Genomic DNA, 142106 nt, shown 5'->3' on the forward strand with positions numbered 1-142106 from the left:
GCGTCGCCGCTGGGGTCGAGGGGGACGGACTTAACCATCTCCGCTGGCTCAAAGTTGCCGGCATGACGCTTCACGTCTGGCACCTCCTTCGAGAGGCTCTCCAGGTCGGCGATGAGGGCCTCGGACTCGGCGAGGGCCTCGGCGTACTCCACGCACTCCACGTCGCATTCGAATGCGTGTTTGTACGTGGGGCCGACGGTGATGACCCCATTGGGGCCCGGCATCTTGAGCTTCAGGTAGGTGTAGTTGGGGACGGCCATGAACTTCGCGTAGCATGGTCTTCCCAGCACCGCGTGGTAGGTTCCTCGGAACCCGACCACCTCGAACGTCAGGGTCTCCCTTCGGAAGTTGGGGGGTGTTCCGAAGCAGACGGGAAGGTCGAGTTGTCCGAGGGGCTGGACGCGCTTCTCGGGAATGATCCCATGGAAGGGCGCAGCGCCTGCCCGGACAGATGATAGATCGACGCGCAGGAGCCCGAGGGTCTCGGCGTAGAGGATGTTGAGGCTGCTGCCTCCGTCCATGAGGACCTTGGTGAGCCTGACGTCGCCGATGACGGGGTCAACGACGAGCGGGTATTTCCCCGGGCTCGGCACATGGTCGGGGTGGTCGGCTCGGTCGAAGGTGATGGGCTTGTCGGACCAGTCTAGGTAGACTGGCGCCGCCACCTTCACCGAGCAGACCTCCCGGCGCTCTTGCTTGCGGTGCCGAGCCGAGGCATTCGCCGCTTGCCCACCGTAGATCATGAAGCAGTCGCGGACCTCGGGGAACTCTCCTGCTTGGTGATCTTCCTTCTTATCGTCGTCGCGGGCCCTGCCACCCTCCGCGGGTGGCCCGGCCCTGTGGAAGTGGCGCCGAAGCATGACGCACTCCTCAAGGGTGTGCTTGACGGGCCCCTGGTGATAGGGGCACGGCTCCTTGAGCATCTTGTCGAAGAGGTTGGCACCTCCGGGGGGTTTCCGAACTGTCGGCGTTTCGAGACCAGGGGGTCCCTGAGCCGACGAGTGAATGTCGCCGCGTGCCCCAACCCAGATGGGTCGAGCGCGAGGGCGAGCGTGAAGGGGGGAAAGCGAGGCGGCCGGAGACCGGCGTGAGAGAGGTGGGAATCCCGCGGCCTTCGTGTTCGTCCCGCGCCCAGGTCGGGTGCGCTTGTAGTAGGGGGTTACAAGCGTCCACGCGGGAGAGGGAGCGAGCGGCTTCAAGCGAGCGCCTGTCTCGTCCTCGTCCCCGCGCGGCCAACCCTCTCTAAGAGGGCCCTGGTCCTTCCTTTTATAGGCGTAAGGAGAGGATCCAGGTGTACAATGGGGGTGTAGCAGAGTGCTACGTGTCTAGCGGAAGAGAGCTAGCGCCCTAAGTACATGCCGTTGTGGCAGCCAGAGAGATTTTGGCACCCAGCTGGTGTGATGTCATGGCCGTCGGAGGAGCGATGGAGCCTAGCGGAGGGACAGCTGTCGGAGCGGTTGAGTCCTTGCTGACGTCCTCTTGCTTCCGTAAGGGGGCTGAGAGCCGCCGTCGTCACAGAGTACGCGGGGCGCCATCATTGCCTATCTGGCGGAGCGAGCCAGATGGGACGCCGGTCTTGTTCCCTGCGGCCCGAGTCAGCTCGGGGTAGGGTGATGATGGCGCCTCCTGTTGACGTGGCTGGTCTGCGCCATAGGTTGGGCGATGTGGAAGCTCCTCCGAAGCCGAGGTCGAGTCTGTCTTCCGTGGCCGAGGTCGAGTCCGAGCCCCTGGGTCGGGCGAGGCGGAGGCCGTCGGCTGAGGCCAGGGCGGAGTCCGAGCCCCAGGGTTGGGCGGAGCGGAGTTCATCGTCTTCTGGGGCTGAGCTCGAGTCCGAGCCCTGGGGTCGGGCGGAGCAGAGTTCGCCGTCTTCTGGGGCTGAGACCGAGTCCGAGCCCTGGGGTCGGGCGGAGCAGAGTTCGCCGTCTTCTGGGACTTTACCCGAGTCTGAGCCCTGGGTCGGGCGGAGCGGAGTTCGCCGTCTTTCGGGACTTAGCCCGAGTCCGAGCCCTGGGTCGGGCGGAGCGGAGTTCGCCGTCTTCCGGGACTTAGCCCGAGTCCGAGCGCTGGGTCGGGCGGAGCGGAGTTCGCCGTCTTCCGGGACTTAGCCCGAGTCCGAGCCCTGGGTCGGGCGGAGCGGAGTTCGCCGTCTTCCGGGACCTAGCCCGAGTCCGAGCCCTGGGTTGGGCGAAGCGGAGCTTCCTATGGTGCCTTCGGCCGGGCCTGACTGCATGTCAGTCTCACTCTGTCAAGTGGCACCGCAGTCGGAGTGGCGCAGGCGACGCTGTCCTTCTGTCAGGCCGGTCAGTGGAGCGGCGAAGTGACGGCGGTCACTTCGGCTCTGCCGGCTGGGGGGGGCGCGTCAGGATAAAGGTGTCAGGCCACCTTTGCATTAAATGCTCCTGCGATTTGGTCGGTCGGTGCGGCGATTTGGTCAGGGTTGCTTCTTGGCGAAGACAGGGCCTCGGGCGAGCCGGAAATATATTCGCCACTGGAGGGGGGCCTCGGGCGAGACGGAAATCCTCCGGGGTCGGCTGCCCTTGTCCGAGGCTAGGCTCGGGCGAGGCGTGATCGAGTCCCTCGAATGGACTGATCCCTGACTTAATCGCACCCATCAGGCCTTTGCAGCTTTATGCTGATGGGGGTTACCAGCTGAGAATTAGGAGCTTTGAGGGTACCCCTAATTATGGTCCCCGACACTTGTGTTGCATACATCTCTCAGAATTTAAATACTTATAGCCGCTGAATTGACTTGGGATAGTCCTTTGACTGGTATGGTATATACTATAAACCAAATGGTAAAGGTCGATTCTGAATAGACATATATCTGGGGTTTATGTAGCAGAACTACATTGTATACCACCCCTTGGCATGCTTACCATAATCTATATCTGATCTACCAGAAGTAAGAAGAGTACAAAAATAACCATGGAATCCCACATCACCACAGAGATTGAAGCTACATTAGGCATTAAGTTGTCCTTGGTTCTTGGCATTGGAAGAGCCACAATTCTCGATCGCAATACTGTCAGTGATGATAATTTGTGATAGAAATATGAAGATCTTGTAGAGACCTGTTGTATCCTCTCTACTCCTGATGATTTCTTCGTATGAGAGCAGTACTATCTGTTGTTGAAGACGGATCCTAGGCGGATACCAGTCTTGTTTCGTTCTTGCCAAGCAGTTATCATCATTTGTTTCATGAAAAGCTAGTTATATGGTGATTTTTCCGAGATAAAATGAATTCTTGGCCTTGTCTGTTCTATTCCAAAGCTTCTCTTTTTGCTGAACAATGAAGAGATCGAAATAATGCTATATAGAACAATTTGGTATATAATATGAGGAGAAATGTTTGCCCTGCTGGCAACACCACAAATAATTAACTTTTGTTATAAGTTCTCTCTCAAAATTATAATACCTAAAAATGTTGCATAAATTGATACCCAATTTCATATCGGTATGAATAATTGGGTAAACCATGGGCAATAATAAAACGAGCTGGACTATACATCTCTGCATATAAAAATCTCTGCTTGGCAGCATTGGCCTGATGCCGTGCACTTTACCACCATTATATACGCACATATTCTTCTATGTGCTTCAAAGCACAATGCAACCAGTGAATGTCCTTGTGAGCGCTAGACCCTGATGGTCATTTTAGTTGTTGATCTGAAGTCAACTACTAGCTCCAAACGACGAATGGTGTGCATGAGCCTCTAAGGGACCCTTATGGATTAAATAGTGTTGCGCATATCAGTCTAAATCTTAATGACTGACTATGCATTTGGTAGTAATAACAATAAGTTTGCAGAATTGTAACCATGAAGCAACTTGTTGTTGCGTGTCTCGCTGGATGTTGAGACTAACCCTTCATGTTGAAGGACAAATATGTAATATTCATGCCACTACATTAATCTAAGTCCAAATCTCACTGCATAAAACCCCAATCTGTAATGTGCGTAAGATTTCCCAAATAAATCACCACAATAGCATACATTGGCCACAAACTAGATGATTGTGGTTGGGGATTTTATCTGTATGCTTTTAGAACATCTCGGCATTAGGGGGAGGAATGCCCATATAATGTAATGCCTCAATATTCTATCAAACGCACAAAATCCAAACTGAACCTGTCGTTCGGTGTGTACTCCTATGTATATGGAGTTTGCTAGAAATCGTTGAGGAGTAACCATATTGGTCTGAATGTTTCTACCTGATGTAGATGTGGATATACCCGGGATTAATATCATATCCACATTTGACTTATTGGCATTTGATCTATTCTCGGGGACGCCTGCGAATATGATCCATCAGCCTTAGTCAAAGCATATGTTCTGATTGCAGATTCATGTGGTCTATAAATAACTCTCCTCCGATGAACTCGCCCTGCTGGTGATTTGCCTCACGAAGAGGTTCATCTTGATGATGAAGTTCCTAGCAATGCGCGCAATATCATTGTGCTGGGAATACGGAACAATGAATCTTTCGTTTTGGGAAATGACGGAGATCATTATTAAATGTGGGAGACAAATGTGTCGACACCTATCTTGCCTCTATAGATTGCAAAGGGATCCAAAACAAAGTCCTAGGCATGAGTGCTTTAAGCTCTCTTATTGGGTCATTGATAAATGCAATCGAGGCTGAACCAAGAATCGCAAAATGAAAGTCGCGAGCTTGAAGTTTGGACATTTATGGGCACTATTGAAATAATGTGTGGTTAATGCGATGGTTCAAGTGGTCTAGTGAGAGACCCATCCCACATATGTGTTGAATAAACACAGTTCCACTATGTAATATATCTGGCAAATGGCATGAATTATAATATGCAGTTAATAGGATTCTGAAGATTCGTCATGAGATCCTAGGAGGACTCATATCTTTGAATTATAAATATGCAACATATAAATCTCATACCGGATAATACATTCCTTATGAATGACCACTCTCCAGTGTAGAGAGAATATCTCATAGTTGAGATTATAGTTCCCAGCTGGAACCTTCCAGAAGAAATAAAGTCTGTGTTAAATACCAAAGTTTGATAATCCCTATAAAGGGATAAAGACCCATACAGACCCAAAAAGGTATAAGATGAGGTACCAAAGGACTTGAAGTTCACCGAATAAGCACATGTGCATTCCATGAGTTTTACTCATGGTAATTTCCACTAGATATGGAATTACGGTATCCTCTAAAGCCATGATGGCAGAAACCTATAAGGTTTAGGTGTTACTAGCAAAATATCCCCATTATGCCAGAATGACAGACTATAACGATGTATCTGATCGATGAAAAATCCCTGATGGATTACGATCTTTGATGGACTTTTGTTACACCATCATAGATGTTGCAATGGATGAACGCTTGGAGCGATGTGTCATATTTAGAATATGTACTATTGCAACTATATTATCCCCTAAGTCCTATTGAAGGACATGTTATTTGCTTTGCACAACTATGTATAAATTGTGGTGTAAGATAGAAAATGATTGCACCCCAACCTCATCCATTCTCGTTATTCCAGATGAACAATGAGACATATACCTTGAAGAATATGCTTGAGTTATGAGGGATAACGACTTTGACAGATGTCATCGTCAGGGGGAGCGAATGCTTATATTGATCACAACCCTGAGACAATAAATGTCATATTCTATGCCCTGAAGGCGTGAGCTTGATGATCAATATGTGAACCTTTATGGAACTTTCTATCAAATATATAGATCTAGTCGATCAAACACCATCAGTCAAAGTGGCTTATTTATATTGATGCGTGCACTTACCTCGTATATCATAGAAGTGAGTAGAGGTAAAGTCCCTGAAATAGTCCTTACAAGGATATGCAATCCGTTTGCTAAATCTTTATGTGCATATACTTCTAGAAGAAGATGTTTTGCCTTATTGATATAGTTTTACAAGGATCAGGGGGAGCACATTTCTAAAGTTAGCCCTTGTAGAAGATTCGATAGAATCTAGATCTCAGAGGATCGAAATATGTCCCGATGACAGTTGTTGTACTCTTTTTCCCTTGGTGAGTTTTCTTGAAGTTTCTCACATGAGGTTTTTAACGAGGCAACAAAGTGCAAATGCAATTTGTATCACCATGCACTCTTTCTCCATATTTTTCCCACTCGGTTTTTCAGAGTTTTAACGAGGCATGTGTGGTCGCGGTATTCGCCCAAGGGGGAGTGTTAAGTCCCTAGTTAGGGTTATGTGGGCAAATACCTGCTTTGCCCCTGAGGGGTCTTACATCTCTATATAAGGAACTTGTACACCACCTCATAATAGAGAGATCAGAAAGAGGCCAGAGGCCCAACCCTATATCCAGTGTCTCGTGTGTTTCCTCTGTTATGCTTATGGGAAGGGAGATGAGTTCTCTACAGCTTCTCGTGCCTAATCTGCTGACGGGAAGGAAGGGTGCGGATCTGGTGATCCGTGGTAACGTAGTTCTCAACAGATGCAACGCTGACGACCGACTTGATTGCAACAAGTTGGGCCGACAACCAGTCCACCAGCCCAAAAGGCCTTTCCTGGCCTCAATAATCTCAGTTTAACTGGGCCCCCGTGTGGCACTGGACTTGGTGGGGCCCGTGTCCATGGTCGTCTCCCTTGTCCATCGTCTATCTTCTCCCCCAAATCGCATTCTCATCGCACCGCACGAGCTACGGATCTGCGGCCCGACGACTACGACGACGGGGAGGTAGGGGACGAATCGTTGCAAGCAACGAGGTCAGAACTAAGGAGGCCGATCCATCCTCCAGCCTCCGATCCCATCCGACGACATGGTGAGGCGCTCAGCTTCTCTCGCAACCCCTCGCCCTCCCCCTATTTCGGTGCTATACTAACGTCGTGGTGGATGTGCTTGCCCTAGGTCTGCGTCGCGTGCCTGCTGCCGCTCTTCCTGATCCCGGTGGTCAACGCCCTCCCTTACCTCATCGACCTCATCATCGTACGGTTCCTTCCTCCCTCCTCTCTCTCTCTCCCCGACCCCCCGGGTTTCTGTAAGATCCATCCAGAACATCGGCGTGGTGGTGGTTGGGGTTTCTATCAATTCAGCGGTCCTTGTGGGTCTTGGAGCGTGTTTGTCTACTAGTCTACTGTCTTGGGCTCGTGGATTCGTCGGAGCAGGAAAGTAGAGGTCAACTCAACCGTTCCTACAGACAAACAAAACTAGACAGACCTAGCTGCCGGTTATCGGTTGTGATTCGTTCGTATGAGCCAGCTACGGCCGGAGATGCTTTCATTCTCTATGACGACTTGGTCTGGATTTCATGATCACGTTTCCTGTCAGCAGTTCATACCCACCCAGACCCAGATCACCTCATCAGATTTGCATCGCAATGATCTCCTCGTCCAGTAAATGGATGGATGAGCAGTATGCATTTTGAGCTGTGAATCCCTGTGCGCAGTGCGTCCAGCTTTTTGAGAGCCCAGGTATCGGATTGTTGACACTAGATGTCAGCTTCTTGTGCAGTAAACTGAAAACTCAACTTCTAGATGCAGTGGATGAATAACTAAATTGTTAGCGTCACAGATGCTCCTAGAGAGAAATAGCAAGTAGAGAGAGCAGAGAGAAAGCTAGTAGTAAACTGGAGAGACGAGATAAGGGATGATAGTGTTTGATTTCTGATAATTGGTAATTGATGATTCCTATTAGCCCATACAACTGTCCTTTTATAGATGTAGAAATCCACTTGCCCCCTGGCAATGGCCCCACATGGCAGCCACTCCTAACATAAATATACCTTGTTTTGATTGGATAGCACTACACAGGTAACTGTTGAGAATAAATCAACGTCCTTACACTTTAGCAAATAAAGGGAACGGTATTTTCAATTTGTTGGCAGGTGGCATGGAAGACATCGTTTTTTTTTGTGCGGGGAAGTAATATGCACCTTTTTACAACATATTGGTTCAGTGATGCCGGCCCAGTTCTAGCCATGTACTCATGCGTAAGTTTGCCTAGGCCTTGAGGTATTAGCTGGAACAACATTAAATCAATGATCCTCTAGGGAAGATGTAGCTGTGAATCGCAAAGATTCGAGTATGTGAATTGGAACAGCCAGCTTGGCGTTATATTTTCTAGGTTTATATGGTCAGTCGCTTACCAACAATTCTGTGACAACCGCACACCTGCTTTGTGAAGCAGCAATTCCGACGGCGGCGTGCTTTCTAACTGGGCATAGCCTCGTAGATTTACATGTGCATCTGGCCACACCAGTGAAGAAGATCACCGTTTGTTTTTTTAATAAAGTTGTGTTGCTTATGTTATTGGACGGTATCGTATCCAGAGCAAGGTGTATCGGCTATTTGGATGGGAGTACCGGAGACCTGAAAGAGTCCCACCTGCATGTCCATACAAGCCTGCAGCTCAGAAGAACGATGAGGTATGCCCATCCTACATGTTCATCCTACTTCCATGCCCTTTTTGTGCTCATCCTACGGTGCTGTGTTTGCAGGGTGCGAGTGAATCAAAACCCCTGGCCGAACCGCACGGTGCTGGTGCTGCGGCGGCAGAAGATAAGAAAGTGGAATGATGCAGCAGGCGCTTAAAATGGTGGCCACGGCTCTGTGTGGTTAGCTAAGAAACAATAATTGTTGTGGATGGTTATGTACTTGGTTGATGGGTTGAACTTGTTATGACACTCCGGATCCTTACCAGTTGCATTACTAATCACTGCTGCTGGTCTGGTCTGTCTGAATAGAAGGGAGTTGAACTTGCAGTCGCAAATGTAATAGCGAGAGTGAATCTTGTTGTCCAAGGCTTTCGTATAGAATATAATGCTTGAATAATGAGCTCAAAATTATGATTTTGTCATCAAAAGCTTGGAAATGCTTGAAAGAGATATCCTGGTTACAGAAGCTAACGTTGAGTACAGTAGGCAGAGATTCGGATTCCAACGTGAATGGAATAGCTTTATTTATCTGTTCGTTATTCTGCTATTCAACTCGCAAGGAGATTTGGGCGGATGGAGTGGAGATCACTTGGTATACTCGAGGACAGCATAGAAGGGGTCGAGATAGATGGCTCGGAAGGCGGTGAAGCCTGCGGCGTCGACGCCGAGGTGGCGGAACTCCTCCTCGGAGCGCTCCCTCCCCTGCGTCCGGTAGGTGGTCATGACGAAGATGTCGTTCTCCAGCAGCGCCCTCGTCCTGGTGCTGCTGTCCGTCTCCTCCGGCACCACCGGCTCGCAGGCCACGAGCTTGCCGCCGTCCGGCAGAGCGGCGTGGCAGTTCCTCAGGATGGCCGTGCACTCGTCGTCGGTCCACGTCGTCAGAACCCACTGCATGCATGGTCACAGTCTGGACTTGTAAGAGTTGTGTTTGCATGCAGTGATGCAGCAGATGCAACTACCGTACCGTACCTTCATGAAAATGGCATCACCGGAGGGGATGGACTTGAACATATCTCCGCCAACATGCCTCACTCCTGTAATGAAACAACACACGACGAAGACTGATTGTGGCGTGTTGTGTTGTGTTGGTCTTAGCACAAGGCAGGCAGTTCGTGCCCTATTATTAAAAAAATTTTGGGAAACCAACAAACGATCTGATTCCAAGATCACAGAGAGTATACAGAGATCCCTTCTGTCTGCTCTAGTGTGTGCCTCTAGGCAGTTGTCGGACCTGCTACAGGTCGCGTGAAACACCGTCAGCGCCACAGAATCGAAACCATCCTTGGTTCGCAGTAAGAACTAACAAATCTATTTACAAGTATTTTTATACCAAACATTTGAAGAGTGCTCACACATTGCTACGGTGTTCAAATAAGTTATTGTTCAAACATGTTTAAACTTATTTATGATAACATTAAAACTAGAGAAAACACAACTTACTTCTATAACCAGTTGGGTAATAGTTATGCTTCATAATTCAGATATATTAATAAAGGAAATGCAAAGAATACACAAATCTTGGTGCCATATATTTACAAATAAATTTTATATCATTGTAGCAAAGAATCCACGTGGCAGCGAGAACTTTGAGGTTCCTTACAGTTGTTGCATGTGACATGGCCACACATAATTGTTTATGCGGCAATACCAGATTATATAGATAAATACTAACACGATTGTTAGTCCTTGAGCTTGTCATTGCCAAGCTCACTCTAATAGCGAACTATTTTCTCTTAAACATGTTAGCCTGTTAGGGAAACATTTTATTCTCGGACAGATAGAAATGTATGTGTGGGAGGAATACACTCTCTTTAGGTCTTATTCGGTTAGAAGTGAATTGAGGGGATTTAGGGCCCGTTTGGCATAGCTCCAGCTCCTGATTCTAAGCGAGGATCTGGAGGAGCCGTGCCAAACGGGTATTTTTTTTAAACTGATTCTCGTGTGGAGCCGAAAGATTGGGAGTCGTTTTTGTGAAGAAATGTGGGATCTAAAAAAACCTGCTCCACCCTCCCTTAAAACAGCTCCTCAACCAACCAAATATGGACCTCCCCTTAAAGTTTGATCGAAATTACTCGCAATTGCCATTGGACAAAAACATAACGAGCCAATTTATGGATTAAACATTTGAGACCATTTTATGCACTACTATGATGGAAATATTTTATATGTTATTGTTTCATAATTTTTTTCTCGTATATGTGTCCTACTTATTGGTTTGTAACAAAGTTGAACTGCAAAGGGTAAAACAGACAATCGCCACAGACCACCAACTCTCAGCAGACACTTGCCAAACGGTTTTTAAAATGATTCTGATTCTCTAGAAGAAACAGGAGGATCAGCTCCTCACGAGGATCAGGATCTGGAGCTAAAGAAGCAGGAGCCAGAGCTTTACCAAACGGGCCCTTAATTCCCTCGAATCCCCTGTATGTTATCATACTCTTTCCAGCATGTTGACGTAGTCGTAGCATAAATTTTGCATTAGTAGTATTCCTTTGGAATGCTCGGACTACCCGCCTTGTTCCATTAAGCAAACCATTAGACGGATGTTTTCTCAGTAATATAATTGGACAATTAACCTTAGGATGTTTTGAGCGACTTGTTCTGGGCATTTTCGAGGAGCTAAACAATGTACAATCTCGACGGAGCTGAGCTGAGAGAAAAGTGCGTAAAGATACGTGCTCATAATCTCGAGGATTTTTGGTAACCAAAACGAACCACGGACGGATCGGGAGAAGATAAGGTCCCGCACTGCCATTGCATGTGATGTGAGACTATGCGAGGAGAAGGAGGAGCGTATACGTACCGGCGATGGGCGGCGCTGCGGCGACGACGTCGGGGAGGTCGAAGTTGATGCCCTCGGTGATTGTGGGGACCCTGCGCATGATCATCTCGAGGCAGGCGCCGGAGCTTCCCCCGACGTCTACGAGCGTGGCGACGCCGCGAAACCCGCCGGCGGCGCCGTAGCCGTCGAGGAGGGCACCCATGAAGGGCTCGGATACCCCCGCCATGGCGCGGAGCATGACCCGGTTGGCGTCCTGGTCCTTGCCGTAGTAGGCGTAGGCGGTGACCCCGGCGTTGGCGCGCGCGAACGGCTCGGGCCCCGCGGGGTCAAGCACGGCCTCGTGCAGGCGGGGCCACGCCGCCACCAGCGCGTCCTGGTGGTGCTGCAGCACGTAGTCGGCGTAGGACGCGCCCGAGGCGGGCCCCGGCACCAGGGTGCGGCCCACCGCGGTGAGCGCGAATAGCCGCCGCCGCGTGGTGGGCGTGGACTCGGTGGACTCGGAGAAAACGCCGCGGGACGCCAGCAGGCGGAGCAGCCGCTCCAGGACGGACGGGTCCGGGTGGCCCGGCGGGAGGAGGTCGGCCGCTGACATGGGCGCGTTGGCGCCGCCCGCCCACACCGCGGCCGGCACGCCCAGCCGGATCACGGCCGCCAGCGCCATCGGCACCGACACCATGTTCGCCAGCTCCATCATCGCCAGCCTGGCCTCCGCCGGGGACATGTCGTCCCTCGCGGCGGCGGCGGCGGCGGTGGCGCCGTTTGCGGACGGCGGCGGCATTGCTTTTGGTGGTTTGGATTGACGGCACGCCGCACGCTACGGGAGGGGAATGGCGTGCGCGCGCGCGTGTTCAGTTCAGTGTGTGGTGGAGGGAGCGACAGGACAGGATTTCTACTGCAGTACTGCTACAGCGGCGGACGGGACTCGTGTGTGATCTGGAGACTCCCAAGACTGCAACGGCCTGATCACATTCACATGACCCCGTCGGCCCCGCGCCGAAAATCACGAGCCCGAATCCCAATCACGACGGGCACACTCGAATGGAGACGCGATCTGTTTTTATTTATTTTCGATTTTTGAGGAATGGGGAAGCAGAGTGCACACTCGAATTTATAATACTGTTTTGATATGTTTTTTTCAGCACTGTACAAAGTAAGCCTTTTTTATTTTGAAGAATTCTTTGTATTCTCACATTTCTATGGCACTGATACTTTTTTTTTGCGTCACTGGTATTCCTGTTTATGGGGTTGTCGTCTGTTTGGCCCAGCCCCAGCATGGTTGCGATTGCAAACGCGTCGCACGTCATCTTGCAGACCATGCCTGTTGCTCCTGAGTGCGAAAGACGTATGCACAGCACAATAATACTGTACTATATTTCATCAATATTCATATGTGATATGTTTGTAAGCGTACATTCTCCGTGTAGCGTACAACAGCAGCTCGAAACATCACGGACCGTGCATTTGAAAGAGAAGTCGACTCAACCAAAGGCAACGGGAGCTGAAAGCTACATACCCACTACCACACTACGGACTGATACGCAGATGTAACGCACCAAACACTGACACATCACAGCTCAATGCTCACTGGGAGGACCAGAGAGTGATCAAGGAACCTGGTATATACCAATGCATTGCTGGTGTCTGCTTCAGTTGAGGATCAGTCAGTGTATAAATATACAGTGAAACAGCTTGCACTGGGGACACCACTTCCCAACGCAAGCTCTTCCAAAAATTAATGGCACGCCCTTTGCCGCCTGCGTCTCGGCGACACGAGCAGCAAGGCAACGAATATGCAGGCAACGTAAGTAGCCTCCCCTATAGATTCACAAAGGAGGAAAAACAGAGTTCTTTTTTGGGGGATTGGGAGGGGGTCCATTTCCTAAACAAGCTTTTCTTCACTTGCAGCAAAACTTCGCTTGCCGTCAACTTATTCCTTTCCTACTGACTGTATCTTCCACCACCTTACATTACCGAGTATGCGCGGACCACCTCCACGATGGGAGCCCGGCAGAGCGGGCACTTGCCGCCGCTGCGCACCAGCTCATTTGCACATTTCGAGCAAGTACACATGTGCCCACACCTGCCATCATCACCCGAAAGGTTTAAAGCATTACAAATCACGCATCACATACACCAGCTTGTGCACAAGGAACCTGAAATGTCATGTGGAGTACCCACCTGTACAGTAGAGAATCAATCTGTGAATCACAGCATACGCAGCAGGTTCCTGTCCTCACCTGATTCCATTTTGATCCATCGTCACACAGATCCATCGACAATCCTGACAAAAACAAGCAGTTTAATAAGACCATTCATACTTGCACAATGAGTGAAACCTACAGAAAACAAGTGGACCTCGATTGATGGTAACAGTCACTAGGAAATAAATAAATAAACTTGGTAAGCAAATAATGAAAATACGTTTCTGGTTTGGGTGCAAATCATTGTTCATATTATTAGATATAGAAACAGTACTACGATAATGATGTTAGAAGAATTGTCTGACCTTCAGGTCCTGCAAACCGATTCAAGGCAGCTGACACTTCTTGTCTCACAGAACGCTGCAATTCCAGCTGCATGTCCATGCACGCTTCCAGCATCCTCTGCATGCTGCTCATCCCTTGCTGAAGTCTACCCATGTCAGCTCTTAAATCATTAATAGCATCCCATTCCTGCAAGAAACACAGAACCAAATATATTACTTTTTTTTGACTCAACGCACTAGTTAAAAAGTTTTTTCTCCTTCTATACAAAAGCTCCATTATTGAATGTGAAGATAGCATAGGATCTGCATGTACCCTGTGTCTGCTGTTCCAGTTGTTATGACGCAGTTCTCTGTGCCATAATGGTTGTCGTGGTGGCAAAGGTGGAGGAGGGATAACAAGGGCAGGTCTATTGACAGGAGCCTGGAATTGCTGAGTTTCAGGGTTCCGTTCTTGTTCCTGATTTGCATTTGGTCCATTTGAAGGGTGCATGGCTGCATCAAGATTCCAGTTGAGGGGACCATGACCACGCTGTTGAACATATGACCTTATTAATCGCTCCAAACTTTCACCAAAACCATTACTAAGAAGATTGGACACACTTCGCCTGGCAATTCAGAACATGAAATAGCTTGAGAATAAAAATAGATTGAAATTAAAGACATTTTTAGAAGAAATACCACACTGAAGGTAGAAAATACCTGCTAAGTAATTCTCTAAGTTCCATGCTGTACACATTGTCATCGTCAGGTGGGATAAACCTATTTTCGTTCCTAGGAATGGGGCCTGTATCAAGTGCGGAATCTTGGTAATCATCTTGCCAGTTCTCCATGGTACCATGAGACTCGTTATCATGCCATCCATCATGCTCTTCTTGTAGATGACCATGCTCCCTGTCATCCTCCTCCATGGTTTCACTGTGTAAGTCTTCTGCATTATCTTCCCAAGTTCTGTCGGCACCTCCACCAATCTCACTGGGCCACCTATTAAGACTGGCATCCAAAGATGTCTGCCAGAATCCCGTGTCATCTTCTGTCCCATCTTGCTGCATGTTGTCACCTTGAGTTAGAGACTCTTGCATCATAACCATGTCATCCATAGGTATACTTGGTGAGTGTGCCTCAGCACCATCTGCACCCATTTCTTGTAAATCCACATTCTCCAGCACAGTTTGGGTGGTATCCTCACTATCAGTAAAAGCCACCTCAGCCCCTTGCTGAGATTCATCGTTATCTAGTAATCTAACACTCTCAACCACAGAAGCATCAGATTGGCTAACATCTTGACTACTTGCAATACTCTCTGGTCTGAAAAAAGTACAACAAATTACCTTTTATTAATTTGAACAGTGTCCCGAGGGGGGGGGGGGGGGGGGTTACAAACAATATCACATAACAAGAGCTCTAATTGATAAGGCCTTGTCATAGAACACAAGCATCCAGGGATGTAAATTGCACTGTGTGAGCAATCTTAACAGGTGGACACCCATTTGCGGGGTTTTTTGGTATCAGCTCATGTGAGCCTTGATACCACACATAAATAAACTCTGAAACTCAGTGGAGGCAGAAAGTACTCCCTCTCTTCCATGTTATTTGGACTCAGTTTTTCAAGCACTCAAGATGTGCATCGATATTCATAGAATAAGGCTGGAGCTAAACATCTTGAGAATTTAGGCCTAGAGGTCGCCCTTAATACGGTTAGGGCGTAGTTTTAGTAGTGTGTGGGGTTTCCCTGCAGTTTTTTCTCTCTGTGGCCTTCCTCTGATTATCAGCTCTAGTGAAGGCTGCAGCATAGCTGCAGGGCAGTCTCTCTGTGTGTGTCTTTATCTTGCCTTCTTAGGCTTTGTATCTTGAAATCTACATTTTAAAGTTACCAAAATCATTTTATATTTAACTTAAAAATAAACTACATAATACAGAGACTTTGAGTTCTCAGTTTGGCATTTGCATCTATCTGTCCATAATCTCTACCCTAGCATGTACACTTGTTAAGCCTGCCAGCAGTACAACAAGAACCATATATACTTATATTAGTCTTTTAGTCCTGTGAAAAAGAGAATAGAAGTCACAAGAACATAAACACCGATGGCAATCTCGGTCGCTGATACCCTTTCTCTTCTTTTAACCACTCTGAAACTAATTGTATTTATTTATTTATTTTTAAAAAATTATATAAAATCCCTCCAGTCACAGAAGAAGTTCACCAATGGGATGTAGCAGTCAATCATTTCTAACTTCGACCAATTCTATATATCTTTGTATCAAGGATCAGGAATAAAGAAATGTCAAGTAATCAAGAGATGCTATCCTAGTATACATATACACTACAAGGTTGCTTCTTGGATGCCATAAAAAAATAAAGCAATGACACTTTTTGCGGGATTTTAGATGCAGCAAGGTATAAGAAAATATGGAATAACATTGGCAATGAAAGAATTGGAGGAACAAAATAAAATACATGGAACAGATGCATCAGAATTGGGAGTGGTAGTAATAAAAGATATGCTATCCCTTGTTTGCATGAGTCAATCACTCATACATCAAAAATATACTAGTTAGTTGCCCGTACATTGTATTTTTTATTTTAAAATTATTAGTACATTTAGGGCCTGTTTGGTTTATGGCTAAATGTGCCACACTTTGCCTAAGGTTAGTCGTTCAAATTGAATAACTAACCTTAGGCAGAAAAGTTAGGCAAAGTATGGCAACTTAGGTAGCGAACCAAACATGCCCTTATATTTATAATTCTCTCCTTTATATATCACAAGCGGGCGTTGGTTGTAGTGGTAAGAGTCGAAGGCTTTGTTCCAGGCGGCCAAGGATCGAATCCCCTCGCCCCCACTCCATTTTTTGAATATTGGAGGAGCTCTCGCTGGACGTGCGACGCACGAAGAAACCCGTGCTAAAGTTGTAGTGATTGCATGAAAATGATCAATAACTCCACTGTTAAGAGAGAGGCTCATATCATCGTTCAATGCTATCGATACTCTGAATAAGAGCTAAGAGGAAGAGGATTCTCTTCAGCAGCAATCTAGGGTAACTAATGCCAGCTAAAATAGCACAAGAGATATAGCTTGACAAGCGGGTGTAGTAGGTACAAGATAGTTGGTATCACCATCAAACTGCACTAAGACATGCAGAGGCTGGACTCAAAGACCTGAGGTTCCAGTCTGCTAGTCAATATCAATACAGTTTCCAGTAGCATTTAAAGCCTATTTGGTTGGTGAATAGTCTATAACGTATAGAACAAGAATGGCCAGCCATCAGAAGGACCAGTATAATTAGCAACAGTGGCACCTGAAACCTAGCCTGTGGCTTTCCTTTAGCTAGTAACACAACTACCACAGTAAAAGATTGGTAGTTCATTTTAGAAGTAATTTCAGTGGCATTGGCACCACGAACAACCTATGCACATATTGCATGATGGAATAACTTGATAAGAGACCATAAATATTTGTAATGGTTCCAATATCTGGGCAATACATTTCCAACGAAAAAGAGCATCTCCAATCTATTTTACCACACTGTAGTATCTGGCAATGCCAGACAGATTACAGTTAAACAATACTTTCAGTTGGCTTGCAAGTGTATTCCCCAGTTTTTGGGTTTATCTCTTTACCAATAAACAATAAAATAAACAACTCCTGATCCTTATTGTCTAGGCTTTTAGTACAAATATAGTGTGTGACAATCAAAGAATTGTTTATAGGAGCAGCAACAGTGCAGTAGTTATGATACTAAAGATCCTTGAGAGACATGGAATAAAGCATGAGTTAAATGAGGCTCAGAAAATCAAACAAGAAGCTGTGTTTTTACCCTGGTAAAACACTTTTACCGCTGAACATAAAGAAAACAAGGCAAACAGGCAATGTGCTAGTAGACTAAGGAATGTGTTGTCCAGAGACACCCCCAGGATGTCAAGGGACCACAAACACAAATGAAACTGTACAACTGGGTCCTAGGCCTATACTATAATGGAACGGAGTGGGAAGTAGCAACCATTCTCACTTCCAAACCTCATACATCAGAATTATCAAAATAGCATAAATAATGCAGTGAATTCTCTCCAACATTCTGTGGTACAGAAGGGATGGAAATGATACGATTGAACCATCCAGCACTGAATGTGCACGGAGGCACATACTTGTAATGACATAGTTGATTACAGAGTCATCAAAATATATAGGTCCAGTTACCATAGAGTTGTATTGTATAATCGAAAAGGATACTAACCTCAAGGCGGGCATACGATGGCTCTGCCTCAACTGCCCAAGCTCCCTCGCTGCCACAGATGGTGGTCGCTCCTCTTCAAGCGCCCCATTCCTTAAGAACCTTCCCCTAAGCAGTCCCTGTGACGAAAACACCAATTTCACAAACCAGCATGCACGGTTTCACAGGTAAGTGGTTCGTGCAATGCAATGCCGCTAGGTTCCCACCTGGATGCGGTTGCGGCTGCGGCGAGGAAACTCCGACACCACATGGTACCCTGATATGCCCTGCAGCTCGCGCTGACGCTCCCTGGCCATACGGCTGATGACATCCAATCGCGCCTGCCGGCCTCGTAGCCGAGGAGGCTCCAGCTCCCCTCGCCTGTCCCTGTCGGTCCCGGCTGCAGGCTCGTCCCTGCGCGTGCCCGCACGGGAGTCGCGCGGCTGGCTCGCCATCTGTACCCACTCCCTTACGAGCCTGACCCTCTGCCGCTCCGTCTCGCCGAGCCACTCCCCACCGGCGGTGGCGGTGGCAGCGGCGGCGGCGGTGTCCGTGAGGCGTCGCGCGATCTGGCGCACGCGCTCGCGGTCACGGTCGGCGTTGTCCGGGGAAGGCTCGCGGTCGAAGGGGTGGGCGGCGTCGGCGCGGGGGTGCTCGAGCTCGCGCCACATCTGCAGGAGCGAGGAGGGCGCGTTGAGGGAGGGCGCCTGCGGGCGCGGCGGCGGCGGCGCGGCGGTCGAGGAGAGGAGGAAGGAGGAGGGGTCGAGGGTGGAGACCGGGTGGAGGCGCGCGAGCGCGAGGAGCTCGGCCTCGCGGTTGCGGCGCTCGACCTCGCGCTCCATGGAGGAGAGCACCTCCTCAGCCTGGCGCGCGACCCAGCGGCTGAGGAGGCGCGACTCCCGCCTCCGCCTGCGCACCGCCGACGACTCGGCCTCGCCGTCGGGCTCATGGTCCGCGGCGCCTCCGCCCGCCGCGGCGGAGCAGGAGGAGGAGGAGGACGGGGCCGGGGAGAAGCAGCCGCCGAGGTGGTCGCAGACGAGGTCCTCGAGGTCGCGGCGGAAGTCGGCGGCGGCGCCCATGCGCTGGTGGTGGTGGTGGTACTCGTCCATGTCGTTTTGTCTGTCGCAATAGATAGATGGGGTGCCCTAACCCTAACGCGAGGAGAAGAGATTGTTGGCTGGGAAATGGCTAATGCGGAGGCGACGGGGTGGGGATTAGGGCGGGGTTGGGGCCGCGGCGAGGAGGCGGCATTCGCGAGCGATTGGAGGTTGGATTGCGAGCCAGAGCCGGAGAGACGGCTACAGCCAGCCTCGGGGACGGCGGGGAGGGGGTTGGATTGGGTGGGGAGGACGAGGACGGAAGGAAGAGGGAGGAGAGGTGGAGACGCAACTCACGGAGGAAAGGAGAGAGAGAGAGAGGTTGAGGAGCAAGGTGGAAGGAAGACGAAGAAGAAAAGGCCGCTATTTATTTATTTTTTTATTTAGTTTCTTTTTTGGTTGTTGTAAATTTGGTTTGGGCCGCGAGAGGAGAGAGGCGCGTATCTCTTTCACTCACGCGTAATAATCGCAACTGTGCGTGTATATGTATGGTATCTAATTATGCATGGTGCATACTGCATAATTAAACATATTTGAAGTTTGGACAAAATACAGCGAAATTTTGTTTAGCGGAGGCCACGGGATGTGAAGTTTTTACACGCGAATTTGGAAGCGGGTTTGGTTTGGGGTGAGAAACGGGACGGGACGGAAGTGGGTGGTGGATGGAGTTTCCGTCACGGCGTCACGTCATGGAGGGACGGGGCGGGACCCGTCCTGACACGTGGAATTGTCTGTTTCTTCCGGACAATCTCCTGGTAGTACCCCGCAACTGAGCCCCTGGCTGGCTCGCCCCGTTTGATTGGATTGAATCCAGTATTTTATATTATCTATGTTCTATTACGTTTTGAATTTTTTTATGTGTTAGAATACCTTTACAATTCGCTTCCTTGGATATGTTTCTTCATGTACAAGTACAATTTCAATTTAGTGTTTTCTGAGGCGATCGAAATTATCATAACTTATGTTTCAAAAATATTTAAAGAGTAATTATTATTTTACATTTACTTTTGTATCATTAATGCTTGTATCTTATTAATGTCTAATCTATCAAAATAATTGTAAAAACGTAATATATTTTTTGCTAACTAACAAAAAATTGAACGGAAAACTCAATTTATACATAAAGAAAAGTAAAAAAAAACGATAAATCTTGTTAAGGGTAAATTGAACCAAATCATTATCTAGGTTTGTTGTCCTCTTGAATTAATATGTCGCCAAGTTATGGCAAAACATTTGCCACCATTCCATTTAAACTGTTTCGAGTCTTCCCATCATACTGGAGTAGTATAAAAAATATGGAGAACCTAATTAGTTAGAGTGCATTTTATATGCTTAAAATACCTGTCCATATCTATCTACCTATCGTGCAACAGCGGAATAAACATCCTCTTCTTTGTTGCCTCCATTCCATAGTCCACCCCACTGGAAAAAGAAAAAGAAAAAAAGAAAGGAAAAATGCAGAGCGGAATGCAGCACCGACAGACACAGAAATTAAGCTGCTAGTCGCCGCTTCATCGCAAACGGCAGGACGACAGAATCATGAGCATGCTGTGACCAAAAGCTAGCAGGGTAATCTTATTAATTAGTAGCCTGCATCTTTTGTGTGCTCATAGACCGTAATCCTCTCCCTCCTCTGCCTTTTGATTTTTGAACAAAGTGAAATGATGCACCGGACTTTTGGCGATATCTATGGAAAGCATGACAAGAACACCATATGTACATGTTCTCCTACTGTTAATTTTATATTATTATGCAAGTGAATATTGTTACTCTGCTGTAGCTGAATATCTGCATGTTTAAAGCTACCAGATCAGTTTTACAAGTCAACATATCATTATAACTAACCGGACGATGACGACCATAGGAGGAAGGCAGCGAGAATATAAAATGAAATGATAGAGTAAAATGAAATGAAATGGTAGCAGCAACAACAACAACTACTAGCAAGTCAATTGAGTAGAAGAAAATAAAGTGGCATCGGAAGTCTTAACAGTGAAGCTAACAGCGATGTTGCATCCCATCAAAGCAAACTGCCTAGGAGTCGTAGTAGTCTACTAGATAGTACATACATGTGTTCATCATCAGTCTTTGTTGATGCCATGTAAATGTACATACATGATCAAGAGAGTAATGCAGTTTTTAGCTGACATGACGGTGCGTATATACAGAGGAGGAGGATGTCTTGTCTGTCCTGCCTTTGTGTTACTAGAAAGCTTGGCCGGCCGGCATGCCATGCCTTGCCTGCTAGTGATCATTACTACCAAGCACACAGCAGGCCGATCAAAAGATTAATGTCTTGGGCCGACAGATCAGATTTAGGTTTCGAATGCCCAGGGCCCAGGAGGAATTAATAGGATTTGATTTTGGCTCATAAAATAATAAGGTCTCAGTTCAGCAATGATTGCATTAAACATCGTCAGGAGGATTCATCAGAAGAGCGAACAAAAAGGAAAAGTCATGGACACACACATATATATAAAAAATAAATATTAGAAGAACATAAAGCGGCGGGCTCTTTTTGTGGATATAAAAATATAAAAATGGAAAAGGAAAAAAAAGAAGGAGAAGATGATCTTCCAATCTTTGTACGTAATTTGTACAATTCACATTTTGTTGGGTTCTGCTAATTCCATCCTCTCTTCCCAACGCAATAATCTTCCTGTTGCGTACATGATCCATGTCGATAAGCAAATTAAAGATGACGTTTTCCTGTTTCAGAAACCTAAAAACATTGTTTTACTATTTGAAATAGTATACGTAGCATGAAGTTCTTGCTTCAAGGCTTAAGAAAGTTCAAGATAGTAAATTAAAACAAAAGGAAACCCTAACCTTCAAACAAGATGTAGCCATGGCTTAATTCCTTAAGATGATACGGGATCAGTAAACTGAAGATGGGCTTTCTGGTTGGTGTCACAAAAGATGGGCTGCAGTAATTGGGCCTGGTTGTTTTTTTCTTTCTTTGTCCATCTTGGACTCTGTGGTTTAGGGATTTGGGGATTTGGAGCCTCTCATCACTTGTTGACTCTCACCTCTTATATTTTTTATCTTTATAGTGAAGTTTTTGCTCGTCGCCGTCCGTGGGTTTTCTCTTCGTAAGAGTTTTCCCACGTAAATCCATGTGTCTTTCATTTGTTTAGGTATTTTACTTTCTCCTCATCTTGCTTTCTATTGGAGCCATCTCTAAAGTTTTTTGGTGTGTGGTCATATTGGCATTAGAGGCATATATGTGATGTGTTCTTTGATATGTTGGTGATATGCTGATGAGGTTACTGTTGTGCTGAGCTAATTGTTGCATATATATTGTTGTTGTATTACTAGACAGTGTGTGGTTGTTTGATAAGAAGCTTAATTAGATGCTTCTTTTGGTTCATCCACATAAGGCTTTGTTCGTTTCATCTCTAATCTATGGAGATTGAGGAGGATTGGAATGGATTGAGGGAGATTTTGACTTGTAGGGGATTCAATCTCTCTCAATAATCCTCATGAATTTAATAAAAACGAACAGGGCCTAAGATGTTAGGTGAAATGTTTATGACGGCTTAGCTTACAGTTTTGGTCGCTTCTGGTGTGCCTCGACCCTCACAAGGTTCAACCCTACCAGCAGCAGAGTTATTCGAAAAATAGCTTGTCCAATAAAACTATTTAACTGATAAGTTGAGCTGTAGCAAACGGATCTGTATAATATTTGTCGCATATGATAAGTGCCGGCGTGCCGCCAAAGCAAAAACACACACGCTATAGTGGAGCAGAGCCATTGCCATTCCCTACTCTGAAAGAGACCTCTCACTGACTCTTTCTTTTCGTCAATAGTTCTATATAAACTATATATATACTATTCGTATAATCCCGATCCTGCATAATAAAGTCATCATTTACAAATAAAATTTCTAGAATGCATGGTCGGTAGTATTTTTAGAGCCAGTCCGGCAGTCCCGATAGCATTGAGAAAGAGAGAGAGAGAGAGAGAGAGAGAAAATGATAGCATTGCTTATTACTCATGGCGTCATGCATTTGGTTGACGATGAGCTATTTTATGTTATCCGCCGACCTTATCCACTATTAAAAGAAGAAATATATATATAGTTATTTATCGCTCCCTCCCCCTCCCCGACAAAAGAGGTCGAACCATTTGACAAATTCCAGGTATACATGCATAGCTGCCGTACGTCACTAACTTTGATTTTTTTTTAATGTTACGACTAAATTCGAACCAAAGTCACAACGTTTGGACACATCAAATAAATCGGTACAACAACATCTTATCATAAACAGGGAGTCTTCTTCTTAACTTTCATTATTGGCATGCATGCATACACTTGAATTTGAATTTTTACACATATGCATGCTTAGTTTATATACTTCACCGTACCAAAACCCAAGCGAGAGAGGACTAAACAGAGAAGTCACAAAGTGCATTGCAGACTGATGGCTAGCTGAACTGGCCTCCGCGCGTGATACACACTAGCTAGCTCACATGGACATATATATATGACGAACAATAGCAGATGAGACGACGACAGCGATGGAAGAGCGAGCACGCACCACTTACTAGCACATATACTAGTAATTAACAAGACATGCTGGATATTATACATATATAGCTTAATAACGATGATTCGTATGCTGCATGGTTGCTGTTGGTAATAAACAATGTACGTATAATCAGTCACGGCTCTTGAAGGGGAGGGCCCTGATGATGACCACGTGGTAGATGGCGGCAAGAGCAGCACCGATGAAGGGGCCAACCCAGAAGATCCACTGCAATAATAATAGTTCAAATCCAAGGTCAGTCATGAACTCGCGCCGCAGCATGAGAATTCGATCGATCGACATGGCCAGAATGAAACTCACGTGGTCGTTCCATGCGTGGGACCTGTTGTAGACGATGGCGGCGCCGAGGCTGCGCGCGGGGTTGATGCCGGTGCCGGTGATGGGGATGGTCGCCAGGTGCACGAGGAAGACGGCGAAGCCTATGGGGAGCGGCGCGAGGATGGGCACGTGGGAGTCGCGGGCGCTGCGCTTGGCGTCGGTGGCGGAGAAGACGGTGTAGACGAGCACGAAGGTGCCGACGATCTCCGCCCCGAGCCCGTCGCCCTTGGTGTACCCGGGGTTGACGGCGTTGGCGCCGCCGCCGGCGCCCATGTAGAGGCCCTCCTGGAAGCCCTTGACGACGCCGGCGCCGCAGATGGCGCCCAGGCACTGCATGACCATGTAGAAGAGCGCGCGCGTGAGCGACAGCTTCCGCGCCAGGAAGAGGCCGAAGGTGACGGCCGGGTTGATGTGGCCGCCGGAGATGCCCGCCGTGCAGTACACCAGCGCGAAGATCATGCCGCCGAAGGACCACGCGATGCCCTGGATGCCCACGGTGGCGCACTTGCTGGACGACTTGCTCACGCCCATCACAGTCAGGATGCTGATGTACAGGAACAGGAAGGTGGCCACGAACTCGGCGATCCCGGCCCGGTAGAAGGACCACGACGTCAGCTCCTCCGCCTCGAACAGCGGCGCCGGCGGAGGCTCCTTGTAGTCCTTCTCCTCCGTGCCCTGCGCCGCCGTGCCGATTGGCTGGCGCTCCGAGTAGCGGTTGGCGCCCAGGCGAACGTCCTCCTCCTTGCCCTCCATCTATTAATTCCCCCGCCTGTAGATAGAGAGACGGATTGCTAAGCTGAGCTGGGACACTGGGAGAGATGGCTGTGTGAGTGTGAAGCGAGGGGATGGCTTTCCGGAGCTTTTTATAGCGGGCCGCAAACCTACTTAGCAAAGATTAGATTGGCGGTGGATGGATGCATGATGATGATATGGTTTAATTTTTGTTTGCTTTTCTTAATTTAGTGGATGGCAGCTATGGTTGTATCTATATATGTGGCTTAGATTGTTGGTCTGTGGCCTCATCAGCCACCCACGACATGGCATGGCAGAAGGGGATTGATTATTATATAATGAGAAATTCTGATAGTACATCAACATGGGTGTTAGGAAGAACATATGTTAACCATAACAGGTACGGTGATAAGATAGGATTATCATTGGGGCCAGCCTTATGTTTTCATAAAAGCGAATTATCTATGTGTGTGTATTTAAATGGACTATATACATATACATGACTATAGTATAGCTCTGGAAATAAAGTTGTGGCCCTCACTCATCAGTCGGTAGACACGGACAGAGAAGTGGTTCAGTTGGGGTGCTTTATTTTTCCTTTTCCTGTGTGAGCTCATCTAGCTGTCTCTAGTTGTGTCACTAGTCCACTATTTAGTATGCTAACTAATAAGCCCTTGATCGATCAATGAACAATGATAGCCACAAACCAGTCACCACCCTGATGAGTATGGAGCAACAGCAATCAGAAAGAGGTGGATCATGGCATGGAGAATCATACGTACTAGCCAACAAGTGAAGGAAGCCGACCAAAACGTTAGCCTTTGCAATCTGTTTTTGTATACAATTTGCAAATTGCAAGGCAGGCCTACACACACAGGAGGGCGTGGACAGCGACGGCGTGGGACGGCAGCCGCTGCTTCATCGCTGGCCGCACACAGCGCCGCGGCCCCGACGACCTCACCTGCACCTTGCACCTGCAATAAAAAGAACTCGAAGAATCATACAACAAAGGCAGACGCACTAGAAGAAAGAAGAATCACGGTTGGGCGTTATTCATCATTTCTTCTTCTTTACAGCAGTATATCTCTACTACTTATTAAGACTATAATAGTAGTCTACCATTTCACGTTCTGCCCATTCTCTGTTCTGCCTTTCCGATTCCTTCCTCCCTGCGTACAGTCCATTCCCATGTTCTCTGCCACCATTCTATATATCTATGTCGGAGAGGAAATCTCCCCGGCCGAGTGGCGGATTGCACACACCCTAAATCCTAAAGAGAGGAGAGACCTAAGCGTTTTGCTTGCTACGAGTCTGGTGGATCAACACACGAGAGCACGCGAGGGTTTAGGGTGTGTTTGGTTTGACTTTTGGCTTTGGCTTTTGCCCCCCTAAAAGCCAAAAGCCAACCAAAGGGCTAGATCCAGGAATCAGCTTTTTCTAAAAGCCGACTTTCTCGTAGTGTAAATCTGAAAGCACCTCTGGACCTGCTTTTAGTGGCTTTTCGGATGTAACTGTGAAAACATATATTGAAGAATTTTTAACGACTTTTAGTGGTTTCCATCAAACGGTTTTTAGCTTTTTAACAGCTTACAGCCTACAGCAGCTTTTTTCACAGCTCACAGCCCACAGCAACTTTTTTTCACAGCCACAGCCCAACCAAACAGACCCTTAGAGTGGTTCGGGCCGCCGGAGCGTAATACCCTACTCCACTGTGTGATGTATTGCTTGGGAGCTTATATGAACTTAAGAGTGTCTGCCTAGAGTTGGGTATTGTAACGTCGCATGTCTCCCCTTTTATAGCTGAAGGGGGGCATGCACAAAGGCACTGAGCCACTACAGGAAACGCCTAAATTTTCGTGGGCCAAAAACCCACGAAAATAAGCCTAAACCGACGAAAATAACCTATTTTCGTTGGCAGGCCGACGAAAATAGCCACCGAAAATAAGTTCGACGAAAATAGGCAACTATTTCCGTCGGTACCGACGAAAACACCTTATTTTCGTCGGCTTCCACAATGCCGACGAAAATAGTTGGTCGGCTGACTATTTTCGTCGGCCTCGATGGCCGACGAAAATAGGTTCTTTATTTTTGTCGGCCCCGGTGGTGGCCGATGAAAATATCTGGGGCACGTATTTTCGTCGGCCACCACCCAGGCCGACGAAAATATCTGGGGCACGTATTTTCGTCGGCCACCACCCAGACCGACGAAAATTCAGGATACCCTCCCAAAACAGATTTTTCTGCACCTTTTATTAATTCACAGCAAAATAAACATATACACAATCACATATACAGATTTCACAAGCATGCACTCTTCACAAACAACATTCACAAACATATTCCATACATAGTCCATACATAGTTTCAATAGCATAATCACATCCATAATAAAGTCTATACATATACATACATAGTCCATAAACAAAGTCACTACTCACTCCGGCGGGCTGTGGGAGTTTTGGCCACTCCCTCCTCCGGCACCAGGAAGGTGGCCACTCCCTCCAGAACCATGGACGAGGAAGTCTTGGACGTTGACAGCACCCTCCGATCCATGAGCATGTGACGTTGAACCCTGCAATTCATCAATCATTCAAATAAGGCTGTGTTTTGCTATCCCTATACATATACATTGTTGTGTTTGGTCAATATTTGCATAAAACTAAACATGTAACGTCACCTGTGATCCATGGTGATGAGGAGGCTGTGCATGCATCCACGGGTACTGTTGTGCTGGCCACCCTAGAGGTGGTGGCACCCACCCCGTCGGTGGCGGTGCCATCCACGCTTGAAATGGCTGAGAGCCCGCCGGTGGCTGGGAGACCGGTGGCACCCATCCCGGGACTGGCTGCGATCCTTGGGGTGGTGGAGGCGTCCAAGTGCCTGGAGGTGCCTGCGTCCACCCAACACCGGTCCACTGTGGCTGCGACGCTGGAGCTTGTCCTGGCCGCTGTCCCCATCCTTGTGCCTGCGAGCCATTTTTTATAATAAAAAAAAGAGTTGCTATGGAATTGAAGTGTTCAAATAGTGTTACCTGGGGAGGGCGAAAAGCGGGCAAGTTCATATCAGGGCCGAGTCGAGTAGTCATTTCCTGCAAATGGATGCAACGTTAGAATCGCAACATTATACTTTGAATTCAATGACGACACGTGATGAGATAGACGAATTACCTAAAAATAAGAAGCCATATATTGCGTCAGCTGCCCAACCTGCTCCTGCGCTGCTCGAGTCTGCTCATGTGCTGCTTGAGCCTGCTCCTGTGCTGCCCGAGTCTCCTCCTCCAGCTGAGCCTCTCGAGCAGACCTGGAGGAGCGAGAACTCCCTCCCGAATACGATGTCTTCCCTTGACCTATTGTCCTGTTATACTCCACAACGCCGGTGCCAAAGGCAAACCTGCATGATACACATAGTTGAGCCATTAAGTGGACACATTCTTGTTAATGAAATCGTCGAATCAAACACAAACACCTCACCTGCCATGCTTTCTACCCCCACCACTGTGGTACAACGCCGAGGCATCTAAGTCTGAATGCATCCAGTCGAAATCAGGCCCATGGCGTTGAGTCATTTCCTCCCCATATGCATTCTGCAAAGAAAGTTAGAGTTGGAGTTAGACACAAAACATACAATTTAATTCGTAAATACAAACTTGTTTACCATTTTCTCCCTTGTCGCCTCACTGCATAGCTCATCAGGGTTCGTCGGCTCAGGGCCACGGTGACCACGGACGTAAACCTCCATAAAACTTGGAGCAACTCCACTTTTAGCTTCCTGCATGAAAAAGAAGAGTTAAACCATAGAATTGTAATAGATGTAACATACAAGTTTGATTTATATACTTACCATGCGGCGTGTGGTACCAAGGTGTCCATCGGTGTCGTACCTGTGCCCCGGTCCTTCAGTGCCACGGTTGGCACGGTGCTTGTTGGACTCTGCAATCCACTCAGGCGACGCCCATCTCTTAGCCAACCACCTCCAGGCTTCCACGTCCTTCGCCAGCCAATCCACAACGCTCTCCAGATACTGCTCCTCTGTGAGGTAGATCTCATTGGCCCCTAATGCTTTGCTCATTTTCTGCCCTTTTATCTTCTTGTAGTAGTAGTTGATGGCCGCGATGCGAGCATTGTACATGGCATCCTTGATTACCTTATCAGCGCACTTCCGAAAGTGCCTCTTCACACGTGCCCACTGAGCCTGATCGTTCTCGATGTCATCCGGCAATTGGAACCTCCCCTACATATCAATGGAGAAGTGAAGTTAAAGTAAGATTAGGAGAAGCAATAATTCAGTGAATTGCTTATATACGAAAGTAAACTCACCCAGAACTCGTCCCACACAGCCACCTGACAAGTCCTTCGTTTTTGTTCCGAACTTCCCCCTCCGCTACTGCTTTCCCCTGGCTGGACATAGTCCTTCAGACCCCAGTCGGCCCACTGCATAGCCGCGAACCTCTCGCCATTGAGCTCCACCATGCCAGGGTAGTAGAAGCGACAGAGGCTACCCAACACCGCGTTCACCTTGGGACGTCTGCCTGTACCGTCCCAAGTCAAGTCTTCCCATGACCTACAAACATTAATAAAACAAGTAAACCAGTGCAATCACATTCATATTAAAAAATTAACACAACAGAAATAAGCCCCACCATTCTCCAAGCGGCCGGATGAGCCTCCTCTCGGCAGGTCTCGGACCAAGCGCATTGCTCTTCTTATACCTAAGTATACAAGTAAATTCAATATGATGAAATGATTTAAAACTAATATCAATTAAACTAATATGCATAATAATACCTGAAGGACGTAGAACCATCTGACGAGTTGCCCGTGCTGCCTGCCCCCATAGGGTCAACCTCCTCATCCTGCTCACCCTCCTCATCTTGCTCACCCTCCTCACCCTGCACATGAGCATCCTGCTGAGGAGCCTCCTGCTCACCCTCCTCACCATGCACTTCGTCTAAACAATCGAGAAGTTGCTGCTGCCTCTGTCGGCTCTGTGAGGTGCCCTAAAAAAGCCCACTGTCCGAGCTGTCCTCGCTGGCCGCGCTGCTCCCACTCCTCCTCGATCTCCTATGCTTGAACATGTTCAACTGTAGATAAATTAATGTCAAACCACAGTATATGAAACAAATAATATGAAAATTAATAATGTGAAAATTGGAATACATAGCTTAATTGATTAACTAAAAGAAATATACTAATCAAAAGTCATCCGCATCCGATGATGCTTCTTCGGCTCGTTGTTTATTCATACGCTCTTGATTTCGTTGGATCCTTACTGATCTTCTAACGACGACAGGTCGTTTGCGCTTTGACCTAGGTTCTTCAATTAAGTCGCTTGAATTGCAACAGAGATTTTCAAGGCCTTCTCCATTGGTCACATGGAATCGGTGAGCTATGTCTTGATTCGACGCCGCTTCTGGTTGAAAAACAACATCATCGTTGTCCCTGCTCGTACTCACGTAGTCAGCACTCTCTGGAGCGACGACTTGTGGGTTGACTTTGATTGCAACCCACCAAGCCCTAAGGCTTGGGTGAGGATATGGCAGGTAGTACACCTGTTTTGCCTGATTTGCATGGACAACATCGCTCATACTGCTCAGAATCCTAGAGCTATGCTTCACCTCGACATTACCATACTTGTCGACACGAGTCCCACTATGAGCATCAAACCAGTCGCACTCGAAAAACACGACTTTAAGTTCTTTGGGGCCATCGAAAATCAACTCTACAATGTTTTGAAGAACACCGTAATAGTCCACTACTTTGTCATCGTCAACATATGAACTTGCCAACGCACCACTATTGGTGGTGGCTGCCAATGGTCGACTCTTCTCCAATTTCGCGGTTCGGAAGCGATATCCATTTACATCATAGCGAGTATAGTTCCGGACGGACACAGAGGTATGTGCCATTTGCTGCAAGTCCGGGTGCACAGAGTTTTTGGAAACCTATACAAGGAATTAGTATATGCATTATATCTTCCAAGTCCAAAATTCAAAGATTAAGTATGGACAATGAGAGAACGACAATTACTAACATAATTACGAAACCACTACACGAAGTTTGGTCCACCTTTCAACCCATCACGTCGAAGATTTTCTAATTGGATGGTCGTAGGTTTACTAGTAGATTTCCAACATTCTTCATCAAACATGCTGGACATATTAGAAACATGGAGATTACACACTATAGAAATTATGAGATGAGAAAATGGACGTAACTATGAGGAAAACTTACTCGAACGCCTCCTGTGTGCTGTCAATATTGCTATACATATATAGCATTAGCGTGTTCAAATCTGATCCTTCAATGTGACGTACACTCCCTTTTTCAACTGCTTTACCCGGATTCGCAAAAATTTGAAGGGTGCTTTGGGGCGATTCATTTTCGACATGAAGTCGCACTGAAGGAGCAAACACATTGTTGGCTCGAGCGAAATACCTGGTTGAGAATTGAGATATCTCCTTAAGGGCAAAAGCCTCCGCAATACACCCTTCGACTCTAGCCTTGTTGCGAACAGACGCCCTGAGCTTTTTCAACGCCCTTTCTATAGGATACATCCACCTGAATTGCACTGGTCCGCCTACCAAAGCTTCCCAAGGCAAATGCACAATTAGATGTTGCATCACATTGAAGAATCCTGGCGGGAAAACCTTTTCAAATTTACAAATAAGAATTGGAATTTCTTTCTCAAATTTCTGCATCAACCTCTTCGATACCGTCTTTGTGCATACTTCCCTATAGAAGTAACTCAGCTCTGCAAATATGCTCCAAAGCTCATCCTTAAAATAGCCTCGAAACATCACGGGCATCAGCCTCTCCATAATAATATGGTAGTCATGGCTTTTCAAACCGATCAATTTACCGGTCTTTAGATTGACTGTCCGTTTCAGATTTGCCGCATATCGATCTGGAAATTTCAGATTCTTCAACCACTTAAATATTTCTTTCCTTTCATCTGGCTTGAGGCAGTAATCAGCTCTCGGCCTACTCTCATGCCCTTTATCGCTTACTTTCAACTCGAGCATCGGTCTCTTACAAATTTCAGCCATGTCTTTTCTTGCCTTCATATTATCTTTCATTTTATCAGTCACATCGAAACATGTGCTTATGATGCTTTCAGCAACGTTATGCTCTTGGTGCATCAAGTCTATGTTGTGCGGCATGATCAAGGCTTTTGCATACGGAAGCTCCCATATTGATGAAATATGGGTCCAGTTGTGGTCCTCCCTGTAGCCTTGGAACCTATCATTGTCTCCTTACTTCAGACAAGCATGCCATGCCATTATCTGCGGTGCAGTTTGCCTCTTTGGTGGCCCATTTCTGATTTTGGCTCCACTTTTGAATGCAGTAAGCGAATTCCTGAAATCATGCTTGAATGGAGTCCAACGTCGATGAGCATCAAAGAATGACACTTTCCCACCATGCTTCAATCTGAATGCATCCGTATCATTCATACATATGGGACAGCACAACCGACCATGAACACACCATCCAGACCAATCTCCATACGCCAGCAGATCATGCACTGACAACAAATAAGCAGCGCGCATGGTAAACTCCTTTTCAGTATGGCTGTCATAAGCCTTCACACCTCTCCACTATTGTTTCAGCTCTTCAATTAAAGGGCGAACAAACATATTCAGCTTTGGCCCTGGATGCTCGAGGCCTGGGATGACTAGTGCAAGGAACATGAACTCTTCTTTATTGACCAACTCAGGAGGAAGATTATATGGCACAATGAAGATAGGCCAACACGAGTAAGGGCTTGCACTAGTATTGAAAGGTGTGAATCCGTCCGTCGATAGACCAAGCCGTACACTCCTAGGGTCGTTTGCAAATTCGGGATCAAACTCGTCAAATGCCTTCCACGCATCACCGTCCGACGGATGGACCTAGAGATGGCAACGGGTACAAACCCGCCGGGTTTTGCTATCTCAAACCCGTACCCGCGAAAAATATTTACACCCATTAAAAAACTCGTACCCATGACGGGTTTGAAATTTTGCCCAAACCCGTACCCATCGGGTTAGCGGGTACCCACGGGTTACCCACGGGTTTTATCTCCAATATACTTATTCTTTTTATAATCAATAAGTATCGTAATGATTAATGAGATCATGGTCTAAAATTTATGTAATGAACAACGAGTTCATGATTTGGTATAAAAAATATTAGTAGAGAGAATTAAATACAAATAATAAGTTGTATAATCAAGTTACCTTGCACTAAGTTATAGATCCACCACATATATAACGCTAGTAATAACTATAATAGTAAGGAAGCAACACACTCACCAACTACTTATTACATTCACTATTTGATAAAAAAATAGGAAGTAAATAGGTAGATAACAAGTTTGTTGTTCGTTTATAAAATAAAATGACAATATACACTAGGTTTGATCGGGTTTAAAAAACCCACGGGTTCACGGGTTTGGGTACTATAGGAACAAACCCGTACCCATGAACCCGTCGGGTATACATTTATGCCCATTAACAAACCCATGGGTATGAAAATTGACCCAAACCCGTACCCTAATGGGGTAAAAACCCATCGGGTTTCGGGTTTCGGGTACCCATTGCCATCTCTAGATAGACCATTATGTCTGGATCAGTGACGAGACGTACACCATTCTTTGGCCACGTCATATGCAGAGCTATTTCCTTGTTGAGGAACAACCTTGAAAGCCGAGGAATGATGGGCAACCGACGAAGTTGCTTAGCTGCGACCTTCGTAACTACCAATTCACCCTCATCATTTGTCACCTCGACATATCTAGAAGCTTCGCAATGCTTACAACGGTCCAGCTTGTCATCCTCCTCAAAGAATAGCATGCAACTGTTGGGACACACGTCGATCTTCTCATATGTCATCCCAAGACCAGCCAACATCTTCTTTGCGAAGTACATGTTCTTTGGCAACTTATGATTCTCCGGGAGAACCTCGCCCATCAGTTGGACAATGTCGTTGTAAGCACTGTTTGAAATGTTGTGCTTCGACTTTATCGCCATTAGTCTTGTGAGAGTCCCAAGAACTGACATCTGAGTGTGCTCGTGCAGTCTCTCTTCTCCCGCGGCGAGTAGCCGGAAGAATTCCTGAGCATCGCGTGGAAGCTGCCCCGGCTCCTCAGCGTTCATTTCAACATCCCTACTAAGATCATGCAACATGTCGTCCATCCTATCATGATCGTCATCAAGTTCCACCTCCGCGTCAACGCGTCTAATAGACTCTCCATGCCGGTACCATACAAGGTAGTTCGGCATAAACCCACTTTTGCAAAGGTGTTTCTCCATTTCTTCCTTCTTCTGAGGCCACTTGTTCTCGCAGCGATTGCAAGGACACTTCACTAGACGACCAGTTGCATCTTTGAAAGCATGCTCAAGAAAAGCCTTTGTTACACCCATCCATTCATTCGAATGTGCCCCATCCTTTCTCCACCCGTCATACATCACCCTCCGATCATCGTCCATTTCAAAGGCTAAACAAAAGACAAAGAACATCAACGATCGTCCGTGGCTTAGGTGAACTCCCTATTAGGTAAAGGCCCTAAACCCACCCAAGAGTGTAGGCCGATGCTTGTGATTTGTGACGTGTAGCCTATGATTGTCGCGAAATTTCGGCAGCATAACCTCGCTGCTCTCCAAGCACACGCCTGAACATGGTGTGTTAGAGAACAACTGGGTTACACAACCGAAATTCCGCGTCAATCATAAGGCACATGTCACAAATCACAAGCATCGACTTACACTCTCAGGCTGCCCAAAATACGTGGACAATTCCGGAACGACGAACCTCACAAGCCAATGTGACGTTCGTCGTTCCCGAACGGGTGACACATACAGTTCGCTATCGTTAACGATTAAAACTAAACTCTAAACATTAAAAAATATCTCGGAGACAAATATGAATTTGAATTAAAGCAATCAACAGTTAAACTCGACAAGTTAACTCAAATCATAATCACAAGATGACAAGATAACAAGATAACAATTAATGAAAATAAAAAACGACTAAGTACCTTGTTACTCGGCGATAGGCGGCGCGGCGATGGGTCACGGCGAGGAGGCACGGCGAGGAGGCGGCGATGGGTCACGGTGATGGGGCACGGCGAGTAGGCGGGCACGGCGAGGGCCGGGCACGCTGATGGGGCACGGCGAGGAGGGGGCACGGCGATGGCCGACGCGGCGATGGGGCACGGCGAGGAGGCGGGCACGGAGAGGGCCGGGCGAGGCGAGGGGCGGCGCGGGGACGGGGCACGGCGACGAGGCGGGCACAACGAGGGGAGTGCGGGGACGGGGCACGGCGAAGGGGCGGCGCGGGGACAGGGCACGGCGAAGGGGCGGCGCGGGGACGGGGCACGGCGCGGCGTGCGTGCGGCGCCGCGCGGCGTCCGTGCGTGCGGTGGCGGCGCGAGGACAGGGCACGGCGCGGCGTGCGTGCGAGCGGCGTGCGGCGTCCGTGCGCGCGGCGTGCGGCGTCCGTGCGCGCGGCGTGCGGTTGCGGCGCGGCGTGCGGCGGCGCGGCGAACAGAGAAACGAGTGAGAGCGAGAGAGAAGGTGCGGGCACGCGGGCGATTTAGGTCTTGTATTTTCGTCGGCCGCATTGGGGCCGACGAAAATAGTTGTCGTATTTTCGTCGGCCTCAGTGGGGCCGACGAAAATAGTTGTCGTATTTTCATCGACACGGCCTCGGCCCACGTAAATAACACATATTTTCGTCGGTTACGAGGCCGACGAAAATATATTCAGTATTTTTGTGGGCCTGCCGACGAACATAGCCCCCGGCCCACGAAAATACTCTGTATTTTCGTCGGTGACGAGGCCGACGAAATTACCTTCCTTATTTTCGTGGGCCGGCCGACGAAAATATCTGGGCCCACGAAATTTTATGCGTTTCCTGTAGTGGAGCCCCGATATATGGGCCCAGGGACACAGAGAATATAACACTTGGAACTATAAATATTTGTTGTCGGGGCAATCCCCTTGTGTTCTGTCGCCCGAGTTCTGTGTATCTTCGGCGTGCAGGGCAAGCTTCTTGTAGAAGGGACAACACAGTGCGTTGCTTGGCACGGGCGCACTGTTCGCCAGCAGACCTAGCAGGCGCGCCGCCTGCTGGATGACCCTGACGCCGCCTGCCAGCGGATGGGACGGGACACATTAAATGCTGAGAGGGCACGTCGTCCGTCAGCGCCGTGGCAGGCGGCACGTCCTCTCCTCAATAAATGCAGGGGCTACACGGCTTTACGTCAGGCTCGGCCCGATGGCTTACGTCATGGGCCACAAGCAGCGGGCCTTCTCCTACGCAGGGAGCGGAGATCAAAGCCTGCACACGTGTCAGCACCGGACCTCTGCACACCCCAAGGTCCTTGTTTCGGGACCCTGCCGGGGTTCAGACCTACCCCGGGGCTCCGGACCTGTATGTATACAGGGGCCCTGTGACCTTCCGTGGAGGTCCGGTCTTACTGAGACATGGTGCATTTCCTCGCCACGTGACGCCCTTTGGCCTGCCCATCAGGTGGAGTTGGGCGCGGTCCTCCGCGCGGCCAGAAGGCGTCGCATGGGTGCGATGCCTTTATGCTGTAGGAGAGGGTACCCCTGATTTAGGGTACCGACAGTGGCCCCGGTCCTACCTCAGGGGAGGATGCGAGCCTGCAGGTGGGACCAGAGTCTGTTTGGTGGTTGGACCGCTGCTTCCGCACGCCTGTTGCTGCAATTACTGTCGGCCCGCATATGACCACGCCACTTGTCGTGCCTATCCTTACGGCTGGCTGACCCGTGACCGTCGTACTTAATGGCATTGCTTGGCCATGCACGGGGCTGCCTCGAGTCGCTGCACTGGTTCTGAAAAATTTGCCTTTTCAGAATCCGTGAGAGTCCCGAGAAGACAAGGCATTGGCGCAGGCAGCGGTGCGGCTTCTTTGCACACGGTAACCGGCGCGCCGGTTACATGACGTGTGGGCCTGGGCCCCTGAGTTGGACCGCCAGTTGTGGCGGAACTGAGGGGGCGCTCAGTCGTGGCGTGTTTGCACGCTGCTCGCGCGACGGTTCGCCTCTTTGACCGCTGGTTACGGCGAAGATGAAGGGGCGCTTGATCGTGGGGCGGTTGCATGCCCCTTCCGCGGCGGTTCGCCTTCCTGACCACTGGTTGCCCCGAAAATGGAGGGGCGCGTAACCGTGGGGCAGTCGCACGCTCCTCCTTTGGGTTGGTCTTTATGACATGTGGGGCCTGGCCCCCCGTGTCATAAGGTGAGATCCCTGGTGCATGCCGGGGAGGAGACTTCACTCTTGACGCTTCAGGGGCGCGAGTGGGGGGCCTGCCTTTAAAAAGGGGACGACCCCCTGGGCAGTAGGCATGCCTCGCTCCTCTTGCGACCACCGCGCCCTTCCGCCTTCCAGGCCTCCAGATGGGGTGTGCCGGTGGTGGTGTCGCCGATCTTGTCTTCTTCCTGCCGCCATTGGAGGAGTGCAACCCCATAGGGGTTGGTATCCTTTCGCCGCCCTTCGGCTTCAAGGATTTTCATCATGCAGCCCGGCTGCAGCCCCTCGCCGGCGGCCACCCAGGACTTGGATGACCACCAGCCTTGTGGTGGGGGGAAGCAAGTCGGGTTGCGGCCTCTCTCCCACCCTCAGCTTCAAGGATGTTCATCATCCTCGCTGGGGCGGAAGGTGCGTCGAGCCGGGGTTCTGCCTCCCGCGTGGGCCAGCGGCCCGCTTCTTCCTCCAGCATTCGGGGGAGGAGAGGGGTTCACCAGCGACGCGAAGGAGGCGAACTTCGGCTATGCGGGGCCGGCCAGGTGCAGGCGCTGACAGCTGCCGCGTGCCTGGCTCTTGGCCTGGGTGGCCCCGCCGCCGCCTCCGACGCTGCCTCCTGCCGTTTGGTCGGGGCGTGACTGTCCGTCCACCATACGAGCGAAGGTCGCGCCATGCGCGGGTCCGCCACATCCACGGCTTCTCCTGCGCCACCGGCCGTACGGGGGGACTGTCCAAGACGTCGTACGCTGCGGGAGTGGCAGCGGCGTTCTTGGATGGTCTTGTCCTCACTCCGTGGGAGGACAGGAGCGAGGACCTCTTATGCGGAGGTGGCTGCGGTTGTCGGTGCTGCGGTGGTGGCTGCTGCTGGTGAGGCTGCCCCTTGCAGAGGTGGTTGCCTCCGCTGCCAGGACCATCAGGGCCACCTGCCGCTGAGTCCCTCGGCTCTTTGGCTTTAATGGCCTCACTGCTCCCCCTCCGTAGGAGGACGGGGGCGAGGCCCAATTCGTAGCAGCGCTTGCCCTGAGGCGATCGCTGCTGCTGTCTAGCCGCCCGAGGCGGAGGTCGTTGTCGCTGCTGGTGCAGAGGTGGTTGCTGTCGCCGGCGATCCGTTGATGCAGAGGTGGTCGCTGCCGCTGGTGAGGCAGCCCGGAGCCAGCTTCCAGCGCGACTCTTCTTGGTGCAGCGTAGTCCATTCCTGCAGAGATGGAGCTGGGTCCCGTTTGTAAGGGAATGTAATAACACTTGCTTGAGAGCAAAATGTAATAACATATGTATGCAGGATTTTAGCCTGGGAAACCAAGTTGTGCGTCCGAACCCCCTAGACGGTGGCTTCAAGTACTAAGACACCTGTCGCAGGGCGGTGGAGTATGCAGGCTCACGACACGGGACTAGGCTGAGTGGCTACATGGCTTCCGGACCCCCCAGGAGACAAGTGTCTGTTCTTCAAAACCGGACCTCCAGTTCGTTGGACGCACAGGACTATAGTTTTAAATACTAGGACACCCATCATGGAGTGGTGGAGTGTGCAGGGTTTTGGGTGCGGAACCAGGCTAACCGGCCACACAGGCTTCGGACCACCCTATGGAACGGGCATCCGTTCCTTAGAACCGGCCCTCAGACCTTCCCCTATTTTTGTAAAGTAATAGATATTATCTATTAAGCAGTATTTAACACTTATCTGTGTGTTGCCCGATCATGTTGTTAACTTCCCTTGTACCTAGCCCCCGCCTGGGGTGCAGGCTCGATGTGTCGAGGCTGGACACTAGCGTGTATAAAAGAGTTGTCAACGGCCTTCGGGAGGCAGCCTCTCCGAGACCTGGATCTGTACACAGCTTTAGCTAAAGAACGTTAGTGATACACCCGTAGACCCCGTCATCTGGCATTTTTCATCCTTTGATACATGCTCGGGATTTGTAGTGTTTTGGCTAGGGGAAGCAAGTTGTGTGCCCGGACGCCTTGGATGGTGGTTCTAGATACTAGGACGCCTGTCACAGAGTGGTGGAATATGCAGGCCCACAGTACGGGACCAGGCTAAGCGGCTACATGGTTCCGGACCACCCTAGGAGTCAAGCGTCTCTTCTCTAGTTCCGGACCCCAAGTTGTCGGACCCACAGGACTTATAGCTCTAAGTACTAGGGTGCTCGTCACGGAGTGGTGGAGTGTGTAGGGTTTTGAGTACGGAACCAGGTTAACCGGCCGCACAGGCTCCGGACCACCCCATGAAACGAGCACTCGTTCCTCAGAGCCGGCCCCCAGGCTGTCGGGTCCTCCTGCTTTCGCATAGAGGTCCTAAACTGCAACCCTGGCTGTTCAATCCAGATGTCATTGTGCCTGATGGGATGGGAGCTAGGCAGGTGGGTTAGATAAAACACGATCAGAAACTGCAGGGTGAGATCGTGGAACGGTAGGGAATTGCTATCTGTCGGTGTTTCGGACCCGGGGGACCCTCAACCGAGCCGACCAGTGAATTTATTGATGTGTGCCCTGCCCAGATGGGTTGGCGCAAGATGGAACACAAGGGGAAACTCGGCTTGTATTATCTCGCACCGGGGGTGCTTGCAGTAGGGGTTACAAGCGTCGCGAGAGAGAGAGAGAGAGAGTGAGCATGTTCGTTTGCTCGTTCCCCGCGCGACCCTCCCGCCGGAAGGCCCTTGACCTCCCTTTTATAGATGCAAGGAGATGGTCCAAGTGTACAATGGGGGGTGTAGCTATGCGCTAACGTGTCTGGCAGAGAGATGCCTGAGCCCTGTGTACATGCCAACGTGGCCGTCGGAGAAGTGCTGGAGCCCTGTGTACACGATAACGTGGCCGTCGGAGAAGTGTCTGAGCCCTGTAGAAGCACAGCTGGCGGTGCGGCTAGGATACTGTTGACGTCTCCTTGCTTTCGTAGGGGGCTGAGAACCACCAGCGTCATGGACGCACACGGGGAGCCATCATTACCTGTTACCGGGGCGAGCCAGATGGGACGCCGGTCTTGTTCCCTCGTAGCCTGAGCTAGCTAGGGGTAGGGTAATGATGTATCCCTTGTGGCACGGTCGGTCCGAGCCCAAGGTCGGGCGAGGCGGAGACTTCTCCTGAGGTCGAGGCCAGGGTCGGGCGAGGACGCGATTCCTCCCGAGGCCGAGGCTGAGGCCGAGTCTTGGGATCGGGCGAGGCGGAGACCTCCTCCCGAGGTCAAGGCCTAAGGTCGGGCGAGACGGAGCTTCCTGTTGCACCCGAGGCTGAACTTGACTGTTGTTAACCTTACCCGGGTGGTTGGCACAGCAGTCGGAGCGAGGCGAGCGGCGCTGTTTTCCTGTCAGATCAGTCAGTGAAGGGGCGAAGTGACTGCGGTCACTTCGACCTTGCCGACTGAGGCGCGCGTGTCAGGATAAGGTGTCAGGTGATCCTCGCATTGAATGTGCATGCGATACGGTCGGTTGGTAAGGCGATTTGGCCAAGGTTGCTTCTCGACGAAGCCTGCCCGAGCTGGGCTTCGGGCGAGCTAAGGGTGCGCCCGCTGCCTGTGGAGGCCCTCGGGCGAGACGTAAATTCGTCTAGGACTACAGTTCCTGCCCGAGGCTGGGCTCGGGCGAGATCACGTCCCTTGGGTAGACGAAGCCTTGACTTAAACCGCGCCCATCAGTCTTTGTGGTTTGTGCTGAGGGTGGTTACCAGCCGTGTTTAGGAGTGTTGGGGGTACCCCTAATTACGGTACCCAACACTATCATAGAGGCATATCTTGAGAGGGTGGTTTTCCTTTATAGCTAATCATGCATGGGTGCGGGCCAACAGGCCGGGTTTATGGAGGCAGACCCTACCGGGTTGGCATCCCCGTGTGCACTACCTAGTTACAAAAGGGAAAAACTTCGACCCCTCATACTTGCTCTATAGATAAAACTTACAGAGATATTTCAACACTGGGGGAGGCATTCCTTCGGTCGTAGCTAGACAGTTGCCCTTGGGTCGGGGTACTCCCATTACCATGAAGGGTCCTTCCCAGCTGGGGGAGTGTTACTGAGCCCTAATTTGGTCTGGTACCTTTGTAGGATTAGGTCCCGACCCTGGGTTCCCATCTGCATTTGACGAAGGAGGCCTCACCTTTGGCTGTGGTCATTCCTGGACGAACCTGTCAGAAAGCTGGACCCGTGGGGAATCCAGATGGGTTTCCGGAGGAAGGCAGGCTTCAGCTCCTTAGGCCGGGGGACATGGGATCCCGCCGGTGGTTCGCCTAGTCGTCACCGTCGGAGTGGGAGTCTTTTGCGAAGACGTCCTTCAGGTCTCCTTTGGGTGACTGATACCCGAGGTCCTGTTCAGCCGCAGCCACCTCGCTGTCATCGACCTTTTCTTTGCCAGGACGGCGGCGAGGTGGGGAGCCATCTCTGGAAGACTGCTCACGTCGCTCGCTGGCGCGTTTGCTGACGCGTTTTGCGAGATCAATGATCTCGCGACACTCCGCGACGCTGTGGCGACCGTTGGGATGTACAAGGCACGAGCCGCCGTTACCCCTTTGCGGTCATGGGCGTTTGTTGCGGTCGCCCCGGCCTCCGGTCGCAGCTACGATGACCAGCGCGGTAGACTGCGGCTTCTCGTAGCCGCGACCTTTCTTTTTCTTTCTGCCGTCCCGGGGGATGGCATCCGAACCACCCGTCTGGGCAGTCCCGGTTTGTGGGGCCGAGTGCCATGCCCGGCCTTCAGCAGCTCTGGCACACTTGTCCGCCAAGGCGAAGAGCGTGGGGACAGTCTCCACATCATGTGTGGCCAGTTTTTTCCAACATTTTCTTATCATGTACCCCCTACCGGAAGGCCGTGATGATGGAGGCATCGGAAATACGAGGTATCATACCTCGCACCTTGGTGAAGCGGGAGATGAACTTCCGGAGGGTCTCCCCTGGCTCCTGCCTCACAGCATGGAGGTGGGCCTCCACACCATGCTGTTGATAAGCACTGGCGAAGTTCGCCACGAACCGCGTGCAGAGCTCCTCCCATGAGTATATTGATCTTGGGGCAAGGTTCATGAGCCAAGTCCGGGCAGGTCTAGACAGGGCGACATGAAAATATGTCGCCATTACGGAGGTGTTTCCACCTACTGCTGTGATGGCGGTGACATATACTTTCAGGAACTCCGATGGGTTTGTTGTCCCATCGTATTTTTCCGGCAGGTGTGGTCGGAATTGGGGCGGCCATGACGCCGTGCGAAGATGGTCAGCGAGGGCGGCGCAGCCCACGCCGGTCAAGGGGACACCCGTTTGGGACCAGGCGCCCACTGGTGTCTGCGGTGCTTCCGCAGCGAAAACTTGGTCGAGGTTGCGACCCTCGACGTTCTGTCGACGCTCATGCGCCCTTTCCAAAGGGACCCGGGCGTCTTCTCCCGTACGCCTACGGTTGAGCTCCGCCCGCAGGTCGTCAGTCTGTGCACCCCTTACGGAGGGCGAGCGCACAGATGTCGTCGCCTCGCGTTGGCGTCGGGATGACCGAGGCCTCGACCTGGTCGAAGTAGAATGTGCCATGCCGAGTAGTCGGTCGACGTCGTCGCATCACTGCTTCATGGCCCCCGATGATGCCGTAGAGCTAGGGGGTGGCGCAACAACTCTCTGGCTGCAGACAGCGCCGTAGGCGCTGCCCTCGACGGAGTCCGAGACACCTGCGCTGGCGTGTGCTGCTGCACGGCGTGCACGACAGCAGTCCCAGAGTTGGGGCGGTCGGGCACTCGTGGCGCGGAAGACGCAACTTCCTGCTCCATCACGAAATCCTCCAAAGTTTCGGCGCGGTGCTCGATGATCTGCACCATCATGCTGAGCGAGGAAACAAGCAAAAACTTGAAGCCTGGCCCCTACCTGGCATGCCAAATGTCGGGGAGGAAATCTCCCCTGCCGGGTGGCGGATTGCACCCGCCCTAAATCCTAAAGAAAGGAGGGGTCTAAGCATTTTGCTTGCTACGAGTCTGGTGGATCAACACACGAGAGCACACAAGGGTTTAGAGTGGTTCAGGCTGCCGGAGCGTAATACCCTACTCCACTGTGTGATGTATTGCTTGGGAGCTTGTATGAACTTGAGAGTATCTGCCTAGAGTTGGGTCTTGTAACGTCGCATGCCTCCCCTTTTATAGCTGAAGGGGGGCATGCACAAAGGCACTGAGCCCCGACATGTGGGCCTAGGGACATAGAGAATATAACACTTGGAACTATAAATATTTGCTGCCGGGGCAATCCCCTTGTGTTCTGTCGCCCGAGATCTATGTATCTTCGGCGTGCAGTGCAAGCTTCTTGTAGAAGGGACAACACAGTGCGCTGCTTGGCACGGGCGCACTGTTCGCCAGGAGGCGCGCCGCCTGCTGGATGACCCTGACGCCGCCTGCCAGCGGATGGGACGGGACATATTAAATGCTGAGAGGGCACGTCGCCCGTCTGCGCAGTGGCAGGCGGCGCGTCCTCTCCTCAATAAATGCAGGGGCTACACGGCTTTACGTCAGGCTCGGCCCGATGGCTTATGTCATGGGCCACAAGCAGCGGGCCTTCTCCTGCGCAGGGAGCGGAGATCAAAGCCTGCACACGTGTCAGCACCGGACCCCTGCACACCCCAAGGTCCTTGTTTTGGGACCCTGCCGGGGTTCGGACCTACCCTGGGGCTCCGGACCTGTATGTATACAGGGGCCCTGTGACCTTCCGTGGAGGTCCGATCTTACTGAGGCATGGTGCCTTTCCTCGCCACGTGGCGCCCTTTGGCCTGCCCATCCGGTGGAGTTGGGCACGGTCCTCCGCGCGGCCAGAAGGTGTCGCATGGGTGCGATGCCTTTATGACCTCTCAAGCAAATGCTAGCAGTAGCTACCACTACACCACATGTGTGTTTATGTCTACATCTATAACAGAAAATACATCTACTACATCTCTCTCCAAGCCCACCTGCTACCCTTGCACAATACGTAGTAGTAGATAAGTATCACCGAGATTCTTGAATTATATTTTTGGATGTAGGGAGTAGTATTTAAAGAAGAACCTTGCATACAATTTCTTTTGTTTGAATAATGTTTTCAACTTAAATTCCTTTTTTGCATGCGTGACATTTATTATTCGTAATATTTTTTCCATTGATCTGACTTGTGAGTCATTTTTATAAACCAACGTCAAACATGAATTCATGTTTCTTACTTGAAAACCCCGAACAAACACCATTAGCAGGAGGCACTCGCGTTGGGGTCGCTCATCGACGACAAGAAGAAACTTGGCGACTGCCAGTTCGACCTCTAGAAACAGTCCTACGTGGCTGCATGTGCCGCTATGTACGACAAGCTCCGGCGCAGCCGCCACTTGGACGCGGTGCAGAGCGGCTGCTCCGCGCTGTCCATCGTCAAGCAGGGGGACCTCATGGTCGTCACCAATGTCGGCGACTCTCGGGTTGTTCTGGGCACCGCATTCGACGACGACACCATCACGTTGTCCAGCTCATCGTCCACCTGAAGCCCAACCTGCCACGTAAGTCGCTACTGACTGGCCATGAATTCTTGTGTGATGAGATGATGGTCGTTGCCGACGTTGTATGAGTGTCCTCGAACATGATGTATGTAGAGGAATATCGCATCCAGTGGTGCAACGACCAGGGGTACTACCTTGCTGATGAGTCCGGGGTGCACTTTGATAGTCGCCTAGAGGGGGGGTGAATAGGGCGAAACTGAAATTTACAAATATAAACACAACTACAAGCCGAGTTAGCGTTAGAAATATAATCAAGTCCGCAAGAGAGGGCACAAAACAAATCGCAAGCGAATAGTGAAGTGAGACACGCGGATTTGTTTTACCGAGGTTCGGTTCTCTCAAACCTACTCCCCGTTGAGGAGGCCACAAAGGCCGGGTCTCTTTCAACCCTTCCCTCTCTCAAACGGTCCCTCGGACCGAGTGAGCTTCTCTTCTCAAATCAAAGCCGGAAATAAAACTTCCCCGCAAGGGCCACCACACAATTGGTGCCTCTTGCCTTGATTACAATTGAGTGTTGATCACAAGAGCAAGTGAGAAAGAAAAGAAGCAATCCAAGTGCAAGAGCTCAAAAGAACACGACAAATCTCTCTCGCTAATCACTAAAGCCTTTTGTGGAATTGGAGAGGATTTGATCTCTTTGGTGTGTCTAGAATTGAATGCCTAGCTCTTGTAAGTGGTTGAGAAGTGGAAAACTTGGATGCAATGAATGTGGGGGTGGTTGGGGTATTTATAGCCCCAACCACCAAACTTGACCGTTGGTGGAGGCTGTCTGTTCGATGGCGCACCGGACAGTCCGGTGCACACCGGACATGTCCGGTGCCCCCGCCACGTCATCACTGCCGTTGGATTCTGACCGTTGGAGCTTCTGACTTCTGGGCCCGCCTGGATGTCCGGTGCACACCGGACATCTCCTGTTCATTGTCCGGTGCGCCAGTATGGGCGCGCCTGCCTTCTGCGCGCGCTGCGCGCGCATTAAATGCATCGCAGGTAGCCGTTGGTGCCGAAATAGTCGTTGCTTCGCTGGTACACCGGACAGTCCGGTGCACACCGGACATGTCCGGTGAATTATAGCGGAGCGGCTGCTGCGCGTTCCCGAGGCTGGCGAGTTCCGGAGACCGCGCTTCCTTGGAGCACCGGACACTGTCCGGTGTACACCGGACAGTCCGGTGAATTATAGCGCGCCGGCCTGAGAAATTCCCAAAGGTAGCGAGTTCGAGTTGGAGTCCTCTGGTGCACCGGACACTGTCCGGTGTACACCGGACAGTCCGGTGCCTCCAGACCAGAGGTGCCTTCGGTTGACTCTTTGCTCCTTTGTTGAATCCAAAACTTGATCTTTTTATCGGCTGAGTGTGAACCTTTTACACCTGTATAATCTATACACTCGAGCAAACTAGTTAGTCCAATTATTTGTGTTGGGCAATTCAACCACCAAAATTAATTAGGGACTAGGTGTAAGCCTAATTCCCTTTCAATCTCCCCCTTTTTGGTGATTGATGCCAACACAAACCAAAGCAAATATAGAAGTGCATAACTGAACTAGTTTGCATAATGTAAGTGTAAAGGTTGCTTGGAATTGAGCCAATCTAAATACTTGCAAGATATGCATGGATTGTTTCTTTCTTATTTAACATTTTGGACCACGCTTGCACCACATGTTTTGTTTTTGCAAACTCTTTTGTAAATAGTCAAAGGCAAATGAATAAGATTTTGAGAAGCATTTTCAAGATTTGAAATTTTCTCCCCTGTTTCAAATGCTTTTCCTTTGACTAAACAAAACTCCCCCTAAATGAGATCCTCCTCTTAGTGTTCAAGAGGGTTTTGATATATCCTTTTTGAAATACTACTTTCTCCCCCTTTTGAACACAATAGGATACTAATTGATAATATTCTTGGAAACACGAAGTTTTTGAAATTGGTGGTGGTAAGGTCCTTTTGCTTTGGGCCCTTACTTTCTCCCCCTTTGGCATGAATCGCCAAAAACGGAAGCATTAGAGCCCTCGAAGTGCTATCATCCCCTTTGGTTATAAATAAATGAGTTAAGATTATACCAAAGACGACGTCCTTTTGCTCTCTCCCCCAAAGATGGAGAGTCTCTTGGAGCGACGGCGAAGGATGAGTTACAGAGTGGAAGCCTTTGTCTTCGCCGAAGACTCCAATTCCCTTTCAATACACCTATGACTTGGTTTGAAATAGACTTGAAAAACCACATTAGTCATAGCATATGGAAGAGACATGATCAAAGGTATATAGAAGAGCAATGTGTGCATTTTAACAAAAGAAGTTCCTAGAATCAAGAATATTGAGCTCATGCCTAAGTTTGTTAAAAGATTGTTCATCAAGAGGCTTGGTAAAGGTATCGGCTAATTGATCTTTAGTATTAATGTATGAAATCTCGATATCTCCCTTTTGTTGGTGATCCCTAAGAAAATGATACCGAATGGCTATGTGTTTAGTGCGACTATGCTCGACGGGATTATCCGCCATCTTGATTGCACTCTCATTATCACATAGCAAAGGGACTTCGATTAATTTGTAACCGTAGTCCCGCAGGGTTTGCCTCATCCAAAGCAATTGCGCGCAACAATGTCCTGCGGCAATGTACTCGGCTTCGGCGGTGGAAAGAGCGACCGAATTTTGCTTCTTTGAAGCCCAAGACACCAAGGATCTTCCCAAGAACTGGCAAGTCCCCGATGTGCTCTTCCTATTGATTTTACACCCCGCCCAATCGGCATCCGAATATCCAATTAAATCAAATGTGGATCCCCTAAGATACCAAAGCCCAAACTTAGGAGTATAAGCCAAATATCTCAAGATTCGTTTTACGGCCGTAAGGTGAGCTTCCTTAGGGTCGGCTTGGAATCTTGCACACATGCATACAGAAAGCATAATGTTCGGTCGAGGTGCACATAAATATAGCAAAGAACCTATCATCGACCGGTTTACCTTTTGATCCACGGACTTACCTCCCGTGTCGAGGTCGAGATGCCGATTGGTTCCCATGGGTGTCTTGATGGGCTTGGCATCCTTCATCCCAAACTTGTTTAGAATGTCTTGAGTGTACTTCGTTTGGCTAATGAAGGTGCCCTCTTGGAGTTGTTTCACTTGGAATCCTAAGAAATACTTCAACTCCCCCATCATAGACATCTCGAATTTCTGTGTCATAATCCTACTAAACTCTTCACATGTAGACTCGTTAGTAGACCCAAATATAATATCATCAACATAAATTTGGCATACAAACAAGTCATTTTCAAGAGTTTTAGTAAAGAGTGTAGGATCGGCCTTTCCGACTTTGAAGCCATTAGCAATAAGAAAATCTCTAAGGCATTCATACCATGCTCTTGGGGCTTGCTTGAGCCCATAAAGCGCCTTAGAGAGCTTATAGACATGGTTAGGATACTCACTGTCTTCAAAGCCGGGAGGTTGCTCAACATAGACCTCTTCCTTGATTGGTCCATTGAGGAAGGCACTTTTCACGTCCATTTGATAAAGCTTAAAGCCATGGTAAGTAGCATAGGCTAATAATATGCGAATTGACTCAAGCCTAGCTACGGGTGCATAGGTTTCACCGAAATCCAAACCTTCGACTTGTGAATACCCCTTGGCCACGAGTCGAGCTTTGTTCCTAGTCACCACACCATGCTCGTCTTGCTTGTTGCGGAAGACCCACTTGGTTCCTACAACATTTTGGTTAGGACGTGGAACTAAATGCCATACCTCATTCCTAGTGAAGTTGTTGAGCTCCTCTTGCATCGCCACCACCCAATCCGAATCTTGAAGTGCTTCCTCTATCCTGTGTGGCTCAATAGAGGAAACAAAAGAGTAATGCTCACAAAAATGTGCAACCCGAGATCGAGTGGTTACCCCCTTATGAATGTCGCCGAGAATGGTGTCGATGGGGTGATCTCGTTGGATTGCTTGGTGGACTCTTGGGTGTGGCGGCCTTGATTCTTGCTCATCCTCCTTTTCTTGATCATTTGCATCTCCCCCTTGATCATTGCCATCATCTTGAGGTGGCTCATCTTCTTGATCTTGCCCTTCATCAACTTGAGCCTCGTCCTCATTTTGGGTTGGTGGAGATGCTTGCGTGGAGGAGGATGGTTGATCTTGTGCATGTGGAGGCTCTTCAAATTCCTTAGGACACACATCCCCAATGGACATGTTCCTTAGCGCAATGCATGGAGCCTGTTCTTCACCTATCTCATCAAGATCAACTTGCTCTATTTGAGAGCCGTTAGTCTCATCAAACACAACGTCACAAGAAACTTCAACTAGTCCTGAGGACTTGTTAAAGACTCTATATGCCCTTGTGTTTGAGTCATATCCTAGTAAAAAGCCCTCTACCGTTTTAGGAGCAAATTTAGATTTTCTACCTCTCTTAACAAGAATAAAGCATTTGCTACCAAAAACTCTAAAATATGAAATATTGGGCTTTTTACCGGTTAGGAGTTCATAGGATGTCTTCTTGAGGATTCGGTGTAGATATAATCGGTTGATGGCGTAGCAGGCGGTGTTGACCGCCTCGGCCCAAAACCGATCCGGTGTCTTGTACTCATCAAGCATGGTTCTTGCCATGTCCAGTAGAGTTCGATTCTTCCTCTCCACTACACCATTTTGTTGTGGGGTGTAGGGAGAAGAGAACTCATGCTTGATGCCCTCCTCCTCAAGGAAGCCTTCAATTTGAGAGTTCTTGAACTCCGTTCCGTTGTCGCTTCTAATTTTCTTGATCCTTAAGCCGAACTCATTTTGAGCCCGTCTCAAGAATCCCTTTAAGGTCTCTTGGGTTTGAGATTTTTCCTGCAAAAAGAACACCCACGTGAAGCGAGAATAATCATCCACTATTACAAGACAATACTTACTCCCGCCGATGCTTATGTAAGCAATCGGGCCGAATAGATCCATGTGGAGTAGCTCAAGCGGCCTGTCGGTCGTCATGATGTTCTTGTGTGGATGTTGGGTTCCAACTTGCTTCCCGGCTTGGCATGCGCTACAAATCCTGTCTTTCTCAAAATGAACATTTGTTAATCCTAAAATATGTTCTCCCTTTAGAAGCTTATGAAGATTCTTCATCCCAACATGGGCTAGTCGGCGGTGCCAGAGCCAACCCATGTTAGTCTTAGCAATTAAGCAAGTGTCGAGTTCAGCTCTATCAAAATCTACCAAGTATAGCTGACCCTCTAACACTCCCTTAAATGCTATTGAATCATCACTTCTTATAAAGACAGTGACACCTACATCAGTGAATAGACAGTTGTAGCCCATTTGACATAATTGAGAAACGGAAAGCAAATTGTAATCTAATGAATCAACAAGAAAAACATTGGAAATGGAATGGTCAGGTGAAATAGCAATTTTACCCAAACCTTTGACCAAACCTTGATTTCCATCCCCGAATGTGATCGCTCTTTGGGGATCTTGGTTTTTCTCATATGAGGAGAACATCTTCTTCTCCCCTGTCATGTGGTTTGTGCACCCGCTGTCGAGTATCCAACTTGAGCCCCCGGATGCATAAACCTACAAAACAATTTTAGTTCTTGACTTTAGGTACCCAAACGGTTTTGGGTCCTTTGGCATTAGACACAAGAACTTTGGGTACCCAAACACAAGTCTTGGAGCCCTTGTGTTTGCCCCCAACAAACTTGGCAACTACCTTGCCGGATTTGTTAGTAAGCACATAAGAAGCATCAAAAGTTTTAAATGAAATAGCATGATCATTTGATGCATTAGGAGTTTTCTTCTTAGGCAACTTAGCACGGGTTGGTTGCCTAGAACTAGATGTCTCACCCTTATACATAAAAGCATGATTAGGGCCAGAGTGAGACTTCCTAGAGTGAATTCTTCTAATTTTGCTCTCGGGATAACCGGCAGGGAACAAAATGTAACCCTCGTTATCCTGAGGCATGGGAGCCTTGCCCTTAACAAAGTTAGACAAATTTTTAGGAGAGGCATTAAGTTTGACATTGTCTCCCCTTTGGAAGCCAATGCCATCCTTGATGCCCGGGCGTCTCCCATTATAGAGCATACTTCTAGCAAATTTAAACTTTTCATTTTCCAAGTTATGCTCGGCAATTTTAGCATCTAGTTTTGCTATATGATCATTTTGTTGTTTAATTAAAGACATGTGATCATGAATAGCATTAACATCAATATCTCTACATCTAGTACAAATAGTAACATGTTCAACATTAGATGTAGAGGGTTTGCAAGATTTTAATTCAACAACCTTAGCATGTAACATATCATTCTTAGTTCTAAGGTCGGAAATAATAGAATTGCAAACATCAAAATCTTTAGCCTTAGCAATCAAATTTTCATTTTCTACTCTAAGGCTAGCAAGAGAATCATTCAATTCCTTAATCTTAGCAAGCAAATCATCATTATCATTTCTAAGATCGGGAATTGAATCAATACAAACATGAGAATCAACCTTAGCAATTAATCTAGCATTTTCATTTCTAAGGTTGTTAATGGTGTCATGACAAGTGCTTAGCTCACTAGATAGTTTTTGACATTTTTCTACTTCTAGAGCATAAGCATTTTTAACCTTAACATGTTTCTTGTTTTCTTTAATTAGAAAATCCTCTTGGGAATCCAAAAGGTCATCTTTTTCATGAATAGCACTAATTAATTCATTTAATTTTTCCTTTTGTTCCATGTTAAGATTGGCAAAAAGGGTAAGCAAGTTATCCTCCTCATCACTAGCATTATCATCACTAGAGGACTCATATTTTGTGGAGGATTTAGATTTAACTTTTTTTCCTTTTGCCGTCCTTTGCCATGAGGCACTTGTGGCCGACGTTGGGGAAGAGAAGCCCCTTGGTGACGACGATGTTGGCGGCGTCCTCGTCGGAGGAGGACTCGGTGGAGCTCTCGTCGGAGTCCCACGCGCGGCACACGTGGGCATCGTCGCCCCTCTTCTTGTGGTACCTCTTCTTCTCTCTTCTCTTGCCCTTCTTATCGTTGTCCCTGTCACTGTCACTTGATAATGGACATTTAGCGATAAAGTGACCGGGCTTACCACACATGTAGCAAACCTTCTTGGAACGGGATTTGTAATCCTTTCCCTTCCGTTGCTTAAGGATTTGCCGAAAGCTTTTGATGATTAAGGCCATCTCTTCATTGTCGAGCTTGGAGGCGTCAATTGGTTGTCTACTTGGTGTAGACTCCTCCTTCTTCTCCTCCGTCGCCTTAAATGCCACCAGTTGCGCTTCGGACGTGGAGGGTTCGTCAAGCTCGTTGATCTTCTTTGAACCTTTAATCATACATTCAAAGCTCACAAAATTCCCGATAACTTCCTCGGTTGTCATTAGTGGGTATCTCGGATTACCACGAATTAATTGAACTTGAGTGGGGTTAAGGAAGATGAGAGCTCTTAGAATAACCTTAACCACCTCGTGGTCGTCCCACTTTTTGCTCCCGAGGTTGCGCACTTGGTTCACCAAGGTTTTGAGCCGGTTGTACATATCTTGTGGCTCCTCCCCTTGGCGAAGACGGAAGCGACCGAGCTCCCCCTCGATCGTTTCCCGCTTGGTGATCTTGGTGAGTTCATCACCCTCATGCGCGGTCTTGAGTAGGTCCCAAATCTCCTTTGCATTCTTCAACCCTTGTACTTTGTTGTATTCCTCCTTGCTTAGAGAGGCGAGGAGTATGGTTGTGGCTTGGGAGTTGAAGTGCTCGATTTGGGCTACTTCGTCCGTATCATAATCCTTATCCCCTATGGATGGTACCTGTGCTCCAAACTCAACAACATTCCATATACTTTTGTGGAGTGAGGTTAGATGAAATTTCATTAAATCACTCCACCTAGCATAATCTTCACCGTCAAAGGTTGGCGGTTTGCCTAATGGAACGGAAAGTAATGGAGTATATATGTCTAGATGTACGAGGATAGTGTAAGGGGATCTTACTAAACTTCTTACGCTCTTGGCGTTTAGAAGTTACGGAGGGCGCATCGGAGCCGGAGGTCGATGTTGATGAAGTGTCGGTCTCGTAGTAGACCACTTTCCTCATCCTTTTGTGCTTGTCCCCACTCCGATGTGGCTTGTGAGAGGAAGATCTCTCCTTCTTCTCTTTGTGGTGAGAAGAAGATTTCTTCTCCTTCCCTTTGTTGGAGGAGCTCTTCTTCTTCTCCTTCCTCTTGGTGCGGGACTCTTCCGATGAAGTGCTCCCGTGACTTGTAGTGGGCTTTTCGCCGGTCTCCATCTCCTTCTTGGCGTGATCTCGCGACATCACTTCGAGCGGTTAGGCTCTAATGAAGCACCGGGCTCTGATACTAATTGATAGTCGCCTAGAGGGGGGTGAATAGGGCGAAACTGAAATTTACAAATATAAACACAACTACAAGCCGGGTTAGCGTTAGAAATATAATCAAGTCCGCAAGAGAGGGCACAAAATAAATCGCAAGCGAATAGTGAAGTGAGACACGCGGATTTGTTTTACCGAGGTTCGGTTCTCTCAAACCTACTCCCCGTTGAGGAGGCCACAAAGGCCGGGTCTCTTTCAACCCTTCCCTCTCTCAAACGGTCCCTCGGACCGAGTGAGCTTCTCTTCTCAAATCAAAGCCAGGAATAAAACTTCCCCGCAAGGGCCACCACACAATTGGTGCCTCTTGCCTTGATTACAATTGAGTGTTGATCACAAGAGCAAGTGAGAAAGAAAAGAAGCAATCCAAGTGCAAGAGCTCAAAAGAACACGGCAAATCTCTCTCACTAATCACTAAAGCCTTTTGTGGAATTGGAGAGGATTTGATCTCTTTGGTGTGTCTAGAATTGAATGCCTAGCTCTTGTAAGTGGTTGAGAAGTGGAAAACTTGGATGCAATAAATGTGGGGGTGGTTGGGGTATTTATAGCCCCAACCACCAAACTTGACCGTTGGTGGAGGCTGTCTGTTCGATGGCGCACCGGACAGTCCGGTGCACACCGGACATGTCCGGTGCCCCCGCCACGTCATCACTGCCGTTGGATTCTGACCGTTGGAGCTTCTGACTTCTGGGCCCGCCTGGATGTCCGGTACACACCGGACATCTCCTGTTCATTGTCCGGTGCGCCAGTATGGGCGCGCCTGCCTTCTGCGCGCGCTGCGCGCGCATTAAATGCATCGCAGGTAGCCGTTGGTGCCGAAATAGCCGTTGCTTCGCTGGTACACCGGACAGTCTGGTGCACACCGGACATGTCCGGTGAATTATAGCGGAGCGGCTGCTGCGCGTTCCCGAGGCTGGCGAGTTCCGGAGACCGCGCTTCCTTGGAGCACCGGACACTGTCCGGTGTACACCGGACAGTCCGGTGAATTATAGCGCGCCGGCCTGAGAAATTCCCGAAGGTAGCGAGTTCGAGTTGGAGTCCTCTGGTGCACCGGACACTGTCCGGTGTACACCGGACAGTCCGGTGCCTTCGGATGACTCTTTGCTCCTTTGTTGAATCCAAAACTTGATCTTTTTATCGGCTGAGTGTGAACCTTTTACACCTGTATAATCTATACACTCGAGCAAACTAGTTAGTCCAATTATTTGTGTTGGGCAATTCAACCACCAAAATTAATTAGGGACTAGGTGTAAGCCTAATTCCCTTTCACACTTCATTTTACAGCCCAGCCAAGAGTCATCAGTACTCGGTATGTCACGCGCGTTCGACGACTACTATATCGAGGACTGTTGCGTCATCTTGACGCCAGAGGTGACGCAGAGGAGAACCAACAACAATGATCAGTTCGTCATCCTCGCCACCATTGGGGTAACTTTTGTGCCGGCTTGTCTTTAATTCTCTTCGCAAACACACACTTGCCTTTTTGTTTAAGCAAAAGCATATGGTGGTATGTGTCTGATGACTAACGATGTACGAAAGAATTTCTTCCGGTATGTGTATAACGTGTTCTCCAATGATGAGACCATATAAATCGTGACATATATCGAAGTCTGCAAGATACTGATGATTGCAATGTAGTGGTGAAACAGATAGATTATAAATAACAAAATTTATATATGACCAGAATCACAAATTTATTATGAAACATTTTCTCATAACGGTATAACACACATTTTGTATATAAGTTATCGTATTATACTGATATTATATATTCTCATTGCAACGCACGGGCATTCGACTAGTATTACAATATTAAGGAACTAACTGGTCACGGATGGCCGATAATACACACACATATACACTGCGTCACATCGCTTCACCGACAAAACCAGCAGCGTCTTGCCACGTGTGCGCCTCATAAGACCAGGAACAGGTCCATGTCAAGAACAAGAATGAGGCGGCAGAGATCATTCAAAACCATACACCAGCCACATGATGCAGATGCAGTGCTGCTCCCACATCAAGCTCCTGCGCCTTTTTTATCCAGTGTCAGCCGCACATCTCAATAGTCATCACTCACTATACAAATACACCACCTACTGTACAACGAGGATCACGATCAGGGGATCTTGGCTTATCCCTATGTAAGGTTCATTACAAATCAGTAGACTCCTTCATTAACCCTGGAAACTTTTTTTGGTCATCAGCAACATTCTCCGGGGCCAGGCAACATCAGGTAAGGTCGTTAGCCTTGTCTACGACAGCGAGCTGACCGCAACAGGCGAATCCTTGGGGGATGGGTGCATGTGCGTGCACACTCTCTCGGGCTGTCCTTTTGTCCACAGGTTTCTGAGCTCGCCTCTCTTCATGCCCAGTGCTAAGAAGGTGCCTGCACAAATTTGGTATTTTGTTAAAACAAACAAAACAATAGAACAAAACAAAAAAACAGGAACCTATCCAGAAGACATGGCATGAAATACTCCTACATACATAGATAGATACTATCGTCAGGGGCAGGCATCACTTACCGATTGTGAAAGGCACGATGTAAAGGAGAGCCGGCTGGCCATGGCCATCCATAAGGTTCAAGGCAACGTATGTAATTAGGAGACCTGAGAAGGGCAACCACAAACAAGGCATGTCAAGAACACTATGGTGGTGAAACGGCATCAAGATACTGCGCAAGACTCTGGCAAAACGTGCATAACCACAAGTATGGGAAATGATCATTTTAATGAGTCTGCCACATATGGCCAAAGGTGTGCACATAATTTCATCCATAATACTTTTGATTCATGATGAGATATCAAGTTCACACGACCGAATTCTGAATCAAATCAAGGCGGGTTTGGTAATATGATGTAGGTATATGCATTCGACGCATCAACATAATATATTGCGATGATGCAAGACGGGACTTTTTTCTTCTGGCGTTCATTTATTGCACAGGGCACCATTGGGGTTAAATAGCACCAAACAGAAAATTCAGAAAGTAGAAGGTGCAGTAACCAGCAACCTGTGAGCAGCGGGGAATTGTGTGATCTTATGTGCAAGGCATAGATTGTTAAGATGCAGTCATATGCCAAAAAAGGGTAAATGAAGAAATGTACTACCAAGCATAACAGTTTTAGGTGCTTATATACACACACACACAAAAATGCATCACTCAGAAACACCTCTACCAGTACTGCTTGCATTCATCCATCTGACGTGTCTTTTCAATTCGAGATGAATGTCCTATCAGCCTATCACACAGGACTTAAAATCTGAAAGGGGAGTACTGACATATTACCGGAACCATATGCCACCATTGACCACAAAAAGTAGCCAGATTGCAAGGTCTTCTTGGCAGCCCAATCATACCTAGAGAGAGGGGGGGGGGGATAAAAGGCATTTCAAAACTAGTGATAGGTAAGTATTTATAGAAAATGTGAAGAAAGTTGATTACAGTTATCCAGCCTCTACTTCTGAAATTAACATCACCTTAATGCAAAAGCAACCAACAGCCCAGGAAGAAGGATATCACCAAAGCCTATGATGCTGTATCCACCCCATGGATCAAACATCCGAGGAATCTTTAACAGCATGGGTACACCATCCTCATCAGTCTTGTCACCACGTGCAACCTGCAAGCAGACCACATGCATAGCTAGATATCTAGCAAATCATAGAAGAAGAAACTAGATGACTAGCAGACAGCGAATTGCAAACATCATAGTACTCATTCATACATACCACAATCATCACACTTTCATGGAACAACATCTTGGAGATAAAAACCCAGAAGATGTCATATAAGAAGGCACAACCCAGGAGGGCTGAACCCACCTGACAGTTAACAGGCAATAACAGGTGTCAGTACCAATCGCTTAACTGAAGGAAAAGCATACAAGAAGAATAGTTACCTTAAGGTTAGGTATTCTAACAATTTGGATGACTGTAACGATCAAGGTAATACCCTAAAGGCCACCAAACAAGATATTAGTGATGACAGATTAATCTCAACAAAAGGCACTGAAAATAAAACTACACTCACAAGAATATCTTGCCCAATCCAAGCATAAGGCAACCGACGATAAACACCCCACAGAACAGCAAACAGAATGCAAAACGGACAAACTGCCAATGTAAGGTATGAAACAGCTCCAAAAAATGGCACTTTCACATACGATTCTGCAGCAGGTTTAAACCGCCTGAAAGATCCCATGACTTCTACTTAGTAACAGTAAGAAAAATACACATAGCTGTAAAATCTGATATAAAAGGGAGCTACAAAATGTCTAAAAATTCATCTTGAGTCAGAAAAAAACAAAAAAAAATACAGAGCATACCTTGACATTGACAGTAAGGCCACCAAGCATGTTTGCAGACCCTTCACAGAAGAGGAAAAAACATCACGGGAGCTCATGAAATGGAAGGCAATACATTATTATGAGTAACAATCAGCAGAAGCAATAATAATTCATATTGCTATCTCATCGAGACATTGATACACCCACACACCAGCACACTTGGTCATTCCAAAACTAACAAGAAGTTCTTTGGTCAATTTATGACTGCTCTTACATGTCAAAAAACAATGAATTACAGATAAAGATGGAAGTGTCTCAGTGTTCTCTCAAAAGTGAAAGTATATTATCAAAGCACATCGGGATTTGACCATTTGGGCGATTTGATTTTTTGGAAGCACAAAAGCACAGTTCAGACAGATGCAATACCAGAAAGAAAATGAAATGGTACACACCTCCACACCACCTATGCAAAAGATAACCACCAGAAGCTCCACAAACCAATGGGACATCAGCTTGTAGAGTGTTATCAAGAAGCATGATGCAATCACCACAAACAGTATTGCGGATACCATGTTGATATCTACCATACCACTAGAACCTCCAGGCTCAAAGTTTGGTGCTACTTCACGACCATCCTAACAAGTATTGAACCTGTCAGTCCCTTTTTTTCAAGTACGCAAAACTAGCAATAGAAATCAAACAAGATTTGGGGTTTAGAACCTTCAGAAGCTTCTCTTGTTCAATATCTGCTTCTCGGGCACTCCATGCTGACCAGTATGATGCACAAAGAATGGTACCAACTGCCATAAGCCACAGAAACACCTCTGCAGTATCAACCAGAGGACGATCTGGAGAGTACAGCTCCACTAAGACTGACAAAAAAAGGAAAACTTAGCCTGTTAGCTACCTTGCACTAAAATAAGTTTCCAATACTCAAGTTACCAAAAATATGAAAAGTTAAACAAACATAGGCACCCATGTATTCACAGAGATGACACAAAGCATGGAACTGAAGACAAACAATTTACCTTCACCACTAGAGAGAGACCTTTGTAAAGAAGAGCCTGCATCTTTTGGCAGAAGAACAGCATGTATGCCAATATCTAAATTTGTTTCATTGGTCTCACATACCATCTTGTATAACTCTGCAGGTGGATGCACGATATGCGTTCACAACCTATTTTAAACTCAGAAGACAGGTAAAAAACCACAGAAGTGCTCATCTATATACATTAACAAGCTATATGAATTTACATACATCATAAATAGCAAGAGTCCCTGACATGGATAGAACTAGCAAATCAAACAATATTGCAAGTTGGGTCTGCAAAGGCCCCAATGATTTAGGTTTAGTGCTGAGAGATGAGCCGATCAGAGGTAAAAGGACCAAAGAAATCTTTTAAAAAAAAGTTATCACAACTTACAAAATAAAGAATAGGTCTACACTGGTTCACTTAGAAAGATTTATTTCATGCCACCAAAGGCTTTAATTCCAAGCATTCGATAGGTGGTCGGTTTGGAAGGGTGTACAAGGAAACACTAAAGATGGAAATGTCTCAGTGTTCTCTCAAAAGTGAAAGCTTGTACACCCTTCCAAACCGACCACCTATCGAATGCTTGGAATGGGAGCAGGGTTGGTATGGGAGCAGGAATGGTGGTGGTGCTAAGGGAGAGGAGGATATGGCTTGCTTTGGTGGGCTGGGCCAGTCTCCTTTCTCCTACCCCATATTGCCTTGTTTCTTCCATGCACCTCTACTGTCATTTTTCTTCTTATAAACTGGCATGGTGTTGCCTCACCTCACAACCTCCTATGTGTTGTCAAAGGGGGAGGGGGCACCTTGCCTCGATGCCTTAAAAATGCCCGGGGCTGACAAGATTACAAGAGTAATACAAAAACACATTCTAGTTGTGTAAGAAGGTATCCCAATCACTAAGATGATCAGCACTACCAAATCACTAAGGTGATCCCAATCCCACCCCTAACCTCATCAGCTGCTTACATGGTACTCCAACACAGACCATAACCTACAAGTGGAGAGAATTGTTGGAAGAACTTTAGAAGAAGCCATGACGGATTTCATATATGATGCATACCGTGCTTATCATTGATAATTATAATCGCAGAAGCACCAGCAGATTCAGCCACCTTAGCTTTTGTAGTGAACTTACAGTTTCCCCTCTCCACTAACAAAATATCTCCAGCAACCTAACGAAGGAATACAAAATCACTAGGTAGCAATGATTAGAACAGTAAAAGAAAGACAGAAAGCTAAATTATCACTTCCAAAATGTCAACCTTCTCTCTTGGAGGGGTGCAGCAATCAGAAGGGTCTGCTAACAGCAAGTTTGTCCAGTTGGCATGCTTTTCCTTTGACTCTATCTTGGGGCCAAATCGAGCACCAACACCAACAAACTCATCTTTATCTTTTTTGTTGATCCAGGTCTGCACTTTTACCTGACAGCAGAACAGAGGCAACATGTGATTGTAGAGAATAAGATAAGTGTATAAGTGTGCTAAAGAATCCAAATATTCACCAGTATTTTTAGATACTCAAAGTCTCAAACTTTCAAAGTAACAATACCAACTGAACTTCAAGTATAGCGTGCATGACTTGTGGCTAGCTGATACTTAGTCATCAACAAAGTACCAACCACCTTAAGTCAGGAAAATATAATGAACCCTGAGAACCACATTAGCTAGGTAGACATAATGGCCCGCAGATGTGGAAATACTGAACCAGATGGAGCATTAAGACAAACATCTAGCCATGAAAACAAATTATATTGCTACAAGAAAAGTTGTCCTGCATACTGCATTACTCTGTACCACGGATACATCAGAAAGGTGATGTATCGCATATCCGATGTGGATATGCCACCGATACGGCTTGGATATGTGTCCAGTGAGTATCCAATTTTTGTTTAATTTAGAAAATATCGAGTATATGACCAGATACCTATCAGCCTCTGAAATATGACCCAGCCCAACAAGTGCTCCCTTATCTCCCAACACCTCGCATGGTTGCACGGTGCCTGCCTCCTGTGCACACATGAGCTGCCTCCCGCTCTAGAGATGTGTCACCACTCGCCGCCCACCGCCTGCCAGCGACGAGCCCCCACCCCTTCGTGCCGCCTGCCGCGCACACGCACACCGCACAAGAGGTGTGCCACCTCTCACTGGCCTCCATAGACGAGCCCCCTTCCCCTCCGTGCCATCAATCGACTTCTCCTCCTCCTCCAGACCATTGTGCCGGGAGCACCGCGCTGGGGAGCACCCACCAGTTCGCCATGGCTGCAGCAAGCTCCCACGATGCAGGTGTGACGTGCTGGGAAGAGGATGATTCAGCAGCAAAGCAAGCATATCTTCTTTCCATACATGATCCATCTACTTCTGCAGTTCTCGTTGCTTGATTTTGTGTATCCCCCACATCTCCTTCAACCTTCATGATTAGTGTTTTCCATGCTTGATTGCTTGCATCGAGTAGATGGCCTCTCCAAATATGAGTAGCGCTGGCACAAGTGCATCGAATAGATGGCCTCTCCAAATTTGACTTTCATAATTTAAATTTGCAGTACTATTTTTTTAAATAAGGACAGGCCTGGTGAATGGTGAAAGTTGTCTCACTTAGTCACCAGGTTGCGGGTTCATAGCAGCTTCGCTGTATTTGTGGGGAAGGCTTGCCCGGGTTCGAAGTAGCCTCTCCATATTTGCGAGAAGAATTGCCTCAGTTTATCCCTTCCCCAGACCCCACTAATGTGGGAGCCTCTAACACTGGATGTCTTTTATTTATTTAGAATAATAAAGTGTATCTGTTTATCATGTTTTCTAAAAAAACGCATCTGTATCCTTCTGATACAGATAGCAGTGCATTACATGAAGCAATCATAGCAGCTATGGGGCTAGAACAAAAAAAGAAAAGAAAAAGAAATGACAATGGATCAAAGAGGGTGTTTGGTTGCTAGCCACATTTCACCTTAGGCAAGTTTGATTAAGTTGGCAAGTGTTTGGTTGGCAATTAAGCCTAGGCAACTTTATATTAGGATCTATGTGTCACAGAGTAAGAAAGAGTGACAAGATCTGTTAGAATTGATCTCCATCAGTTGGCCCAACGGCTAACTGGGCCCTTGACCTCGCACCTTGATCGGGGGGTGTCCAGCCCAAGACGAGGTTGGTGGGCCCCTGTTGCGCAGTCTATAAATAGAGGGGTGGGGGTTGACGGCTCAGTACAAGGTTCACTTCCGTCTACGTTTCCTCGGCCGTCGCTGCCCTAGTGCAGACCTTCACCGACGAACGTGATAGCAATCGGATTGAAGGTATGATCTGTTTTTGGTATTGATCTAGTGGTTAGGGTTCTTGGGGAGATCCAAAAAATCTATCAAGATCCCCTTAGTCATGACAATAGGCACACTGTTTTTTGGCTTGCCAAACTTGCCTTAAGTCTTTGAGGAGTGTGCAGATCTAAGTTTGTCCTAAGTGAAACAATCCAAAGTTTGACCAAGTCTATACATAACGGTAGCAACATATGCAACATCAAGGAGGTAAAATATGAAATGTAGTTTCACAATGCACCCAGTGATACTAATTTGATATCGTAAGTACATTATATCTCTACTATACTTAAAGCACCAGTTTCAACGGTCGTATTGCGTCATATTTTTACAAATAACCCCTTACATATATCTTAAATTAACCCGCTGCATCCCTTCATGCACACAACCTCCACGTCCGGCCCGTTAGTCAGTCGTTCGAACCCAAGCCCTGATGGAAGAAGGGCAAGAGACACTGAGTGAAGTCATTTAACCAGTAGAACATTATGGTTAATTGTTTTTAATATTGAATATAAATTGTATATATGTATATACGAGTTTTGTAAAATAAAAAATATAATCGTGCCGGGCTGGATCAGCACTACGGGCTGAGGCTACGGCTCAAGCACGACAGGACGATCGTGTCGGGCTAGCCCAGGCACTATTAAATAGGTTGTGCTATAGAACAGCACGCAAGATACGGCTCATTTGACCATCTATACCTCCGCACGATAATGATGGTCCTCGCCTCAGTTGTCGTCACCTCGTTCGTCATCCTGCTTCTTTTCTCTCTCCCCTCATGCCTCCGCCTCCACCCCACCCATTCTCGGCAGAGGGCGTGGAAGCAGGCGCCTCCTCCCCGTATTCGTCCTACGCCAGCCTCGACACCGACCCACACAGTGGCTATTGCACGTCCACGAGGGTGTTTCACAGCATGCACGCACCATCGTTTTCGCCGTCGTCGGACGTCTCGTTCGTCTTCCCGGCCTTCGCCCTTTTCTTCCTCCCCAACCTGTTGCCCCTGCCCACGATCACAACCGCGAGCCGACCGACGCTCGTCGACGCGGGTACGGGCGAGTCGGTCTTGCTCCTGGCTTTTCTTCGTGCGTGCCGCCGAGGAGGACACGATGACGCCTACCACGCTTAGGTTATCTTGGCAAAATCTGAGATATTGGACAACCAAGGCCCGTAGCGCGGCAGCAATCGGCATATGCTATGGAGTTGGTGGTGGTGTTGTGTCGCCTTGGCGGGTCCAGGGCTGGAAGGCACTCGCATTCTCTCGCCCTTTTTGGACTGACGCCTGGTGCTGGTGCCTCTCGGTTTGTAGCTGCTCTGGCTGGGCTTCTTTCTTCACTTGTGTGCTCTCTCCCTGTATATATCTAGCGGTATACTACCTATGTTGCCTCCAGATGTCAATGTCTTCGTTGTGTCCTTCTCCGGCAACAAACAGGTATGACTGCCTCTTCCCTTCCCTTCCTGCTCTACGAAACCTTGGAAGTAGGGGAGGCGAGGGATGGGGGTCCCTGATTTGCTGCCTATGGTACCCATTCGATGGCTCTGCATCGCCTGTCTACATGGCTTTTTCTTTACCACGATGTCGACTCAGTTAGTCAAATAAAAAAATATTATGCGGAGAGCAGAGAAAATCAATAAAAAAATCTTGAGATTTTTTTGTGGATAATTTATGTGGGTATTGTTGTGAGCCGTCGCAACGCACGGGCAACCGACTAGTTATATTCTATAATCATGTACAGACTTTGAATAGTTTGACTCAGAACAAACTTAGGTCCCTTATATGTCAGGACAGAGGGAGTAATATCTTGGACATAACACTAAATTTAGGACATGAGCCAGTAGCAAAAAGACTATAATAGATAACCTTCAACGAGAGAATCCCAGCAGCTTAGATGAGTTGAATGAGCTTACACTAAAGCTGGGCTTTATCTAAAATAGGAAAGTGGAATAAGCCAACAACACCGGGTTCCGCCAACGCATGACCTATAATTCCCAAGTGGCAGTATTCTTTTTTTTTCATTCAATCAATTGCCAGCATTCTCAAACTTGAAAGTCGTAAGTGCCATCATGATCATCGTATCTAATGAGGCGCATAAAGGCAACGGGCATACTCCGTGTAATTAACAGCATATCTAATGAAGCTCTAGAGACTCCATAGCCGACGATGCTGTACGCGAGACCGTACGGGCGACCTAATCGTCCCTCTTCCCGTCCAAGCAAATGACGTGGCTGAACACCCAACCCAATCCACACCCAAAAAAATAAAGCGACGGTACGGCCATCCGAGGCGAGATTGCAAACTCCACGAGTCCACGACGAATTCAATCCCTAGTTTAGCCCCAAAAACACCCAATCCGAAACTCACGGGCCCAAACCCTCGCCAGCATCGCACCAGCTAGACTAAAATCAACTGCGTCGCTTGCGAGGTGACAGACAGGAGGCACCCCATACTAGAGATGGCCAAACGGGCCGGCCCGGCCCGGCCCGGCCCGGGCCCGGTGAAGCCCGGCCAAAACCGGGCCGGGCCTGCTGAGCCAGCGGGCTTAAGTTTCTGTCCAAGCCCGGCCCGCAGCGGGCCTAAACGGGCCGGGCCGGCCCGTTTAGCACGAAATAACGGGCCGAAAAGCGGGCTAAACGGGCCGGTAAGCACGTTTTAGTGTAAAAAAAACGGGTTTAACGGGCTTAGAGGTAAACAGGCCGTGCCGGGCTAGCCCGCCGTGCCTAGTTTCCTGTCCAAGCCCGCCCGCTTATTCTACCGTGCCGTGCTCGGACCGGGCCCAAAAAGCGGGCTTCGTGCCGGGCTCACGGGCCTCGTGCTTTTTGGCCATCTATACCCCATACCAGCACGAAGTCGTTGGAGCAGCCGGGGATCTTGGGCGCCTCGTCGTCCTGGTGCACGATGTCCCCTCCGGCCGCCACGGCCGCCAGCGCCGCCAGCGCGAGCAGAACCGCCGCGAGCTCCAGCGCCCTGCGGGCCATGACCACCAGCGCCCAGCGGAGACAGCGAGGCGGGCACGATGCGACGGATTTCGACGCTGATCTGCGTGTGCGCTGGAGTAGGAGGAGTATCGCCCTTGTTTTGACAGAAAATAGAAGGCTGCCTCCCTCGCTTTTCCCTCCGCTTTCGTTGTGGGCGTCCGTTTTCTCGGGGCGGAACCAAGCAATGGTCTTATCGGCGGCTGCTCTACGGACTACGGTCATCCGTTGGGTACGGCAGGAGGGCCCACCGTCAGACGCTTCTTCTTCGTCGCCTTCCCGTCACCGTCAACTGCGTAGGGCGATCCGATACGGCACTAGGCAGTCACACGAAGCAACAGTGGTCAGTGGTCGTGATATGAACTCATGTCTGGAGTTTTGACTGTTGTTTTTCTTGTATGAGAAATGACGAAGAACTAACGGACTGTTTGGATCTTATGAACTAAAAAAATGACTTAAGTTTAGTCACTATATAAGCTATCCAAACTAAAAGAGCTAAAAGTGATTAGAACGGTAAAAATATGTCCTATGAGTCATTTTTAATGTTTGAGTTTTTAGCTCTTAAAATAACTATGGCCTCTATCTCTACTACTCCTTAAGTTACTACTGTAGGCGTCCACATACAGTGTTCTGTCTGCTCGCTCTACGGCAACCGCCCCCACCTTTGTCTCCCGCCATTTGCGCCAAGAATCGCAGCCATCTCCGCGCCCCTCTCTACAATCCGCCGCCATCCATGGCAGCGCTGTCCGCGCCCACAAATCACACACAGATTCATGGCAGCCGTGCCCCGCTCTCCTCTCTGTAGTCGCCCGCCATCCATGGCAGCGTCTGTCCGCGCCCACAAATCGCGCGTAGGTTCATGGCAGCCGCGCCCCGCTCCCAAATTTCCTCCGCGCCAGGGATCCACCGCGAATCGCCCATGGTAGCCGCGCTCCATCCGCCCCCTTCCATCCATGGCAGTCGCTCCATCCGCGCCCTCTTTCTTCCCATCCTCCCCCTCAAAGATCTCGTCCACCTGGTCCCCCTGTAATACTCTCTGGGAGCAGGGCCACCAATGCAGACGTCCCTCGTCGCGGCGCAGCTGTGGCCTACGCTCGACGTGCCCGACCTGCTCCGCCACGCTGACCTGGTTATCCGAGGTCAGCCGCATCGAGGAGGTCGAGGAGCCCATCAAGCCAGTGCTCACCTTCGCCTCGCCGTCCGAGAGAAGGTTAGAGGGGGGAAAAGGAGCAGGCCAAATTCATCGGTGGCGGTGTCTGAACCCACCTCATGCCGTCCCTCACAAGTCACGAGCTTTCTCTACTGCGGCTACATGTCCCTCGCCTAGATCGAGTGGCCAGCAGACGAGAAAATGGTGGCGTCGAGTTGGTGGCGCGTGAGGGGTGCTACCACTTCCGGATCCGAATCTCACCATCCCCTCCGCTTTCTTGCCTCCAGGTCTGGGTGCCGTCGGGAGGAGAGAATAGCCTCCAGGACGTCGCCACTGGTGTTCAAGAGGGTGGCCGATATCCAAGCCATCGTTGAGTCCGGCCGCTTCAAGGCAAGCTCCTTCCACTTCCCAACAATTAAGATATTACCTGCTTTAATCACAATCGCTCTGCCCCTCCCGATGCTTTGCTGGCCTTCGCGGGTCACTGTCCACAGTAGTAGTTGCAAATGCTTAGGATTCGCCTTACGACTAGCCGCAGAACGCGCGATTCCGATCACCAGATCGCAAATTGTGTTGATAAATCGCCTTATCGCTGTGGAAATTAGAACCTATCCTTGCCATCTGATGTTGCCACACTCAGCTGAATATGTCTCATTTTCACTGATTCTCTGTGTAGATAAAATTCCAAACCAAGCTAGATGCATAGACTGCATAAACACTATAAACTGTGTAAATTGTGTAAACTGTGTCCAAATCTGATAAAATGTATAAATTAGCTTGTATAAACTGTCCAAGTTAGCTATGTGCGAATCTAATAAACTGTCCAAATTAGCTATATATAAACTGATAAACTGTCCAAATTAGCTCTATCCAAATCTGCTAAACTGTATATTTTGTATAATCTGAATAAAAAAGTGAGATTTTGGTGGTTTGAAATAACTTTTTGTTTTGTATAGTCTGAACCCAGCAAATTCTATGCATCTAGCTTGTTTTGGCAAAATATCTACACAGAGAAGTTCTCAAGAGTGAAGCCCATGCAGCTGGTGACCTGGGTGCTGTTGTCCACAGAGCTTACTTCAGGTATAATAGCTTCTTTTTTAGCATGTCTACCTTCTGACCACTTTCATTGGTAATTTGGAGCAAATGATGTGAACAGAAATTATAATTGTGTTGTTTCAGAATGGATGAAATGATGCGAGGTCAAAGAGGATGGCGGGAGCTTCAAGCACTTGGAGATAAGATAAATCAGTTTAGTGGCATAATAGAAGGCTTAATTTGGTCTCCTAAAGCAAGTGATTCAAATGATAAACATGATGATTGGGCTTTTGAGGAGGTACTCATGGAACTGGCATGGATCCATAATTCTATATTCATTTTCCTACGATATCGAGAGCATGCCATCTGCCTTTTGTATTAATTTGGCAGTCATTGGATTTCTTTCTGAAAGTGTTGCATTACTGGATTATCATTAATAAAGTTTGTTTCTATTTATATTTTGCTAAAATCATTCATGGCAGAAACTTGTGTAAGAGCAGACTTATGGTTCTTGAGTAGATGTGCAACACTGATGGTTTAGGACCTAAGAAGGGCATGCATAAGAAGAATTGTTTTCTAACATTTAGGGCCTGTTTGGTTTGATGACTAACGTGCCACACTTTGCCTAACTTTTGTGCCTAAGGTTAGTTCTTCAATTTGAACGACTAACCTTAGGCAAAGTGTGGCACATTTAGCCACAAACCAAACAGCCCCTTAAAACTGATTCTTGTGCTTCCTAACAATGTCAGCTCTTGATTCTTGAAAAGGATATCTGTGCATAAGAAGGAAGTTTATTCATGTAACACCTAAATTTTATGGTTGTGTTGCATAACAATGTTAGCTCTTAAAGAGTGGGTTCCAATTTGCTGAACTAGAGTGCCTTGTTATGCTGGAAAGTAATTTTTGGCATTTCTCTTCTCTTTATTGCAAGTTCTTTTGTTGGAAATGGACATTCCAAGCACCCAACCACCCAGGTAGTCTTATAGAAATTTATTTTATCAGGGACCACACTCTGATTTTACTAGGCCAAATTGTGGGAGTACAACCTGTGTAGCTTTGATCAGAAATAAGCAACTCATTGTGGCAAATGCTGGTGACTCCCGCTGTGTCATCTCAAGGAATGGTCAGGTCAGTTGTTGTTACTCCTTTTTTTGAGGAAACAGGAGGGGCTACCGCCCGACTAGCAGTTGCACTAAAAACAACACAGTACAAAGGTTGTGTTATATTTTGAAATAAAGTTCATGTGTGATCCTCTCATTTTTTCACTTCTTTCACAAAACACAGGCTATACTCCCACAGTTTGGTAGCGCGTGCGTCCCTGACCCCCCGAGCTCACGCAGTTCGGAGGTCCGCGCCTACCCCCACCCCTCGGAGATTTCTCCCTCCCTGAGGAGCTAGAGGCGACGGTGGCGTGGCTGCGTCGGGAGAATGAGGTCGCAGAGGATTTGAGTGGATTCAAGAGGAATAGATGGAGGTGGAGTCCTGATCTGGACCTCGCCGTGGTTTGTGCATGGGATAAATCACATTTGGTTGGGATAGAACGAGGGAATGCAAGTTGGGATTGCTTGGCTGGTCATACAAGGTAATGTGCTCTCAGTTCAGAACTTCAAATATTGTTGGCTACACAAATTTCATCACATATGAATTATTGGGCTAATGTCTGCCTGATTGAAATTGATATAAATTAGGTGCTGCAGATGCATGGTTTGAGATCAGGGTTGTATAGACAAACAGTAAAGATATCAAGCAAAGGGTGATCAAATGGATATTTACGGTATGAATTTCAACCAATATGTTGTGTTTATCACCACTTTCCCTGCCTGAATAAAAAATACAAAATAATACCTTAAGGTTTTGCAGGTTTGATCTGTTCCGGGTTTCATGTAGGAATCAATGAACTAGCTGAGGTCTCCTTCCCTCAAGATGACAAACAAACAGAAAAAAAACTACCCTCAAGGTGACCTAAACACAAAGGGATCTACATAATACCCTACAAGACTAGACCAGGTTAGACACTGATTGTGATTACTAATATGTGTGTTTGCCCCGCTGACCGTAATTGACTGCTCACATTGATGGTTGTGCTCATTGGTTCAAAACATATTAGAGGAACAAGTATGGATGGTGGATTGAAGTGGTTTGGTTGACTCATGGATGCTACAAGGTTGAAAGCATAGAACAGTATATGGTGTAAAAGAAAATTAATGAAGACACCAACATGCTTTTATCAAGCTCAAGAGAACATAATAAACCACACCAAAGATAGAAACATGTTGTCTATTTTAATCAGTTTTTTAACCACACCAAAGATAGAAAAAATGGTTCTATGCGTCTATGCTGGTGCAGCACGCCTCACATCTTGGTGAGCCTACTGTCACACTGAGATCATGTTCTATTTGCAAAATCCAATTTCAACCTAGCCAAGCGTGTCACTTTCCTTTAAGATTTGTTCATTAATCATTTGATCATTTGAGCTTTGAAGGCTTAGATATTCACAATGGTAGGCTGGTAGACGGCTAGATTGAACTGACAATAACAAAAGGTATGTCTCTAACTCATAGCTATGACCTATCCGTTTGTGCCGTGATGATTAAAGATTTATAAAATAATGATTAATATTGTGTTTGTTGTTGCAACAAGCCAATTCCTATTTTTAATGGATATTTAAACTACTTCCACACATGCTTGTAGTCCATTCAATTAGTCCCCATTTTGGCTTCTCTGATGTTGCAGATTTTCTGACATTGCTTCCTTCATATAATTGCATCACTCGTTTGATAAAGTTTTGTGTGTATCACCTGCTAATGAACTATATATTTAAGGTTTCATGTTTCAATAGCTATTATACTTCATTGTCTGTTACATATCAGAATGTATAGTGAACTGGTGTCAAACACTATTTCTGAAGGAGAGCTTTTTGCTTCAAAGACATCATTTATAAAACTTCTGAGGTATGAATAATCATTTTATGATGGTTCCTGTTCTAGGTGATTAGTCACACTAGGGAAAACAGTTTGTTCCTCCAGTGATGGTTCCTGTTCTAGGTGATTAGTCAGGTGCATTATATGTTTCTCTGGTTTGATGACAATTGAGATGCTTGATTACTCCTCAACTCTGGAGAATTTCAAGGTAACATGTAACTCTTGGTTAATGCCCCGAACTACCTCGCTATCTTTGTCCAAAGCTGTGGGAATCTATCCAAGGTAAGAATCATGAAATGGTTATCAGATTTGGTTGGTTCTTGAGCTGATTTTGTAAGTGCACCCACGAATTGCTTTATTCAGATGTGTTTTGTGGCTTATTTATGTGTAAATCCCTTGAAGGTAGAGGGTTGAGGTAGGATTATGGGAATCTATATTTAATCTCTACTATATATAATTCACTTTACGATTCATTTTTGATGAGTTATTTTATCTTGCTTGTGATTCTGAAATAAAGACCAATGTTGCATAATGTTCCCCAATATCATCAGGAAGTATTAACTTGAATGGTAAACTCATTGTCGAAGTTAGAAGACCCGGTGGTGAGACTGTCATGTCTAACATACTTCACTTAGTTGAAGAAGCCTGGCTGACAAGGTATAGTATGTGAACGGATTCCTACACTTATGAAAGTTAGAGGTATGATATTCAAAGCATTACATCTTTGTCATGTTACTATCTCAACAATCTTTGTGTGATTGGAATAGTACATTTATCATGGCCAACAAGAATCATGGGTTCTGTAGAGTTTTTTTTACTTCTGTACTTATTTTTTTACAGACCAAGTGAACATTGGTGATTGGTTACTGCATCTAATTGTTTTTACCCTTTGGTATGGCTAATATTTAAAATGGCTTATTTTAGTTGGAGCACTTCTTCTTGTCTTCATACACTTATTTTATGGGCATCACCGATGAATCATGTTAGTGCATTCCATTATATGTTAATTTCCTATTAATGGAAATATTGGTTTTGTTATTATTTTGGTACTACTTCCATATATTGGTGCTTGTGGAATTTATTTGATCTTGTACTGTATTATGGGCATCACCGATGGATCATGGTTGCTTTGGTGGTGTTTCTAGATGAGTTTAGTAACAGTCTTAGAGATCCTTGTTTTGCCACATCATTATTGTGGCCTTAATTAGTAATAATTTAACTCTTGATCCAATGTCAATTTTATTGTTAACACAGGTTGCAGGGAACTTTATTGTTCCTCTACTTGTTCGCTACAATGTACGTACATATTTAATGCAAACTAAACACATTAAAATGATAATAAACTACATTCTTATAGTAAATCTCGATAAAGCTTTAGAGACAGATATTTTGAAATCTAGCTATGCAATTGTGCAAGCTACCTATTTTTATCTAAGTTATTTTGTTGGACCATGAGGATACATTCTTATAACTATGAAGCATTTGCATTTGCTTCTGTTGTCCCATGATTTCTCTATGCCATCCCTGAAAGTAATTTGCATCAACCAACTTGAGAGGAATTCTATTGCTCGGCAAGGGCCTCTGCTTCATCTACCTGCTGCCCCATATCACACTCAATATAGGGTATGGTGTTTGTGCAAGTGCTATTTACTAGCATGGCTTGAGCTGTTGCGGTGCTTGCTTGTTGCTTCTTTGTTGTGGGTCATACACGTGAAGTTACTGTCTATTGCTTGCCTGTTCATGAATTGATACCTTCAATAGGTTCTGAACTGCAAGATTTGCCTACTGCAACATGTTTATCTTTACTTCCGAGGAAGTGGGAAAGAAGCGGAGATGACGAGGGAAGCAACGCGCTGCGAGGGCAGCATTTTGATGGACCATATATACATATATAAGCATGACAGTGTATTGTTTATAGTTTGAAGAGTTTGTAGATCAACAAACATGTAGAGTAGCGTTGGTGTACTGTAAATATTAAAAAAATCTTACCAGTGTTTTGAGGCCTAATAATAATGGTGTTCTCACTCAAGAAAATATTCTTACATGTCAAGGGATTCTATTCATACTCACCGCAAAGAGCTTTGGTTTTCTCCCTAATACCGGCAAATAATAAGTTCTTTTCAATAAAAAACGTACGTGCAAATAATGTGTCTCCCTACTACTATAAAGTAGGTTCACCTAAGGCTTTGTTCGTTTACACCAATCCCGCTCTGGATTAGCATGGATTGGAATTAAATCCATGTCTCAATCCATGCCCCAAAATAATCCATGACTACTTAATTTTTTTTATTCGGTTAAACCCATCATGGAATATAACCCAAAGGTTTGGGAATTTTTTAAACTATGGAAGACATGGATTCTATCCATAGCCCATTAGGTATGGAACAAATCCATGAGATATTGCACAAGTTTACATTAGAATCCATGGATCAAGAGAATAACTAGCTTTGAAAGTCACATGGATTTGTTGATGGATTTAATCCCACCATGGGATTGGGTGTGAGATATGGATTCACTCAATCCATACCCGGATTAAAACCATGGTGGGATTATATCCCATGTAACCGAACAAGGCCTAAATGTGGATTTAAATCATGGTTGTTGGTTCCAAACTTAAATTAACAATAATCTAGCCAATAAAACACATAAAAATATGTTTTATATTCTATACTCAAACACGCACGGGTATCTAACTATCATACATAGAAGTCAGCATGGTACGATGATTGCAATATAGTGGTGAAATAACTAAATTAAAATAACTAAATTTATGTAGGCTAGGATCATAAATGAATTGCAAAACCTTTTCTCGTAACAATATAACACTTGTTTGTACATAAGTTATTGTGGTATTATATATTTCTGTTATAATGTACGGACACTTACCTATGGATTATGAAACATTTTCTCATAACAGTATAACCCACATTTGGTTTATAAGTTACCGTGATATTATACGTCCCCGTTGCAACGCACGGACACTCACCTAGTTTTCTTTTATTTGACGTTGTATAATACAAATTTACGTCAAATAAAAAATTTAAAGGGAGTGCACATTAGTCACTTTGCTTTAGCTCATGAGATCCAAATATATCCTAGGTATTACCTTTTGTATAAACGGAACCATTACCATGGTATAAATGGGAAAATAAACTATTTATCTATACTATACTTAAAGCATCAGTTTCAACGGTTGTCCCACGCCATTTTTTTACAAATAACCCCTCACAGCTATTTCAAATTAACCTGATGCACGCTACAGATGGCCAAACAGCAGCCCGGCACGGGCCAGACGCCCGCGGGCCACAACTCTGGCCCAGACACGTCACGTCGACCTGCTGACTATGTCAGGCCAGCCCATCGGCCCATTTGATTAAATCAGCGTAAATTGTTAAAAACGATGGAGGAGGTGGGATTCAAACCCATGCCCTGATGGAAGAAGGGCGGGAAACACTGTGTGAAACTATCTAACCAGTAAAACATCGTACTCAGATGTTTTTAATATTAAATATAAATTGTATATATGTATATACATTTTTTGTAAAATAAAAATATATAATCGTGTCGGGCCGGGCCAGCACTATAGACCGAGGTTACAGCCCAAGCATGCCACGACGTTCTTCTCTTGCAAGCATTAGGTCGTTTTTAAAACCACATTGGCGCAATGGACTCAATGGTGTTTAAGGTTGCTGAATTGGATGGAGCAACAATGATTTATCACACTAACAGTAAAATAAAAGGTTATTTATTGGTTTTAAACGTTAGTAATTGCTACGAAGTAGCATAATTTATATGGAGTGCATCCAGTTTTTTGATGTCTGACTTTAGCAATCACTCCATATTTTGATATATCTTTTTTATAAGTTTGAGTTCATGTGACTTATTTTAGAAACTTGAGCTCACAAACTTTCTCTTATCTGGTCTCTGTATGGTGGAATTATGTCATTTTATAATATATGTTCGTTCAGTCAGTCGTTATGAAATCTCTTCTAATCGCTCACTTCATTGGCTGTGTTGTACTAAGACATATTGGATGAAGTAAATAATAACATCAGTTAGCCAAATCAAAAAAATATTATACAGAGAGCGGATACAATCAGTAAAAAAATATTGAAATTTTTTTAGTGGATGGTTTACATGGGTATTGTTATAAGCCGTCGCAACGCACGGGCAACCGACTAGTTATTATTTAAGGATGGGCGGCAGATTTTTTGCCATGTCAATGACACATGATTAAGAACATTTGTTAAGGATGGCAAATTTGCCCGTATATGAAAGGCGAAAAAAATTCATTTCTCCCATGCATCCGCGACTGTACAGTGTACGTTGTCAAGACCATCGATGCTACACACTCAGGCAATCAGATAACATTTACCAAAAACAAAACGAAAGAAAAAGACTAACTAGCTCTCCCGCGTTTATATACAATACAAGTTAAAAGTTAACACCGGATCAGTGCAGCCGATGATGAGCACGGAGCTGGCGGTGGCGCCACTCGTGGATGGCGGAGCGGAGCGCATGGTTGGGGACCAGTTGCTGTGTCGGGAGCTTCAGATTTGTCATCGGCGACGTGTCGTGGCCGCTGCGCAGCCACTCCCGGATGGCCTCCGCCTCGTACGTGAACCCGTCGCCGGAGATCTGCGGGTCCCTCATCACCTCCTTGAGTATCGGGCAGAGGAAGTAGGATGGGGCGCCGTCGGACTCGGACAGCGACGATGGCGACCTGCTCGGCGCTGCGCTCACCGCGGCCTCCAGCACGCCGCGGGCCTCCTCCAGCAACAGCGCGGCGGGGAGCCGCGGCCTCTGCTCCGCCTCCACGTCCACGCCGCAGCATCTCAGCCCGAGCAGGGCCACCTCCCTGGCGCGCTCCGTCGGCCACCCTCCCGCCACCTCCTGCCACGACGCCCTGCCGTCCACGGCCTCCCGCGCTGCCTTCCTCGCCAGGAACGCCGGTCTCCCGGTCACCAGCCGGAGGAGGACCACGCCTAGCGCGTACACGTCGCGGTGCGGGTTCAGCTCCCCCGTCGCAGCGAGGTACCGCGGGTCCGCGTACGCCCGATCCGCGGCGCCGGGGCGGGGCTGCTCTCGCTCCTCCACGAGCCCGCGCGCGCCGAGGCCGGCCAGTTTGCATGACCACCCGTGCGGCGCGTTGTCCGCCAGCACCAGGATGTTCGCCGGCCTCACGTCGCCGTGCACCGTCGGCCGCGGCAGCGTGGAGTGCAGGAACGCCAGCGCGGAGCACGCCCCGTAGGCGACGCCGCACCGCGCGTGCCACGGCAGCGGCGGCGGCGCCGACCCGCTCCCGCCTCCCGGGTCCAGGCGCTCCTCCAGGCTCCCGCCCGGCACCAGCTCGTACACGACGGCGCGCGCCGCCGGGCACGCGCCCACGAGCGTCACCAGGTTCGGGTGTCTCGCCCGGCCGATGCGTTCCACCGCTCGGGCGAACCGGGCCTCGTGCACGGCCACGTCAGGGTTCACCACCTTCACGGCGACGGCCATGCCGCGCAGCTCCCCTCCGTACACTTTGCCCCGGCTGCCGTCGCCTCCGCCGTCGATCCTGACAGACTCGTCGAAATGCTTGGTGGCCTCGTCCAGCTCCGAGTAACCCAGCTGCAAGAAGCTCACTCTCTGCTCGCCGCCGCCGTCCTCTGTGGACTCGGACGCGGACTCCGTCGCAGTCGACCAGGGATCTCCTTGCCGGAGTGTGTGGAGGAGGTTGTACGATTCCGACAGTCTGGCTTCGAGGTCGTTCATCGTGCGCTCCGAGCTCGTGATCTGAAGCTCCAGCTCGGCGCTCCGGTCGTCGACCTTCCGTATCTTCTCCAGGATGTCGTCGAGCTCTCGCCTGTCCTGCTCAATGGCCGCGCGCTCTCTCGCCACCATCTCCTCCACCTCCTTCCGGTGCCTCGCCTCTCTCTGGTTCGATCTCTCTGCTTCGTCGGCCTGCATCCATCATATACGTACACACATAAACAAACACGGTCGCCAGCTACATACAATATGGTCGTCAGCATGAATTTTGACAGGAAGGAAGTGGTGAAGTTTCGTCACGACGACCATCCTGGACGCTTCAGCGAGCTCGCGCTCGGCCATCTGACGCCGGCGAGTCTCTTCGTACGCCTCGTGCTTGAGGCTCTCGGCTTCCATGAGCGCACGCTTCAGCTTATCGTACAAGGCGTCGTCCATCTCACCAGCATCCTGGCAAACGCAGAATGATGAACTGTTCGCCATCCGAAAAAAGACATGAGACCAGGAATTGCACGTACCGACGTGGGCGTCTCCGGCCGGTCCTCTTCAATCTCTTGTAGCAACTGCACAGCTGCACCATCGAGGGTTCCAACAGCTTGATCCTCTATGCTGCGGTCCCTTGCAGCAGGGGTCGAGTAGCCGGAAGTGCTTGACCTGGAGCTTGTACTAGCTGTGGACGACTCAGCTCTACTATGCGCTTGTCCCTCGCTCGCCTCCCTGTGCCAGTTGCAGATGCAGATGCAGAGATGTACACTGGAAACAGGAAATGGTTCGTCTATTCTAAATTATACCTGGTGCAGATGAGATTTCCCCTGCAAAGGAACCAGATCTTGCAAGAGGGGTTCGCCTTCCACTGCACCGTCAGCGCCTTCTTAGACCTTGGTGTCCGCATCTTCCTAGCGTCATGCACCACGTTGCGTCAAGACATACAGAACATTGATCGATCAAGCAGGAGAAAAATGATGAAGTCTGAAGGATCGATGGTTACCATATACCTGCTGTACGCCCGATCAGACGCAGCGCCCATGACGAGCTCGGTGACCCCATGGTCGTCAACCAACTGCACGAGACCCCTGCCGATGTCGTCGCTCGCGATGACGATCTTGCTCGCGTTCACCTATGAAAACTTCTGAAATTCGTCAGGAATTCAGATGTCATTGGTAGTAGCAGGCTGAAGAAGCCGGCTAAAGGGCTATGGCTATCATCATCATCATCATCTGAACACGACGGAACCTATAGGCTGCTGCAAAGACCCATATCGACATTGACAGGCTGGGCATTGGTGTAGTAGACAAGAGTACAAGACGACCAACCAAAAAAACAAGAAGATCTGGAAAGGGAGCAGGTTTTCAACCTTTTGACTTTGGCAGAGTTCCACGAGGTCGTCTAGGACTTTGCCGATCCTCTCTTCCTCCAGCTGCCTGTACGCAGCCACCTCCTCCTCTGCAAGCTGGCTCACTGGGACCCACGCCCCCACTGCAATAATCCATGGGCCCAAATGCTTATGTATATATATTTTTTCTTTAGCACAACACAAGAATAAGCGTAGACTGTAGTTCCTGGTCTTGCAAAACAGGCAGTAACGTGAAGATCGGAGTTCAGATGGTTAGCTGGAAGAGATGAATTTACTAGGGAACAAATGCATGATTGTTGGTTGACCATGTGCAAGAAATGAAATCGATCTGATGCCCCTCTGAAACTCGAGAAGCCAAGATGGCAAACGGTGGGTGCCCATCAGCATATATGCAGATGATTAGCTACCATAGCTGAATATGGTTACTAGTAAGCAAAGTAGATTAGAGCGGTTGTGGAAAGTTACAATACTGCCTTGCGTTTGCTTAGTAAGATCTTTTTGAGAGATAGATTGGAGAAAAAAACGTGTCCGAGACCTTGATTTCATCAATACAAATTAGATTGTTTTTGTATTAAAAAAATCATAATCAGCCATCAGCAGCATAGAAGTCTTCAGTTTCCAGGAAGGGGGCAGGAATTTGAGCGCTCGTTATGCTAGAAATTTGAGAACCCCGTTCCAATTCTGTCTTTCCTTCTCTCTTTATAGAAGGGGAAAAAAGGAAAGATGTGAAGCGGCATGCAATGCAATGCAGGAGAAAGAAAGAAACAAATAATAAAGGATAAGACCCGGAGTCAGTATCTAGCTGCTACCATACGACAAGCAGAGAGGGAGGGAGCGGGGTAGCTGGAGAAAAAAAAATGCAGGCAGGCAGAGGCAGTGAATGGAATGCAAGTTTATACAGACAGAAAGCAAGAAAGCAAACAGAAACAGAGGAAGGGCAGCGGGGTCACGCACTGATGTTGATCCGGGAGGTGGGTCGGCGCAGGTGCGCGAGCACGAGGCACCTGCTGCTGCTCCGGCGGGGGGCGAGGGCGGCGAGCACCCAGCGCAGGTTGTCCTTCCACTCCTGGCTGCCGCTGCCGGTCCCAATCCCCACGGCGCAGTACACCGCCTGCGCGTGCTCCTCCTCCGTCTCCTGGCTCTGAATCTGGTGGTGTCCTCCTCCTTCCAGCTGCGGCTGCCTTCGCTCATCGCCGTCGGGGGCAGCACCCGCGGCCCGCACTGTTAGCGGTAGCGGTGCCGCCGTCTCCTCCATAGGCAGTGGCGAAGCTTCAGCTTCAGCAGAGAAAGGTGTATGCGCACGCAATGACGCCAGCGAGGCGGCCGCCCCAGCTCTGCTCCCAGCCCCAGCGCGTACCATGCGCATGCGGTCGGAGTTTGGAACTCGGCCTGAGCAGTGAGCCCTGAGGCCTCAACCAACCAACGATAAAGGTTAAGGAGAGACGGCGGGAGTGGGGGCCCACACGACCCGAACCGCCGGGGCGCTGACTCGCGGGGCCGGATATTCCTGGTACCTTTTTGCCTCTACTATTAAACAGCTGACTGCTCAACTCGTTCAGTCATTCTCACCCGTGTGCAATTTTTTTCTCTTTCTCTTTTCTTTGCTCGAAAAGAAACTCTTGCCAAACATTTTAAATCTATATAACATGTGGAGCCTAAAAAATCGTACTTTAGTTTAGCTAAACACTTGCTAACTTGATAAATTTATCTAAGATGAAATACGGTAAAGTATATATGGCTAGCAATCAAACACTTCAAATTTTCTTAGCCATACCTTTTGTGAATTGCTACACATACCTAAGCTTAGCCGTGCCAAATTATAGTAGCACCACAGCTAATCGTAGTCGCATGACTTATGATCTGTTTGGAAGTAAAATATTTTATAGTTTTCGAGCAATATTATGGTTTATAGAAATATCATGCATAACGTGTTTGATTGCCTTTTTAAAAAACTATGTTTTCGAAATTATGCTATGCTAAAATACTATTATATTGTTGGAGTATTGGACACTAGTCTAAATTAAAGCTTTTATGGTACAATTAGCTTTTGGTTACACCGAAAGCACTCTCCTATCTTCTTATAAGCTTGTCAACTCTTAAATGTTTTGTCAAACATATTAGAACAAAGTTAATATTTTTATAAAACTTTATAAATATTTTTTCTTGCTCTTCATACATGTTACTAAGACTAGATGCAATGTACATAATTTCAATACCTAGTGACACCAGAGTTATCCAATTACGCTCCTATGTTAATAATTTTGTTCAACAAAATATAGGTGTTTGACATTGTTCTGATCCACCGTAGAACATCTTTGCTCCAAAACTATTAGGAACAACAAAGAAGGTACTCGAAAAAATTATACTATAACTCTAAAAACTCTATAAAGTTTGCAATTCTATAATTAGGGTGTTTGGCTCACTCTAACCATCTCACTATTAGAGTTTTTGCTACGTTGTCGTGCTATACACCATCTAAAGCTATATCCAGTAGATCTCTTATTTCATCCCCTATCACAATTCTTATTTTAAACCTCACTCTGCAAACAGTGTCAAATAGTGTCATCTACATTTGTGTGTCCCCTATTTTACAATATTCGCTAGAGACAATCTAAATGTGTTATCTGTGCTATCTCTGCCTTGTGTCCCTGTGACCCTGCATTCTAGAGTTAGGGTGAATATATATTTTTTTTCATACTTGGACAGAGACTATTAAAATTCTTCCCTTATTCTATCTTAGCTATTTTTTAGATGTAACAAATAAAGACTTATACCGCTTGATTGGTTACTCACATCATCTCGTCCTGAGCCATGCGTTGACTTTATACGAGTATTTGTTTGGTTACCTGTATGTGGGAGATCTGGACTGTATGAGTGGATGCAAAACAAACTATTTTAAAACTATTTGGCTGCATCCACTTATATGGCATAAACTAGCGTACCGGTCTGGCCAGGCTCACGCCCACTTGGCTTGACACACCCAACCATCCAATCATGCAGATATATAGCTAAATGAATCATTGCCCTCGACACGAACAAGATGGCTCCAGGTTTAGGTTGTCCGCGGTGAGCAACGCTATCGCATACGATACCATATATAGAGTGGAATATGCAGTAGAAAGTTATTGTAGCCGTGTACTCGATCAACAACTGGAAACTAAGGGAGACCACCACCAAGGTTATTTTTAGAGTGTGTACCCTACTGTAGGGGTGGATAACGAGCCAGCTCGGCTCGGCTCGTCCGAGTTCGAGCGGGCTCGTTAGGCTAACGAGCCACGGAGTCAGCTCGGCTCGGCTCGTTTACGAGCTCGAGCTAGCTCGTTTAGCTCGCGAGCCAGAGCAGAAAAAAAATATTATGTACATAATAATTATTTTAAGTTTATTTTAAACTAATTTAACAATAGAAAATAGTAATTATACTCATAGTTTCACAAACCACGTCAATGTAACACCAAATTAGCACATTCATCACTCTTTAATTCACAATTCACATACATGTTCAACAGTTTAACCCATAATTATATTTGCATAGACCAAATTAACACATATACATAGTTCATTAATCATTAGTTTAATTCATAGGCCATAGACACCTCACATATATATAACATGTTCATCAATTATTCTGTAAATGATATGCATATAGTTTCGTTTTGCTGGAATATGGTAGCTCGTTTAGCTCGCGAGCTGGCTCGTTAACGAACCGAGCTAGGATGTCAGCTCAGCTCGTGAAAAAATTCAAACGAGCCGATCCGAGCCGAGCCGAGCTGACCATGAACCGAGCGAGCCAGCGAGCCACGAGCATTTCGTCCAGCCCTACCCTACTGCAAACAAGGGAAGGCCACCTGTAGACCAATACGACAACAATATAATTTGAGTGGGAAATGAAATAGAGTTGAAAAAAAATATAATGTATGGTGATTGGTATAGAGTAAATATGACTGTGCATGATTGTAGTATAGAGTAGAGAATTTTAATAATAAAACTAGAATATTCTTTTTAGGGTTGAAATTTAGAGTAACACGAGTGCCGATAGCCTCAAATCCTCCTCTGCTTCAAATGAAACAACTCCAATAAGGACGTAACAACATCGTGTTTGCTGATTAATCTCTTTATTTTCTGAGAAAACATTATTGAAAAAATGGGGGGGGGGGGGGGGGGAAAGATATGACTACGTCATCGCTGCAGATGGATTTGTATATGTCTGAAGTAGCATATGAAGAATGAAGACAAACTGCATGAAAACAACTAATGACGGAGGTTTGTTGGGTAAAAAGTAAAGAGGCATGCTGGCTGATGTAAGCACGCTCACCAACTCTAAGGCTATGCGCAACGCATCCCGCCAGGTGCCCCCTCCTCTTGGTTTAGCGTGTGTAGAGCAACCCTATATGCTGCAGCGCTCACCACTATAACTGCTACAGTACAAGCGTGATGCATAGTGACCTGCCAGATGCAGAGTAACGTCAGCCGCTCCTCTTGCGTGGTTTTGTACACACGTGAATATTTATTAGATAAAGAAAAATTGATAGTAGATGAAAAGTAGGTATAGAAAATGATATTTTATGGTTGTAGTAGTGTATAGGGGGAGAATATAGGGAGAACCGCTGCGGGGAATAAAAAAGTAGGGGATGAAATGTTGATGATGTGACACAAAAAATGGTATAGGGAGAAAAATTTAGAGAAAACCACTGCGGATAGCCTCAGTTCTCCCAATTCTCGCGTTGCGTGCTAGGACATTACTTGCTCATGGCAAAATAAACGAAGCTTATATGATCAATATGCTTAGTGCTTATTATTAGGTGTTGCATGCTCCACTGATCAGATAAAAGAGAGTTGGAATTAGAGATGATAACGGGGAATTCTTCGTCGGGTAATAGCTCCCCATACCTATCTCCGCGACGATCCCAATATCACACGAACGCTTACAGGGACATTTATTCATCATCCTCGTTTCCCGCAGGAATAAATCTCCGACGGGGATTTCCGTTCCCGCTTGAATTATAATTAGGACATGCATCCTTTGTTATTAATGTAAAACTTTGCACTTAAACATATTGCCAGATTTAAGAAATCGTTATATGTACATCAAAACAAATAAATTTGTACAATGAGTGATCTATTGATAATGTAATTATCTATTTTTATCATTAACTAGTATATGAAAAGATCTCCACGTGCAATTTTAATTGGTCCCGCGGAAAACAGGTATGAAGAATGTTTTCCCGTCTCCGTTTACCTGTTGGGGGAAGAATTTTTTCCGTTTACATTCTCGTGAGGAAGAAACCTCCATATCCCCGTCCTCTAATAGAGAAATGGGATCGGGCCCATTGCCATCTCTAGTTGGAATTAGCTTGCATGAAGCCTGTGTCTCATGGTTCAGTATATACTTCACCCGATTATAAATTAATATATTTATCATTTAGTTTTATCCTAAGTTAAATCTTTTTAACGTCAAGTAGCTAGCAACGACATCATGCTACAAACAATAAAATATAAATTCCTCGCTTTAAACAACCATAATCAATTACATTATCTATTGAGAGTCGAACACTCTGGTTATCAAATCCATATTCCTGGCTATAATAATTATATACATAATCTAGATTATAATCATCGAGCCGTGACCAAGCTAGGCCCGTGATCCAAATCAAGTTCCAATGTGCTTTAGGGCACGTTTGGTTTGCTTCTCTAGCAAGTCAGACTCGCATCAGTAAGCCAGGCTATAGCTAGCTTAGTTGAGTATGTCTAAAGGTTAAGTGTTTAATTTGGTTACGTCTAAGCTAGACCTAACTGCAGTGAGCCAATGTTTGGTTGTATATATGAGGTGAGGGTTCAAATTATAGATGCAAGGACATGAATGCTTGGTTGGTTGCATACATGATGTTAGAACCACCTTTTGCTTGCATGAGTAAGGATACCGCGAGCATCAGAGTAAAGATGGAATCAAATAACACATGTAACCATCATTACATCAATTTAACACATGTAACCACAAGATGCCCAACCTCGCGGCCTCTCCCTCCCCCTCCCGCCCACTCTCTCCCCTTCCCCTTCCTCCTCCCCTTCCGTGCACGTCTTCTCCCGCCACCGGCTAGCTCTGCCAGGGCTTGGGGCACTAGATCTGGGCCTCCAGGGGCCGGATATCCCTCCCTCCTAGTCTCCTTGCCGGTCTGCTGGGCATGGCGGGCTGTGGTGGCGTAGCGCGTGTGGCGGCACGACTGGCCATGGTTCGGCGCGCGTGTCATGGGTCCATGGATCTGCGACCACGACGTGCGGCGGGCCTTGACCTTGCTGACGTCGTCCCGGGTTGGGGCTAGATCCGCCGCTGGTGGCTCTCCCTTGGCCTCCACAGGGCGCTAACCGGTGCGGGCAGTGTCTGCTGCGCCGGCTGCACCCCTGCGACACGACACACGCGACGACAGTTGTGGCCGCTGTTGTCTCCACGCACCGGGTGCCACTATGGGCGGTTGTTGTGGTGGTGTAGCTGTGGGGAGTGTTGGCGACTTGTTCTCAAATACTATGAGTTAAGAATAAGGCAACACAAAATGTTAATGGTTAAAGTCCCTTCGTCCTTCGAAGCATTATTTTCCTCAGAATATAATGATCTTCAGACGAAGGTTATGAAGGACGTACCTTCATCACCGCACTATATATTAATGAAAGAAGAAGCATATGAAACATGAGAAATGATATGAATAATGTCGGCGTTTGGAACCCGGGGGGTCCCTGGACCGACGAGTAAATTGTCGCCGCGTGCCCCAGCCCAGATGGGTCGGCGCGAGACGGAGCGCGAAGGGGGGAAGAAGCCGGAGGGAGACAAACGTAAAAGGGGAAACCCGCGGCCTTCGTGTTTGTCCCGCGCCCAGGTCGGGTGCGCTTGCAGTAGGGGGTTACAAGTGTCCACGTGGGAGGGAGCGAGCGGCTTACGCGAGCGCCGTCCCGTCCTTCCCCGCGCGGCCAACCCTTTGTAAGAGGGCCCTGGACCTTCCTTTTATAGGCGTAAGGAAAGGATCCATGTGTACAATGGGGGGTGTAGCAGTGTGCTAACGTGTCTAGCGGAGGAGAGCTAGTGCCCTAAGTACATGCCATCGTGGCAGCCGGAGAGGTTTTGGCACCCGGTTCGTGTGGTGTCGTGGCCGTCGGAGAAGCGCTGGAGCCTGGCGGAAGGACAGCTGTCGGGGCTGTCGAGTCCTTGCTGACGTCTCCTTGCTTCCGTAAGGGGGCTGAGAGCCGCCGTCGTCATAGAGCATGCGGGGCGCCATCATTACTTGTTTACCGGGACAAGCCAGATGGGACGCCGGTCTTGTTCCCCGTAGCCTGAGTTAGCTTGGGGTAGGGTAATGATGGCGCCTCCTGCGACGTGGTCGGCCCGAGCCCTGGGTTGGGCGAGGTGGAGGCCCCTCCGAGGTCGAGGTCGAGTCTGTCTTCCGAGGCCGAGGTCGAGTCCGAGCCCCTGGGTCGGGCGAGGCGGAGACCGTCGGCTGAGGCCAGGGCTGAGTCCGAGCCCTGGGGTCGGGCGATGCGGAGTTCGTCGTCTTCCGGGGCTGAGCCCGAGTCCGAGCCCTGGGGTCGGGCGAAGCGGAGTTCGTCGTCTTCCATGGCTGAGCCCGAGTCTGAGCCCTGGGGTTGGGTGAAGCGGAGTTCGTCGTCTTCCGGGGCTGAGCCCGAATCCGAGCCCTGGGGTCGGGCGAAGCGGAGTTCATCGTCTTCCGGGGCTGAGCCCGAGTCCGAGCCCTGGGGTCGGGCGAAGCAGAGTTCGTCGTCTTCCGGGGCTGAGCCCGAGTCCGAGCCCTGGGGCCGGGCGAAGCGGAGTTCGTCGTCTTCCGGGGCTGAGCCCGAGTCCAAGCCCTGGGGTCGGGCGAAGCGGAGTTCGTTGTCTTCCGGGGCTGAGCCCGAGTCTGAGCCCTGGGGTCGGGCGATGCGGAGTTCGTCGTCTTTCGGGGCTGAGCCCGAGTCCGAGCCCTGGGGTCGGGCGAAGCGGAGTTTCCTATGGCGCCTGAGGCCGGACTTGGCTGCTGTCAGCCTCGCTCTGTCGAGTGGCACAGCAGTTGGAGCGGTGCAGGCGGCGCTGTCCTCTTGTCAGGCCGGTCAGTGGAGCGACGAAGTGACTGCGGTCACTTCGGCTCTATCGTCTGAAGGGCGCGCGTCAGGATAAGGTGTCAGGCCACCTTTGCATTAAATGTTTGCGTTAAATGCTCCTGCGATACGGTCAGTCGGCGTGGCGACTTGGCCAAGGTTGCTTCTTGGCGTAGACTGGGCCCTGGGCGAGCCGAAGGTGCGTCCGTTGCTTGAGGGGGTCCTCGGGCGAGACGTGAATCCTCCAGGGTCGGCTGCCCTTGCCCGAGGCTGGGCTCGGGCGAGGCGAGATCGTGTCCCTTGAGTGGACCGATCCTTGACTTAATCGGACCCATCAGGCCTTTGCAGCTTTGTGCTGATGGGGGTTACCAGCTGAGATTAGGAGTCTTGAGGGTACCCCTAATTATGGTCCCCGATAGTAGCCCCCGAGCCTCGAAGGGAGTGTTAATACTCGCTTGGAGGCTTTTGTCGCACTTTTTTGCAAGGGGACCGGCCTTTCTCGGTTGCGTTTTGTTCCGGTGGGTGCGCACGAGCGCACCCGCCGGGTGTAGCCCCCGAGGCCTTGGAGGAGTGGTTAGACTCCTTCGAAGTCTTAATGCGTTTCGTGATGCTTCGGCTGATCTGGTTGTTCCCTCATGCGAGCTGGCCGTAGCCCGGGTGCACGGTCGGGTCCCAATTTCTCGGGCTGGTATGTTGACGCTGTCAACGGTTTGGCCGGAGCCGGGTTTGCGAGAGCAGCCCCCGAGCCTCCGCACAGAGCGAGAGGACGGTCAAGGACAGACTCGACTTTTTTACATACGCCCCTGCGTCGCCTTTCCGCAAGGAGGAGGGGGGGGGGGGGGAAGCGCCATGTTGCCCTTGGAGGGCGCCGAACATGGTGTCTCCAGTGAGCTGCTAATGGGTAATCCGAGTGGACTCCTGTGCCCCATTTGTTAGGGGTCGGCTAGAGGCCCGGAGGCGCGCTCCAAAAGTACCTGCGGGTGATCTGCCGGACCCGGTCCCCTTTTGACGGGGTCCGAGGGCTCGATGCCTCCCTCTGATGGGATTCCGTTACAAGATCGTTCCCGCTGGTCTCGGAAATGTCCTAGGGTACCTCGGGAGCGTAGCCCGAGCCTTGGTTATGTATTGAACGTACCCAGGGTCATCCCTCGCTCTGTGTCTGAGGCGGTTGTGAACCCTTCGAGGGCCAGCTTGTGAACCCCTGATCAGTAGTGGGCGCGGAGCCCGAGTGGCCTGAGGCGGCCGTTGAACCCTTCCGAGGGGCCGGCCTTCGAACCTCTGACCAGTAGTGGGCGCGGAGCCCGAGCGCTCTGAGGCGGCTGTTGAACCCCTCCGAGGGGCTAGCCTTCGAACTTCTGATCAGTAGGGGGGCTCGGGGCCCGTTTCCTTCGCGGAGAAGGATCCCTTTCGGGGTATCCCCCTTTCCCGGTCCCTGTTGTAAGAGAGAGAAAGAGGAAAAGGAAAAGGATACAAAATCGAATGACGTGGCGTACCTTTTTTGACGTGGTCATTATGGCGAAGGCGAAGCGTCGCCCGCTTCTCCTGGCAAAGGCGCCGCCTGTGACGGAACCTCCCAAGTAATTAGGCCCACCTACAGTTGTCCTTGTCCAACGGACATCAGACAACCCTGTAGGTGCCCCTGAACTACTTGACAAGTTCGGTATCTTTCCTTACCTCACCAGGAACGTTTCACCCGTCTTGTAGACATTACAGAACATCGGAGATAAAGAAATGCGGAAGCGAATTACATAATCTTACATTTATTTCAAAAACAAGCTTGAGTTAGGTTATTACAGACCAAACTAAAAGTGAGTGCATAGAAGTAATATTATACAAACCAGGGAGGCACAAACTCCTCCCGAGAAGCTAAAAGTAAAAGATCTTAAGTGGAGGACCGAGTCCTCCCGCACTTCGGTCTTGATTTTCTTCTTTTGGAACCACCTTGGCACAGAAGCAGCAAAAGTCTGCTACTTCCTCACCTAAAAACAACGAAGGGATAAACCCTGAGTATGGAATACTCAGCAAGTCTTACCCGACTAAAGAAAAGACTCTCAAGGGTATGCTGGTTATATGGGAGTCAAGGTAAGGCTTTTCAATATTCAAAGACTCTGTTTTGCAGAAATGCTTACTAAAGTGGATCCTTAAAAATCCAGTTTTAATTTGTCAAGTTAAGTAAAATTACCTGCACTAGAGTTCTTTCTACCCTAGTTCAATCACTGGTCCTATACTAGCCATCTTCTTAACAAAAGCCCATTGTCTTTAGTGGAATGCTACGTGTAGGGCAGTGACCAAGTCTTCATAACCGCGAAGGTACGGCGATCCGAATCGATTATACTCAGCTGAGGATCTCCAATCACACGACATATGTAGCACTTAACCCTTGCATATGTCAACCCGCCACCGGGGTTCTTAAGACCGGATCAGGTTCACGCAGACCGAGAGCACAGATACACCACCGTCCAGCCTCTTGCCACGGAGGGTACACGCTACTCTCGCCACCGCTCCACGCCCATCTCGTGTTGTCTTATTCCGGCCTTAGTCTGCCCGAGGCAAGGCTTACCCATGACGAGGCATGTGACCAGTTAAAGGGTCCTCGATCATCAAGCCTACATCGAGACAGTCCTTAATCGACTCAGACGGAGACACTACACCGAGACTCTCTTCTCGTGCAAGTCACCCGCCCGGTCTTAGCTTAATCATTTCAAACCCAAAGTTGGTACCTGGCAGAGGTACATCTTTTCCGATGTTGAACCTATCAAGGCCTTTGATAGATCCATCATCAAGTTTTATTTTCGAAAAACATCCCGCCCAATTTTGCCACATCTTATTTTGTAAAAACAAAACCTTTTGTTTTTCTAAAGCAAAGCTAAGCATCAAAAAGCTTTTGTAAAACATGTGATCAAGGAAGGTAATCAAATTCAAGGAAGGTAATGCAGGAATGGTTTTATCAAGCAACTCCTATCACCTAATGCAGCAATCAAGTGAGAAAGATTTTGAAATGGCAAGGGAGGTGGCAAATGCACCGGGGCTTGCCTTCGTTTACAGGTGATTCAGGCTCGGATCCACAAATGTCGAAGTAGAAACTATTCCCGGCCTGAGTGTCCAAAGGTGGTTGTACTTGCTCTTCGGTGACTTCTATCTCTTCTTCTCGTTCTAATCATAACCATACGTATGTATAAGAATGGATGCCATGGGATGCTCATGAGGATGCAAAGACAACATAAACTTATTATTTATGTCTTGAATACAACTTGCCTTCACGGAGTTCCGGGAACTTAGGGTTTCCGGAGTCGGTAAAGGAGTTCATAGGGCAGGGGGGGGTGTTTTGGGGTTTGGTGATCAAACAAGGTCCAAATCAATTCAAGCTCTACCCAAGGTCTCCAAATAGTATATAACACTCATATAAAATTTTTGAGCATTTTAGGACTTACCAATTATTTTCTAAAAATCTATAACCAAGACTTTTAACTACTTTAAATACCCTAAAATTTCTTACTTCCACTAAAAATCACAAACTTATTTTTATTAAATACTATGGAAAATAACAAACCTAGGAAAATTAGTTTCACAATTTTAGCATTTTTCTACATTTTTCTACATATTTTTGAATCTCTGCGGAAAAAGAAAAAGGAAAAGAATTAATAGGACTGGGCCGAATTCAGCCCAGCGGCCCAAGACCAGGGAGGAAAGCGCCCGCGCGCGGCCGCGCCCTGGCGGCTTTGCACAGGGGACCTTGGGGTTTTGGTTAATTTGAAGCAGGTTTATTTACTGTGTTTCTCAGTCACTGACAACTTGCAAAAGAGACCTCCGGTTTCTGTCTCTTCGCAGGGGAAGGTCCCCGACCACGGCAGCGCACGGAGAGGCTCCGGCGAGCCACTGTACCGGCCGTTTGGGGCAGTGACCGGCGCACCCGAGCGGCGGACACCAAATCCAAGCTACCCTGAGTAATTCCCCCAAGTTAATTGCACAATTGGTGCCCTATCCTAGCCTGCCCACGAGAACCGCGAAGACCATGATCATTTGATCGTGTTCCCGACGAGTGGGGGTCTCTTAGTTCAAATTGGAGGCTCGGTAAGCATCTCAGGGTGACAAGAGTGCTCAAACAAGGGAGGGTGAGGGCTGAACGGACCTAGAAAGGGCTGGCCGCGGTGAGCAGTTTCTTGCGGTGGCAGAAACTTGATTTGGGGAGAACTCCAAATTCGCGGATCCTAGTGAACGACTGTGGCTGATTCGTGGTGGCTGGACAGCTTACTAGCCTACGGAGTTCGGGGAGGGGTCAATTTATAGCGAGGGTAAGCGGCGGTGGCGAATTTGATCGAGCAGTGCTGGCGGCCGGAGGTGAAGAAGAACCTGGGTGTGGTGAATTCGTGGCAAATGGCGTGGCGAGCTCCCCGTCGACGATGGGATGGCTTAGAGGAGTCACGACGGCACGGTGTAAAGTCAGAGCCACGCGGCGGACGCCGGTAATGGCTCAACGGCGGTGAAATCCTTATCCGAGGGATCGGTGAGCAAGGGGGAATGGACTACGGCGGGCCGAGGTGGCATCCAGCTCACCGGCGGCAAAGATTTTTACCGAGCGGAACTTATCCGATGGCCACGGCGCACGAATCTCGGCGACCGGCAATCAACGACGACGGCCACCGGCGACGAGCACGGGAGGGGATCTTTTTCAGCTTGGAACTACTGTACCATGGCAAGCCTTATTCAGAGCACCTGACAGCCAGGATTTAGGGCCAAATTGCTCCTAAATTTCAATGGCAACACACCTAAGTTTCTGTAACAAAGTTGTTCCTATATAAAAGCTCTACAACTTTGTTATAGCAATCCTAGGTAGATTCCCACTGGATCTTAGGCTAAATGACTCTTAATCTTGGATCAAAGTCATATCTTGGCCTGACAGTCCAACTTCAGGCAAGATTATCTCCCAATTTCTCACAAGAACAAGGCTTGTACTCTTGAGCAAATTTATTCTCCTTTGAATGCTCTACAACTTTGGTGTGGTGATCTAGGGCAAAAACCCTATGCTTTGCAAGTTACAAAGCCCTAAAGTGGAGCCTTTAACACTGATTTTCAGACTTAGTGTAGAACTCAAATGAGGTCCATTTTGCACTTAAGTCCAAATCTCAGGGTTTGGCTTGTAAATTCACATATTTGTGAACCAATTGGCTTTAGATGCATAAACATAGTAGTTTTTACATTTTAGTCCAAAGGTTCATCACTTTTGCACATAAGCCCCCTAGGGTTTGGACTTAGGGTTTTCCAAGGTTCTAATTAGGGTTTCTGGTATCTCAGGGGTACAAAAGTGATTCAAGTTGATTCTTAGGGTCATTTTATGACTTTTACCCTAAAGTACTTAGGTTTTCTTAACTTGGGTTAAGTTTTACCCCTTTAACTACTATTTAGGGTTAAGTCCATTAACCAGGGTTCCATTTGCAAAAACAGTAAAACAATACAACTTGTTTGAAACTTTTGCCTAGTGAATGCACTCTAGGTGTGTCAAACATATGCAATGCCAATGCTCATGATGCCATGCTCAAGTTTTAGTTATAGTAACACCAGGGGTGTTACATCCTTCCCCCCATAAAAGAATCTCGTCCCGAGATTAAAATCCTAGGGTAGGTAATGGTAAAGGAAACGCATCACATTTTTATTTCCTTATTTTTGGTACAAGACAGGGGTGATGTGGGGGTTACTTCTTTATTACAACAGCTATACAAGCTTTACAAGTTACATGAGGCTAGGAAGCCTGGGAAATTCTTATCTAAAAAGTCTTGGGTTTCCCATGTAGCCTCATCTTCCGAATGCTGGTTCCACTGTATCTTGTAGAACTTGAGAGTCTTTCTTCAGGTAACCCTGTCCTTTTGATCCAGAACTCGAATAGGATGTTCCGAGTATGTTAAATCTGGTTCCAGGACAACATCAGCCACTTCAACTGTTCGATCAGGAACCCGAAGACACTTCTTCAGTTGTGACACGTGGAACACATTGTGCACAGCAGACAATGTTTCGGGGAGCTGAAGTCGATACGCCACTGGCCCATATCTTTCCAGAATAAGAAAAGGACCAATATATCGTGGTGCAAGTTTTCCTTTAACTCCGAAACGCGATACGCCCTTCATTGGTGAGACCTTCAAGTAGACATAGTCTCCTTCAAGAAAATATAAGGGCATTCGCCGTTTGTCTGCATAACTCTTTTACCATGCTTGAGCTTTCTTCATATTATGGATAATTCTCTGAACCTTTTCTTCAACCTCTTTCACCATATCAGGTCTAAAGAAGTATCTTTCTCCAGGTTCAGACCAATTTAACGGAGTTCGACACCGACGTCCATATAAAGCTTCAAAGGGTGCCATCTTGATACTTTCTTGGTAGCTATTATTGTATGAAAACTCCGCTAGGGGTAAACATTCATCCCATTTCAGTGAGAAATCTAGGACACATGCCCGCAGCATATCTTCAAGTATTTGGTTCACTCTCTCAGTTTGTCCACTGGTTTGAGGATGATAGGCCGAACTGTGGAGCAGTTTAGTACCCAGGAATTTATGAAGTTCTTCCCAAAACTTGGATACGAATTGAGGTCCACGATCCGACACTATGGTCTTTGGAACACCATGCAAACTGAGAATACGGGCAATGTATAACTCCGCATAGGTAATGACGGGATATTTAACTTTGACAGGGAGAAAGTGGGCGATCTTTGTAAGTCGATCGATGATAACCCAGATGGAGTCAAAGCCTTTTGCGGTTCTGGGCAATCCCACAATGAAGTCCATGCTGATGTCTTCCCATTTCTATGTTGGGATTGGCAAAGATTGTAATGGACCAGCAGTTTTCATGTGTATGGCCTTGACACGTCTGCAAGTGTCACACTTAGCCACATAGCGTGCAATTTCAATCTTCATCTTAGTCCACCAGTAGTGTTGTTTTAAATCTTGGTACATCTTAGTGCTTCCGGGATGAATAGAGTAACGACTAAGATGTGCTTCATCCAGAATTTGCTGGCGGAGTTCTTCGTTCTTTGGCACTACTATGCGGTTTTTAAACCATATCACACCTTGATCGTCTTCCTTGAAACACTTGGCTACTCCAGCCTTTATCTTCTCTCGAATGTGCTTCATACCCAGATTATCTTTTTGAGCATCAATTATCCTTTGCAAAATGATTGACTCAAGCCTTAACTGATTTAGAGTCCCTTGTTGAATGATCCCCAGGTTTAGCTTTTCCATTTCTTGGCACAAAGTGTTCTCGAAGGTCTTCGCCATAAGACAGTGGCAGGCAACCTTACGGCTCAGTGCATCTGCCACCACATTGGCCTTGCCCGGGTGATAATGGATCTCCAGTTCGTAGTCTTTAATGAGCTCAAGCCATCGTCTTTGCCTCATATTTAACTCTGACTGGGTGAAGATGTACTTCAAACTTTTATGATCTGTATATATATGACAGATATTTCCCAGCAGATAGTGACGCCAAATCTTTAGGGCATGAACCACAGCAGCTAGCTCCAGATCATGAGTTGGATAGTGCTCCTCATGCCGGCGCAACTGCCTTGAAGCATACGCAATCACTCGGCCCTCTTGCATCAGTACACAGCCGAGCCCACTGCCCGATGCATCACAATATACGTCAAAAGGTTTAGTGATGTCCGGTTGAGCTAATACCGGAGCAGTGGTCAATAGTGTCTTCAGTTGTTCAAAGGCTTCATTGCACTTAGAAGACCAATTGAACTTAGTGTCATTCTTCAACAAACTTGTGATTGGCTTCACAAGCTTAGAAAAATCTGGTATGAATCTGCGATAATACCCAGCTAGTCCAAGAAAACTCCGGACTTGGTGAACAGTCGTTGGGGGTTTCCACTCCAGAATATCTTTGACCTTGCTAGGATCTACCGCAATTCCTTCAGCTGATAACACGTGCCCCAAAAATTGAATTTCTTCCAGCCAGAACGCGCACTTGCTGAACTTGGCATATAGCTGATGTTCCCTTAGGCGCGTCAATACAATCCGTAAATGCTGAGCATGGTCTTCTTCATTCTTGGAATATATCAAGATATCATCAATGAAGACTACCACGAATTTGTCCAATTCGGGCATGAATACCGAGTTCATTAGATAAGTGAAATGGGCAGGAGCATTTGTGAGCCCGAACGACATTACCAGGTATTCAAACAATCCATACCGCGTAGTAAACGCGGTCTTCGGTATATCCTCGGGCCGAATACGGATTTGATGATAGCCCGACCTGAGATCAATTTTGGAAAATACCCTCGCCCCAGTCAGTTGATCAAATAAGATGTCGATCCTGGGAAGGGGGTACTTATTCTTGACGGTGACCTCATTTAGGGGTCGATAATCCACGCACATTCTCAAGGTTTGATCCTTCTTCTTAACAAAAATGGCGGGGCAACCCCAAGGGGACGAGCTTGGCCGGATGAATCCCTTATTTAGTAAATCTTGCAATTGAGTCTTCAGTTCCGCCAATTCATTAGGGGGCATACGGTACGATCTTCGGGAGATAGGAGCCGTACCGGGCTTTAGCTCAATCACAAATTCTACCTCTCTTTCAGGGGGTAGTCCAGGCAAATCTTCCGGAAATACATCTGGAAACTCACATACTACCGGAATGTTCTTGATCTCCGGTACAATGGCTTCATAGACTCTACCAGAAGCTTTGGCTGGATTGGTTGCGGGGAGAGTCAAAAGAATCTCTTCTTGGTTATAGCTCAACCTGACAGTTCTGAGTTCAGTGTTGAGAATTGCTTTGTATTGGGTTAACCAATTCATTCCCAAAATTACATCTATATCCTGGCCCTTTAGAACAATCATGTTAGCAGGAAAGTTCCGTCCGGCCATAGTTACTGGCACTCCATAGGCCACTTCTTTAGTATAAATGTGTCCCCCAGGTGAATGAATTTTAAATCCCTCTTTTGATTCATGGTATGCAATATGATGTTGTTCCACAAACTTCTTGCTAATAAATGTATGTGAAGCACCAGAATCAAAAAGAATTATTGCAGGGTGACTGGCCACAGGGAACGTACCCATCATCACCGGCTCTCCCTCCGGTGTGGTAGCCACTTGCGTATAATATACTCGCCCCGTTTTCTTGGTATTCTTGCCCGAAGTACTTCCCTTGCCTGGAGCTGAATTTCCTGATCCTTGCTGATTATTTGCCTGATTTTGCCTTGGATAGGGACAATCTTTAATAAAATGCCCAGATTTGCCACAGTTAAAACATCCAGTTGAAGAACTTGGCAAGGCAGGGAATCGAGTGCCTGGGGCACCCGGCTGTTTTGGGGTAGTGGGAGTATTATTGGGGCGGATAATGATAGGCTGTTTGAAGGGAAATGAAGGTGGACGAGAAAAAGGGCGATTTTGGTTTGAGGGTCGAATCACAAACCGTGGTTTCTTCGCCTGGCCCTGATTAGGCCGCTCACCACCGAATCCCTTAGTCTTTCCAGAATTTGCATATTTGGCCTCCACAGATAAGGCTGTGCTGACAGCCTTTCCATAAGTAAGATCAATACATGCAGCCATTTTTCGCTGCATCCGGTCGTTCAGTCCTCTCATAAAACAATTCTTCTTTTTCAAATCCGTATTCACCTGATCAATTGCGTACTGTGACAGGTGATTGAACTTGTTGAGATACTGATTAACAGTATCTCCCCCTTGCTTCAGTTTCATAAACTCTTCTTGTTTCATGTGCAGCACTCCCTCGGGGATGTAATGTTCACGGAAAGCTGCTTTGAACTCGTTCCATGTAATTTGATGGTTGTCCGGCTGGATGGCCACAAAGTTCCCCCACCAAGTACTGGCAGGTCCTCGGAGTTGCTGTGCTGCAAATAGTGGCTTCTGTACTTCCGAACAGCGTAGAAGGCCAAACTTCTGCTCTATGACCCGTATCCATTCGTCGGCCTCGAGCGGGTCTTCTGCTTTGATGAAGAGAGGCGGACGAGTCTCGGAGAAATCCAGATAAGTGGTCTCACGGGGACCTTGTTGGAATCCTCTTCCTGCTTGTTGTTGAAGCTGTTGCTGACCCGCCATCTCCCTCAGGAAGCGGGTGTTGTTGGCTGTGGCGTTCACCAAGGCAGCAATTGCCTCGGCAAGCGTGGGTGGAACGGGAGGCGGATTCGGGGTAACGTCCCGACCCCCGGATGTTCCGGCTGCATCCTGTGCACGAGTCCTGGTCGGCATCTGAGGCAAAAACATTTGAATAAACATAATATGCCCAAAGAAACCTTCCGTTTTACATTACTATGAAGAGTAATGATACAGACTCAATATTACATAACAGGATACAATACCCATTATACAAAAGTTCAACCTATTAACAGGATACAATACCCATTATATAACAATACACCCTACAATACCCTACAATACACTACTCTACTTCTATTACACCCTTATTCCTGCTTGCCATCAGTCTTGGCGGCTTCATCGTCAGGTGTGGGAGTCCAGACATCTACCAACCTCAAGGAAAGAGGAGGCTCAAAAAGGTCTAACTCCCCACCCAGCGCACGTCCCGCAACGTGAGATGGTCTAGCTTCTGCCTCAGCAGGTGGTGCAGGCTCACTTGGGTGTAGTTGTGAGTATAATATATGGACTTCCTCGTGCAAAGTGTTGCAGTAAACCTGCAGGTTATCAACAGTCGAGCTAAGTTCTTTAACTCGGGCCTGAGCCCTTGCTTCCTTAGCACACATTAGCAAACGAGACTGGACGGCCCAGTCCAGAGCTAAGTCTCGATCAGCGAGTTGATCCTGCAGATGTCGGATGTCCCTTCGTAGTTCGTTGATTCTATCACCGTCAGCGACCCAAGCATCAGTCCTTTGTTGCAGTGCTGCTTGAAGTCGACTCACACGAGCTTCAAGGTCTCCGATCGGGTCGTTGCTTCCACTGCTGCTACTTTCATGTCGGGGAGCCAATTGATGCCGAGGCACCCCAATTGGTCCCGTGGACTTGCGTGCCGTTAGCCTGGTACGTGGCGGCATCTTTTCTAAGGGGGAAAATGTTATTAGTATAGTGCTTAGCATGATGCATGTATAATTACAGAATCAACCTTAGTCAATTCAACCTTCTATACGTTGCACTCTTCCTATCTGGTCTTTAAGATAGACTCTTCAGAATACTTAGGTAAGAGGAGAAAAGAATTTTTAGGTAAGACTCTTAAAAATCCTTTTGAAGATGCTTCATAATATCTGCCAAGAAGGGCTACGCTCCGATACCAGCTGTGACGGAACCTCCCAAGTAATTAGGCCCACCTACAGTTGTCCTTGTCCAACGGACATCAGACAACCCTGTAGGTGCCCCTGAACTACTTGACAAGTTCGGTATCTTTCCTTACCTCACCAGGAACGTCTCACCCATCTTGTAGACATTACAGAACATCGGAGATGAAGAAATGCGGAAGCGAATTACATAATCTTACATTTATTTTAAAAGTAAGCTTGAGTTATATTATTACAGACCAGCCTAAAAGTGAGTGCATAGGAGTAATATTATACAAACCAGGGGAGGCACAAGACTCCTCCCGATAAGCTAAAAGCAAAAGATCCTAAACGGAGGACCGAGTCCTCCCGCACTTCAGTCTTGATTTTCTTCTTTCGGAACCACCTTGGCACAGAAGTAGCAAAAGTCTGCTACTTCCTCACCTAAAAACAACAAAGGGATAAACCCTGAGTATGGAATACTCAGCAAGTCTTACCCGACTAAAGAAAAGACTCTCAAGGGTATGCTGGCTTAAGGGTGTCAAGGTAAGGCTTTTTAATAATCAAAGACTCTGTTTTGCAGAAATGCTTACTAAAGTGGATCCTTAAAATCCAATTTTATTTGTCAAGTTAAGTAAAATTACCTGCCACTAGAGTTCTTTCTACCCTAGTTCAATCACTGGTCCTGCACTAGCCAATTTCTTAACAAGAGCCATCGTCTTTAGTGGAATGCTACGTGTAAGTCAGTGGCCAAGTCTCCATAACCGCGGAGGTACGGCGATCCGAATCGATTATACTCAGCTGAGGATCTCCGATCACACGACATATGTAGCACTTAACCCTTGCATATGTCAACCCGCCACCGGGGTTCTTAAGACCGGATCAGGTTCACGCAAACCGAGAGCACAGATACACCACCGTCCTGCCTCTTGCCACGGAGGGTACACGCTACTCTCGCCACCGCTCCACTCCCATTTCGTGGTATCTTATTCCGGCCTTAGTCTGCCCGAGGCAAGGCTTACCCATGACGAGGCATGTGACCAGTTAAAGGGTCCTCGGTCAGCAGGCCTACATCGAGACGGTCCTTAATCGACTCAGACGGAGACACTACACCGAGACTCTCTTCTCGTGCAAGTCACCCGCCCGGTCTCAGCTTAATCATTTAACCCAAAACTTGGTACCTGGCAGAGGTACATCTTTTCCGATGTTGAATCCATCACGGCCATGATGAATCCACCATCAAGTTTTATTTTTGAAAACATCCCACCCACTTTTGCCACATCATATTTGGTAAAAACAAAACCTTTTGTTTTTCTAAAGCAAAGCTAAGCAAAGTAAAACCTTTTGTAAAAACAGGATTTCAAGGGGGGGTAATCAAGATCAAGGAAGGTAATGCAGGAATTGTTTAACAATCAACTCCTATAACTTAATGCAGCAAGCAAGTGAGAAAAATTTTAAAACATCAAGGGAGGTGGCAAATGCACCGGGGCTTGCCTTCGTTTGCAGGTGATTCAGGCTCGGATCCACAAATGTCGAAGCAGAAACTATTCCTGGCCTGAGTGTCCAAAGGTGGTTGCACTTGCTCTTCGGGGACTTCTACCTCTTCTTCACGTTCTACTCATAACCATACATAAGTATAAGAATGGATGCCATGGGATGCTCATGAGGATGCAAAGATAACATAAACTTATTAGTTATGTCTTGAATACAACTTGCCTTCACGGAGTTCCGGGAACTTAGGGTTTCCGGAGTCGGTAAAGGAGTTCATAGGGCAGGGGGGGTGTTTTGGGGTTTGGTGATCAAACAAGGTCCAAATCAATTCAAACTTTACCCAAGGCTTCTCAATATTGAATAACACTCATATAAAAATTTTGGGCATTTTAGGACCTATCAATTATTTTCTAAAAATCTATAATCAAGACTTTTAACTACTTTAAATACCCTAAAATTTTTTACTTCCACTAAAAATCACCAACTTATTTTTGTTAAATACAATAGAAAATAACAAACCTAGGAAAATTAGTTTCACAATTTTAGCATTTTTCTACATTTTTCTACACATTTCTAAAGTTTTCCTGAAAAAGAAAAAGGAAAAGGGATAAACAGAACTGGGCCGATTCTGGCCCAGACGGCCCAAGCCTCAGAGAAAACGGGGCGCGCCCGCGCCCGCGAGGGAGGCTTTGCGCAGAGGCCCTCGAGGTTTTATCTAACAGGAAGCGGGTTCGGTTACTATTTCCTGGGGTCACTGACATTTCACAAAAAGGTCCCCGGGTTCTTGTCAATTCACAACTCGTAGTCCCCGACGGCGTTCAAGCACGGCCGCGCTCCGGCGAGCAACTACGCCGGCCGATTGAGGCAGTGACCGGTGCTAATCTTCGGCTGAGACTAAATCCGAGTCCCCAAGAATGTTTCCCCCAACTTAATTGCACTATTGGTGGACTAGGGAGCTCCGGCCACGGTGGCCGTAAGCACAACGGCAACATGATCGTGTTCCCGGCGATGGGCGCCGGTCTAGTTCAATTAAAGGGGTCGGGGAGCATCACAGAGGCATGAGAATGCTCAAACGAGGAAGAAAAGGGCGGGCACTGACCGGAGTTGGGCTGGCGACGGTGAGTTCACTTCTACGGCGGCGGAGAACCGATTTGGGGGAAATGCAAAATTCAGGCGAGCTGGTGGACAATCGGGTGTGGGAACGGGTGCTAGAGCTTCACAATTTCATGGCGTAACTAGCCCTGCCCTCAATTTATAGGCTCCGAGAGTGGTGGCTCTCAATTTGACCGCGATGCGTCGACGGCCGGAGAGGAGGAAGAAGCACTGGCTTCGCGGGTACGTGGCCAACGACGTGGCAGTAACTCCGGTGAGCCACGGAGGGTTCAGAGAAGGTCATGGCGACACGGTGAAAGTGTAGAGCCACGCGGCACCCGGCCGAGAGGCGGCGGTCGACGGCGAGTACTCACCGCCAGCCGCAAAGTCGAAGGAAGACAGGGGGGTTCGTCGGAGTGGTGGCCAGCTCACTGGTGACGAGGACCTTACCGCGACAGCCTTATCTAGTGACCGCCGAGCACGAATCACAGCGACGACGATCGACGGCGACGGTCACCGGCGATGGGCAGGGGGGGTGAACCTGTGATCTTCTTCAGTACTGTACCATGGCGATCCCATTCAGACAGTCTGTCAGCCGAACTTGGAGCATCATTATCTCTTAATTTCTAATGTCAACACATGTCGAGCTCTGCAGCAAAAGTGTAGAGCAATATACCATCTACAATTCGACTATAGGACTTGAACATATTTGAGCACTGGATCATGCTTGAATCTGAGCTAGAAGTTGATGTCAGTTCACTGCTAAACAGAATTTCAGTTCAAAACAACCTGACAGTCGAACTTTGATGGGGTTTTTCTCTAAATTTCTCATAACAACTATGCTTGCACTCTTTAGCAAAGTTGTTCTCCTATAATTGGTCTTCAACTTTGATGTGGTAACCTAGGGCAAAAACCCTATGCTTTGTAAATTACAAAGCCCCAAAGTTGAGCCCATTTACTGATTTTCAGACTTAGAACAAAACTCAAATGAGGTCCATTTTGCATTTAAGTCCAAAACTTTGGGTTTTGCTTTCAAGTACACATTTTTGTGAACCAAGGGACTTAAGAAACCTATTTGACTTGGTTTTTGCACTTTAGCCCAAAAGTGGACTAATTTTGCATATAAGCCCCTAGGGTTTGGTTTAGGGTTTTCCAGGGTTCCAATTAGGGTTTCTGGTATCTCAGGGGTACAAAAGTGATTCAAGTTTATTTTTAGGGTCATTTTATGACTTTTACCCTAAAGTATTTAGGTTTTCTTAACTTGGGTAAAGTTTTACCCCTATAATCCCCATTTAGGGTTAAGTTCCATTACCCAGGGTTCTATTTGCAAAACACTTAAAACAATACAACTTGTTTGAAATTTTTGCCTAGTGAATGCACTCTAGGTGTGTCAAACATATGCAATGCCAATGCTCATGATGTCATGCTCAAGTTTTAGTTATAGTAACACCAGGGGTGTTACAACAGCTAGCTCCCGAAGGATGTCAACACGAGGCACAGGCCTAGGGGGATCACCGTTCTCCGGCATACCAAGATAGTTGCCTTCGTCGGGACCCTCTAGATCGACGTGGAAACATTCACGACTTGGGCCGCAGTCCTCGTCGCCGAGGCTGTGGCTACCGTCGGAACAGTCGGAAAGGCAGTAGTCGCATGCGGTCATGAAGTCCCGCATGGCACTGGGGTTACCAAGTCCGGAGAAATCCCAACAGAAGTTGGGCTCGTCATCTTCCTCGGAACCTGAGGGCCCGTAGGTTGAGACGGCTGTCAGCCGGTCCCAGGGTGACCGCATACGATACCCCAGAGGGTTTGGACTCGCCTCTATGAGAGCGTCCACCGAAGCGAAGTCGCTTGGTGGGTCGAGGCTGAATCCAAAAGGCACGAGATGGGAATCGGTCGGTACCTCTTGGTCGACGGGCGGTGACGAAGTCACGTCAGGGGCAGACTGCACCGTCGTCTCAGGTACGAGGGTGACGCCCAGCAAGTCCTTTGCGAGCGTGCTGGCGTCGTCCGTTTGCTTGGGGTTGGCGCGTTGCGGGGAGATGGCGCTCGTCTTCGTCTTAGACGCGAGGTCGATGCCCGACGTGCCCCCCGTTGGGGCGCCGGCACCATCGACTCGCTCGACAGCCGACGAGGTGCCGCCTCCTGCTTGGCCTTGGTTGCCCCGCCTCCTCCTCCGTCGGCGGGGGAGGGGACGGGACAAGCCCGAATGTTGTTCTTCCACCACGTGGGGAAGACGTCATCGATTCCACCGCCGACGGGCAGGTTGTCGGCCGCCATTGTCGCTGTCGCACGGCGGGGGAAGGAGCATCATGTCGTAGCTGCTGTTGAGGGACATGAACTCAAGACTCCCGAAACGGAGCACCGTCCCGGGCTGGAAAGGTTGCTGGAGACTGCCCATCTGGAGCTTGACGGGAAGCTGTTCGTCAACACGCAGCAGGCCCCTACCTGGCACGCCAACTGTCGGCGTTTGGAACCCGGGGGGTCCCTGGACCGACGAGTAAATTGTCGCCGCGTGCCCCAGCCCAGATGGGTCGGCGCGAGACGGAGCGCGAAGGGGGGAAGAAGCCAGAGGGAGACAGGCGTAAAAGGGGAAACCCACGACCTTCGTGTTTGTCCCGCGCCCAGGTCGGGTGCGCTTGCAGTAAAGGGTTACAAGCGTCCACGCGGGAGGGAGCGAGCGGCTTACGCGAGCGCCGTCCCGTCCTTCCCCGCACGGCCAACCCTCTGTAAGAGGGCCCTAGACCTTCCTTTTATAGGCGTAAGGAAAGGATCTAGGTGTACAATGGGGGGTGTAGCAGTGTGCTAACGTGTCTAGCGGAGGAGAGCTAGTGCCCTAAGTACATGCCATCGTGGCAGCCGGAGAGGTTTTGGCACCCGGCTCGTGTGGTGTCGTGGCCGTCGAAGGAGCGCTGGAGCCTGGCGGAAGGACAGCTGTCGGGGCTGTCGAGTCCTTGCTGACGTCTCCTTGCTTCCGTAAGGGGGCTAAGAGCCGCCGTCGTCATAGAGCATGCGGGGCGCCATCATTACTTGTTTACCGGGACGAGCCAGATGGGACGCCGGTCTTGTTCCCCGTAGCCTGAGTTAGCTTGGGGTAGGGTAATGATGGCGCCTCCTGTGACGTGGTCGGCCCGAGCCTTGGGTTGGGCGAGGTGGAGGCCCCTCCGATTTCGAGGTCGAGTCTGTCTTCCGAGGCCGAGGTCGAGTCCGAGCCCCTGGGTCGGGCGAGGCGGAGACCGTCGGCTGAGGCCAGGGCTGAGTCCGAGCCCTGGGGTCGGGCGATGCGGAGTTCGTCGTCTTCCGGGGCTGAGCCCGAGTCCGAGCCCTGGGGTCGGGCGAAGCGGAGTTCGTCGTCTTCCGGGGCTGAGCCCGAGTCCGAGCCCTGGGGTTGGGTGAAGCGGAGTTCGTCGTCTTCCGGGGCTGAGCCCGAATCCGAGCCCTAGGGTCGGGCGAAGCGGAGTTCGTCGTCTTCCGGGGCTGAGCCCAAGTCCGAGCCCTAGGGTCGGGCGAAGCGAAGTTCGTCGTCTTCCGGGGCTGAGCCCGAGTCCGAGCCCTGGGGTCGGGCGAAGCGGAGTTCGTCGTCTTCCGGGGCTGAGCCCGAGTCCGAGCCCTGGGGTCGGGCGAAGCGGAGTTCGTCGTCTTCCAGGGCTGAGCCCAAGTCCGAGCCCTGGGGTCGGGCGATGCGGAGTTCATCGTCTTCCGGGGCTGAGCCCGAGTCCGAGCCCTGGGGTCGGGCGAAGCGGAGTTTCCTATGGCGCCTGAGGCCGAACTTGGCTGCTGTCAGCCTCGCTCTGTTGAGTGGCATAGCAGTCGGAGCGACGCAGGCAGCGCTGTCCTCTTGTCAGGCCGGTCAGTGGAGCGGCGAAGTGACTGCGGTCACTTCGGCTCTGTTGTCTGAAGGGCGCACGTCAGGATAAGGTGTCAGACCACCTTTGCATTAAATGTTTGTGTTAAATGCTCCTGCGATACGGTCGGTCGGGGTGGCGACTTGGCCAAGGTTGCTTCTTGGCGAAGACTGGGCCCCGGGCGAGCCGAAGGTGCGTCCGTTGCTTGAGGGGGTCCTCGGGCGAGACGTGAATCCTCCGGGGTCGGCTGCCCTTGCCCGAGGCTGGGCTTGGGCGAGGCGAGATCGTGTCCCTTGAGTGGACCGATCCTTGACTTAATCGGACCCATCAGGCCTTTGCAGCTTTGTGCTGATGGGGGTTACCAGCTGAGATTAGGAGTCTTGAGGGTACGCCTAATTATGGTCCCCGACAAATAATCATATGACATTATTAATATATCTTTTCTATTTCATCATAAATGAACATAAACAATATTGAATTACATTTGTACCTTCGGCTTGACAGAAGGCAAAAAGTCCAAGCGTGATGCACGAGTGAATATAAGTCCGCGTGAACAGTACGGGGGTACTGTTCATCTATTTATAGGCACATGGCGCAACCTGTGTAAAATTACATTCATGCCCTTCATGTTTACTATTGACTTAAGGACAATCTATCGAGGACTAGATAGCCTTTTCCTCTTTAAGTCGGTTCCTTTTTCTGCTACTGAGCCGAAGCTTCCTTGCGCGTAGCTTCGGAGCTGGTTCAACCTTCATCCCGATCATGCTTTTCATGTTGTGCACAGCTTCTTTCCGAGTCCGAAGGTTCCTATACATATATTACACTTTGGAAACATTGTTAATCATGTTTTTGAGGACCTTCGGAAGACGAAGGCCCCCAACAGTAGCCCCTCGCAGTATTAATTTGTTATAACAACGAATTTAGACTGCGACGTGAATGAAGGCCTTAAGCCGAAGGTCCAAAAAAACACCTTCCCTTTGCTAGAATAGCAACAGTAAATGACAAACGGGGTCCACCAAGTTGCAAAGCACTGGGCGTATAAATATGAACCATAGCGGCAGCATTTGATACGCCATTTCTGCCATTTGCGTTATTTTCTCAAACTTTTAGCTCTTGCTCATTAGCTCTTGCCTGATTTTCGAGTTTTTAGAGCTTCGGTTTAAAGATACGTTTGCTCCAAATTTGAAAAGAAGATGGGTGGAGAGAAGAAGATGACTGAAGAGAAGAAAACGACCGGGGAGACGAAGCTGTATGAAGAGAAAAAAGTTGCAGATCCTTTCATTGATGGATTTATTGAGTCCATGGCAAAAACAAATATAGAGAAAATTACTAAGGAGATCATAGAGGGTTTATCCGAAGATTCTGATGACAGTGATAGTTATGACGTGGAAAGTGGGGATGAAGACTCTGAGGATCGGCCGTGGCGTCCAAGCCATACTATCTTCGGAAAATCGACTATCAAGCAAAGTCATATTGATGCCATCAGGGGGAGATATTTTCGCGACATGTCTATTGTCAGAGTTGGAGGAGATAGTACTGCCCCTGCTCCGGAGGAAAATGAAGTTGTTATATACCGAAGCTTCTTAAAGGCAGGTCTTCGGTTCCCGCTGAGCAAGTTTGTGGTTGAAGTACTAAAGATATCCCAGATCTTCCTTCATCAGATTACCCTCAAAGCTATAATTAGGATGGAGATTTTTGTCTGGGCTATAAGGCGTCAAGGGCTAGAGCCAAGCGCGAAGTGCTTCTGCAGTATGCACGAGCTTTTATATGAGACAAAGGCTACTAGCAAAGAACAGTACCACAACAACTTTGGTTGTTATGGATTTATTGCTCGCCCCAATGCAAGCCACCCAGTGCCAACATTCCAGAAAAGATGGCCCTGAGCCTAGATGGAGGAGTGGTTTTACGTTAAAAATGATTTAAAGAAAAGGGAGGATATCAAGGAAGTTATCCAGCGCCCCATCTGGTCCCGCTTCGGCCTCCGAAGGCCAAAGGTGGACATTGATGGCGACGTTGAAGAGTGTCATAAGGCCTTTAGTACTGTGTGCTCCTTCATTGGTACGAGGGATTTAATTAAAGAGCACATAGCCTTCAGGGTATGGCTACTTGTGGAGAGCTGGGATATGCTGAACGAGACCACTGCCGAATCCAGTGAAGGTGGTTTAGTCCGATTGAAGTATAGCTTCAGATTTACGGAGAAGTTTGATGAGCCAGATGATGACTGACTGAAGTGTATTGAAGCTACCAGTGATGAGCTACTGAGGGCATACTCTAAGGCCGAAGATAATGCTTTGTTCGCAGCTTTCGGGGGTCGGGGCAAGAAAAGATTGAACATGGTATTTGATGCGATTGGCTTCATATACCCTGATTACCACTACCCGCTACGAGGGCAAGGGAAAAAGAAAAAAACTGTCGTTTCGGTCACCCCAGCCGAGCCGAAGAGCAAAAAGGTGAAGGTTCTGACCCACCGGTCGCGTTATATTGAACCGACTGTAAAACCTGAATTTGGCGAAGGGACCTCTTCAGCTGCCGAAGCAAAACAAATTGTTCCGATTGTGCAGAGCGCTGAAGAGCCGACTGTAGTGCCAAAGGTGCCTACAGTCGAGCCAACCAAAGCTAAGGATGATAAGGCCGAAGAGCCACAGGTGGAAAAAGTGATAAAAGTGCCGGAAATCCTGAGCCCACCGGAAGAGGCAGATTTGCCGAAGATGCAAAAAGCTCTTGTTGCAACTCCCAAGAGGAGGAGGATGGCCAGCGTGCTAGACGCTGTTATAGAGACCACGAAGGCCTTAACTCCTACTCCTGTCAAGAAAACTGCCGAAGCTGCCAAAATCCAAGTCGAAGCCAAAGCTGGGCCTTCAGCGCCTACTGAGACGAAGGTCGTTGCGCCTGAAGATAAAACTGATCAGCAGGTGTCGGGGACCATAATTAGGGGTACCCTCAAGACTCCTAATCTCAGATGGTAACTCCCATCAGCACAAAGCTGCAAAGGCCTGATGGGTACAATTAAGTCAAGGCTCGGTCCACTCAAGGGACACGATCTCGCCTCGCCCGAGCCCAGCCTCGGGCAAGGGCAGCCGACCCCGGAGGATTCACGTCTCGCCCGAGGACCCCCTCAAGCAACGGACGCACCTTCGGCTCGCCCGAGGCCCAGTCTTCGCCAAGAAGCAACCTTGGCCAAGTCGCCACGCCGACCGACCGTATCGCAGGAGCATTTAACGCAAACATTTAATGCAAAGGTGGCCTGACACCTTATCCTGACGCGCGCCCTTCAGTCGACAGAGCCGAAGTGACCGCAGTCACTTCGCCGCTCCACTGACCGGCCTGACAAGAGGACAGCGCCGCCTGCACCGCTCTGACTGCTATGCCACTCGACAGAGCGAGGCTGACAGCAGCCAAGTCCGGCCTCAGGCGCCATAGGAAACTCTGCATCGCCCGACCCCAGGGCTCGGACTCGGGCTCAGCCCCGGAAGACAACGAACTCCGCTTCGCCCGACCCCAGGGCTCGGATTCGGGCTCAGCCCCGGAAGACGACGAACTCCGCTTCGCCCGACCCTAGGGCTCGGACTCGGGCTCAGCCCCGGAAGACGACGAACTCCGCTTCGCCCGACCCCAGGGCTCGGACTCGGGCACAGCCCCGGAAGATGACAGACTCCGCTTCGCCCGACCCCAGGGCTCGGACTCGGGCTCAGCCCCGGAAGACGACGAACTCCGCATCGCCCGACCCCAGGGCTCGGACTCAGCCCTGGCCTCAGCTGACGGTCTCCGCCTCGCCCGACCCAGGGGCTCGGACTCGACCTCGGCCTCGGAAGACAGACTCGACCTCGACCTCAGAGGAGCCTCCACCTCGCCCAACCCAGGGCTCGGACCGACCACGTCACAGGAGGCGCCATCATTACCCTACCCCAAGCTAACTCAGGCTACGGGGAACAAGACCGACGTCCCATCTGGCTTGTCCCGGTAAACAAGTAATGATGGCGCCCCGCATGCTCTATGACGACGGCGGCTCTCAGCCCCCTTTCGGAAGCAAGGAGACATCAGCAAGGACTCGACAGCCCCGACGGCTGTCCTCCCGCTAGGCTCCAGCGCTCCTCCGACGGCCACGACACCACACGAACCGGGTGCCAAAACCTCTCCGGCTGCCACGATGGCATGTACTTAGGGCACTAGCTCCTCTCTTCTAGACACGTTAGCACACTGCTACACCTCCCATTGTACACCTGGATCCTCTCCTTACACCTATAAAAGGAAGGTGCAGGGCCCTCTTACTGAGGGTTGGCCGCACGGGGAAGGACGGGACGACGCTCGCGTAAGCCGCTCGCTCCCTCCCGCGTGGATGCTTGTAACACCCTACTGCAAGCGCACCTGACCTGGGCGCGGGACAAACACGAAGGCCATGGGTTTCCCCTTTTACGCTTGTCTCCCTCCGGCTTCTTCCCCCCTTCGCGCTCCGTCTCGCGCCGACCCATCTGGGCTGGGGCACGCGACGACAATTTACTCGTTGGTCCAGGGACCCCCCCGGGTTCCAAACGCCGACAGTTGGCGCGCCAGGTAGGGGCCTGCTGCGTGTTGACGAACAGCTTCCCGTCAAGCTCCAGATGGGCAGTCTCCAGCAACCTTTCCAGCCCGGGATGGTGCTCCGTTTCGGGAGTCTTGAGTTCATGTCCCTCGACGGCAGCTACGACATGATACTCCTTCCCCCGCCGTGCGACAACGACAATGGCGGCCGACAACCTGCCCGCCGGCGGTGGAATCGACGACGTCTTCCCCACGTGGTGGAAGAACAACATTCAGGCTTGTCCCGTCCCTTCCCCCGCCGATGGAGGAGGAGGCGGGGCAACCAAGGCCAAGCAGGAGGCGGCACCTCATCGGCTGTCGAGCGAGTCGACGGCGCCGGCGCTCCAACGGGGGGCACGTCGGGCATCGACCTCGCGTCTAAGACGAAGACGAGCGCCGTCTCCCCGCAACACGCCAACCCCAAGCAAACGGACGACGCCAGCACGCTCGCAAAGGACTTGCTGGGCGTCACCCTCGTACCTAAGACGACGGTGCAGTCTGCCCCTGACGTGACTTCGTCACCGCCCGTCGACCAAGAGGTACCGACCGATTCCCATCTCGTGCCTTTTGGATTCAGCCTCGACCCACCAAGCGACTTCGCTTCGGTGGACGCTCTCATAGAGGCGAGTCCAAACCCTCTGGGGTATCGTATGCGGTCACCCTGGGACCGGCTGATGGCCGTCTCGACCTACGGGCCCTCGGGTTCCGAGGAAGATGACGAGCCTGACTTCTGTTGGGATTTCTCCGGACTTGGTAACCCCAGTGCCATGTGGGACTTCATGACCGCATGCGACTACTGCCTTTCCAACTATTCCGACGGTAGCCGCAGCCTCGGCGACGAGGACTGCGGCCCAAGTCGTGAATGTTTCCACGTCGATCTAGGGGGTCCCGACGAAGGCAACCATCTTGGTATGCCGGAGAACGGTGATCCCCCTAGGCCTGTGCCTCGCGTTGACATCCTTCGGGAGCTAGCTGTGGTCCCCTTCCCGGCGGGGGGGTCATGACCCACAGCTCGAGCAAATCCGCGAGATGCAGGCCAGGCTCGACGAGGGAGCAGGAACACTTGAGCCGTTCCGCCGGGACATTGCGCAGGAATGGGCGGGCCAACCTCCGGCCGGAGAAGTGCGTCATCTACCCCAGGGCATCCAGCACCGCATCACCGACGACGTTAGGGTAAGGCCGCCACCGGTTTCCAGTGGGGTCGGCCAAAACTTGGCTGCAGCGGTAATACTTCTCCGCGTGATGTCGGAGCCATCTACCACCGAGGGGCGGCGTATCCAGGGAGAGCTCAAGAATCTCCTGGAGGATGCCGTGGTCCGACGAGCCGAAAGCTCTACCTCCCGAAGGCAGGGGTACCCCTCGGAACATCGCGCCGCGACTTCCCGATTCATGCGGGAAGCCTCGGTCCACACCGGGCGCACGCGCAACACAGCGCATGCGGCCCCAGGTCGCCTCGGCAACGAGCACCATCACCGCAACCGTCGAGCCCACCTCGACGAGAAGGTGCGCCGAGGCTACCACCCCAGGCGTGGGGGACGCTATGACAGCGGGGAGGATCGGAGTCCCTCGCCCGAACCACCCAGTCCGCAGGCTTTCAGCCGGGCCATACGACGGGCGTCGTTCCCGACCCGGTTCCGAACCCCGACTACTATCACAAAGTACTCGGGGGAGACGAGACCGGAACTGTGGCTCATGGACTATCGGCTGGCCTGCCACCTGGGTGGAACGGACGATGACAACCTCATCATCCGCAACCTCCCCCTGTTCCTCTCCGACACCGCTCGAGCCTGGCTAGAGCACCTGCCTCCGGGGCAGATCTCCAACTGGGATGACCTGGTCCAAGCCTTCGCCGACAATTTCTAGGGCACGTACGTGCGCCCAGGGAACTCCTGGGATCTCCGAAGCTGCCGCCAGCAGCCAGGGGAGTCTCTCCGGGACTACATCCGGCGATTCTCGAAGCAGCGCACCGAGCTGCCCAATGTCACCGATTCGGATGTCATCGGCGCGTTCCTCGCCGGCACCACCTGCCGCGACCTGTTGAGCAAGCTGGGTCGCAAGACCCCCACCAGGGCGAGCGAGCTGATGGACATCGCCACCAAGTTCGCCTCTGGCCAGGAGGCAGTTGAGGCCATCTTCCGGAAGGACAAGCAGCCCCAGGGCCGCCTACCGGAAGATGTCCCCGAGGCGTCAACTCAGCGCGGCACCAAGAAGAAAGGCAAGAAGAAGTCGCAAGCGAAACGCGATGCCGCCGACGTGGACCTTGTCGCCGCCGCCGAGTACAAGAACCCTTGGAAACCTCCCGGAGGTGCCAATCTCTTCGACAAGATGCTCAAGGAGCCGTGCCCCTATCATCAGGGGCCCGTCAAGCACACCCTTGAGGAGTGCGCCATGCTTCAGCGCCACTTTCACAAGGCCGGGCCACCTGCCGAAGGTGGCAGGGCCCGCGACGACGATAAGAAGGAAGATCACAAGGCAGGAGAGTTCCCCGAGGTCCACGACTGCTTCATGATCTACGGTGGGCAAGTGGCGAACGCCTCGGCTCGGCACCGCAAGCAAGAGCGTCGGGAGGTCTGCTCAGTAAAGGTGGCGGCGCCAGTCTACCTAGACTGGTCCGACAAGCCCATCACCTTCGACCAGGGCGACCATCCCGACCGCGTGCCGAGCCCGGGGAAATACCCGCTCGTTGTCGACCCCGTCATCGGCAACGTCAGGCTCACCAAGGTCCTCATGGACGGGGGCAGCAGCCTCAACATCATCTACGCCGAGTCCCTCGGGCTCCTGCGGATCGATCTGTCCTCGGTCCGGGCAGGCGCTGCGCCTTTTCACGGGATCATCCCCGGGAAACGCGTCCAGCCCCTCGGACAACTCGATCTACCCGTCTGCTTTGGGACACCCTCCATCTTTCGAAGGGAGACCCTCACGTTCGAAGTGGTCGGGTTTCGAGGAACCTACCACACAGTGCTGGGGAGGCCATGCTACACCAAGTTCATGGTCGTCCCCAACTACACCTACCTCAAGCTCAAGATGCCGGGCCCCAACGGGGTCATCACCGTCGGCCCCACGTACCGACACGCGTACGAATGCGACGTGGAGTGCATGGAGTACGCTGAGGCCCTCGCCGAATCCGAGGCCCTCATCGCCGACCTGGAGAGCCTCTCTAAGGAGGCGCCAGACATGAAGCGCCACGCCGGCAACTTCGAGCCAGCGGAGACGGTTAAGTCCGTCCCTCTCAACCCTAGCAACGACGCCTCCAAGCAGATCTGGATCGGCTCCGAGCTCGACCCCAAATAGGAAGCAGTGCTCGTTGACTTTCTCCGCGCAAACATCGACGTTTTTGCGTGGAATCCCTCGGACATGCCCGACATACCGAGGGATGTCGCCGAGCACTCGCTGGATATCCGAGCTGGAGCCCAACCCGTAAAGCAGCCTTTGCGCCGATTCGATGAAGAAAAGCGCAGAGCCATAGGCGAGGAGATCCACAAGCTAATGGCGGCAGGGTTCATCAAAGAGGTATTCCATCCCGAATGGCTTGCCAACCCTGTTCTTGTGAGAAAGAAAGGAGGGAAATGGCGGATGTGTGTAGACTACACTGGTCTAAACAAAGCATGTCCGAAAGTTCCCTACCCTCTGCCTCGCATCGATCAAATCGTGGATTCCACTGCTGGGTGCGAAACCCTGTCTTTCCTCGATGCCTACTCAGGGTATCACCAAATCAGGATGAAAGAGTCCGACCAGCTCGCGACTTCTTTCATCACACCTTTCGGCATGTACTGCTATGTTACCATGCCGTTCGGTTTGAGGAATGCGGGTGCGACATACCAAAGGTGCATGAACCACGTGTTCGGCAAACACATTGGCCGAACGGTCGAGGCCTACGTCGATGACATCGTAGTCAAGACGAGGAAAGCCTCCGACCTCCTTTCCGACCTTGGAGCGACATTCCGATGTCTCAAGGCGAAAGGCGTAAAACTCAATCCCGAGAAGTGTGTCTTCGGGGTCCCCCGAGGCATGCTCTTGGGGTTCATCGTCTCCGAGCGGGGCATCAAGGCCAACCCGGAGAAGATCGCGGCCATCACCAGCATGGGGCCCATCAAGGACTTGAAAGGCGTACAGAGGGTCACGGGATGCCTTGCGGCTCTGAGCCATTTCATCTCGCGCCTCGGCGAAAGAGGCCTGCCTCTGTACCGCCTCTTAAGGAAGGCCGAGTGCTTCACTTGGACCCCTGAGGCCGAGGAAGCCCTCGGGAACCTGAAGGCGCTCCTCACGAACGCACCCATCTTGGTGCCCCCAGCTGCCGGAGAAGCCCTCTTGATCTACGTCGCCGCTACCACTCAGGTGGTTAGCGCCGCGATCGTGGTTGAGAGACGAGAAGAGGGGCATGCATTGCCCGTCCAGAGACCAGTCTACTTCATCACTGAAGTACTGTCCGAGACCAAGATCCGCTACCCACAAATTCAGAAGTTGCTGTACGCGGTGATCCTGATGCGGCGGAAGTTGTGACACTACTTCGAGTCTCATCCGGTAACTGTGGTGTCATCCTTCCCCCTGGGGGAGATCATCCAGTGCCGAGAGGCCTCGGGTAGAATTGCAAAGTGGGCGGTGGAAATCATGGGCGAGACAACCTCGTTCGCCCCTCGGAAGGCCATCAAGTCCCAGGTCTTGGCGGACTTTGTGGCTGAATGGGTCGACACCCAGCTCTCAACAGCTCCGATCCGACCGGAACTCTGGACCATGTTTTTCGATGGGTCGCTGATGAAGACAGGAGCAGGTGCGGGCCTGCTCTTCATCTCGCCCCTCGGGAAGCACCTACGCTACGTGCTACGCCTCCATTTCCGGGCGTCCAACAATGTGGCCAAGTACGAGGCTCTGGTCAACGGGTTGCGCATCACCATCGAGCTAGGGGTCCGATGCCTCGACGCTCGCGGTGACTCGCAGCTCGTCATCGACCAAGTCATGAAGAACTCCCACTGCCGCGACCCGAAGATGGAAGCCTACTGCGATGAGGTTCGGCGCCTGGAAGACAAGTTCTACGGGCTCGAGCTCAACCACATCGCCCGACGCTACAACAAGACTGCGGACGAGCTGGCTAAAATAGCCTCGGGGCGAACAACGGTTCCCCCGGACGTCTTCTCCCGAGACCTGCATCAACCCTCCATCAAGACCGACGACACACTCGAGCTCGAGAAGCCCTCGGCTCGGCCCGAGGCACCCTCGGCCCCCGAGGGTGAGGCTCTGCGCGTCGAGGAGGAGCGGAGCGGGGTCACGCCTAATCGAAACTGGCAGACCCCGTACCTACAATATCTCCACCGAGGAGAGCTACCCCTCGACCGATCCGAAGCTCGGCGATTGGCGCGGCGCGCCAAGTCGTTCGTCTTGCTGGGAGACAGGAAGGAGCTCTACCACCACAGCCCCTCGGGCATCCTCCAGCGATGCATTTCCATCACCGAAGGCCAGGAGCTCTTACAAGAGATACACTCGGGGGCTTGCGACCATCCCGCAGCGCCTCAAGCCCTTGTTGGAAACGCTTTCCGACAAGGCTTCTACTGGCCGACCGCGGTGGCCGACGCCACTAGAATTGTCCGCACCTGCCAAGGGTGTCAATTCTATGCAAGGCAGACCCACCTGCCCGCTCAGGCTCTGCAGACCATACCCATCACCTGGCTGTTTGCTGTGTGGGGTCTGGACCTCGTCGGCCCCTTGCAGAAGGCGCCCGGGGGCTACACGCACCTGTTGGTCGCCATCAACAAATTCTCCAAGTGGATCGAGGTCCGACCCCTAAACAACATCAGGTCCGAACAGGCGGTGGCGTTCTTCACCAACATCATCCATCGCTTTGGGGTCCCGAACTCCATCATCACCGACAACGGCACCCAGTTCACCGGCAGGAAGTTCCTGGACTTCTGCGAGGATCACCACATCCGGGTGGACTGGGCCGCCGTGGCTCACCCCATGACGAATGGGCAAGTAGAGCGTGCCAACGGCATGATCCTGCAAGGGCTCAAGCCGCGGATCTACGACGACCTCAACAAGTTCGGCAAGCGATGGATGAAGGAGCTCCCCTCGGTGGTCTAGAGTCTAAGGACAACGCCGAGCCGAACCACAGGCTTCACACCGTTCTTTCTAGTCTATGGGGCCGAGGCCATCTTGCCCACAGACTTAGAATACGGTTCCCCAAGGACGAGGGCCTACGCCGACCAAAGCAATCGATCTAATCGAGAAGACTCACTGGACCAACTGGAAGAGGCTCGGGACATGGCCTTACTACACTCGGCGCGGTACCAGCAGTCCCTGCGACGCTACCACGCCCGAGGGGTTCGGTCCCGAGACCTCCAGGTGGGCGACCTGGTGCTTCGGCTGCGACAAGACGCCCGAGGGTGGCACAAGCTCATGCCTCCCTGGGAAGGGCCGTTCGTCGTCGCCAAGGTTCTGAAGCCCGGAACGTACAAGCTGGCCAACAGTCAAGGCGAGGTCTACGGCAACGCTTGGAACATCCGACAGCTACGTAGCTTCTACCCTTAAGATGCTTTCAAGTTATTCGTACACCTCATTCACACACGAAGTCTAGTCATCAAGGAAGGGTCAGCCTTGCCTCGGCAAAGCCCGACCCTCTCTCGGGGGCTAGAAGGGGGGAACCCCCTCTGTGTCAAAATTTTCCTCGAAAAAAAGTCTTCCATCAAAAAGGTTTCTGCGTTCCCCGGCTATATCAGTAGCAGGACCCCAAGAAGCGAACGAGGGCGCATGTAAGTGGCAAGGCCGACCGAGCCGAGGGACTCCTACACCTCTGGGATACGGATACCTCACTCGTCACCTACCACGAAAAATGACTCCTACTTGGGCAAGCCACCCTGCTACTGACGAACGGGGCCAGATACACAAAATGGAAGGAAAAGGAGCACAACTTTATACTACGATAATAAAGTGTTCGGGCCTCAGCGGCCGCAAAAGACACATGTGCATTCAAAGAAAACTGCTCCGGCAGAGTCAGGCGTCGCCCGGAGAAGGAGCCGCGCCCTCGGCTTCGTCCCCACCCTCGGCAAAGTCCACCCCGGCCTCGGACGACAGCGTAGGCGGGAGGATCTCTACCTCGAAGGTGGTTGCCAGCACCGCGCTCGGGCCCGCGGCGGCCGCGTCGAGCCTCTGGACTTCAGCCAGGGCGGCTTCATCTTCGTCAGGGAGACAATACCCCTCGCTGACCCGCTCCAGATCCACGACATAGTGGGAAGCAAGCACGGCGAAGGCCCGCTTGACGCCGTGATGTAGCGCCTCGCAGAGTCTGCCACGCACATGGTCACCCAAGGCCTGCAGGCGACTTTGAGGGGAGCTTCCCGAGGGGACGTCGCCGAAGCCAAAGACCTGGCAGAAAGCCGAGATGGCCTCGGACATGGCCGCGTGGTCGGCCTCCCTCTGCTCGGCCGCCTGAGCAAGCGCCCTAGTGGACTCATCAAGGGCAGACTCGAGCTCTGCGAACAGCCAAAGCGCAAGACCTCAAACACAAGTGAAGGAACCAAGCTGAAACGAAAACTTAAAACAGCCAGGACATACCTCCGGCTCGGGCACGCTGCTCCGAGGATGCGGCTTGGGCTACGGCTAGGTCTGCTACAAGGGCTCCGACCCGGCTTTCGGCCTCGGCGGCCCGTCCCTGAGATTGGTCCCGCTCATCGGTGATCTGGTCAAGCTCCAACTGCCGCCGCTGCACCTCTGCGCGTGCCGCCGCTGCCTCTACTCCCAGATCGGCACAGAGCAACCGAAGGTCCGCCACCTCGGCGCCCTGCTGGGAGAGGAGCGCGGTAGCCCTGGCAAGCGAGGTCCTCAGGGATCGCAGCGAACCCCAGACATCGACCTCGCGGCGGATGAATGACGACTTGGCGGCGCTCAGATCCGTCAGATCCTGAGGGAAGGAAGCGGGGCGTCACAAAGGACGCCTTGATCACGAAAAAAGGTATGCCTGAAATCATTACCTGGAGGATCTTAGGGACGTCCCTGCAAAAGACATCCAAGGATGACCGAAGCGACCCCACCGTTGCCTCAGCACACTCGCGGAGCTCGTCCCAAGACTGCTCCTCCCGCTCATCGTCAAGAACGAAGAAGGGATCCGAGGCCTCACGGGTCTGGAACCGGAGCAACTGGCGCCGCCCCTCAGAGCTCCGCCGCGCAGGGACAAGGCTGCCGCTCGGCGGGACGGGTTGCGGTTCCACGCCCCCCTCCTCCGAGGCACCAAGTAGTGACGCCTCGGCCATCTCAGCGTCGGCGGTGACGGGTCGCTCCACGGCCAGGACGGCAACGACTTCGGCAGTAGCCGGCGCCAGCGCCGGCGGCATGTCTGGTGGGCCCGAGGCCACGACCGCGCTAGCCGCCTCCCCCAGCGCGACGGCCGCCTCGACAGAAGAGCCGGCCTCGGGAACTCGCTCCACGGCAACTGGTGCCGCCTGAGCCCCCCCGCTGTGGGGCGTCTTGCGAGAAGGTCAGCTGGCCGGCGAGGCCCAGCGCGGCACCGGCTGCGGAAGCCGACACCGTCTTGAGGACCTTCCGGGGAGCCAGATCGGTCGGGCCATGACTCCGCTTCCTAAGGAGGAAAGAAAAGTCAGGGTCGGGACATACAAAGGAGGAGTCGAGACGAAGACATCTTAAGGTACTTACCCACTGTAACGCCCTGAATTTGGGGGTAGAATTTTTTCTTCTTTTCTCTCACCAAATTCAGGCGTTACTCTTTCCTTTTTCCCTTTTCTTCTCGCTAAGCCTTATTATTTTTGAAAAGTGATAGCGAGAATTAGCTCGACATCTTGTGTAACCAAAACCTAGAACTATTTTTGTTTGTTGCATCATGCCGGATTATGCACTCTTTTGTTTGTGGTTGAGTGAAGTGGAGAATTAGACATATAAGAAATTATGGAAATTAGAAAAAGAAAAGCCTTTTCTTTTTCTCCCCCCTTCCCTTCCCGCCGTGGGCCGCCTGGCGGCCCAGCCGCGCCCCCCTTCCCCTTTGGGCCCAGCCGGCCCAACCGCCCCCTCCCTTTTTTCTTTTTTCTTTTTTCCAAAAATCCCCTCCCCGCGGGCCCCGCTCGTCATCCCCTCTCTCTCCTTCACCCTAACCCTAGCCGCCGCCGCCCCCGTCCCGCCCCCGCGCCGCCGCCGCCCCTCCCCGGTGCCGCCGCCGCGCCGGCCTCCCTCTCCGGTGAGGTTTCTCCCTCCCCCCTCCCTCCTCTCCTCCCCTCCCTCCTCCTTCCCTCCCGCCGGCGTCCCCCGCCCCCGCGCCATGGGCGCGCCCGCCTCGGCCCCGGCGAGCTCGGCCGCTCCGGCGAGCTCGGCCTCGGCCCCGGCCCCGACCCCGGCCGCCCGCTCGGCCGGCCCTCCCCGCGCCCGGTCGCCCTCGGCCGCCCGCTCGGCCGGCCCTCCCCGCGCCGCCCTCGGCCGCCCCCGGCTCGGCGAGCACGGCCGCCTCTGGCGAGCTTGGCCCCGGTCCCGGCCGCCTTCAGCTCGGCCGCCCTCGGCCGCCCGCGCCCGCCCTCCCCGCGCCGCTCTCCGGCGAGCTCGGCTCGGCCGCCCGGCCTCGGCCGCCTCGCCCCGCCCGGCCCTCCGGCGAGCTCGCGCCGACCCCGCCTCGCCTCGGTCGTGCCCCCGCGCGAGCCCCGCTCGGCCGCCCCGCCCTGGCTCGGCCGTCCCCGCCGCGCCCACGCCCGGCTCGGCCGCGCCTGCCTCGGCCCCGTGCCATCCCGGCCCCGACCGTGCCCCCGCCCCACCCGTGCTTCGCCCCGCCCGTGCGCCGTGCTCGCCCGCTCGCCCCGCCGTGCCTTGCTCGCGTCGTGGCGGCCCCGGCGTGGCCTCGAGCTCGGCCCAGCGTGCCGTTAGCGCGCGGCTTTGAGCTCGGCTAGCGCTCGGCCCCGACGTGCGCACAGCTAGTTCGTGGCGTGTGCGTGCGGTCTCGCGCGCGTGCTCGCGTAGTGCGCGTGCCTTGGCACGACCCATCGTGCCCCGTCTACCCCCAGACGCCCCGTCTACCCCCCTCCCGTGTCCTAGGCACGCTAATCCCGTTGTTCATATTAATAAGATAGGAGTCTCAATTTGGAAATTGGTCACGTCAGTTAATTTGTATAGCTAATCATCTATCTCATTCAATGATAATCTACTAAAAGTGGTCACGTTTACATTAGTGCATGTAACTAATTCTTTTGTTAGAACCAATTGGAATTAGAGCACGTGACGTCTAGTTATTCATCAACCCATAGTGCGTCTCGGGCATAAGCTTTAACTCTCGCGAGACCTTTTCTCATTTCTTTCTAACCATGGTAAGTTCATTATCGTATGTGATATTCTATGCATATTTACTTTATTTGTTCTCTTGAATGGTGTACTGTTTGTTTCCTAATTTGAATGGATGGATGTATGTATGCTTGCAATCGCATAGAGAACGATCCGGTCGAAGAGCCCGAGGAACTCACAGGAGAAGCCCCTGAGCAGCAGTCGGTTGGTGGAGGCAAGTGTCCCTTGACCTATCTCTGTCCTATACATTCTTTAATTCACCTCCCGCATTACACGTTTATACTTAAGGATTGACTAGCTTTGATATCCATGTCCTTGTTTACCTATTTGGGTTGGATTATTATTGCTTAGCTTTATGCTATTGCTTAACTCTAATCAATGAACATGATGAGATTATCTACGATACGCTGTTTTCCCCTCTCTTATGATGATGTTATACTTGTGGTCTTCAAGGGGGCTCGAGCGGTTTCTCGAGTGCCTCTCCGTAAGGACCTGTTCTATGGATGACCGCCCGGGAAAACAGTGCAACCATGAGGGTGGAATGGGATGCCCTTAGCTGAATAATTAGAGGATCCAGGGTGTAATTCACTTAGCCGTCGTGCCGTCAATGGGGCTCGGTGTATGCGGCTCGCTCTGCCAAGTTTGGGTTCGCCCCTTGGGGAGGAGTGTGGTGCATTTAGGAAACCTAACGAGTGGCTATAGCCCCCGGGAATCTTTGTAAAGGCTACGTAGTGATGCCCTGCTAGGCCACCTAGGTAGTGGTAAATGGGGAGTAGCTCTCTCTGGGCAGAAAGGGAAATCACGGCTTGTGGGTAAAGTGCACAACCTCTGCAGAGTGTTTTGAAAACTGATATATCAGCTGTGCTCGCGGTTATGAGCGGCCAAGGGAGCTCCAGTGATTAGTGGTTGAAAGTCGCCTAGAGGGGGGGGGGTGAATAGGGCGAAACTGAAATTCTCAAAAATAATCACAACTACAAGCCGGGTTAGCGTTAGAAATATAATAGAGTCCGTGAGAGAGGGTGCAAAACAAATCGCAAGCGAATAATGAAGTGAGACACACGAATTTGTTTTACCGAGGTTCCGTTCTTTTAAACCTACTCCCATTTGAGGAGGCCACAAAGGCCGGGTCTCTTTCAACCCTTTCCCTCTCTCAAACGGTCCCTCGGACCGAGTGAGCTTTCTCTTCTCAAATGCTTGGAACACAAAGTTCCCACAAGGACCACCACAAGATTGGTGTCTCTTGCCTCAATTACAAGTGAGTTTGATCGCAATGAAGATCGAAAGAAAACACGATTGCAAAAACCAAGCGACAAGAGCGACAAATAACACACGGATCACTTTCTCTCTCAAGTCACTAATCACTAATGATCTCTTTTCTCAATTGTGAAACTTGGAGAGATGGAGGCTTTGAATGTGTCTTGGAATGGATTGCTAGCTCTTGTATTGAATGTTGAAGGTTGGAATGCTTGGGGTAAAGTGAATGGAGGTGGTTGGGGTTGTATTTATAGCAACCAACCACTTCCTAGCCGTTACTCCATTCTGCTGAGCGCGGACGGTCCGCCCGCCAGGTCCAGACGGTCCGCCCCTGTAGATCAACGGCTGAAAATGCAACGGTCAGCAGTAACGGCTATATCAACGGCTATATTGCATTTAATGCGTCGTCAGATGTCAGACAGACCCAGTCACGGACGATCCGGTCGTGCACCCCGGACGGTCCGCGAGGCCGCTATAATTCGTTCTTCCGAACCCGTCACCTTCGGGTTTTTCGGATCCTTGCCTACCGGACGGTCCGCGCCTGAGGCCGGACGGTCCGAGCGAGGTCTCAGACGGTCCGCGCTTATCCTCCGGACGGTCCATAGTGCAGACTCGGATTTTTGCATTGGTTCTGTCCGAGGGTCATCCTTGTGTCGCGGACGGTCCGCCGCAAGGGCCCGGACGGTCCGCGCTTGGCCTGTTTTTCCAAAAAGCTTCTCCTGTCCGGAATAATCTACGGTATTCCGGACAGTCGATTTAGTATAGTTGTAGATGAACCTTTGACACCTGTAGAACATATAATCTAGAGCAAACTAGTTAGTCCAATTATTTGTGTTGGGCAATTCAACCACCAAAATCAATTAGGAAGTAGGTGTAAGCCTAATTTCCTTACAATCTCCCCCTTTTTGGTGATTGATGCCAACACAAACCAAAGCAAATATAAAAGTGCATATTTGAACTAGTTTGCATAATGTAAGTGCAAAGGTTGCTTGGAATTGAGTCAATAAGAATTCTTGCATGGATTGTTTCTTTATTTTTAACATTTTGGACCACGCATGCACCACACGTTTTGTTTTTGCAAATTCTTTTGTAAATCTTTTTCAAAGTCTTTTTGCAATTAGTCAAAGATAGATGAATAAGGTTTCGAGAAGCATTTTCAGGATTTGAAATTCTCCCCCTGTTTCAAATGCTTTTCCTTTGACTTAAACAAAACTCCCCCTAAATGAAATCCTCCTCTTAGTGTTCAAGAGGGTTTTGAGATATCAAGTTTTGAAAATACTACTTGCTCCCCCTTTAGAACACAAAGAGATACCAATTTGAAATTTACTAATTGAAAATCATTAATTTTTTAAAAATTAGGGTGGTGGTGTGGTCCTTTTGCTTTGGGCCAATACTTTCTCCCCCTTTGGCATGAATCGCCAAAAACGGATACTTGGAATGAAGTATAGGCCTGTTCTAGCTACTTTCTCCCCTTTGGCAAGGAAAACATATAAGTGAAGATTATACCAAAGATGGAGAGTGATGTGGAGCGACGACGAAGGATGAGTAGTAGAGTGGAGTGGAAGCCTTTGTCTTCGCCGAAGACTCCAATTCCCTTTCAATATACCTATGACTTGGTTTGAAATATACTTGAAAACACATTAGTCATAGCATATAAAAGAGACATGATCAAAGGTATATTTATAAGCTATGTGTGCAAATTAGCAAAAGAAATTCCTAGAATCAAGAATATTGAGCTCATGCCTAAGTTTGGTAAAAGTTTGTTCATCAAGTGGCTTGGTAAAGATATCGGCTAATTGATCTTTAGTGTTAATGTATGAAATCTCGATATCCCCCTTTTGTTGGTGATCCCTAAGAAAATGATACCGAATGGCTATGTGTTTAGTGCGGCTATGCTCAACGGGATTATCCGCCATGCGGATTGCACTCTCATTATCACATAGAAGAGGAACTTTGGTTAAGCCAAATATCTCAAGATTCGTTTTACGACCGTAAGGTGGGATTCCTTAGGGTCGGATTGGAATCTTGCACACATGCAAACAGAAAGCATAATGTCCGGTCGAGATGCACATAAATAAAGCAATGAACCAATCATCGACCGGTATACCTTTTGATCGACGGATTTACCTCCCGTGTCGAGGTCGAGATGCCCATTGGTTCCCATGGGTGTCTTGATGGGCTTGGCATCCTTCATTCCAAACTTGGTTAGAATGTCTTGAGTATACTTTGTTTGACAAATGAAGGTGCCCTCTTGGAGTTGCTTGACTTGGAATCCTAGAAAATACTTCAACTCCCCCATCATAGACATCTCGAATTTCTGTGTCATGATCCTACTAAACTCTTCACATGTAGATTCATTAGTAGACCCAAATATAATATCATCAACATAAATTTGGCATACAAACAAATCATTGTCAAGAGTTTTAGTGAATAAAGTAGGATCGGCCTTGCCGACTTTGAAGCCATTTGCAATAAGGAAATCTCTAAGGCATTCATACCATGCTCTTGGAGCTTGCTTGAGCCCATAAAGCGCCTTAGAGAGTCTATAGACATGGTTAGGATACTCACTGTCTTCAAAGCCGGGAGGTTGCTCAACATAGACCTCTTCCTTGATTGGTCCATTGAGGAAGGCACTCTTCACGTCCATTTGATAAAGCTTGAAGCCATGGTAAGTAGCATAGGCCAATAATATGCGAATTGACTCAAGCCTAGCTACGGGTGCATAGGTTTCACCAAAATCCAAACCTTCGACTTGTGAATACCCCTTGGCCACGAGTCGAGCTTTGTTCCTTGTCACCACACCATGCTCGTCTTGTTTGTTGCGGAAGACCCACTTGGTTCCTACAACATTTTGGCTAGGACGTGGAACTAAATGCCATACCTCGTTCCTCGTGAAGTTGTTGAGCTCCTCTTGCATCGCCATCACCCAATCCGAATCTTGAAGTGCTTCCTCTACCCTGTGTGGCTCAATAGAGGAAACAAAAGAGTAATGCTCACAAAAATGTGCAACCCGAGATCGAGTGGTTACCCCCTTATGAATATCGCCGAGGATGGTGTCGACGGGGTGATCTCGTTGGATTGCTTGGTGGACTCTTGGGTGTGGCAGCCTTGGTTGTTCATCCTCCTTGTCTTGATCGTTTGCATCTCCCCCTTGATCATTTCCGTCATCTTGAGGTGGCTCATCATTTTGATCTTCTCCTTCATCAATTTGAGCCTCGTCCTCATTTTGGGTTGGTGGAGATGCTTGTGTGGAGGAGGATGGTTGATCTTGTGTATGTGGAGACTCTTCGGATTCCTTAGGACACACATCCCCAATGGACATGTTCCTTAGCGCGATGCACGAAGCCTGTTCTTCACCTATCTCATCAAGATCAACTTGCTCTACTTGAGAGCCGTTAGTCTCATCAAACACAACGTCACAAGAAACTTCAACTTGTCCAGTGGACTTGTTAAAGACTCTATATGCCCTTGTGTTTGAATCATATCCTAGTAAAAAGCCTTCTACAGTCTTAGGAGCAAATTTTGATTTTCTACCTCTTTTAACAAGAATAAAGCATTTGCTACCAAAGACTCTAAAATATGAAATATTGGGCTTTTTACCGGTAAGGAGTTCGTATGATGTCTTCTTGAGGATTCGGTGTAGATATAACCGGTTGATGGCGTAGCAGGCGGTGTTGACCGCCTCGGCCCAAAACCGATCCGGTGTCTTGTACTCATCAAGCATGGTTCTTGCCATATCCAATAGAGTTCGATTCTTCCTCTCCACTACACCATTTTGTTGTGGAGTGTAGGGAGAAGAGAACTCATGCTTGATGCCCTCCTCCTCAAGGAAGCCTTCAATTTTAGAGTTCTTGAACTCCGTCCCGTTGTCGCTTCTAATTTTCTTGATCCTTAAGCCGAACTCATTTTGAGCCCGTCTCAAGAATCCTTTTAAGGTCTCTTGGGTATGAGATTTTTCCTGCAAAAAGAACACCCAAGTGAAGCGAGAATAATCATCCACAATAACTAGACAGTACTTACTCCCGCCGATGCTTATGTAAGCGGTCGGGCCGAATAAATCCATGTGTAGGAGCTCCAGTGGCCTGTCACTTGTCATGATGTTCTTGTGTGGATGATGAGTGCCAACTTGCTTCCCGGCTTGGCATGCGCTACAAATCCTGTCTTTCTCAAAATGAACATTTGTTAGTCCTAAAATGTGTTCTCCCTTTAGAAGCTTATGAAGATTCTTCATTCCAACATGGGCTAGTCGGCGGTGCCAGAGCCAACCCAAGTTAGTCTTAGCAATTAAGCAAGTGTTGAGTTCAGCTCTATCAAAATCTACCAAGTATAGCTGACCCTCTAACACTCCCTTAAATGCTATTGAATCATCACTTCTTCTAAAGACAGTGACACCTACATCAGTAAATAGACAGTTGTAGCCCATTTGACATAGTTGCGAAACGGAAAGCAAATTGTAATCTAAAGAATCTACAAGAAAAACATTGGAAATAGTATGGTCAGGTGATATAGCAATTTTACCCAATCCTTTGACCAAACCTTGATTTCCATCCCCGAATGTGATAGCTCGTTGGGGATCTTGGTTTTTCTCATAAGAGGAGAACATCTTCTTCTCCCCTGTCATGTGGTTTGTGCACCCGCTGTCGAGTATCCAACTTGAGCCCCCGGATGCATAAACCTACAAAACAATTTTAGTTCTTGACTTTAGGTACCCAAACGGTTTTGGGTCCTTTGGCATTAGAAACAAGAACTTTGGGTACCCAAACACAAGTCTTGGAGCCCTTGTGTTTGCCCCTAACAAACTTGGCAACTACCTTGCCGGATTTGTTAGTCAAAACATAAGATGCATCAAAAGTTTTAAATGAAATATCATGATCATTTGATGCATTAGGAGTTTTCTTTCTAGGCAACTTGGCACGGGTTGGTTGCCTAGAGCTAGATGTCTCACCCTTATACATGAAAGCATGGTTAGGGCCAGAGTGAGACTTCCTAGAGTGAATTCTCCTAATTTTGCTCTCGGGATAGCCGGCAGGGTACAAAATGTAACCCTCGTTATCCTGAGGCATGGGAGCCTTGCCCTTAACAAAGTTAGACAAATTTCTAGGAGGGGCATTAAGTTTGACATTGTCTCCCCTTTGGAAGCCAATGCCATCCTTGATGCCAGGGCGTCTCCCATTATAGAGCATACTTCTAGCAAATTTAAACTTTTCATTTTCCAAGTTATGCTCGGCAATTTTAGCATCTAATATTGTTATATGATCATTTTGTTGTTTAATTAAAGTCATGTGATCATGAATAGCATTGATATCAACATCTCTACATCTAGTACAAATAGAAGTGTGCTCAATGGTAGATGTAGAGGGTTTGCAAGATTTTAATTCTACAACCTTAGCATGTAGTATATCATTCTCATTTCTAAGGTTAGAAATAGTAACATTGCAAACATCAAAATCTTTAGCCTTAGCAATTAATTTTTCATTTTCAATCCTAAGGCTACCAAGAGAGATGTTTAATTCTTCAATCTTAGCAAGCAAATCATCATTATTATTTCTAAGATTGGGAATTGAAACATCACAAACATGAGAATCAACCTTAGCAATTAAACTAGCATTTTCATTTCTAAGGTTATCAATGGTCTCATGGCAAGTGCTTAGCTCACTAGACAATTTTTCACATTTTTCAACTTGTAGACCATAAGCATTTTTAACCTTAACATGCTTTTTATTTTCCTTGATTAGGAAGTCCTCTTGGGAGTCCAAGAGATCATCCTTCTCATGGATGGCACTAATTAACTCATTTAATTTTTCCTTTTGTTCCATGTTAAGGTTGGCAAAAAGGGTACGCAAATTATTCTCCTCATCACTAGCATTATCATCACTAGAGGATTCATATTTAGTGGAGGATTTAGATTTAACCTTCTTTCTTTTGCCGTCCTTTGCCATGAGGCAGTTGTGGCCGACGTTGAGGAAGAGGAGTCCCTTGGTGACGGCGATGTTGGCGGCGTCCTCGTCGGAGGAGGAGTCGGTGGAGCTCTCGTCCGAGTCCCACTCCCGGCAAACATGGGTATCGCCGCCCTTCTTCTTGTAGTACCTCTTCTTTTCTCTCCTCTTTCCCTTCTTGTCGTCGCCCCTGTCACTGTCACTAGATATAGGACATTTTGCAATGAAATGACCGGGCTTACCACACTTGTAGCAAACTTTCTTGGAACGGGATTTGTAATCCTTCCCCTTCCGTTGCTTGAGGATTTGGCGAAAGCTTTTGATGATTAAAGCCATCTCCTCATTGTCGAGCTTGGAGGCGTCAATTGGTTGTCTACTTGGTGTAGACTCCTCCTTCTCCTCCGTCGCCTTAAATGCCACCGGTTGCGCTTCGGACGTGGAGGGTTCGTCAAGCTCGTTGATCTTCTTTGAGCCTTTAATCATACATTCAAAGCTCACAAAATTCCTGATTACTTCATCGGGAGTCATTAGTGTGTATCTAGGATTACCACGAATTAATTGAACTTGAGTGGGGTTAAGGAAAATGAGAGATCTTAGAATAACCTTAACCACCTCGTGGTCATCCCACTTCTTGCTCCCGAGGTTGCGCACTTGGTTCACCATGGTTTTGAGCCGGTTGTACATATCTTGTGGCTCCTCCCCTTGGCGAAGATGGAAGCGACCGAGCTCCCCCTCGATCGTTTCCCGCTTGGTGATCTTGGTGAGTTCATCACCCTCGTGTGCGGTCTTGAGTAGGTCCCAAATCTCCTTTGCATTCTTCAACCCTTGCACCTTGTTGTATTCCTCCTTGCTTAGAGAGGCTAGGAGTATGGTTGTAGCTTGAGAGTTGAAGTGCTCGATTTGGGCCACTTCGTCCGTATCATAATCTTCATCCCCTACGGATGGTACCTGTTCTCCAAACTCAACAACATTCCATATACTTTTGTGGAGTGAGGTTAGATGAAATTTCATTAAATCACTCCACCTAGCATAATCTTCGCCATCAAAGGTTGGCGGTTTGCCTAATGGAACGGAAAGTAATGGAGTAGGTCTAGATGTACGAGGATAGTGTAAGGGGATCTTACTAAACTTCTTGCGCTCTTGGCACTTAGAAGTTACGGACGGCGCATCGGAGTCGGAGGTCGATGTTGATGAAGTGTCGGTCTCGTAGTAGACCACTTTCCTCATCCTCTTGTGCTTGTCGCCTTTCCGATGCGACTTGTGAGAAGAGGAGGATCTTTTCTCCTTCCGTTTGGAGGAGTCCTTCTTCTTCTCCTTCCTCTTGGTGCGGGACTCTTCCGATGAAGTGCTCCCATGGCTCGTAGTGGGCTTGTCGCCGGTCTCCATCTCCCTTTTGGTGTGATCTCCCGACATCACTTCGAGCGGTTAGGCTCTAATGAAGCACCGGGCTCTGATACCAATTGAAAGTCGCCTAGAGGGGGGGGGGGGTGAATAGGGCGAAACTGAAATTCTCAAAAATAATCACAACTACAAGCCGGGTTAGCGTTAGAAATATAATAGAGTCCGTGAGAGAGGGTGCAAAACAAATCGCAAGCGAATAATGAAGTGAGACACGCGGATTTGTTTTACCGAGGTTCGGTTCTTTTAAACCTACTCCCCGTTGAGGAGGCCACAAAGGCCGGGTCTCTTTCAACCCTTTCCCTCTCTCAAACGGTCCCTCGGACCGAGTGAGCTTTCTCTTCTCAAATGCTTGGAACACAAAGTTCCCACAAGGACCACCACAAGATTGGTGTCTCTTGCCTCAATTACAAGTGAGTTTGATCGCGATGAAGATCGAAAGAAAACACGATTGCAAAAACCAAGCGACAAGAGCGACAAATAACACACGAATCACTTTCTCTCTCAAGTCACTAATCACTAATGATCTCTTTTCTCAATTGTGAAACTTGGAGAGATGGAGGCTTTGAATGTGTCTTGGAATGGATTGCTAGCTCTTGTATTGAATGTTGAAGGTTGGAATGCTTGGGGTAAAGTGAATGGAGGTGGTTGGGGTTGTATTTATAGCCACCAACCACTTCCTAGCCGTTACTCCATTCTGCTGAGCGTGGACGGTCCGCCCGCCAGGTCCGGACGGTCCGCCCCTGTAGATCAACGGCTGAAAATGCAATGGTCAGCAGTAACGGCTATATCAACGGCTATATTGCATTTAATGCGTCGTCAGATGTCAGACAGACCCAGTCACGGACGGTCCGGTCATGCACCCCGGACGGTCCGCGAGGCCGCTATAATTCATTCTTCCGAACCCGTCACCTTCGGGTTTTTCGGATCCTTGCCTACCGGACGGTCCGCGCCAGAGGCCGGACGGTCCGAGCGAGGTCTCAGACGGTCCGCGCTTATCCTCCAGACGGTCCATAGTGCAGACTCGGATTTTTGCATTGGTTCTGTCCGAGGGTCATCCTTGTGTCGCGGACGGTCCGCCGCAAGGGCCCGGACGGTCCGCGCTTGTCCTGTTTTTCCAAAAAGCTTCTCCTGTCCGGAATAATCTACGGTATTCCGGACAGTCGATTTAGTATAGTTATAGATGAACCTTTGACACCTGTAGAACATATAATCTAGAGCAAACTAGTTAGTCCAATTATTTGTGTTGGGCAATTCAACCACCAAAATCAATTAGGAAGTAGGTGTAAGCCTAATTCCCTTACAGTGGTACTTGATCAGAGACACTTTGGTTTTCAGGTGGCAATGAGACTGATGGTTTTGGTTATGACTATGGTGCTGGTAAGTGGTATTCTTTCCGTTTGGAAAGGGTACATCGGGCTAATAACTTGGGTTAATGCTAAAACCTGGCTTTCTATTAGTAAATAATAATCTGACCAACTAAAAGCAACTGCTTGACTTATCCCCACATAAAGCTAGTCCACTACAGCCAAACAGAATACTTGTTGAGTATGTTGATGTGTACTCACCCTTGCTCTACACACCAAACCCCCCCATCCCCAGGTTGTCAGCATTGCAACCACTGCTCAGGCGAAGATGAAGCTGTGGAAGGAGACTTCTAGGAGTTCCAAGACTACGACGAGTTCTAGGCGTGGGTTAGCGGCAACCCCCAGTCGGCTGCCTGTGAAGGCCGCGTTTATCTACGTTTCTTTTCCGCACTTTGATTTATTGTAAGGACCATATGGACGTCTCAGACGTATGATGTAATCGACTATTATTTCCCTTTTAATACTATTTTGAGCACTGTGTGATGATGTCCATGTTATGTAACTGCTGTGTACGTGAATAACTGATCCTGGCACGTACATGGTTCGCATTCGGTTTGCCTTCTAAAACCGGGTGTGACATAAGTGGTATCAAAGTCGTGCTGACTGTAGGACCGCTAACCTAGAATAGAATGGTCGTTCTAAGGACTATAGACCTCTGTCCCTGCCTTGACTTTGATATCCCTTCAAAAGTTGGTCATACCGACCAAAACTATGTTCTACTGTATATTATACCTTGCTGAAAATTGTGTTTTATTCTAATCCTTCATTTACTTATGGTTCATTACTTGCTGGTCATATTAATTCTGTTCTCACCCTTTTGCTTGCGATGTCTTTTGTAGATGGCTCGACTTAGACACACTGCACGAAAGTCCGTCATCCCCTTCTTACCCTCCCGCCTTGCTGTGCGTCCGCTTCGCCGTCCCGTGGCCGGACAGTCCAGCCACTTGGAGAGACTGCACCACCGCCTGCATGAGGAGCAGGAACGTCGACGACAGGAGCAACAGGGCTCTTCCTTCTCGCTCCAACAGGAGATAGAGTCCGTGAGGAGTTGCTCCCCTGTGCTTCCCCTAGAGGCGCCCCCTGCACCACCACTGGGCGCCCCAGCCTCTGGAGTAGCTGCTGGAGGAGACCCAGATGACGGGGGTGGCGACGACAGCTCGAGCCATGACACCGACTTCTCTGCCGACCAGGAGCCGGAAGGATGGGTTGCTCGACCCCTCACTCGTGATGCTGCTCGCGGGTGTCACTTCCACGATGCGCTCGACACCCTGCTACGTCGGGCACTTAACCGGCGTACTTGGTCCATCGAGTATCGCTGTGTGGTCTACCAGCATAGTCGCGGGATCTACCCGGACCGCTGGGAGGCGACCTGCTTGGTGCGCCGTCCGGAGAACAGTCTCCAGGGTGCGGAGGCCTGCTCAGAGCACTATTCTATCTCTGAGCGGGACTCAGCTGAGGCAGCCATGCAAGATGCTGCACGGCGTGCGCTTTCGCACTACTGCTCGGTTCTCGGTGGGGTAGCTGACGGTCTCGACCTGAAGTATTACCCCCGCCGTCCATCTGGCAGCACAGGAGGCGTGATTGTTTCACCTGTCGGTGAGGGCAATCCTAGGTTGAGCAGCACAGTCAACCTAGCCGCCGTGCTAAACACGGAGCTGGACCATGCATTAGACGAGCTGAGTAGGGCTCGTGCTGAGATCGCCCTGCTGCGGGCTGAGCGCGCGGAACGTCGTCACCTGGATGATGGTTCCCCGCTCCCGTCGGGACTCAGCACCCGTACCGCTCACCTTGGCGTGGACACCAGTCTTATGGCAATCCCGACTGCAAGACCAAGATAAATCTAGAACCATAGATCGTTAGAGTTGGATCTTGTAATTAATACAAAATATATACGTAGAAGCTTCAATCTTAGCGTTAGTCTCGCTCTTAGTTAGTCTTGGTTAGATAGGGTAGTTTGCTATATCCTGTGCATTTATGATTGTCATGATGAACTATGTTTGGTTTGGATCTTTGTAATGACTGTCACCAGAGTGTGGGTATCCCCTGCATTTTGGTTTACCTGTTATAAGTTAATGGAGTTAGCTATATAGTTGGGAAACCTTTTATTCCACTTTCCTCTTTATCTGAGAAGCTGTGTGGTCTGTGTTGGAGATCAGTGAAGATGCTCATCTGTTCAGTGCTGTTGAAGGATTCTATACTCTTTTCTTATGCTGCAAGATTTGCAAGACCAATTCTGATGTGTGGTTGCATTCTGCAGATGTCAGAGAACAGGCGCAGAGGAGGAAGGCGTGCTCAGCAGGAGCGAGCCGCTCAGCAGGAAGAGGTGCCCCAGCAACAGCACCTGCCGCCCCCGCCCCCGATGTCGATCGAGCAGATGTTTCTGATGCAGACTCAGGCAGTTCAAGCCATCGGTCAGACTCTGGCCGCCATTCAGCAGCAGCAGCAGCAACAGCAGCAGGCCCCACCTCAGCCTCAGATGCCTCAGATGCCCAGAGACAAGCGTGCTGAATTCATGAGAGGTCATCCACCAACGTTCGCTCATTCTTCTGACCCCATGGATGCTGAAGACTGGCTGCGCACTGTGGAGCGGGAGTTGCACACCGCTCAGTGCAATGACAGGGAGAAAGTCCTGTATGGTCCCCGACTGTTGAGAGGAGCAGTTCAGTCATGGTGGGAGTCTTACCTCGCCACCCATGCCCACCCTGACGCCATCACCTGGGAAGAGTTCAGAGGTAGCTTTCGTCAGTACCATGTTTCGGCAGGTCTGATGACAGTGAAGAAGGAGGAGTTCCTGGCTCTCAAGCAAGGGTCGATGTCAGTCAGTGAGTATCGAGACAGGTTTCTGCAGTTGTCTCGCTATGCTCCTGAAGATGTCAACACCGACGCCAAGCGATAGTACCGTTTCCTGAGAGGCTTGGTTGACCCTCTGCAGTACCAACTGATGAATCACACCTTCCCGACATTCCAACACCTGATTGACAGAGCAATCATGACAGAGAGGAAGCGTAAGGAGATGGAGGATCGTAAGCGCAAGATCAGTGGACCCCAGCCTGGAAGCAGCAATCGTACTCGTTTCTCAGGCAATCAACCTCAGCAGTTCAGGCAGAACCAGCGTCCACCTCAGCAGCATCAGCAGTTCCAAAGGCAGTATCCTCAGCACCAGTATCAGAACCGTCAAAGCAATCAGTCAGGAGGTCAGTTTCAGAGGCAGAATCAGCAGGCACCTCGTCTTCCTGCCCCAGCAAACCAGCAGAACAGTCAGGCAGCACCAGCTCAGGTTGGAAACAGGGCATGTTTCCACTGTGGAGAGCAAGGCCACTGGGTGATGCAATGTCCGAAGAAGGCAGCCCAGCAGCAGTCAGGCCCCAATGCCCCAGCAAAGCAGAATGTGCCTCAGCCTGGAGCAGGCAACCGCTCTCAGCCGCGTTATAATCATGGGAGACTGAACCACTTGGAGGCTGAAGCAGTTCAGGAGACCCCCGGCATGATAGTAGGTATGTTCCCAGTCGACTCCCATATTGCAGAAGTGTTATTTGATACTGGAGCAACACATTCTTTCATTACTGCATCATGGGTAGAAGCACATAATCTTCCAATTACTACCATGCCAACCCCCATTCAAATTGACTCAGCCGGTGGTAGAATTCGAGCCGATAGCATTTGTTTGAATGTATGTGTGGAAATAAGGGGGGTAGCGTTTCCCGCCAACCTTATAGTAATGAGTACTCAGGGAATAGATGTCATCCTAGGGATGAATTGGCTAGATAAGTATCAGGCAGTTATCAGTTGTGATAAGAGGACAATCAAGTTGGTGTCCCCATTAGGAGAGGAAGTGGTGACCGAGTTAGTCCCGCCTGAGCCAAAGAGAGGAAGTTGTTATCAGATGGCTGTTGATAGCAGTGAAGCAGACCCAATCGAGAGTATCAAGGTTGTGTCTGAATTCCCAGATGTGTTTCCAAAGGACTTACCGGGTATGCCACCAGAGCGGAAAGTTGAATTTGCCATAGAGCTTCTTCCTGGAACCTCCCCTATCTTTAAGAGAGCTTACAGAATATCTGGACCAGAGTTGGTTGAACTTAAGGAGTAGATTGATGAGCTGTCAGAGAAAGGTTACATCCGGCCAAGCACCTCGCCTTGGGCCGCTCCTGTCTTGTTCGTGGAAAAGAAAGATGGCACCAAAAGGATGTGCATCGATTACCGAGCTTTGAATGAGGTCATGATCAAGAACAAGTACCCTTTGCCCAGAATAGAAGATCTGTTCGACCAGTTGAGAGGAGCCAGTGTGTTCTCCAAGATTGATCTGAGGTCAGGTTATCATCAGCTCAGAATCCAACCTTCGGACATTCCGAAGACAGCGTTCATTACCAAGTATGGTTTGTATGAGTTCACAGTGATGTCTTTTGGTTTGACCAATGCGCCAGCCTTCTTCATGAACTTGATGAATAATGTATTCATGGATTACCTTGATAAGTTTGTGGTGGTATTCATCGATGACATTCTGATTTACTCTCAAAGCGAAGAAGAGCATGCAGATCATTTGAAGATGGTATTGCAGAGATTGCGAGAGCACCAGTTGTATGCAAAGTTGAGCAAGTGTGAATTCTGGATCAATGAAGTCCTGTTCTTGGGTCACATAATCAACAAAGAAGGATTGGCTGTGGATCCAAAGAAAGTGGCAGACATTCTGAACTGGAAAGCGCCAACAGATGCTCAAGGAATCAAGAGTTTCATTGGAATGGCCGGATATTATCGGCGATTCATTGAAGGGTTTTCAAAGATTGCGAAACCAATGACAGCGTTGCTAGGCAACAAGGTTGAGTTCAAGTGGACCCAGAAATGTCAAAAGGCCTTTGAAGCGCTGAAAGAAAAGTTGACAACATCGCCTGTCCTAGTCTTGCCTGATGTGTACAAGCCCTTCTCGGTGTATTGTGATGCTTGTTACACAGGTTTGGGATGTGTGTTGATGCAAGAGGGAAGAGTTGTGGCTTACTCATCCCGACAGTTGAAGGTTCATGCGAAGAATTACCCAATCCATGATCTAGAGTTGGCAGCAGTGGTTCACGCACTGAAGACATGGAGGCACTACCTGTATGGACAGAAATGTGATGTTTACATAGACCACAAGAGTCTGAAGTACATATTCACTCAGTCAGAGTTGAATATGAGGCAGCGAAGATGGTTAGAGTTGATCAAAGACTATGAGTTGGAGATCCATTACCACCCAGGCAAAGCAAACGTAGTGGCAGATGCTTTGAGCAGGAAGAGTCAAGTCAATCTGATGGTCGCTCGTCCGATGCCTTATGAGTTGGCCAAGGAGTTTGACAGGTTGAGTCTCGGGTTTCTGAACAATTCGCGAGGAGTCACAGTTGAGTTGGAACCTACCTTGGAGCGGGAAATCAAAGAAGCGCAGAAGAATGATGAGAAGATCAATGAGATCCGGCGACTGATTCTAGAAGGCAAAGGCAAAGATTTTCGAGAAGATGCAGAAGGCGTGATATGGTTCAAAGACCGCTTGTGTGTTCCCGATGTCCAATCCATTCGGGAGTTGATCCTCAAGGAAGCTCATGAGACAGCCTATTCGATTCACCCTGGCAGTGAGAAGATGTATCAGGATCTGAAGAAGAAATTCTGGTGGTACGGAATGAAGAGGGAAATCGCAGAGCATGTGGCTATGTGTGACAATTGTCGAAGGATCAAAGCAGAGCACCAGAGACCAGCTGGATTGCTGCAACCGTTGCAGATCCCTCAGTGGAAATGGGATGAAATCGGTATGGATTTCATAGTCGGATTGCCTCGCACTCGAGCCAGCTACGATTCCATCTGGGTAGTAGTGGACCGCTTGACCAAGTCAGCCCACTTCATACCAGTCAAGACCAACTACAGCAGTGCAGTATTGGCAGAATTGTATATGTCTCGGATCGTTTGTCTTCATGGTGTGCCAAAGAAGATAGTGTCAGACAGAGGAACACAGTTCACCTCTCATTTCTGGCAGCAGTTGCATGAAGTCTTGGGCACACATCTGAATTTCAGTTCAGCTTATCATCCGCAGACAGACGGCCAGACCGAAAGAACCAATCAAATACTTGAAGACATGTTGAGAGCCTGTGCGTTGCAAGATCAGTCCGGATGGGACAAGAGATTGCCTTATGCAGAGTTTTCCTATAACAATAGTTATCAAGCCAGTTTGAAGATGTCACCATTTCAGGCACTCTATGGAAGGAGTTGTAGAACTCCGTTGCAATGGGATCAGCCTGGAGAAAAGCAGGTGTTTGGGCCAGACATTTTGCTTGAAGCCGAAGAGAACATCAGGATGGTTCGAGAGAATCTGAAGATAGCGCAATCGAGGCAGCGAAGCTATGCAGACACAAGAAGAAGAGAGCTGAGTTTCGAAGTCGGAGACTTTGTCTATCTGAAAGTGTCACCGATCAGAGGAATCAGAAGGTTCGGAGTCAAAGGCAAGCTAGCACCCCGCTACATTGGTCCGTACCAAATTCTCTCAAGGCGTGGAGAAGTGACCTATCAGCTCAGCCTGCTAGAGAATCTGTCCGCAGTGCATGATGTCTTTCATGTGTCCCAGTTGAAGAAGTGCTTGCGTGTGCCAGAAGAGCAGTTGCCAGTGGAAGGTCTCGAAGTCCAGGAGGACTTGACCTACGTTGAGAAGCCAGTGCAGATCCTTGAGGTTGCAGACAGAGTCACCCGAAGGAAGACCATCCGAATGTGCAAGGTCAGATGGAATCACCATTCTGAGGAAGAAGCAACCTAGGAGCGTGAAGACGATCTGATGGCTAAATACCCAGAGCTCTTTGCTAGCCAACCCTGAATCTCGAGGGCGAGATTCTTTTAAGGGGGATAGGTTTGTAACGCCCTGAATTTGGGGGTAGAATTTTTTCTTCTTTTCTCTCACCAAATTCAGGCGTTACTCTTTCCTTTTTCCCTTTTCTTCTCGCTAAGCCTTGTTATTTTTCAAAAGTGATAGCGAGAATTAGCTCGACATCTTGTGTAACCAAAACCTAGAACTATTTTTGTTTGTTGCATCATGCCGGATTATGCACTCTTTTGTTTGTGGTTGAGTGAAGTGGAGAATTAGACATATAAGAAATTGTGGAAATTAGAAAAAGAAAAGCCTTTTCTTTTTCTCTCCCCCCTTCCCTTCCCGCCGTGGGCCGCCTGGCGGCCCAGCCGCGCCCCCCTTCCCCTTTGGGCCCAGCCAGCCCAACCACCCCCTCCCTTTTTTCTTTTTTCTTTTTTCCAAAAATCCCCTCCCCGCGGGCCCCGCTCGTCATCCCCTCTCTCTCTCTCCCTCACCCTAACCCTAGCCGCCGCCGCCCCCGTCCCGCCCCCGCGCCGCCGCCACCCCTCCCCGGTGCCGCCGCCGCGCCGGCCTCCCTCTCCGGTGAGGTTTCTCCCTCCCCCCTCCCTCCTCTCCTCCCCTCCCTCCTCCTTCCCTCCCGCCGGCGTCCCCCGCCCCCGCGCCATGGGCGCGCCCGCCTCGGCCCCGGCGAGCTCGGCCCCGGCCCCGGCCGCCCCGCGCTCGGCCGCCCGCTCGGCCGGCCCTCCCCGCGCCGCCCTCGGCCGCCCCCGGCTCGGCGAGCTCGGCCGCCTCCGGCGAGCTCGGCCCCGGCCCCGGCCCCGGCCCCGGCCTCGCCCGCGCCCGCCCTCCCCGCGCCGCTCTCCGGCGAGCTCGGCTCGGCCGCCCGGCCTCGGCCGCCTCGCCCCGCCCGGCCCTCCGGCGAGCTCGTGCCGGCCCCGCCCCGCGCTCGGCCGCCCCGCCCCGCCTCGGCCGTGCCCCCGGCCCCAGCGCTCCTCGCTCCGGCGAGCCCGCCCCTCGCCGCACCCCGGCTGCCCCGGCTCGGCCGCCCCCGCGCGAGCCCCGCTCGGCCACCCCGCCCCGGCTCGGCCGTCCCCGCCGCGCCCGCGCCCGGCTCGGCCGCGCCCGCCTCGGCCCCGTGCCGTCCCGGCCCCGACCGTGCCCCCGCCCCACCCGTGCTTCGCCCCGCCCGTGTGTTGTGCTCGCCCGCTCGCCCCGCCGTGCCTTGCTCGCGTCGTGACGGCCCCGGCGTGGCCTCGAGCTCGGCCCAGCGTGTCGTTAGCACGCGGCTTTGAGCTCGGCTAGCGCTCGGCCCCGACGTGCGCACGGCTAGTTCGTGGCGTGTGCGTGCGGTCTCGCGCGCGTGCTCGCGTAGTGCGCGTGCCTTGGCACGACCCGTCATGCCCCGTCTACCCCCAGACGCCCCGTCTACCCCCCTCCCGTGTCCTATGCGTGCTAATCCCGTTGTTCATATTAATAAGATAGGAGTCTCAATTTGGAAATTGGTCACGTCAGTTAATTTGTATAGCTAATCATCTATCTCATTCAATGATAATCTACTAAAAGTGGTCACATTTACATTAGTGCATGTAACTAATTCTTTTGTTAGAACCAATTGGAATTAGAGCATGTGACGTCTAGTTATTCATCAACCCATAGTGCGTCTCGGGCATAAGCTTTAACTCTCGCGAGACCTTTTCTCATTTATTTCTAACCATGGTAAGTTCATTATCGTATGTGATATTCTATGCATATTTACTTCATTTGTTCTCTTGTATGGTGTACTGTTTGTTTCCTAATTTGAATGGATGGATGTATGTATGCTTGCAATCGCATAGAGAACGATCCGGTCGAAGAGCCCGAGGAACTCGCAGGAGAAGCCCCTGAGCAGCAGTCGGTTGGTGGAGGCAAGTGTCCCTTGACCTATCTCTGTCCTATACATTCTATAATTCACCTCCCGCATTACACGTTTATACTTAAGGATTGACTAGCTTTGATATCCATGTCCTTGTTTACCTATTTGGGTTGGATTATTATTGCTTAGCTTTATGCTATTGCTTAACTCTAATCAATGAACATGATGAGATTATCTATGATACGCTGTTTTCCCCTCTTTTATGATGATGTTATACTTGTGGTCTTCAAGGGGCTCGAGCGGTTTCTCGAGTGCCTCTCCGTAAGGACCTGTTCTATGGATGACCGCCCGGGAAAACAGTGCAACCATGAGGGTGGAATGGGATGCCCTTAGCTGAATAATTAAAGGATCCGGGGTGTAGTTCACTTAGCCATCGTGCCGTCAATGGGGCTCGGTGTATGCGGCTCGCTCTGCCATGTTTGGGTTCGTCCCTTGGGGAGGAGTGCGGTGCATTTAGGAAACCTAACGGGTGGCTACAGCCCCGGGGAATCTTTGTAAAGGCTACGTAGTGATGCCCTGCTAGGCCACCTAGGTAGTGGTCAATGGGGAGTAGCTCTCTCCGGGCAGAAAGGGAAATCACGGCTTGTGGGTAAAGTGCACAACCTCTGCAGAGTGTTTTGAAAACTGATATATCAGCCGTGCTCGCGGTTATGAGCGGCCAAGGGAGCTCCAGTGATTAGTGGTACTTGATCAGAGACACTTTGGTTTTCAGGTGGCAATGAGACTGATGGTTTTGGTTATGACTATGGTGCTGGTAAGTGGTATTCTTTCCGTTTGGAAAGGGTACATCGGGCTAATAACTTGGGTTAATGCTAAAACCTGGCTTTTTATTAGTAAATAATAATTTGACCAACTAAAAGCAACTGCTTGACTTATCCCCACATAAAGCTAGTCCACTACAGCCAAACAGGATACTTGTTGAGTATGTTGATGTGTACTCACCCTTGCTCTACACACCAAACCCCCCCATCCCCAGGTTGTCAGCATTGCAACCACTGCTCAGGCGAAGATGAAGCTGTGGAAGGAGACTTCCAGGAGTTCCAATACTACGACGAGTTCTAGGCATGGGTTAGCGGCAACCCCCAGTCGGCTGCCTGTGAAGGCCGCGTTTATCTACGTTTCTTTTCCGCACTTTGATTTATTGTAAGGACCATATGGACGTCTCAGACGTATGATGTAATCGACTATTATTTCCCTTTTAATACTATTTTGAGCACTGTGTGATGATGTCCATGTTATGTAACTGCTGTGTACGTGAATAACTGATCCTGGCACGTACATGGTTCGCATTCGGTTTGCCTTCTAAAACCGGGTGTGACACCCACTCCGGGCCATGATCAACCGTGCCTGTGGGGAGGTCTCTTGAACCTCGACCCCCGAAGGTACCGCCGAGGTCTGCCTCGCTGCCAGCTTCGGTACCATCCTCACCTTGGGCGCCCTAGACGCCCGGGAGACGGACTGCCCAGGCGCTGCCACGACGACCTAAGGATCGCCCTCCTACGCGGCCGGCACAGGCGACGGTTTTCGAGGAACAGGCAGCTCGACCTGACTCCCCGAGGTCACCTCAACTTCCCTAGCCGAGGGGTCAAGTACCCTCTCGGTCTGCCCCCGCTCTTCGGACCGGGACCCCGGCGTCCCGGCCCCGGAAACCGACGGCGCCAGCCCGCTCGGGGGCTGGCTTGACGACTCCTTGCCTAGCCTCAAACCCGGGCTGAGGCCAAGGCGGGCAACCATATTGTCATCTTCGTCATCGTCTTCATCGTCGTCGTCGTCAGGCGTTTCCGGTGACGGCTCCCTCGGGAGTCCATCCCTCTCCTGCTGACGACGGAGCTTTTCCAAGGCGTCTCGGGCCCACGTCCGCTCGCGGGCCCGAGCCTTCTTCGCGTCCTTTTTCTCCTTTCTCTTCTCCGCGGCAACCCGCCGCGCAGCTCGGTCCACCGTGTCCTCCGGGACCGGTGGCCGGGAAGGCTTGTGACACCCTACCTCCTGGAGACAGACGAAAAGTCTTGGCCGTGAGGACCAAGGGCAATCCGACGCAAGGAGAAAGAAGGAGCGGACACTCACCAGGGACACACACCCACGGTCGGGACGCATCAAGGGTTGGGAAAGGGCGCCGGCTGTAACACCCCTGGTGTTACTGTAACTAAAACTTGAGCATAGCATCATAAGCATTGGCATTGCATATGTTTGATACACCTAGAGTGCATTCACTAGGTAAAAATTTCAAACAAGTTGTATTGTTTTAATGTTTTGCAAATAGGACCCTGGATAGGAAGCTTTACCCTAAATAGGGATTAAAGGGGTAAAACCTAACCCAAGTTGAGAAAACCTAAAAGCTTTAGGGTAAAAGTCATAAAATGACCCCAAGAATAAACTTGAATCACCTTTATACCCCTGGGATACCAAAAACCCTAATTGGAGCCCTGGGAAAACCCTAAAACCAAACCCTAGGGGCCTATGTGCAAAAGCAGTGCATATTTGGACCAAAGTGTAAAAACTACTATGTTTAAATATGTTAAGTCACATGGTTCACATTTAAGATGATTTGCAAGCCAAACCCTGAGTTTTGGACTTATTTGCAAAAGAGTCACATTTGAACTCTTTTGACTAAGTCTAATTTCAGTGTATTGTGCTCATCTTTGTGACCTTGTAACTTCTAAACAAAGGAGATTTTGCCCTAGGACACCACACCAAATTTGAAGATCTATCAAAGGAGAACAACTTTGCTTAAGAATGTGAGCTCAGTTGTTAAGAAGAATTTAGAGATAATTAAGCCTGAAGTTTGGCTGTCAGGCTGATTAAGTCTGAAAATCAGGCTGACAGTGGACTGACATCAACATCAAGCCCAAGTTTATGCATGATCTACTGGCCTTTTGTGACAACACCATATAGCAAAGATGTAGTTGGTATAATGCTCTCCAAGTTTGCTGCAATGCTTGACTTGTGTTGTCACAAGGAATTAAGAGAAAATCTCGCTCCAAGTTGGGCTGTCAGGCGACTGAATCAAGTTTTAGCCATGGTACAGTGCTCTGTTGAAGATCAGACCGCCAGCGTCAAAAATCTCACCGCCGACGACCTCTTCACCGGGATTCGTGCCGCGGGCGTGTGGAGTTCGCTCACCATGAAAAGATCTAGTCACAGATGTGTATGAACTACTGTGGCCTCGCTGTTCCCTGCCCTTCGCATCGGCGACGTGGTCGTATGGCCGTCATCGGAGTTGTCGTGCTTCACCGCGGTTGTGCCACGCTCCGAGCTTTTCACCACGTCGTCACTAGCCGCACCAGCTCACCGATAACCGCCGTAGCTCCTCAACCGGTGCTCACCGGAGGAAGTGCCACGGTGAATGCCACCCATCCCCTGCTCCAGTACCCCTGCTTTCCTCCGGCCGCCAGCACAACTTCGTGGAATTGGACACCACCGACAACGGGAACTATAAATTGAGCACCTCCTCGGCTCCGCCATGGATTCCAGCATCTACTGCACCTACCTGTATCCCCAAACCCTCACCAGTAAGCACTAATTTTGTATTCTTCCCAAATCCACCAAGAACACCGTGCGGTGTATACTCCCCATGGTCAGCCTGTTCCAGGTGACTTCATACTTCTCTGTTGATTGTTTTAGCGTCCCTAGGCTCTTCTAAAGCTTCCTGAACCCCTTAATTGTACTGGACCGCCATGAATCCACGGGAACGCGCTCATCGGTCCGCCTTGTCCACGGTCGTCGTGGCTAGACCAAACCTTGTGGCCATTAGTGAAATTATGTTGGGGGAAATGGTCGGGGTAGATCCAATTTCATGTCAGTCGCTTGGGGACCCTAGACGTTGCCCCAATCAGCCGGTCTGTGAGCTCACCGGAGCACTACTAAGTTCGTCGCCGTCGGGGATCAGGAGGGGTAAAGAAAAAGAAATCTAGGGACCATACTGCAAACTGTCAGCGACATAGGAAACAGTGAAAGAACTCGTTCCCAGTTAGCTAAAAACCCGAGGACCCTTCTACAAAGATGCCAGAGCGCGCGGACGTGGGCGCATTTTCTCTCTGGTGTTGGGCCGCTTGGGCTAGAATTGGCCCAACACTATTGAAGCTTTTCCTTTTTCTTTTACAATAGAGCTTTAGAAATTTGTTAAAAATTGTAGAAAAACGGTAAAATTGTGAAACCAATTTTCCTAAGCTTGTTATTTTCCGTAGAATTTAATAAAAATAGTTTCATGATTTTTAAGTAAAATAAGGAATTTTGAGGCATTTAAACTAGCTTAAACCATTAGTTCTGGATTTTTAGAAAATAGATAATAATCCCAAAATTGCCCAAACTTTTTATGTGAGCTTTACACAATATTTAGAAGCCATGGGTAGAGTTTGGTTTGATTTGAACATTGTTTGATAACTAGAACCCAAAACCCCTACCCCTGTCCTTTGAACTCCTTTACTGACTCCAGAAACCCTAAGTTCTCGGAGTTCCGTGAAGGAAAGTTGTATTCAAGACTTAGTTAATAAATATTTATTATCTTTGCACTCTCATGAGCATTACATGGCATTCATTCTTATATATATACCTATATGGTTATATTTAGAAAACGAAGAAGAGAGTGAAGTGACTCAAGAGAAGACACCACCACCTTTGGGATCTCAGGCAGAGACTCGGCTCTACTTCGACATCTGCGGGTCCGAGCCTGACTCACCTATTAACGAAGGCAAGCCCCGGTGCATGCAACCCTTTCCTTGTGTTTTTAAATAATTTTCGCACACTTTAAGTCTAGTGAAATGTGCATTAGGTTTATAGGAATTGCTTGAAACCCTTTGATGCATTGTTTTCCTTGATATCCATACCTTTATAGATACTTCTGTGAAGTATCAAAATATAATTTACAAAAATGCTTAGCCCTGCTTAGATCTTGTGGATAGAGGTTGTCCTTAGCTTAGCTCGAGAAAGGATGGCTTCTACCTGCAAGAATATTTTCATTTGGAGCAATGGTGGGATCTTACTGCAAAGCTCCCTGTGATGCTCTTTTCATCCTTGGGAACAGAAACAATCCTAAGGATGGAAGTATGTAAATCGAGACTTGGGTTAGGAACAGGTGATGTTCTACCCAAGTTGATTAAGGATTGATGCGTATGTAGGCTTGATGATCGAGGACCCTTTAACTGGTCACATGCCTCGTCATGGGTAAGCCTTGCCTCGGGCAGACTAAGGCCAGAATAAGATAACACGAAATGGGCGTGGAGCGGTGGCGAGAGTAGCGTGTACCCTCCGTGGCAAGAGGCTGGACGGTGGTGTATCTGTGCTCTCGGTTTGCGTGAACCTGATCTGGTCTTAAGAACCCCGGTGGCGGGTTGACATATGCAAGGGTTAAGTGCTACATATGTCGTGTGATTGGAGATCCTCAGCTGAGTATAATCGATTCGGATCGCCGTACCTTCGCGGTTATGAAGACTTGGTCACTGCCCTGCAACCTAAGTCAGGATGTGAACATTATGGATAAAAATGATGTTGTATTGAAGAGATGATGAAATTAGACTAGATGCAAACAGAGTCTATTAATATTTAACCTGGCGTTAAAATATTGAAAATAAGGACTCACTTTAGTAAGCTATTTCTGCAAAAGTATCTAAGTTGATTCTTGCTAAAGCCTCTCCTTGATTCCTATTTATCCAGCATACCCTTGAGAGTCTTTTCCTTAGTCGGGTAAGACTTGCTGAGTAATTCCATACTCAGGGTTTATCCCTTCGTTGTTTTTAGGTGAGGAAGCGACAAAGTTTTGTTGCTTTTGCTCCAAGGTGGTATCAAATGAAGAAGTAGAAGAATGAAGATGCGGGAGGACGTGGTCCTCCATATAGGACTTTTTGTTTGATAGTTATCGGGAGGAGTTTTTACCTCCCTTGGTATGTGTAATACTACTACTCAGCACTCGCTTTTAGTTCTGGTCTGTAATAAAACAACTTGAGCTTGTTTTTAAAATAAATGTAAGTTATGTAATCGCTTCCGCATTTCTTTATCTCCGATGTTCTGTAATGTCTGCAAGACGGGTGAAACGTTCCTGGTGAGGTAAGGAAAGATACCGAACTTGTCAAGTAACTTAGGAACATCTACAGGGTGTCTGATGTCTGTTAGACAAGGACAACTGTAGGTGGGCCTAATTACTTGGGAGGTTCCGTCACAGCTGGTATCGGAGCGTAGCCCTTCTTTGCAGATATTATGAGGTGTCTTCAAAAGGATTTTTCTAAAAGTCTTACCTAGAAACTCTCTTCTCTTCTTACCTAAGTATTCTGAAGAGTCTATCTTAAAGACCAGATAGGAAGAGTGCAATGTATAGAAGGTTGAATCAACTAAGGTTGATTCTGTAATTATACATGCATCATGTTAAGAACTATACTAATAAGTTTTCCCCCTTAGAAAGATGCTGTCGCGCACCAGAAAGACCATGCGCAAATCTACTAAACCCATTGGCGTACCCCGCCATTAACTTGCCTCAAGACATGAAGAAAGTAGCAGCGGTAGTAACGATCCTATCGGGGATCTGGAAGCACAAGTCGAACTGCTTCAATCAGAACTCCGT

General features: G+C 49.2%; 6 protein-coding genes and 1 long non-coding RNA gene across 9 annotated transcripts; 2 read left to right on the forward strand and 5 right to left on the reverse strand.

Annotated features, from left to right (window-relative positions):
- The first annotated feature begins 6541 nt into the window (after nt 1–6541).
- On the forward strand, nt 6542–8792 carry LOC100278288 (uncharacterized). The gene is made up of 4 exons (NM_001326425.1): nt 6542–6779; nt 6866–6943; nt 8286–8381; nt 8454–8792. The coding sequence occupies exons 1-4, from the start codon at nt 6777–6779 to the stop codon at nt 8529–8531; spliced, it is 255 nt and encodes an 84-aa protein (NP_001313354.1). The 5' UTR covers nt 6542–6776; the 3' UTR covers nt 8532–8792.
- A 16-nt stretch (nt 8793–8808) lies between these two features.
- LOC100283243 (uncharacterized) lies at nt 8809–12107 on the reverse strand. Its single transcript, NM_001156145.2, has 3 exons — nt 11194–12107; nt 9360–9424; nt 8809–9278 (listed from the first exon to the last, which is right to left on the reverse strand). Exons 1-3 carry the CDS (start codon nt 11948–11950, stop codon nt 8976–8978), a joined length of 1125 nt encoding a protein of 374 aa, NP_001149617.2. The 5' UTR covers nt 11951–12107; the 3' UTR covers nt 8809–8975.
- Nucleotides 12108–12523: 416 nt separating this feature from the next.
- Nucleotides 12524–19468, reverse strand: LOC103654099 (RING/U-box superfamily protein). Its single transcript, XM_008680923.4, has 7 exons — nt 18091–19468; nt 17888–18003; nt 14357–14962; nt 13971–14262; nt 13679–13844; nt 13351–13453; nt 12524–13252 (listed from the first exon to the last, which is right to left on the reverse strand). Exons 1-7 carry the CDS (start codon nt 18970–18972, stop codon nt 13135–13137), a joined length of 2283 nt encoding a protein of 760 aa, XP_008679145.1. The 5' UTR covers nt 18973–19468; the 3' UTR covers nt 12524–13134.
- Nucleotides 19469–23238: 3770 nt separating this feature from the next.
- Nucleotides 23239–24663, reverse strand: LOC542014 (plasma membrane intrinsic protein 1). The gene is given in 2 exon segments (NM_001111661.1): nt 23239–23718; nt 23812–24663. Coding segments are annotated over 2 exon segments (867 nt in total). The 5' UTR covers nt 24583–24663; the 3' UTR covers nt 23239–23622.
- Nucleotides 24664–54360: 29697 nt separating this feature from the next.
- LOC103654100 (signal peptide peptidase-like 4) lies at nt 54361–64420 on the reverse strand. Of its 3 annotated transcripts, none has more exons than XM_035967415.1 (14): nt 64404–64420; nt 59150–59308; nt 58948–59059; nt 57882–57998; nt 57574–57725; nt 57306–57488; nt 56893–56933; nt 56598–56754; nt 56467–56520; nt 56297–56389; nt 56045–56187; nt 55854–55924; nt 55090–55173; nt 54361–54950 (listed from the first exon to the last, which is right to left on the reverse strand). In XM_035967415.1, exons 4-14 carry the CDS (start codon nt 57985–57987, stop codon nt 54817–54819), a joined length of 1218 nt encoding a protein of 405 aa, XP_035823308.1. In that variant the 5' UTR covers nt 57988–57998; nt 58948–59059; nt 59150–59308; nt 64404–64420; the 3' UTR covers nt 54361–54816. The 3 variants fall into 3 exon arrangements, with proteins under 3 accessions (XP_035823308.1, XP_008679146.3, XP_020408287.1); XM_008680924.4 differs by lacking the exon at nt 64404–64420 and adding an exon at nt 64018–64380; XM_020552698.3 differs by lacking the exon at nt 64404–64420 and adding an exon at nt 64018–64348 and having other exon boundaries at nt 59150–61612.
- Nucleotides 64421–66111: 1691 nt separating this feature from the next.
- On the forward strand, nt 66112–67416 carry LOC103654101 (uncharacterized). The gene is made up of 3 exons (XR_565902.3): nt 66112–66382; nt 66482–66635; nt 67340–67416. It is a non-coding gene; the product is annotated as an uncharacterized lncRNA (long non-coding RNA).
- A 6115-nt stretch (nt 67417–73531) lies between these two features.
- LOC100382053 (putative U-box domain protein kinase family) lies at nt 73532–77685 on the reverse strand. The gene is made up of 7 exons (NM_001174818.1): nt 77315–77685; nt 76361–76482; nt 76002–76123; nt 75798–75902; nt 75525–75723; nt 75316–75456; nt 73532–75201 (listed from the first exon to the last, which is right to left on the reverse strand). Exons 1-7 carry the CDS (start codon nt 77613–77615, stop codon nt 73711–73713), a joined length of 2481 nt encoding a protein of 826 aa, NP_001168289.1. The 5' UTR covers nt 77616–77685; the 3' UTR covers nt 73532–73710.
- Between the last annotated feature and the right edge of the window lie 64421 nt (nt 77686–142106).

Source organism: Zea mays, chromosome 4, assembly GCF_902167145.1.
Source record: "Zea mays cultivar B73 chromosome 4, Zm-B73-REFERENCE-NAM-5.0, whole genome shotgun sequence".
In the NCBI taxonomy this organism is placed as follows: domain Eukaryota; kingdom Viridiplantae; phylum Streptophyta; class Magnoliopsida; order Poales; family Poaceae; genus Zea; species Zea mays.

Excerpts from the sequence above, each read along its gene's own strand:
- LOC100278288 (NM_001326425.1), top strand. Across the intron at positions 6,944-8,285 it reads ACCTCATCGACCTCATCATC|AGCAAGGTGTATCGGCTATT; the intron begins GTACGGTTCCTT and ends TATCGTATCCAG. Across the intron at positions 8,382-8,453 it reads CAGCTCAGAAGAACGATGAG|GGTGCGAGTGAATCAAAACC; the intron begins GTATGCCCATCC and ends CTGTGTTTGCAG.
- LOC100283243 (NM_001156145.2), bottom strand. The coding sequence starts at position 11,950 with ATGCCGCCGCCGTCCGCAAACGGCGCCACCGCCGCCGCCGCCGCCGCG. Across the intron at positions 9,425-11,193 it reads CGCAGCGCCGCCCATCGCCG|GAGTGAGGCATGTTGGCGGA; the intron begins GTACGTATACGC and ends GTTTCATTACAG. Across the intron at positions 9,279-9,359 it reads GTGATGCCATTTTCATGAAG|TGGGTTCTGACGACGTGGAC; the intron begins GTACGGTACGGT and ends CCATGCATGCAG.
- LOC103654099 (XM_008680923.4), bottom strand. The coding sequence starts at position 18,972 with ATGGACGAGTACCACCACCACCACCAGCGCATGGGCGCCGCCGCCGAC. Across the intron at positions 14,263-14,356 it reads CTTAGAGAATTACTTAGCAG|GCGAAGTGTGTCCAATCTTC; the intron begins GTATTTTCTACC and ends CTGAATTGCCAG. Across the intron at positions 13,253-13,350 it reads ATTGATTCTCTACTGTACAG|GTGTGGGCACATGTGTACTT; the intron begins GTGGGTACTCCA and ends TGATGATGGCAG.
- LOC103654100 (XM_008680924.4), bottom strand. The coding sequence starts at position 64,377 with ATGACCGTAGTCCGTAGAGCAGCCGCCGATAAGACCATTGCTTGGTTC. Across the intron at positions 56,755-56,892 it reads GCCTTACTGTCAATGTCAAG|GCGGTTTAAACCTGCTGCAG; the intron begins GTATGCTCTGTA and ends GGGATCTTTCAG. Across the intron at positions 55,174-55,853 it reads AATGGTGGCATATGGTTCCG|GTCTCCTAATTACATACGTT; the intron begins GTAATATGTCAG and ends TGCCCTTCTCAG.
- LOC100382053 (NM_001174818.1), bottom strand. The coding sequence starts at position 77,615 with ATGGAGGAGACGGCGGCACCGCTACCGCTAACAGTGCGGGCCGCGGGT. Across the intron at positions 76,483-77,314 it reads CACCTCCCGGATCAACATCA|TGGGGGCGTGGGTCCCAGTG; the intron begins GTGCGTGACCCC and ends GGATTATTGCAG. Across the intron at positions 75,724-75,797 it reads GGAAATCTCATCTGCACCAG|GGAGGCGAGCGAGGGACAAG; the intron begins GTATAATTTAGA and ends CAACTGGCACAG.